The 144,179-nt window shown below is 44.0% G+C and overlaps 1 protein-coding gene across 4 annotated transcripts in view; it reads left to right on the top strand.

Moving 5' to 3' along the window:
• The first annotated feature begins 138,763 nt into the window (after positions 1 to 138,763).
• Positions 138,764 to 144,179, top strand: part of LOC123127510 (transcription termination factor MTEF1, chloroplastic) — a 12,170-nt gene continuing 6,754 nt past the window's right edge. For 2 of the 4 annotated variants that reach the window (XR_006462559.1, XR_006462558.1), the window contains exons 1-2: positions 138,764 to 139,676; positions 140,696 to 140,739. Coding sequence is in view for 1 of the 4 variants with exons in the window: in XM_044547239.1 (XP_044403174.1) it covers positions 138,815 to 139,657 (843 nt within the window). In the remaining 3 variants the exon portion in view is untranslated. Of the gene's footprint in view, positions 139,677 to 139,779; positions 140,169 to 140,695; positions 140,740 to 141,912; positions 142,447 to 144,179 lie in introns of those variants that run through there. The other 2 variants (XR_006462560.1, XM_044547239.1) reach the window with 2 other exon arrangements.

Genomic DNA, 144,179 nt, shown 5'->3' with positions numbered 1-144,179 from the left:
AAATGAGTGAATCTACACTCTAAAATGTATATGGATACATCTGTATGTGATCCATAGTGGAAATCTCTACCGAGACTTATATTTTGGAACGGAGGGAGTATGATAGTAGTACAGTATGTTCCTTGTAGTAAAGATGAGCAGGGACATTTGCAGTGTAGAGGTCTATACGGTCGGTTGGTATGGACACTTTGAACTCTTCGGGCCTCTTTGATTCGTAGGATTTTGTAAACATGGGAATAGGATTTGTAGTGGCCTGCCCACTTGAATCCTATAAGAATAGCAAGGAAATGCGGGGAGCTGTGTCGCCTTTGAGAGTTACACTGATATTAATAGTACCGCACCTTTAGTTGAAGAGAACTAGTATCCGAAGCCTTTCTAGCAGTACCGGCAATACTAGCACATATATTCCAGCAAGTTCCACTTTGATGATTTTCCTCTGATGCTTACGGTTTTCCCGTTATATCTACACTATGATCTATGTAGCTACTTTGTGTTGCACTAGCAGCAGTCCACTCTTGAAGCTAAACACTGCAATGACTTACAAAATTGGCACCAAGGCATTGAGTGCCATTCTGGATGCCATGAAACTCATATGCTCCCCACCTGTTGATTCTTGTTCACAATATGATCCTAGTGACTATTCTAACCTCGAGGAGTCAAAGGCAGATGGCCTATCCTGTTCACCCATCAAGGTGCCTGTTCTAATTTGGCAAGGTTTTATTGATTTCGCGTATCTTGCATATGTTGTCTTGGATTTCTTCTACTTTGTTGCACCGCCATCTGCTTAGTTTACTCATCATATATGTCGAGATGCCATGCCCATCCATTATCAATACATTTTCCATCTGTCATCATACCATGTTTTTTCACTCAAATGTTGTTCTTGTGCATCAGACATCAAAAAGAAAGAGGGTGATTGCCGAACCTGAAGGAGCACCAGCAAAGTCCTTGAAAAACGTGGTTGTGCCAGAGAAATCAGACAAGATGTAGGACCGACTCCAACAGACTGTACCCATACTTCACTGGCCACACCACTAGCCGCACCACACAGGACCTGCACTCCAGCAAAAGGTATGCCGATTTCAGTTGCCATAGCACCAGCCGTACCATAGAAAAATCCCACTCCAGCAAAAAGTATAGCAAGTCCACCGGCCGAAGACCTATCCCAACTGCAGAGATGCCAATTCCTGCAGATTGGAACCCCATTCCAGTTATTCCCTGTTTAAAAGACAATGCTTTCAATGTTGTTAGGGACTACGTGCATATATTACCATCATGGGAAGATTATAGTGAAGACAAACACCATTTTCACATCTTCCTATCCCACTTACGTGTAACTGCTATTATTCATGGTGATTATTTTCCAGTTTTCTCCTGATTGAACACATCAATGATTTACATTACATTGTTGTAAGTAGGCGAGGGTCAATCTGGATAGTCATGACGAGCAAAGCTTGCTTGCGCTATTCAAGGAAGCATTGCAGCAGTATTGGTGTTACATCAGGAAATCACACTTTGATGGCAAGTCTATAAATGAATTTCTGGTGAAGTCTCATGTGCTAAATTTAGAAGACATTGAAAGGAAAAACCTTGTTATGCATTGGTCTCGTTCCGAGGATGAGGTATTGTCTATGATATTGCATGATAATTTGAAATTCTACTTTTCCGCATGTGCCTTACGGATCTTTTTTTGCAGGAAATCTGCTCGAAAAAGAATTCCAGTTTGAAAAGAATGACAGGATATCACAAATATGTTGCCTGCTGCTTTGCTCTTGTTAGTACATGTTGTCCTATATCACTATACTTGCATACACACCTGGTTTATTATGTGATAGCAGTATGCATGATAGCTTGCTTATCAATTGTTCACTCCTAATTATTTGATCTGTATGAATGGTTACATTAGTGTAGAATATATCCAATGCCAAGAAAAATTTTAGCTCTGCATTGTTCTTGTAAGTACCTGATGTCCTTTATTAGTGTACTTATATTGACACGTAGTTGTTCATGTACCATCACTCTGCAGCTTATTTTCCTTTGCCCTCCATTTTCTACACATAAGATCTATATTTACTCTTACCATAAGGTTGGATAACACCGATGGTACTGAAGAAGTTTAGCTCTGCATTTGCTCTTGGTTGTACCTTTTGCCTGTATCGATGTACTTACATTTATATTTACTTGGTTATGTAGCATCACTCTTCATCTTATCTTAAATATTCCCCATTTTTTCTTATATTGTCACATCTATATTTACTCTTAACAAAATGTAGAATAAAGGCAATGCTTATGAAGAAGATTCTGTGTTAAACTTCTTGAATTCCCCCCCCCCCCTCTAGCAGCATGGACAAGGGCTTTATAGAGGCTGCCTTCACCAATAATGTAAGTTTGTCCATCTCAAGCCTTCAAACTTTGTTGTGTATATTTGGTTAGGCATGACTGCAACAGTTGTTTATCTTTGGTGTTTGCATCAAATTGCATGTTTAAAGTTTATTATGTACTCCAGTTCATAAACAAAACTTTGTCCTTCTCAATTTAAGTTTTCAGTTGTACAACCAAGTTCCTTCTTCATACCATGTAAATTAAACTATACAGAGCAAGTGATCTTATTTTGCCAATCTGAAATGGGATAAATTGACAGCACACTAACCATTGATACTTATGAGTTCTTGATCTGTAATCCAGTGGTGTCGTGAAGCTACCAACTCCTTCATAATGTCACTTCCTTCCATGTCTTGACCTGAGCAATACCATATTGTGTTAATGCTATTTTAAACTGTGTCACTTTATTCGTCAGTAAGAAATGTGATGAATTGTCAGCACTGATACTTATATGTGCAAAACATGTCATCTGTCTGCTTGTTTATCTTTTAGAGTGAGGAGGATATAAGTATCAAATAAGTGCAGTCTCACTAGCTTGCTTAGCTGCTTGTGCTGCAGCTCCCGAGCAGGGCTAACCTTTCTTGAACTCTATTAAAGTGTTGTCGGTTTTGTATATTATTTTGTCAGCGTGTTTAGTTGCACTGGTGGCGATCTTTGAAGCCCCGTGTATGTAATTTGCTGTCTGCTTGTGCTTTATTATCATAGTGGCGAACTTTGATGCCCAGTGGATGTAATATGCCTTAATTTATTTATTGTATAGTCTAGGTTTTTTTCTTATTCACGATGCTGCAGTTATTTTCTTACGGTACATAATCGGGCCGTCATGCAAATCACCATGTATGATCCGCATCATGGGCCCCGTCATCTTGGTCCGTTAATAGGTCTAAATGTAAACTGGCCCACTAGTAGATTCGGGCCTTTAATAGGCCGAGTAAACCGCCGCCCTATTTTCCCAAGAAAACTCAATGGGCCTTTAGGAGGCTGAAAAGTAGGTTGGGCCTGAAACGTGTCGAACAGCTCATGGGTCAGCAGCAGGCCGAAATAGACCCCGGCCCATGAATGTGCCAATCAAATCATGGGCTTATAATAGGCCAAAATTGTCTCGGCCCTTGTTTGGCTCAATCAGATTATCGGCTGAGAGCAGGCCGGATGCAAACCGGGCCGTAGTTAGGCCCAACTATATGACGGGCTTTTAACAGGCCAAAATTAATATAGGGCCAAAATGTTAAACGGGCCCTTAACAGTCCGAAACTAATATCAGGCCGAATTACTATATTGGCCTTTAGCAAGTGGGCCCAAAAGCATAGCGTCTAGTTGACGGGCCGAATCTGATATGGGCTATAATTTAGCCCAAAGCCTCTTAAAGGGTCGGACCTGATCTGGGTCGTAATTTGGCCCAGAACGTGGTAGGCTTTTAACGGGACGTATCTCATATGGGCCATTATTAGGCCCGGAACGTGGCATGCCATTAATGGACCGGATCAAATATGGGCCGGCATTTGGCCCAAAACATGGCAGCCAGTTAATGGGCTGGCCTACTAGGGTCCTCAAAATCTTGTGGGCCTATAGCTGGGCCGGCCCATTAATGTCGGAGAAATCTCGTGGGCCTTTAGCTGGGCGGGCCCATTATGGTCCGCAAAAATCTTGTGGGACTTCACCTGGGCCGGCCCATTATGGCCCGCAAAAATCTTGTGGGCCTTTAGCTGGGCCAGCCCATTATGGTCCGCAAAATCTTGTAGGCCTTTTGTTGGGCTGGCCCATTTAAACTTTATGGGTAACTTTTGGGCCGGTCCACGTGTTAACATATCATAGGCGCATCTCGCCCATTGGATGAGTGACACCTATGCCAACACGGAGCTGACATGTGTTTCCTACAACCAATGATGATTTTACACGTGGAAAATCCCCATTGGTCCAGGCTGTTAACGGGTTATCGGATCCAACACTAGACCCGATAGCTTAACGGTGTTCCATTACGGTGGATGCCATGTGTCGGTCACCCTTGACGAAAGCACTTCTGTGACGCGTGATTTATCGTCATGGAAGTGGACACTTCCGTGATGATAATTTTGGTAATGTGATGGAACACTTCTACGACAGCACAGGTATGACTATCTTGATTCTGTCATCAATTTGTCATGGATGTACATGTATGACAGAAAACGTGACCTACTGTGACAAACACGTATCATCACATAAGTGTATTTTTTGTAGTGAAGCGATGTTAAATTATGCACTGACGTACCCGAGGAAATTACCACCAAAATTTGCATTATCAAACTCATCCCATGCGCGTAAAGCAGAAGAACCGTTTGCGATGCACACAATCGTTCAAATTGAATGGTCCGGCGGCACCGGGCGCAAAGTTTCCCTCCACATTTCCAAAATTTTGGCCTACCCCCCTTCCCCACCCCCTTTTCTCCCTGACCACAAGTCACATTTCCCCTGTTTCCTCCTTCCTTCCTTCCTTCCTAAGCTATAGCCGCTTCCTCACTCTCGCCGTCTCGCATCCTACTGCCGGGGTCGCCATGGTCTTCTTCAAAGACCTCCCCAGCGGTTCCTCCTCCGGCGAAGATTCCTTCACCACCAGGGTATGCCTCTCTTCTCTCTCTTGGGCTATGACTTGGAATGAAGTATTTTTACCCGGCGGTCGATTTGAGTCATGTCTTCCTCTTTTAGCTCCCTAGGACCATCAGTGACAACGAATGGAGCGGGGTGGCTGAAGATCTATTTGCTCATTGTCACCATCAATCTCCATGCATGAAGCTAGTTGCGTTTGAATCTATGGACGTGGGAGGATGTTTTTGGCATATGCAGAGAAGGTTAGACCCTCTTTCGTTGTTACAAATCATTTGTTAGATGTGATTCAGACACTTCACGGTCCCAACCCATTCATACCACATCTTCAACCAAACGCATTCTAAGACAGTGTCACAGTTTGTACCTAGTATCTAAAATTGTTGCCATCTCATCAGCGGTGCCATTAGAAAATTATTTGGCACCGCTTCAGCAGTTTATGCAGCCAACTTTGGTCCACACATCCGAGCAGCCAAGCAGTAAAATACTAAATCTTTATGGCACGAAGGAATTGGGCATCAGAGCAACTACATGCTCCGGAGTCCGGGTCCCTGATTTTTTTCTGCTGCATCGGCTCGCCAGTGCAGGGCACCGGTGTGAGATGTAGCAATAGTTGTCTTTCCCGAGTTTTCGCATACATAGTGGACGACCTTAGTGCTATTAGTTCTATGTTACTAAATTGGTGCATGTACACACCTGTTAGTATCAATTTGCTACCATCCAGACACTGTCGCTACGCTGTTGCAGTTATATTTACCTTCCTCATAAAATGTTCCAGAATTTATTTATTGTACATGAGTAAGAACTTGTAGCTATTGTAGTTAATTATAGCTTCTGATGTTCCAGAATTTGGTTGTTGTCTCAGTAGTAATTAATTCATTTTCACATTGATATTTTTGAGAAGATGTTTCTTCAGTTTTTCAAAATAAGCATTGGTGATTTTCTATGTTGCTATAAACCCATCTCCCCTACAATTGTTACTGATCTAGTTTTAAATATTATAGGATGAACAGAAGTGTTCTTACTTGGAGTGGGTTGATCAAGAGTGGCCACAGTCTTTCAAGATGTGCCTAGTGAAGCTCTGAGCATGTATGAGGAAGAGAATAGACGTAGGCTTAGAGAAACTATTGTCAACGCTGAAGAATATTTGAAGATGCGGGATAAAAAGTGGAAGGTGGAGAATGAGCTCACATTTTTTAAATCAGACTTTGCTAAGATGGTGTTGGCGAAGGAGGAGGCACTTTCCCAGTTGGCCCGTGCAAAACAGGTTCTTACTGAACTAAAAGCAGAGGTGGATAAGACGAACCTGGATGATCTCGATTAGGGAAATGAATATATTGTTCTAAAGAAGTTGAACTAGCTATATGTTGTACTGTGATGTTTTCATGTAGCTATCGTGCTATGATGTTATAATATATTTATGTGCATGATATGAAATTGGCAAGCAGCTGTACGATATGAAATGTGAATTTGCGTAATACTGGAATTATTAATTGTAAACTAATAAACCTGCTAAATGTGTCATGGAACTTTGCAAATAGTTCTAGCAGTAAAAGTGCTTGTGATGGATAGCCCAATGCCACACAGTTTTCTTCATCAAATCGTGTGTGATGTAGTTGATAAAAGCAAACAGTTAACCAAGGCAGAGCGTGTGTGATAGTTACACCTTTCACACACGATCCTAGACATAAAACTGTGTGGGGTGTACATACGAACGGAAACGTTTTCCCTGGATTGACTATGTGGGATGTACATAAGAACGGAAACGTATTCCTTGTATTGAGTGTGTGTGATATACATACGAACGGAAACGTTTTACCTGGATTGACTGTGCGGGATGTACATAAGAACGGAAACATATTCCTTCGATTTACTGTGTGTGATATACATACCTATGGAAATGTTTTTTTGGGATTCACCGTGTGGGATGTACATACCTACAGAAATGTTTTTCTAGGATTCACCATGTGGGATGTACAAACCTACGGAAATGTTTTTCTGGGATTCACCATGTGGGATGTACATACCTACGGAAAAGTTTTTCTGGGATTCACAGTGCGGGATGTACATACCTACGAAAATGATTGGGTTTCTATGCCTCGCCCGATCGCACACAAACTTATTTGGTGTCCCAGGAGGACCTATTCCCGACGATTTCTGGGTCGTGTGGGAAGGACCCCCCCCCCTATCGCCCACACTCACTTGGCGACGGTTCCAAATGCTGTCACGGAAAGGGGTTATAAACCATTTATATAGCACCGACATGTACTAGTGTCTAGTCCAGAAAAAATCTCCAAAAAGTTTCACTGTGTTTGGACTTTGTTTGGTATTGATTTTCTGTGAAGTAAAAAACAAGAAAACAATAGCAATTGGCACTGGGGACTATGTCAATAGGTTAGTCCCAAAAATGATATAAAGTTGCTATAAAATGATTGTAGAACATCCAAGAGTGATAATATAATAGCATGGAACAATAAAAATTATAGATACATTGGAGATGTATGATAGATCTATTTGGTGCTAATGATGTTGTGCTTGCATGGATTAGGACGTTTGACTAGCTCCCACACATTATTGAGCTCAAACTGTTCACGCTCTTCTTGCATAGCTTGAATCCATCCAGGTTCCATGAAAGCTTCATCAAATTTTGTGGGTTCAGATATGGAGACGAATGCAAAGTGCCCATAAAAGTTTGCTAGACGCGTGGTGAGAGGGCCTGGTGCATTGATGTTGTCAAGAATCTTCTCAATTTTAACTTCATTGTCCACACGAGGGTGAATAGGGCAAAGACATTGTTGTGGCTGAGCATTGTCTTCATTGCTAGCAGCATTTTCTTCAGTTTTAGCATTATCTTCAGGCTGAGCATTGTCTTCACGCTGGACAAGATTAGGTATCATCACCTTCTTCCTCGGTGGGTATGATTTCGGTAGTACCCATCAGCTTTGATGGGTGCTCTCTTTGCGAGTCTTTAGTATCATCATACCACACATCTTTAGTTTCAACCACTTTATACTGAAAGAGGTTGAAGACTCTGTAGGTGTGCGAATCCTTTCCATAGCCAAGCATAAAACCCCCATGTGCTTTCGGTGCAAATTTGAAAGTGTGATGTATATCTCTTATACAACACCTAGCACCAAATACATTGAAATAACTTACGTTTGGCTTCTTACCATTGATTAGCTCATATTATGTCTCTTCAAGAACTTGTGAAGATATACTCTGTTGATGATGTGGCATGCAGTATCAATGGTTGCAGGCCTCTTGTATTCGTCAAGCATAGTACATCCCATCTCAATGAGAGTTCTGTTCTTACACTCCACGATGCCATTCTGCTGAGGAGTGTATGGAGCATATAGCTCATGGGTGATGCCAAGTACATCAAGGTAGGTGTCGAGCCCAATGTTCTTGAACTCAGTGCCATTGTCACTCCTAATGTGCATGATCTTGATGCCATAGTTGGTCATGGCACGGTTGGCGAACCATCTGAAGACATCATGCACTTCAGTCTTATACAAGATTATGTGCACCCAAGTGTATCAAGAATAATCATCAACAATTAAGAAGCCATAGAGATGTGCAATAGTAGTAAGGGTAGAGTAGTGAGTAGGGCCAAATAACTCCATGTGCAACAGCTCGAAGGGACGTGTAGTCGTCATGATTGTCTTTGAGGGATGCTTGGCCCTAGTCATCTTCCCGACTTCACAATCTCCACACTGATGATCCTTCTTGAACTTTAAGCCCTCGATCCCAATGATGTGCTTCTTCTTCACAAGGGTGTGCAAGTTCCTCATGCTAGCATGCCCTAGCCTTCGATGCCAAAGCCAGCACACATAAGCTTTTGCTATAAGACATGTGGCTAGCTGTGTTCTTGTGGAGAAATCTACCATATACAAGTCACCTCTTCGATCACCTTTGAAGACTTGAGTTTTGTTGAAAGTCATAAGCACAAGGACAATCATATCAATATCACAAAGCATTAAGACTAGCGTTAGGTTGAATCCAGGGGATTCGATAAGCATCACTTTATCCATGTGTCGATCCTTTGAGATTGCAACCCTACCAAAACCCAATACCTTGCTTTTTCCAGCGTCAGCAAATGTAATATGACTTTGTGTGGAAGGACGTAAGGTTGAGTCCATCAATAAGCTTCGGTCACCTGTCATATGGTTGGTACAACCACTTTCCAGGATCCATTTAGTAGCTTTCGGGAGTGTACCCTACATTGAAGTTAGTAGGATAGGCTTCACCAAGACAATTGTGAAGTAAAAACATTTGACGACAAATGCTTTCATGAAAAGCAAGTTTCTTGGAGGATATTGAGGGAGTCCTGGACTAAAGGGTCCTCGGGCGTCCAGCCTGTTATCTTGGGCCGGACTGATGGGCTGTGAAGACATGAAGGCCGAAGACCGTACCTGTGTCCGGATTGGACACTTCTTGGCGTGGAAGGCAAGCTTGGCGACCGACTATGAAGATTCCTTCTTATGTAACCGACTCTATGTAACCCTAGATTCCCCCCCCCCTGGTGTCTATATAAACCGGAGGGGTTAGTCCGGAAAGGATATATTCATTACCATAGTAATATAGGCTAGGCCTCTAGGGTTTAGCCATTACAATCTCGTGGTAGATCACCTCTTGTAACACTCATATTCATCAAGATCAATCAAGCAGGACGTAGGGTTTTACATCCATAGAGAGGGCCCAAACCTGGGTAAACATCATGTCCCCCATCTCCTGTTACCATCGGTCCTAGACGCACAGTTCGGGAGCCCCTACCCGAGATCTGTCGGTTTTGACACCGACATTGGTGCTTTCATCGAGAGTTCCACTGTGCCGTCAAGGAAAGGCTTGATGGCTCGCCTTGTCCTTAAAGACAACATCACGTCCGGGGGAGCTCTGGCCCCAGGCCAAACCCTCCGGCTGGGCGGCTTCACTATGATCGCCCGTTCGGCCGTTGAGCCGATGATGACCTCTCGGGCCATCAAAAAACCCCTTCGCATTAACTCCGAGCACTCCAAGCATATGGATTCGGCAGAATTTTCATCTTTGAAAGAACTCCTAGATCGCATTGCCGCTTTGGGAATCGCCACAGACTACGATCGGATCGGGCCTAAAACCGATCAAGGTGAAATCAAGGCCCCACCGGTCACCCACTAGATTGCGGTGGTCGTGGAGCAGGATAGCAAGTCTTCTTCTATATCAAAGACGGAATATGTTTGAATCGCCGTTTAGGAAGAGCCGAATACTCACCCGCGAAAGGATGCGACCAGCCCTCCGAACATAGCATCGGACGGCGGTCCTAAACAATCAAAAGATATTCTGGAACCCGGACTGTTAAGCCTAGAAGGTCGTCAGACTCCGGATAATCAATCAGGTCGGGGTTCGGATTTAATTCCACCCACCCACCCGGACATAGACGCTCTCATAAGCATAAAACAGCAGTCTCGGGAAATGGTCCACCACTTCTGTGCCAGATTCCTCCTTGTCAAGGACAAGGTAAAAGATTGTCATGACAAGGATGCAATATCAGCGTTCTGCAACAATTGCGCAGACGAAGGAATCCTCAATGCCATCAATCGTCGCCGCATACTGAAATTGACTGACTTAGCAACCATCATACAAAAGTATACCGCGATGGAGAGCGCCTGGAAAACTCGGGCAGCTCACTGGGAACCGTCGGTCCCAACTCCACTCCCCCTACAGGCGAAAAGGGTGCACCATTGTGGCACACCCAGTCCAACAGTCAAGAAACACAAAACCGCTATGCGGCATGGCACCGTTCTGGAGGGGTGGCTCGATGGCCCATGCAAAATACATACAACACCAGATACCGTGGCAACCCACAGCCTTAGAGCATGTTGGATACTACGACAGGTAGCCAAGAGCGGCGAGGACATCCTTATCAAGGACGACCTAGAACAGCATCCCCCGGAAGACGATAACTCAAGAGTATTGATGGTCTTTGAGACATTCGCTTCAACCAACAAGCGCAAAAGGTCCCTTCACGAGCTCGCCAAAGTTTGCCAACTTGCTACAATAAACCCTCGAACAACAGGGCTATAACATTCAACACCGGTGATGAACCAAAGTACAAAACAGTACGAGCGCCAGCCGCGTTAGTCCTCAGTCCCATCGTGGACGAGTTTCGACTTACCAAGGGCCTCATGGACGACGGCAGTGGACTAAACCTCATTTATGAGCACACACTCCATAAAATGGAAATAGACATGAGCTGCATCAAGCAAAGTAACACAACCTTTCGAGGAATTATTCCCAGTCGGGAGGCGCGGTGCGCGGGCAAAATCACACCTGATGTAGTATTCGGCACGCCGGAGAACTATCGGTCCGAAGAAGTAACTTTCCAAGTGGCCCCTTTCAGCAGCGGATATCACGCCCTTTTGGGGAGGGATGCTTTTACACGCTTCCAGGACATACCCCACTACGGGTATATGAAGCTCAAAATGCCCGGACCAAACGGTATAATCACTCTCGTCAATGATCCGGACATAGCACTCCACGCTGAAAACAAAACCGCATCCCTGGCCCTGGAGGCGCTATCTGAAGCCCTCGCGGTCCAAGAACTAACCGCACTACGCTCCATGGTGGGTCGGGACGACGTGATCCTCGACAAATGCCCTAAATCCACCTCCTTTAAACCAGCAGAAGAAATTGTCAAATTCCAGGTCCACCCAACGGACCCCAAGAAGACAGTGTCTATCGGAGCTCAACTGAACCCAACAGTTGACACCGCACTACGAGAATTCTTGCGCGAAAACTAGGACATATTCGCCTGGCACCCTTCAGATATGCCAGGGATCCCACGCGAGTTGGCCGAACATAGCCTCAATATATTAAAGGGATTTAAACATGTTAAGAAAACACTGCGGCGCTTTTCCGAACCCAGGCGATAAGCCATGGGGGAGGAGCTGGCCAAAATCATCGAGGTCGGATTCATTAGAGAAATCAAACATCCGGACTAGCTGGCAAACCTGGTGATGGTACCAAAGAAGGACAAATCCTGGCGCATGTGCATCGATTTCAAAGACCTCAACAAGGCTTGCCCCAAGGATCCCTTCCCCCTCCCCCGCATTGATCAAATCATCGATGCCACCGCACGACACGACTCACTGTGTTTCCTCGATGCATTTTCTGGATACCATCAAAACAAAATGAAGGAGTCCGATCAAGCCGGAACAGTATTTATCACCCTATATGAGCCATTCTGCTTCAACACCATGCCCTTTGGGCTCAAGAACATCGGCGCCACATACCAATGCATGATTCAAACATGCCTGTAGAAACAGATCGGCAAAATAGTAGAAGCTTACGTCGATGATGTCGTCATCAAAACTAGGCACGCCGAAACACTAATAGACGACTTACGTCTTACATTCGACAACCTCCAGGCATATGACAATAAGCTCAACCCGAAAAAGTGTGTCTTCGGCATCCCCGCTGGAAAATTGTTGGGCTTCATGATCTCCAACAGAGGAATTGAAGCAAACTCAGTTAAAATCCAAGCTCTGTCACAATTGGCTAAGCCAACAGACCTTAAACAAGTTCAAAAGCTTGCGGGTTGCGTAGCAGCTCTAAGCCGCTTTATTTCCAGATTGGGAGAAAAGGTGTAACGCCCTCGATGCGGCTATAGCTCCCACGTGTCGAGGCACGACTTAGAGACATAACCGCATTGAAAGCAATGTCGCAAGTTAGGCAATCTTCACAACATCCCATGTAACATAAATAATAAAGGGGAGAAAACATAGTTGGCTTACACTCGCCACGTCAATCAAGTACATAAAAATAGCATTACATCATTCAAACACTCATGGCCCGACTACGGTGCCAAAATAAAAGATAACCCAACAAGCGACACGGTCCCGATCACCCCCAACTGGGCACCACTACTGATAATCAGGGAAAGACATGTAGTAACATTGAGAGTCCTCGTCGAACTCCCACTTGAGCTCAAGCGCATCACCTGGAGCGGAATCATCAGGCCCTGCATCTGGTTTGGAAGTAATCTGTGAGCCACAGGGACTCAGCAATCTCGCACCCTCGCGATCAAGACTATTTAAGCTTATAGGTAAGGCAAGGAAAAATATATGTGGAGCTGCAGCAAGCGACTAGCATATATGGTGGCTATCCTGTTTGCAAAAGAGAGCAAGAAGAGGAGGCAAAGCGCGAACGAGAAACTAGAGGACAACCTGCACAAGCATTACTCCAACACCGTGTTCACTTCCGGGACTCTGCCGAGAAGAGACCATCACGGTAAGTCACACTGTTGATTCATTTTAATTAAGTTAAGGTTCAAGTTATCTACAACCGGACATTAACAAATTCCCATCTTCCCATAACCGCGGGCACGGCTTTCGAAAGTTTCAAATCCCTGCAGGGGAGTCCCAACTTAGCCCATGACAAGCTCTCACGGTCAACGAAGGAATAGACCTCCTCCCGAGACGTTCCGATCAGACTCGGTACCTCGATTCTTCAAAACACTTTGACAGGTTAAAACAAATCCAGCAACACCACCCAGATGTGCCGACAAATCCCGATAGGAGCTGCACATATCTCGTTCTCAGGGCACACCGTATGAGCAAGACGTCGGGTAGGCCAGCCCAGAGTTGCCCCTGGTAGCCCCGGACATCGCTCGGTTGGACCAACACTCAGAGGAGCACTGGCCCGGGGGGTTTAAAATAAGATGACCCTCGGGCTCCGGAAACCCAAGGGAAAAGAGGCTAGGTGGCAAATGGTAAAACCAAGGTTGGGCATTTCTGGAAAAGCTTTAATCAAGGCGAACTATCAAGGGGTTCCCATTATAACCCAACCGCGTAAGGAACGCAAAATCCGGGAACATAACACCGATATGACGGAAACTAGGGCGGCAAGAGTGGAACAAAACACTAGGCGAGAGGCCGAGCCTTCCACCCTTTACCAAGTATATAGATGCATTAAGATAATAAGGCAATATAATGATATCCCAACAAGTAAATAATGTTCCAACAAGGAACGGTCTCCAACCTTCACCTGCAACTAGCAACGCTATAAGAGGGGCTGAGCAAAGCGGTAACATAGCCAATCAACGGTTTGCTAGGACATGGTGGGTTAGAGGTTTGACATGGCAATTTGGGAGGCATGATAAGCAGTGGTAGGCATCGTAGCATAGGCATAACAAAAGAGCGAGCATCTAGCAAAGCAAAGATAGTAGTGATTTCGAGGGTATGATCATCTTGCCTGCAAAGTTGTCAGAGTTGACTGGATCCTCGAAAGCAAAATCAACGGGCTCCTCGTTAGCGAGCTCGTCTCCCGGATCTACCCAAACAAGACAAACAAGCAACAAGGACACAATCAACCACGTGCAAGCTCAAACAATAAGATGCAAAGATGGTATGCTATGCGGGATGCGATGCAGGATGCATATGCAAGATGTGATAGGGAATCAATTAACGTGACCTCAACATGGAAATCCAAGTGTGCCACTGGAAAGATGAGAAGAAATTTCTTGAAAACGATATAAAGAACGCGGGAATCGGAGTTACGGTTTGGAAATGGCAAGCGATTCAAATATGACCATGTTCTGCGATTTACAGCAAGTAGCCATCTAAATGCAACAAGATGAACATGCTACAACACCCAAACATGGCATCAAAAAACATGGCAGGGATCCATTCATGGAGTTTAACAAAAGTCTAGCACTGAGCTACGGCCAATTAATCCATTAACAGGTTCAAACAAGCATGACAAAAATGCATTTGACAAACAGATTTCAGACTTAGTGAAATTAACACTTGTCTGGAATTTCAGATCAGATAGCACTCTTTGGAGCATGAAAACAATATTCTACAGGACCTGAACATGGCAAAGTAAAACATGTCATGGAGATACTCAAAGAGCTTAACAAAAGTCCCTTATTGACCTTGAGCCAAAAGGGATCAGAAAATACAATTACAAGCATGTGAATATGGCAAAAACATAATCAGTTCTTAGACTTAGTGAAAACTGGAGCATGCTGAAAACAGATATCAAGTAGGCATGTTTACGAGCTCGATGCACTCACTATAGAGCAAGTCATGAAAATCTAAGCATACACCCATCAATAATACACAAAATTCAAGCTAGACATGGCAATAACAATACCATAGCATGCACGGATCAACTACAACATCATCGGAAAAATCGCTAACAAGTAGACAATCTGCCCAGATTCACGAAATGACAAAAGTAGAGCTCGATTGACTCAAGCTAGAGTGCTCCATAATTGCAAACAAAGACATGAATGGATAGAGCACTACAAGATCAACAAAACATCCTTACTGATCATCCTCAAAAGAGGCACAGATCACTAGGAAACAACATGAACATATGGCCAAATGAGATAAACAGTCCAAGGACTTAGTGGAAATGCTAAGTCCCCGAAATCAGCATTAACAAATGCCTCACTTTGCAAGCTTGTGCTAGTCACCACACACATCACAAAAATACATGGGTTGCACCTCTGGAAAGATGGCAAAACCCTTAACAAAACATATGTAGAGCTCATGGGCATATCATGCACACAATAATCATGGCAAAAATGACAAATAACTAATTGGAGCAGCAGATCTGACAAATATCTCAAATAGCACTCTTCTAATAGCATTTCGGGTATCAAGATGAACTCGAATGAAAATGATGAAATGAGATGAAATGATGTACTCTCTGAGGCCAACATTTTGATATGCTATATGCCCAAAACGGAGCTACGGATGCGGAGTTATAGCACGATGAACATGAGCAAATATTAGGGTTTCGGGCAAAGAAAGTCAACTGGATCCGATCCAGATCTGGATCCAGCGCGGGTGGCACTGTAGCAGGGGCGTGCGTCCCGAGGATGACCAGCCGGAGTTCGCTCGAGCCCGCCGGAGATGTCGTCGGCCGGAGCGGGGAGGTACTTGGGGCGTGGGAGGAGGAGGCCGGAGAGAGGCCGGAGCTCCTCGGGCGTGCGGCGGCGCGGGGGCGTCGGGCTCCGGCGGCCGGAGCTGCTGGGTCGGGTCGCCGGTGACCTGGCGCGGCGGCCGAAGGGCGCCGACGACGGAGAAGAAGGCGGCAGGCGAGGAGGCGCGGGCGGCGGGGAAATGGCAGCCGGTCGGCGGCTCCCTGGGCCGCGGGGGCTCGTAGCGGGCCGCACGGGCCGGCGTGGCTGCGGGTGGCGGCACGCCATGTGGCAGCCCCCGGTTTGCTGCGGGCAGCGGCGGCGAGGTGTCCGAATTAGGCGGCGGACATGTCCGTCGGCGGCGGGGCGATTTTAGGGTTTCCGGGGAGAAGGAGATCTAGATTTCGGGGGGTTCTATTTATAGGCATAGAGGGACCTAGGAGAGTCCAAATGAGGTACGGTTTTCGGCCACGCGATCGTGATCGAACGCTCTAGATGATGGAGAGGGTTTAGGTGGGTTTTGGGCCAACTTGGAGGGGTGTTGGGCTGCAACACACACGAGGCCTTTTCGGTCCCTCGGTTAACCATTGGAGCATCAAACGAAGTCCAAAATGTACGAAACTTGACAGGCGGTCTACCGGTAGTAAACCAAGGCCGCTTGGCAAGTCTCAGTCCAATCCGGAAATGTTTAATCCCCACACACGAAAGAAAGGTAGAAATGACCACCGGAGGAGAACGAAGTGCCGGAATGCAAAACGGACAACGGGGAAAATGCTCGAATGCATGAGATGAACACGTATGCAAATGCAATGCACATGATGACATGATATGAGATGCATGACAATGACAACAACACACAGAGACAAAAACCTGAACCCGAGAAAATAAAATAACTTAACGCTGGAAACGGCAAGAGTTGGAGTACATATTGGGTAAATCACATCCGGGGTGTTACAACACTCCACCACTACGAAAGATCTCGTCCCGAGATCTAGGACTGAAAGAACACCGGGTACTCAGAACGGAGGTGATCCTCGCGTTCCCAGGTAGCTTCACGGTCAGAATGGTGTGACCATTTGACTTTGAGGAATTTGATTGACTTGTTGCGAGTCTTGCGTTCAGTCTCTTCAAGAATAGCAACTGGGTGCTCACGATAAGAGAGATCTTCTTGGAGCTCAATGTCCTCGAAGTTGACGGTGCGGTCAGGAGTCTTGAAGCACTTTCGGAGCTGAGAGACATGGAACACATCATGAACATTTGCAAAGTTTGAAGGAAGCTCGAGTTGATAGGCGAGATCGCCTCTCTTGCTGACAATCTTGAAAGGTCCCACGTATCTAGGGGCAAGCTTCCCTTTGATACCGAAGCGACAAGTACCTTTCATTGGAGAGACGCGGAGGTAAACATGATCTCCGATCTCGAAAGCCAAATCACGGTGCTTACTATCATAGTAGCTCTTCTGGCGGGATTCGGCTGCTTTGAGGTTATCTCAAATGAGTTTGCACATTTCCTCTGCCTCTGTGATTAAGTCATTACCCAAAAGCTGACGTTCACCGGTTTCAGACCAGTTAAGAGGAGTACGGCACTTCCTGCCATACAGAATTTCAAATGCGGCCTTGCCCGAACTTGCTTGAAAACTGTTGTTGTAGGAGAATTCAGCATAAGGAAGACAATCCTCCCACTTCATGCCGAAGGAGATCACACAAGCCCTGAGCATATCTTCAAGAATCTGATTGACACGCTCGACTTGACCGCTAGTTTGAGGATGGAAAGCTGTGCTGAAGTGGATGTTGGTGCCCATGGCCTTCTGAGAAGAATCCCAAAACTTGGAGGTAAAGATGCTGCCATGGTCTAAAGAGATCACTTGTGGAATACCGTGCAGAGAGACAATCCGAGAGGTATAGAGTTCCGCCAATTGAGCTGCAGTGATTGACTCTTTGATAGGCAGAAAGTGAGCCACTTTGGTGAGTTTGTCGATGACAATGAATATAGCATCATTGCCACGCTTGGACTTTGGAAACCCAGTCACGAAGTCCATTTCAATGTTGTCAAACTTCCATTCTGGAATGGCAAGAGGTTGGAGGAAACCAGCTGGCCTTTGGTGTTCTGCCTTCACTCTTCTGCAGACATCACACTCATTCACGAATTGAGCAATCTCACGCTTCATTCGAGTCCACCAATAAGCCTGCTTGAGGTCTTGATACATCTTCGTGCTCCCAGGGTGGATGGAGAGGAGAGAATTGTGAGCCTCGTTCATGATCACTTTACGGAGGTCTCCTTTGGGCACAACAATACGATCCTCGAAGAAGAGAGTGTCCTTGTCATCAAGGCGGTAGCACTTGTACTTGGGTTGACTCTTGGCAATCCCAATCTTCACCTTTTTCACCATAGCATCAAGAAGCTGGGCTTGGCGAATCTATTCTTCCAAGGTAGGAGAGACTTGAAGGTTGGCGAGGAAACCTTGAGGAACAACTTGCAGGTTAAGCTTGCGGAAAGCTTCACAAAGCTCGGGTTGATACGGCTTGAGAATCAGACTGTTGTAGTAAGCCTTTCTGCTCAATGCGTCAGCAATCACATTGGCCTTGCCTGGAGTATACTCGATACTCGGATTATACTCTTGAATCATTTTGACCCATCGAGTTTGCCTGAGGTTGAGATTAGGCTGAGTGAAGATGTACTTGAGACTGTTGTGGTCGGTGAAGATGTCCACTTTTCTTCCCAATAAGAGATGTCTCCAAGTCAAAAGAGCATGCACAACTGCCGCCAACTCGAGATCATGAGTGGGGTAGTTCTTCTCATTGGGCTTCAACTGGCGAGAGGTATAAGCAACAACTTTCTTCTCTTGCATCAACACTGCGCCAAGACCTTGGAGAGAGGCATCACAAAAGACCTTGTACGGCTTGGATTCATCAGGCGGAGTCAGAACTGGAGCAGTGATCAATTTCTCTTTCAAAGTGTTGAAAGCAATGTCACACTCTGGAGACCAAACGTACTTGACGTGCTTCTGGAGAAGATTAGAGAGGGGCTTCGCGATCTTAGAAAAGTTTTCAATGAATCTTCGACAGTAGCTTGCGAGACCGAGGAAGCTACGGAGTTGCTTCACGTTCTGAGGAGGTTCCCAATTCACAATTGCAGACACCTTCTCAGGATTCACCACGATGCCCTTGGCAGAGATGATATGACCAAGATAAAGAACCTCATCGAGCCAAAATTCACACTTGGAGAACTTGGCGTAGAACTTGTGTTCCCTCAGCTTATCGAGTACCAAACGCAAGTGCTTGGCATGATCTTCCTTGTTCTTCGAGAAAACCAGAATGTCGTCGAGATAGACCAAAACAAATTCATTGGTGTAGGTGTTGAAGATGAAGTTCATCATGCGAGAGAAAGTCGAAGGAGTGTTGACGAGGCCAAAAGACATGACAATGTATTCGTATGAACCATAGCTTGTCCTGAAAGCCGTCTTGGGAATATCTTGCTCACGGATTCGAATCTGATGATAACCCATATGGAGATCAATCTTGGAGAATACTTGGGCACCTCTGAGTTGTTCAAACAGCTCATTGATGTTGGGAAGTGGGTATTTGTTCTTGATGGTCTTCTTGTTCAATGGACGGTAATCAACACAAAGCCGGTCCGTTCCATCCTTCTTCTTCACAAAAAGAACACCACAACCCCACGGAGAAGAACTAGGCCGGATGAGAGCCATTCTCTCTTGAATATCGAGTTGCTTCTTCAGCTCCTTCAACTCTTCAGGTCCGAGCTTGTAAGGATGCTTGCACACAGGTTCCTTGCCAGGCTCAAGATCAATAACGAATTCAACTGGCCGGTGCGGAGGCATTCCTGGAAGCTCTTCTGGAAAGACGTCTTGATATTCGCAAACGACTAGAATTTGCGAGATAGCATCGAGTTCACCCTTCTCATTGAGAGAAAACAGACGGATGGTATCATCACGAGCGGCAAAGACAATTACATCCTCAGACGAATGAGTCAATTGAATCTGCCTTGCAGCACAATCAAGCTGAGCCTTGTGCTTAGAAAGCCAATCCATTCCAAGAATAAGATCAATATCCGAGTCACCAAGAACCGTAGGAGAAGATAGAAACTTGTAGTCACCCAAGGTGATAGTAACATCCGGAGCAATGGAGTTAGCATGCATGCACCTACTGGGGGAGACAACTGCTAATGGACTAGGCAAAATTTGCAAAGCCAAACCATGCTTAGATGAAAACAGTCTCGAGATGAAACAATGCGATGCACCCGTGTCAAAAAGAACTTTTGCAGGAATATCGTTAACTGGAAGGTTACCCATAATCACATCTGGCGAGTCCTCTGCCTGAGCTGCGTTTAGCAAATTGACCTTGGCGTGCTTGGGGTTATGCTTGACCACAACTGTACTTGCCGATCTCACAGGAGGAGGAGGAGGAAGACGCCTCTGATTGAAGCACTTGTTGGCATAGTGACCCTTCTGTTGGCACTTGTTGCATGTGACCTCTGAAAGAGGATGGTGATACGGAGCACTCGATCTTGGAGCTTGAGACGAAGTCTTGTTCTGAAATCCAGGGTTGGGTGGGTGGGAAGATCCACTGCCACCTTTGCTCTTCTGCTAATATGGCTGACGGAACGGAGGAGGAGGAAGCCAATATTTCTGCTGCTTGGCCACTTGATTAGAGGAAGAAGGAGTAACATTTGTGACTCGCTTCTTGGAAGCATCACACCTCAGTTGAGCAGCCTCTTGCTTCAATGCCATGTTGTAGAACTCATCGTACCTCAAAGGCTCAAAAAGAACAAGAGCGAGCTGGATTTCTTCTCTGAGACCACCTCTGAACTGGTATATCATGCTCTTCTCATCAGGGACGTCCTGCTTAGCAAAGCGGACGAGCTTCTGAAACAACTTGTTGTAGTCATAGACAGACAAAGAGCCTTGCTTCAGGTTGCGGAATTCCTCATGCTTGCTTTCAACCATGCTCTGAGGGATATGGTGAGCTCTGAAATCTTGACGGAATTCATCCCAAGTGATAACACGTCCACCTCTAGAATCCTTGTACTGCTGCAACCATTCTGCAGCTTGATCTTTGAGTTGGAAGGAAGCGAACTTGACAAAGTCCTCAGGCCTGACGTTACTGCACTCGAAATGCTTGCACAGATCCACGAGCTAATCGTTAGCATCAGTTGCTTCAACACAATTGCTGAAAGTCTTTGGCCCGTTAGCAAGGAACTGGTTGAGTGTAGCAAAGTGATTCTGATTGTTGCCTTGGTTCCCTTGGTTGCCTTGATTGCGCTCTTGAAGAATTTGCATGATCAACTGTGTGTTTGCATTGGTTGCGGCCATCATAGCTTGCCATGCCTCCGGAGGAGGTGGAGGTGGTGGCGGATCAGGATTCGGAGTCGTGCGCGTTGGAGGAGCCATCCTGAAGAGGTTGACATCCATTAGCACATTGATAGACAAATATTGAAGCTAAATCCAACGGAATGAAAATTGCAACATATAGTCTTCACATCCGAACAAAATGAACGAATGCATTCCTCTTGGAATGGTCACATATCCATAAATTGAGAAGCCACGTAGAATTTAGGTAGAGAAATAAATCAACAAGGTACGGATCAATAACGAATAATCGGTAAGAAATCCCAATCTCAAACCAAATATCCGTGGAAGTAGAACTAGAGCTACAAGAATTCCCACCTATGAAACTCCTGAACCTTTCCGGTTATGCAATCAGGTGTTGGGGATACAGGGGAAGCATAATATCTCACCCAAATCTAGCAAATCCTACATCCAGCTGTATCCATCCTTCAACACATAACCGAGAAAAAACTTCGGAAACCATCTACCTCAACCTTCGAAAAGCATTCGTTATACAAGTTATGGCGATACTCCCGAACTCCCGCCCAGTATTGGGTGGCGTCGAGGTTATCTCACCAACGAACTGCATAAAAGAGATTTTCGATGTCGGCGTACTAAACTCAGGGATTCCAGAACTGCAACGATAAAATTATGACGACAACACCTCAGAGCTCAACTCCCCGGGACACTTCCACAAAACCTTTGACAGGAGGCACCAAGACAATGTTCTCGTCATAAAACCATCGGAACGATTCCAAGATACCCGCGTGATCCTAAAAAAAATTTAGTGAAATTTGAGAAGAGAAGAATCAAAACTCTACGTCAGGATGCCTTACCAGAGCGATGAGGAGACTGGGAAGTGAAAAGAATTCCTAAACTCTCTGATATATAATTCCTAAATGACTCAAAACATTTTTCTAGACACAACTCGGCTGCTAAAAACGATCAAGCACTGGGGCTCCTAAGGTCGGGGAAGGCTCTGATTACCAACTTGTAACACCCTCGATGCGACTATATCTCCCACGTGTCGAGGCACGACTTAGAGGCATAATCGCATTGAAGGCATATGTCGCAAGTTAGGCAATCTTCACAACATCCCATGTAATATAGATAATAAAAGGGGAGATAACATAGTTGGCTTACACTCGCCACGTCAATCAAGTACATAAATAACATTACATCATCCAAACACTCATGGCCCGACTACGGCGCCAAAATAGAAGATAACCCAACATGCGACACAGTCCCGACACAGGAACGAAGAAGGACACATGCCGGCCAGCCTAACTGTTCCAGAGCAGTAGCAAGCTACCATGGCTCAGTGGAAGCACTAGGAGACATTTCCTGGTAAGAGAGGCTACCAAGGATAAACAACTAGGTTGCTGGTTCCCACACATACCAAGCATTTCAAATCATAGACACAATATGCTCGATATGTGCAAATACAACATGGCATCACAACAAAATTGTACAACTCAAAGTATTTATTCATTAGGCTCCGAGGAGCCAGATATTACAAACATGGGTCTGAACACCCAGCATTCAAGTCATACAAGAAAAAGCACAAGCGGAAGCTTAACTTGTCTGAGTACAGACAAATACAAATGAAAAAGGCTGAGAAGCCTGACTATCTACATGATCCTGCCGAGGGCACAAGATCGTAGCTGAGGTAACAAGCTAAACGTCGAAGTCCACGCGGTACTACTAGTGAGACTGAAGTCTCCTTGCAAAAAAATAAATTAAGCAAACATGAGTACAAATGTACCCAACAAGACTTACATCAGAACTAGCTACATATGCATCAGTATCAACAAAGGGAGTGGTGGAGTTTAACTGTAGCAAGCCAGCTTTGACTCAGTGGCTATCCTATACTACGACTGTTGGTAACTCTTTTGAGGTGGCGCACATGAGTCCACATATTCACCATGTCAATACACCACTATGGATCCACTCCCGTCTCCCTACGAGAACGCCATCCATAGCACTCACACTTATCTTGCGCATTTTAGAGTATCCACTTTCACTTGTCTATGAACTGTACAGGCAACCCAGAAGTCCTTTTCCGCGGACACGGCTATTTGAATAGATCATTTATAACCCTGCAGGGGTGTACTCCTTCACACACGCTCTCGCCACTTACCACCATGTACATGTCGTGTATCTCGGCAACCTTCAAGTGGAAGCCTGCGAGGGAGCCGACCACAACCTGACTAACCATACAAGTCTCGAGTCCAGGTTTATCGCCTATTCGGGTTCCATCCGCAAGGAGATCCGGCCGGGGTGTCGCTCACCGCCCCAAATGATGTGTACAGGGTTCCCAAGCCCACCAAACGGGCTACGCTTGGTATACCCGGCCACGGTGCCTAGTCTGTCCCAAGCCCACCTGTACTGGGTGCCACTTGGTAGACTAATAACACTATCTACAAACACCAGAAACTAGTTGCAACTCCTAGACAGAGATCGAGTTGATTAATAAGCCGAGGGGGTCGAGTTACCGGAACCCAATGTGTGGTAGTAACTATTCATGGATCACAAACACATAACTCAGTTCCTGAGGACGGTTTCAATGAGACAACCCACCATGTACTCCTACATGGCCTGTCACCGCTACCTTTCCCAAATCGTGTTCACACACTTAGCTCTCAACAGTAGGACATGTTCACAACTTTCCAAATCATCCCCAATGAATCAGACCTAGCACAACTCTAAGCAATAGCAGGCATGACAAACAAGCATGAATGAGTAGGCACATCAAGGCTCAAACAACTCCTACTCATGCTAGTGGGCTTCATCTATTTACTGTGGCAATGACAAGTCATGCAGAGGGAAAGGGGTTCAACAACTGCAGTATGTAACAGTTGAATCGTTGTTGTCCTAATGCAGTAAAAGAGAGCAGAAGCAAGAGAGTGGGGTTGTATTGGAATGAACAAGGGGCTTCTGCTTGCCTGACACTTCTGAAGATAGTATAGCTCTTCATCGGTGTCATTGATCTCATCGTCGATACCACGTCTACTGAGGGGGAACAAAAACCAGCAACAGAGAGGAAACACAATCAATGCAATGCAACAATATGATGCATGATCATGACATGGCAATATGATGTGATTTCAGCTAATGCAACTAACAGTGATTTAAATGAAGTTGGTTTGAATACAAGATTCAAATTCAAACTCCATATGTGATTATTCAAATGCCATTTAATTGATTTGAACTAATTAGCATGCATAAGTTGCTCAAACATGCATGAAAATGGTACAGATGGATAGATTGGGTTTTTCTCATAATTTTTCATATATAAATTATTTCATTTGGAGTTACGGTTGAATTTCTAGGATTTCTAGAAGTTTAGGACATTTTTTGAAAATACATAAATCGCTTAGATTTATTTAAAATCCAGATAAGTGATTACTACATCAGCATTACGTCAGTGTGATGTCATCAAGTCAATAGGACTGCCCCTGGTCAAACCTGACAGGTGGGACCCGTAGGTCAGTGACACAGAGCTGGCTAGAGTCATAGACAAGTGGGCCCTGTCAGGGCTGACTAGGTCAAAGTCAAAGCCGACACGTGGGGCCATGGGGGTTATCACTAATCTGAACAGAAAATTAGCCTAACCTAAACAGGCACAGGGGCCCACATGTCACCGACAGAGGTGATACGTCTCCAACGTATCTATAATTTTTGATTGCTCCATGCTATATTATCTACTGTTTTGGACATTATTGGGCTTTATTATCCACTTTTATATTATTTTTGGGACTAAACTATTAACCGGAGGACCTGCCCAGAATTGCTGTTTTTTGCTTGTTTCAGGGTTTCGAAGAAAAGGAATATCAAACGGAGTCCAAACGGAATGAAACCTTCGGGAACGTGATTTTCTCAATGAACAAGACCTGGGAGACTTGGACCCTACGTCAAGGCACAAGAGAGGAGGCCACAAGGTAGGGGGCACGCCTGCCTACCCTAGGCGCGCCCTCCACCCTCGTGGGCCCCCTGTTGCTCCACCGACGTACTCCTTCCTCCTATATTTACCTACGTACCCCCAAACGATCAAATATGGAGCCAAAACCCTAATTCCACCACCGTAACTTTCTGTATCCACGAGATCCCATCTTGGGGCCTGTTCCGGAGCTCCACCAAAGGGGGCATCGATCACGGAGGGCTTCTACATCAACACCATAGCCCCTCCGATGAAGTGTGAGTAGTTTACCTCAGACCTACGGGTCCATAGTTAGTAGCTAGATGGCTTCTTCTCTCTTTTTGGATCTCAATACAATGTTCTCCCCCTCTCTTGTGGAGATCTATTCGATGTAATCTTCTTTTTGCGGTGTGTTTGTTGAGACCGATGAATTGTGGGTTTATGATCAAGTCTATCTATGAATAATATTTGAATCTTCTCTGAATTCTTTTATGTATGATTGGTTATCTTTGCAAGTCTCTTCGAATTATCAGTTTGGTTTGGCCTACTAGATTGATCCTTCTTGCAATCGGAGAAGTGCTTAGCTTTGGGTTCAATCTTGCGGTGTCCTTTCCCAGTGACAGTAGGGGCAGCAAGGCACATATTGTATTGTTGCCATCGAGGATAACAAGATGGGGTTTTCTTCATATTGCATGAGTCTATCCCTCTACATCATGTCATCTTGCTTAAGGCACTACTCTGTTTTTAACTTAATACTCTAGATGCATGTTGGATAGCGGTCGATGAGTGGAGTAATAGTAGTAGATGCAGGCAGGAGTCGGTCCACTTGTCTCGGACGTGATGCCTATATACATGATCATTCCTAGATATTCTCATAACTATGCTCAATTCTATCAATTTCTCAACAGTAATTTGTTCACCCACCGTAGAATACTTATGCTCTCGAGAGAAGCCACTAGTGAAACCTATGGCCCCCGGGTCTATCTTTATCATATTAATCTCCTACTACTTAGTTATTTCCTTTGCTATTTACTTTGCCTTTATTTATCACAAAAATACCAAAAATATTATCTTTATCATATCTATCAGATCTCACTCTCGTAAGTGGCCTTATAGGGATTGACAACCCCTATTTGCGTTGGTTGCCAGGATTTATTTGTTTTGTGCAGGTACGAGGGACTCGCGCGTAGCCTCCTACTGGATTGATACCTTGGTTCTCAAAAACTAAGGGAAATACTTACGCTACTTTGTTCCATCATCCCTTCCTCTTCGGGAAAAACCAACGTAGTGCTCAAGAGGTAGCAAGAAGGATTTCTGGCGCCGTTGCCGGGGAGGTCTTCACAAAAGTCAACATACCAAGTACCCATCACATACCCCTATCTCCCGCATTACATTATTTGCCATTTGCCTCTCGTTTTCCTCTCTCCCCAATTCACCCTTGCCATTTTATTTGCCCTCTCTCTCTATCCTCCCTCTCTTTCTCTATTTGCCTCTTTTTGCCCTCTTGCTTTTTGTTTGCTTGTGTGTTAGTTTGCTTGCTTGTCATGATGGCTCAAGATAATACTAAATTGTGTGACTACACCAATACCAACAACAATGATTTTATTAGCACTCTGATTCCTCCTCTTACCGATGCGGAATCTTGTGAAATTAATACTGCTTTGCTGAATATTGTCATGAAAGATCCGTTTTCCGGTCTTCCTAGTGAAGATGCCGCTACCCATCTAAATAGTTTCGTTGATTTGTGTGACATGCAAAAGAAGAAAGATGTGGATAATGATATAGTTAAATTGAAGCTATTTCCTTTTTTGCTTAGAGATCATGCTAAAGCTTGGTATTCGTCTTTGCCTAAAAATAGTATTGATTCATGGAATAAGTGCAAAGATGCTTTTATCTCTAAGTATTTTCCTCCCGCTAAGATCATCTCTCTTAGAAACGATATTATGAACTTTAAGCAACTTGATCATGAACATATCGCACAAGCTTGGGAGAGAATGAAATTAATGATACGTAATTTCCCTACTCATGGTTTAAATTTGTGGATGATTATACAAAAAATTTATGCCGGATTGAATTTTGCTTCTAGAAATCTTTTAGATTCGGCCGCGGGAGGCACTTTTATGGAAATCACTTTAGGAGAAGCTACTAAACTCCTAGATAATATTATGGTTAATTATTCTCAATGGCATACTGAAAGATCTACTAATAAAAAGGTGCATGTGATAGAAGAAATCAATGTTTTGAGTGGAAAGATGGATGAACTTATGAAATTATTTGCTAATAAGAGTGTTTCTTCTGATCCTAATGATATGCCTTTGTCTACTTTGATTGAGAATAATAATGAATCTATGGATGTGAATTTTGTTGGTAGGAACAATTTTGGTAACAACGCGTATAGAGGAAATTTTAATCCTAGGACTTATCCTAGTAATCCCTCTAATAATTATGGTAATTCCTACAAGAATTCTTATGGAAATTATAATAAGATGCCCTCTGATTTTGAATCTAATATTAAAGAATTTATTACTTCGCAAAAGAATTTTAATGCTATGATTGAAGAAAAATTGCTTAAGATTGATGATTTGGCTAGGAACGTTGATAGAATTGCTATTGATGTGATTCTTTGATTTGGCTAGGAATGATATCAATGAGTCTCTCAAAGCCATGAGAATTTCCATTGATGAGTGCAAAGAAAGAACCGCTAGGATGCGTGCTAAGAAAGATGCCTTTATAAGAGCGTGTTCTTCTAGTTCCTATGAAAATAAAGATGAAGATCTAAAAGTTATTAAAGTGTCCCCTATTAAATCTTTGTTTTGCAATATGAATCTTGATAATGAATATGATCCACCTTTACCTAGAAGGCGTTCCAAGAATTCGGAATTTTTTGATCTTGATGCTAAAATTGATAAAAGTGGGATTGAAGAAATTAAAACCCTAGATGTTGATAAACCCACTATTATGGATTTCAAGGAATTTAACTATGAAAATTGCTCTTTTATTGATTGTATTTCCTTGTTGTAATCCGTGCTAAATTCTCCTCACACTTATAGTCAAAATAAAGCGTTTACTAAACATATCGTTGATGCCTTGATGCAATCTTATGAAGAAAAACTTGAATTGGAAGTTTCTGTCCCTAGAAAACTTTATGATGAGTGGGAACCAACTATTAGAATTAAAATTAAAGATCATGAATGCTATGCTTTATGTGATTTGGGTGCTAGTGTTTCCACGATTCCAAAGACTTTGTGTGATTTGTTAGGTTTCCGTGATTTTGATGATTGCTCTCTAAACTTGCACCTTGCGGATTCCACTATTAAGAAACCTATGGGAAGAATTAATGATGTTATTATTGTTGCAAATAGGAATTATGTGCCCGTAGATTTTATTGTTCTTGACATAGATTGCAATCCTTCATGTCCTATTATTCTTGGTAGACCTTTCCTTAGAACGATTGGTGCAATTATTGATATAAAGGAAGGAAATATTAGATTCCAATTTCCATTAAGGAAAGACATGGAACACCTTCCTAGAAAGAAAATTAAATTACCTTATGAATCTATTATGAGAGCCACTTATGGATTGCCTACCAAAGATGGCAATACCTAGATCTATTCTTGCTTGTTATGCCTAGTTAGGGGCGTTAAACGATAGCGCTTGTTGGGAGGCAACCTACTTTTATTTTTATTCCTTGCTTTTTGCTCCTGTTTAGTAATAAATAATTTATCTATCCTATGTTTTGGTTGTATTTTTTGTGTTTAATTAGTGTTTTTGCCAAGTAGAACCGTTGGGAAGACTTGGGGAAAGTCTTGTTTAACTTGCTGTAAAAAAACAGAAACTTTAGCGCTCACGATAATTGCTGCCATTTTTATTTGAAAAGTGATATTTAGTTAATTCTTTTTGTAGATGATTAATAGATAAATTATTCACGTCCAGCAATTTATTTTAGAATTTTTGGGGTTCCAGATCTTGCGATAGATACATATTACTACAGACTGTTCTGTTTTTGACAGATTCTGTTTTTCGTGTGTTGTTTGCTTATTTTGATGAATCTATGGCTAGTAAAATAGTTTATAACCCATAGAGAAGTTGGAATACAGTAGGTATAACACTAATATAAATAAAGAATGAGTTCATTACAGTACCTTGAAGTGGTCTTTTGTTTTCTTTCGCTAACGGAGCTCAAGAGATTTTCTACTTTAAGTTTTGTGTTGTGAAGTTTTCAAGTTTTGGGTAAAGATTTGATGGATTATGGAACAAGGAGTGGCAAGAGCCTAATCTTGGGGATGCCCATGGCACCCCCAAGATAATCTAAGGACACCTAAAAGCCAAAGCTTGGGGATGCCCCGGAAGGCATCCCCTCTTTCGTCTACTTCTATCGGTAACTTTACTTGGAGCTATATTTTTATTCGCCACATGATATGTGTTTTGCTTGGAGCGTCTTGTATGATTTGAGTCTTTGATCGTTAGTTTACCACAATCATTCTTGTTGTACACACCTTTTGAGAGAGCCAACATGATTTGGAATTTGTTAGAATACTTATGTGCTTCGCTTATATCTTTTGAGTTATATAATTTTGCTCTAGTACTTCACTTATATCTTTTAGAGCACGGTGGTGGATTTGTTTTATAGAAACTATTGATCTCTCATGCTTCACTAAGATTATTTTGAGAGTATTAATAGCATGGTAATTTGCTTGAAATCCTAATATGCTAGGTATTCAAAGTTAGTAAAATTTTCTGAAGAGTGTTTTGAATACTAAGAGAAGTTTCATGCTTGATGATTGTTTTGAGATATGGAGGTAGTACTATCAAAGTCGTGCTAGTTGAGTAGTTGTGAAATTGAGAAATACTTGTGTTGAAGTTTGCAAGTCCTGTAGCATGCATGTATTGTAAACGTTATGCAACAAATTTGAAACATGAGGTGTTATTTGATTGTCTTCCTTATGAGTGGCGGTCGGGGACGAGCGATGGTCTTTTCCTACCAATCTATCCCCCTAGGAGCATGCGCGTAGTACCGAGGTTTTTGATGACTTGTAGATTTTTGCAATAAGTATGTGAGTTCTTTATGACTAATGTTGAGTCCATGGATTATACGCACTCTCACCCTTCCATCCTTGCTAGCCTCTTAGGTACCGTGCATTGCCCTTTCTCACATTGACAGTTGGAGCAAACTTCGCTGGTGCATCCAAACCCCGTGATATGATACGCTCTTTCACACATAAACCTCCTTATATCTTCCTCAAAACATCCACCATACCTACCTATTATGGCATTTCCATAGCCATTCCGAGATATATTGCCATGCAACTTTCCATCATTCCATTCATCATGACACATTCATTATTGTCATATTGCTTAGCATGATCATGTAGTTGACATAGTATTCGTGGCAAAGCCACCGTTCATAATTCTTACATACATGTCACTCTTGGTCCATTGCATATCCCGGTACACCGACGGAGGCATTCATATAGAGTCGTCTTTTGTTCTAGTGTCGAGTTGTAATCATTGAGTTGTAAATAAATAGAAGTGTGATGATCATCATTTTCTAGAGCATTGTCCCAAGTGAGGAATAAAAAAACGCGATAAAAAGAGAAGGCCCAAAAAATATAATGAGAGAAAAAGAGAGAAGGGACAATGTTACTATCCTTTGCCACACTTGTGCTTCAAAGTAGCACCTTAATCTTCATGTTAGAGAGTCTCTTGTTTTGTCACTTTCATATACTAGTGGGAATTTTTCATTATAGAACTTGGCTTGTATATTCCAATAATGGGCCTCCTCAAGTGCCCTAGGTCTTCGTGAGCAAGCAAGTTGGATGCACACCCACTAGTTTCTTTTGTTGAGCTTTCATACATTTATAGCTCTAGTGCATCTGTTGCATGGAAATCCCTACTCCTTGCATTAACATCAATCGGTGGGCATCTCCATAGCCCATTGATTAGCCTCGTTGATGTGAGACTTTCTCCTTTTTTGTCTTCTCCACATAACCCCCATCATTATATTCTATTCCACCCATAGTGCTATGTCCATGGCTCACGCCCTCCACCCTAGTGGGCCCCCTGTTGCTCCATTGACGTACTCCTTCCTCCTATATATACCTACGTACCCCCAAACGATCAGATATGGAGCCAAAACCCTAATTCCACCCACGTAACTTTCTGTATCCACGAGATCCCATCTTGGGGCCTGTTCCGAAGCTCCGCCGGAGGGGGCATCGATCACGGAGGGCTTCTACATCAACACCATAGCCCCTCCGATGAAGTGTGAGTAGTTTACCTCAGACCTACGGGTCCATAGTTAGTAGCTAGATGGCTTCTTCTCTCTTTTTGGATCTCAATACAATGTTCTCCCCCTCTCTTGTGGAGATCTATTTGATGTAATCTTCTTTTGCGGTGTGTTTGTTGAGACCGATGAATTGTGGGTTTATGATCAAGTCTATCTATGAATAATATTTGAATCTTCTCTGAATTCTTTTATGTATGAATGGTTATCTTTGCAAGTCTCTTCGAATTATCAGTTTGGTTTGGCCTACTAGATTGATCTTTCTTACAATGGGAGAAGTGCTTAGCTTTGGGTTCAATCTTGCGGTGTCCTTTCCCAGTGACAGTAGGGGCAGCAAGGCACGTATTGTATTGTTGCCATCGAGGATAACAAGATGGGGTTTTCTTCATATTGCATGAGTCTATCCCTCTAAATCATGTCATCTTGCTTAAGGCGTTACTCTGTTTTTAACTTAATACTCTAGATGCATGTTGGATATCGGTCGATGAGTGGAGTAATAGTAGTAGATGCAGGCAGGAGTCGGTCTACTTGTCTCGGACGTGATGCCTCTATACATGATCATGCCTAGATATTCACATAACTATGCTCAATTCTGTCAGTTGCTCAACAGTAATTTGTTCACCCACCGTAGAATACTTATGCTCTCGAGAGAAGCCACTAGTGAAACCTATGGCCCCCGGGTCTATCTTTATCATATTAATCTCCTACTACTTAGTTATTTCCTTTGCTATTTACTTTGCCTTTATTTTACTTTACATCTTTATCACAAAAATACCAAAAATATTATCTTTATCATATCTATCAGATCTCACTCTCGTAAGTGGCCTTATAGGGATTGACAACCCCTATTTGCGTTGGTTGTGAAGATTTATTTGTTTTGTGCACGTACGAGGGACTCGCGCGTAGCCTCCTACTGGATTGATACCTTGGTTCTCAAAAACTGAGGGAAATACTTACGCTACTTTGCTGCATCATCCCTTCCTCTTCAGGGAAAACCAACACAGTGCTCAAGAGGTAGCAAGAGGGCACTAACTAAACATGATTAGCACCTAAGCTATTGGTGCCATGTCAGCTGTCGGTGTTTAGCCGCCGGCAACCACAGACCGTGGCGGCAATGATCGGGACGGCGGCTCCGGCGACCAAAATGACGGCCGAGCCCATCTATAAGGAGCTGGGGCTCGTGCGCATCCAACTGTGGTAGGGCGAGGGCGCGAGGTGGCCGGAGTTGGGCACGACGTCGACCTCGGCGGCGGCCGGAGCTCGGGCTCGGTCAATGCGAAGCTACGGTGTACGATACAGCGAGGTGAGCAGTGCTATGGCCTCCTGGGAGCATGCTGAGCACAACTACATTCTCGGTTTGGTCATTCGAGGTTGCTAGCTGCGGCGACGGTGAACTCGCCGACAGCGAGCTCTCGAGCTCAATGGAGCCCGCGGTTAGAGGATGAAATCGGCAACGGGGATAGACGGTTTGGTGCGGAGGCTCACATCGAGTCCAACGAGCGTGAGGGCGAGGTCGGGGACGCCCGGTAGCTCCCGAATCAACAGTGAGGATCCATGATGTCCAACGATGGAAACGGTGATGCTGGCGACGTTGTGGCATGTCCGTAGTTCCATGGCTTGGTGGAGAGGATGAGGAAGACATCACGGAGCTCTTGGATAGGTCAGGGGAGCAAGGAGGTGGTTGTGGCCGCGATAGACGGCGTCGAAGCGTTCGGTCCGGGCGAGAGAGAGGGAGCAGAGGAGAGGAGGGCCACGAGGGAGAGTGAGAGGGGGTCATCCCGATCCGGACGGCAGTGGCGATGTCAGCCAGCTCGTTGCGCTGGCAAGGGAGGGCAGGTAGGCAGCTCGCGTGGCGCGTGGAGGGCGCGCGCGTCGAGCACGCACCTCTCCTACTGGCGCGCCGAGGAAGATGACTCGCAAGGTCGGGGTGGGCTGGGCCGCTAGTGGGCTGCGAGGTGAGCACTCTCTCTCTCTCTCTCTGCTTTCCTATTTTCTTCAGTTGTTCTATTTTTTTGGCTTATGTTTTGAATTTGGTTTACTAACCAAATTAGTTTTGCAGCTTATGGAAACTTTTGTGGATGCAATATGTCTTATCCCAGAGCTCCACAAAATGTTTCAGAAGTATTGGAGCAATAAAAGTATTTATAGGATTTATCTGCTCCAACCAAAAAACATTATGAGTTAATTGAAAAATCCATAAATGGCCAAGAAATATGCTCATCATTTTTGGCAAAGGTTTTCACCTTTAACATATATCATGAACATTTCCAAAGGCATTTTGGGATCATTGAAAACATTTTTAATTGAACCTAGTTGGATCCATTTGGGCTAGGGTGTGAACATCCCCAATTCAAATTCATTTGAATTTTAACATGATGCATGGATGCTTTAATGGAACTAGTTACAAGCAAATCTAGGGCTGTGACATGTGGGGCCCAAGTGTGGCTTGCCTAAGGTGTGGCTTGAACCAAACACTCACCTAAGTTGGTCAAACTTGCCTAACCTTAGTTGTGGCAATCTTTGGGTACGTTAGTCACAAACCAAACAGCCTCTAACTTTAGGTAAGGTTGGCAAAAATGTGTGGCAAAGTGTGGCAATGTTAGTCCTAGAGCCAAACAGCCCCTTTGCCTAAGCTTAGTTGTGGCAAAGTTAGTCATGAATGAAGTTCAACCATGGAGTCTTCTAGATTCTACATGTGGTAGAATCTGGTGGATTGTAGATGATATCCAATGGCCAGTAGTGCTCGGATTTTCCATCTTTGTACCGTCGGATTGGCTTCATCCAACGACCAACTTTCAAAGTTATTCACACACTATATAGGGGGTATAGATATAGATGTGTCGGCCCGTTGTAATGTATCCAAAGTATATATATTTAGTGGAGTGCACTCTAAACACATTATCTATTTATTTTTCTCAAACCTTTCGTAGCCATGCAACCAAGCCACATAAGCTTCATGGGTGCCCCCCACATCATATTATTCATACTACGTTGACTGGAAAAAAGATAAATCACCCAAAACAAGATCTTCCCATTTTTTGTTCCTACGATGCTCTGCCGTGCACGTACCTACTAGTTGTATAGTACAAACTTGGTACTAGTAGAAGTAGAGTAGTACGGAATGATCCTACTCTATCAACGAGCCCCATCTGACACAAAATTTCTTGGCTTCAATGCTACCGATAGATCTTCCCCACGTTTCTGTTTTCCAACCGGGCGGCGGGCGGGGTGCGGTTTGCCAATAGTCGGTTTGCTCAACGGCGGTCCCACATGAAAGTGAAAATGCTAGGCAACACGCCTTCCCTAAGCTATGTGTCATGCCGGATGGGCCGTGGAGTACTCCCGATTCCCGGGCATGTGTGGGGGGAGTGCGACGTGAATGCGGCAGGCCTTTTCCTTTTACTAGCAATGTGCTCGTGCGTTGCGACGGATCCAAAGTAGTAGAATTGTAGTACTTGTTCACAAACTTGAAATAAATCACTCTTGTTTTGATATACTCCTAATATATTACTCCCTCCGTTCCTAAATATTTGTCTTCTTAGAGATTTCAAATGGACTATCACATACGGATTATATAGACATATTTTGAAGTGTAGATTCACTCATTTTGCTCCGTATGTAGTCACTTATTGAAATATCTAGAAAGACAAATATTTAGGAACGGAGGGAGTACTTTTCACTCAAAATATATTTCTTAGGCTGTTTTGATGAGGTGAGGGAGGGATGTGGTTGCTTTCAAGATAATAAGGGGTTTTCTGCAAATTCGAGCAGAGTAGTGGGCTATTGTTGCAAAAATGCCACAACTTACCTCACAGCCGTTAGATGCAGATCTAATGGTCAGAAACAACAGATGGCATACACACCACCATCACCAACTGAGTCTTTTATAGGAGTAGGAGTAGTGAAATATGTATAAATTGTAACATTTTGGTTCTGCTCCTTGGCACGATCGATAGATAGAAATAACGATTGGAAACGCTAGGGCGGGGCTATTTCCGCCAGATAACAAGGGTACGTAGTAGCTAGGTTGGCGCATTGTCGGTTTGGTCACACGTGGTCCGACATGTTCTACTGTTTCTAGCAAGATGCCTGCACGTTGCACGAAGTTGATGGAAAATGTAAGCACAACTTATAAATTGATGGATGGAGTACTAGTTACAGTGATGCATATAATTAAGCAAAGGGATCGCACATGTCGGTTTTGAGTGGAATGAGAATGCAACATCACAATAAGAATTAAGGCCACGATGATGATGCGATTGCAGTGGTGGTTACAGAAGGCAAGAAGAAAGATGCATCCATCAATGTATGACCTCCTCCTCCTCAACTTAGTGTGCCGGGCCACCGACCGGCGGCTAAGGAGCGGCGGCTTTTGTGGCGAGGTCGAGGTGCTTCTCAGCAAAGGCATCCAAGGCTTCTAGCCGGTTGAGGAAGGCCAACGTCGTAGAGTCCTCACTGGCCTTGTAGATACCTATGTACACGATTTTCTCGTACACGTGGATGTGTAGGTCAACGAATTCTTGCAGGGCGAGGCGCCTCGCGGCGAGCGCGACCTCCAGGTGGACATTTTTCATGGCGTCGGCGGGCAGTCGCAGGGCCACCAGTGCTTGAAAGAGGTTCCGGCCATGGAGACCGATTAGGGTGGCAGGCAATGAGGAACCCGGGCGCGCATGCTGGAGGAGTACGTCGATGTCGTCCGCAAGCTTCTTGAGGACGGTGAACTTGTTGGTTGTGGCAACGATCATCTGGTCCAACTGAGAGTCATAGTTGGCGTCGACGGCGGCCATCCACCAGCCAGTCGCAAACACCGTCTGGAGACGATCCTCGGCGCCATGCTGTAGGCCGGCATCGTGGACCATCTGGCACAACCACTGGCTGCTCTCGCGCATCGCCGCCAAGGGTCTGGAGCGAGGACTTTTGCGAGTAGTGTAGGTGCTTAGGAAAATGCTTAGGTGCGTACGATGTGGTAGATGCATTGGAATGGAGGGGCGCCTTTATATGAGGGCAAACTGCATTGCATTCACATCGTGCAACCTCTTTTCCCGGTCCTCCTCCCATTACTTCCCTCATGCATTAATTGAAGGAGGATGCATTGGCCGTTCAACATTTCGGGAACCGCTACTCCCTCCCTTGTCTGCATTAAAGCCGTATCAGGAACTGCGCCACCCGCTGTCAAGTCGAATAGTACGGCGTCGCCCGCTGCACGCCCGGCTGAACACGCCTCCTCGCCTCCATTAAACCCACATGCAAACCGAGAAACCTACTCCGGCCACATGTCCGCTCACGAGAGGGCCGGAATTAAACGCAACACCGACCGAGCTCCTCCCGTTCGCCCTCAGTTTAAACGAGGCCAGACGTCGGCCAAGATCCACCCATCCGCCCTCTATTTACACGAGGCCAGACAGACAGTGGGCAAGAATCGCACCCCTTTGCCGCTCCCCCATCTCCTCCTTCACCATTTTCTCCACTCTTCCGATGGCTTCCGAGGAGCCGTTCTCCGGCATATTACCCGGCTGGGTGGCCCTCCGAGCCCTCCGGATACGGGCGAGGGTGCTCGATGCTTCACCAACCTCGCTTGGCCCGACGTAGCCAGTTGCCGCCCCAAGTAGGCGCATGGTTCAGCAACTCGCCGCTCCAGTTCAGCTTGGTGAGGAGTGGCGAGTTGCTCCACGCCGGCACGGCGGCGAGCACATCAGTATGGGCGTCGTCGCTGCCGTGTCATACCGCGCCACCAGTGTCTGTGGGCGCGCCTCCTGTGCCTGCGGCAGCACCATGCAGACAGAGATAGAAGCCGGGTGTGTGGAGAGCGACAAGTCGGTGGCCAGCTTCTCCGTGTCCACCGCCATCATAGAGGAGAAGTAGAACACGGGAGGCCGCCGCCACTTGGGTCCCATGAAGGCCACCGCCGAGGTGACGACTGCGCATTCAGGTGGTTTCTTTGCTGCTTCATCTCTTCCGAGGACCTTCGTCGACCCCACAAGTGTCTACTGGACATGAGGAAGATAAAGGGATCCGCGGGCGGCCATTTAGATTGTGTACTCCCTCTCCAGCTAGAGGGAAATATTTGTTCTAAGAATGGATAAATTGTATGTATCTATAACTAAAATAAGTCTAGATACATCCATTTCTAGGACAAGTATTTCCGGACGGAGGGAGTATTAATTATACCAAGAGAGCTGGATTGGCACCGCTTAGTTCATGTAAATGTAATGAAATCCATCATGTTTATATGAAGATCCGGCTTTTTTATACGAAATCCTTCATGCTTATATGAAATCAGTCCGTGTTTGCATAAATTTCATCTGGTTGGTTAGAGTTGTGAAAATGTATGCCTCTTGCATTTGATGTCGTCCTCCGCGGAAGGAAGCGGGAGGAAATTTGCCGGCTGCCATTGGAGATGCTCTTATGCTGGAAATAATAGAGTGACATCCAATCCATTTGAGTTAATTGTGTGTATGATTGTCCCTCTATAAAAAGTTAATTGCATGTACAGTGTACACGTGACTTGCAGGGTGGCTACAGCTTCGTACAGAAAGTTAAAAAGAAACAAGTCCATCTGTAATCTTGTATTCTAAGTACTATGTGGGTTCCACTGTCAGTACAGTAGCGAAAGAAGTATATACTCCCTCCGTCCCAAAATTCTATTCTTAAATTTGTCTAAATATGGATGTATCAAGTCACGTTTTAGTATTAGATACATCTGTATCTAGACTAATCTAAGACAAGAATTTTGGGACGGAGGGACGGAGGGAGTATTAAATAAGTAATATATAATATAAAAATCTAAAGTTAAAGACAGAATTCATACTCATGTCATCGCGTTGCGAGCATCCGGCGCTAACCAGTCCAGCACATTTTTGTTGTAGACCATGCTGGAGATATATCTCCATGTCTACTCTTATACTCCATCCGTTCCTAAATACTCCCTCCGTTCCCAAATATAAGACCTTTTAGGTATTCCACTATAGACTATACACGGAGCAAAATGAGTTAATCTACACTCTAAAGTATGTCTATATACATCCGTATGTAGTTTATAGTAGAATCTCTAAAAGGTCTTATATTTAGGAACGGAGGGAGTATTTGTCTTCTTCAGATTTCAAATGGACTACCACATACGGATGTGTATTTAGACATATTTTAGAGTGTAGATTCACTCATTTTGCTCCATATGTAGTCACTTGTTGAAATCTCTAAAAAGACAAATATTTAGAAACGGAGGGAGTAGAAAACAGAGTTGGTGATGATGGTGTGTGTGCCATCCTGCAATATAGGCCGTCGGATTTATATCTAACGGATAGGAAGGAAACCATGGCAATTTTGCAAAAATATACACACACCCCTCTCCACGTTCTCAAATACAGCCTTCCCTCATTCATCCTTTTCTCTCACAAGATAAATTACTCATACAAATGCATCTTGATGTTCTGTGCAACGCATGGGCATCTAGCTAGTTTCTTTTAAAATAGTTACTGCGATAATTGGGTTGAAGTGATATATTTTATGTCTACCCCGAATGATTTCAGATTCACTAGTAGTAACAAAGAAAAGGTTGCCTTGCTACTTGACAGAAAATAGGGTGAAAACTATCACATGAGGCCGGTAAAAATGAGGCACACTAGATTCAGCGTCATCGCCACTACAGCTACGCGCGCGTGAGAAGTCTACATATCGAGGGGGCTACTGAGCGAGGCATAGAGACACAATGTTCGAGAGAGAAACCAATTGACATATTACGATCAGATCGAGTTGTCACGCTTCTGCTATCATTGTTGGGGTGGAGGGAGGGGAGGGAGAGAAAGACGTATCGAGAGTGTGCGCAGTAGGCACAGAGGCACAACTAGCGAGTGTGTGCGTGTGTGTTTGAAATAGGAGTAGATAGATTACTATCAAGATCGAGGTGCCACCCTACTCCTTCGTTGTCGGGTGGTGTGTGTGCGTGTGTGTGTGTTTGAGAGAGAAGCTAGTCGATAGATTAGTATCAAGATCGAGGTGTCACCCTACTCCTTCGGTGTTGGGAAGTGTGTGTGTGTGTGTGGTTGTGTGGGTGTGGGTGTGTGTGTCGGGGGGGTGACACTTACATATCTCTACTCTTATAAAAACAAAGTTGGTGATGATGGTGTTCCTGCCATCCTGCAATATAGGCCATCTGATTTATATCCGAAGGATAGGAAGGAAACTGTGGCAATTTTGCAAAAAGATACCCACGCCCCTCTCCGCATTTGCAAATAAGGCATTCCCTCATTCATCCTTTTGTCCCACAAGATAAACTACTCATACAAATGCATCTTGATAATCCGTGCAACGCATGGGCATCTTGCTAGTAGGGAGAAGGAGTTTGTGTGACACATATCTAGCTATATTAAGGGATATGTAGATAGCATTTGTGCGAGGCATACTTAAAGCGTCACGAAGATAAACAAAACGGTGTGCATGCAAATGCAAATGTATGTGTGTGTGTGTGAGAGAGAGAGAGCGAAATCTCAAAACAAAAGGTGCTCTGCTGGAATCCCATTGTATGTATTCATATGGTTCTAAAACTCGAGTTAACCTTAGGCATATGTGTGAGAGACATTATTATACTTTGAGACATTAGTGGCAGTGGGTGGGCGGAATTAAAGGGTGGGCGTGTTCGACAGAGAGAGCATGTGTGTTTCTGTGTGAGAGACTTGTAGGACAAGGTAGAAAGACGAATTCTAACCTTGACGAAGGGAGAGAAATACACAAAGTGCGCGTGTGTGATTCTGATGCCCACAGGGAAATGAGATATGTATGCGTGTGAGAGAGATTGCACAATTCATTCACATATCACTATCTAGCAATCATGGACGTGCATCGCTTGAACATAAATCAATATCTACTTCGTATCGTGGCCAAAGGTACAATATCGATTCAATGCTATAAAGATTGGACACTCACTTATCACATTTTTTCTATTTAAATAAATCTTTTCAGTTGTGCATGCCAAAGTTACAGTGATGTTTCTTCAAACAACCAATGTAGCTATCATGTACATGCACCATTGTTACTCTTGCATTCAAAATCATTAGTCTTGGATGATTTCAGGTTCTATTATGAAGTAATATATGTAATATTCATATATGAATTCAACGGGTATGCAATTTATGAAATGGAGGCTATGTAATCATATGAGATAACACTTTTAAGTAGCGGACAACAATATCCATTTCTTTTTGTGCGCCTCTACGCTAACACATCAATGTATTATGTTTAAAGTAAATAACCAATTGGACTAAATTATCAATTTACATGAGAAATACATAGGCTAAGTGTTTGATCCCTTTTTTTGTGAACGCGCCACTACACCCGTACGATTGGTCGTGCCCGTGTGAACTTCCAAGTTATCGGCGCATCATCCCAAGTTATTGTCTTTTTTTCTGGGGTGGACTTAGTGTTTAGCTGCTGACGCGCGCCCCGTGTACATAGTCTCGCATGACCTTCCTGCTAGCAAGGTCCAAAATTAGTTGAAATTGGATACGAACGATCCCGCGGTTGGCAAAATCTCCTGCCTCCTTCTAAAATTTCCGCCACCTTAGTGTTTAGCATGCGAAATTCCCCTTTTGTCCTTGGTGCACGGAGAGCAACAGTTACAAGACTGCCCTCATCTACATAATAGGTCGGGGAAGCTTTGGTAACTTCCGGTTCCCCCCACTACACGGCACCCCCATTTCCTCTCCCCCTCCCGCAAAAACGACTAACTCCACAGCACCAGAGCATCTTGCATCACGTCGTTCGTACTTCATCGGCCTTTCTCCCCTCCCCTCTCGAAACCCTAGAATGCTCATCCACCGGCGTACTAGAGCACATTCACTGCCAGCGGTGTCCACCTTGCCGGATCTGCTTCTGCGGCCGCATCTACCCCTCCCACCTCCCGTAGAAACTAGTAGACTGCTCATCCACCACTATACCACAGCCCATTCAGTGTCGGCCTTGTCCACGGTGCCAGATCTGCTTCGCCGGTACTCTTGTCAACCGCAGCGCATCTGCAGCGGCTCATTCGTACTCCCCACTGGCGACGCTTCGTCCACACCCCCCGAAGCTGCCCCAGTGACGCCCTCGTTGATGGCCTCTGATCCTCTTCGCCGACACCTTCCTCAACCCTACCGGAGCCGCTTCGTCGACACCATCGTCAACCCCACTCGAGTAACTTCGCCTATACCATTCTCAACCCTACCGGGGCCGCTTTGCCAACTCACAAGTCCACGGCCTCAGATCCGCTTCCTCGCACCCTCATCCAACCTACCGGAGCAGCTTCTGACGCCCTGTCCACAGCCGCAGTTCCGCATCATCGACACCATCCTTAACCCAACCACCGGAGAAGCTTCACCTATGCCCTTGTCCACGGCCACAAATCTGCTTCGCCCACACCGTAGTCCACCCTATTGGAGTCACTCCACAAACACCCTACTCGATGGTTCTAGATCTCCTTACCGGACCCTGACAGCCAACGCAGCGTCCTCACCCTTGATGTTTCTAACCTGATTCCCACCATCTGGCAAGATGCCAAGCACCTGCCACGGCCTAGGTACTTGTCACCTTAAACCCATCTAGCATCACCTGCCTGATGTACTTCAAATATACTAACAGGTCGCTGTTACCTGTTAGGGAGCTGGCAAAAACTACAAGGACGATGTTTCTTCTGGATCTAATAGCTTGGCCAACCAAGATCCTGGACCAAGGCATTGCTATTATCTTGTAAGTGCATCTCTCTCTCTCTCTCTTGTATTGTTCTGTGCCTGCCAGCGTGCTTTGATAGGATTTTCGACCAGTAATCCCTTTGTGCAGACAATGATTTCTACTACTAGCTGCTAAATTAGATATGTAGATGTCATACATGATACTACCTCGTACCTCTGTTCCTAAATATAAGTCTTTCTAGAGATTCCACTATAGGCTACATACGGAGCGAAATGAGTGAATCTACACTCGAAAATGCATCTATATACATCTGTATGTGGTCCATACTGGAATCTCTACAAAGACATATATTTAGGAACAGAGGCACTACATTACACAAAATCGTAGGTGGCATGTAGGAATTCCAGTGCACGACATTAGGCTCCCTTAGAGTGCCTGCTAGTCCAGCACATAGAGTCATGGCTAGTTTATGCTACGCACACAATCATTAATTGGTGGTTTAAATATGCGCAAGGGATATGCAATGTATTATCATGTAGAGATGTCTGAAATTAGCTGTGTCAACTTGCAGATAGGGTTACACAATGAGAAAGTACAAGATGTATGTGGCAATTTCATGGAACATCGTAAAAAAAGGAGAGGCAGCAGTGAGCTTATACAGTGTGCTATGGTACGTCACTCCTCCATTGAAATCATCATGACATGTTATTTGTATGTCAGTTCTATTGGCCAAGTTTCTTAGGGACAGTTATTATGAGTTATCCTAAGAAAATAAGCACTTGTGAATATAAGCTCCATGTAATAAGCCAACCAGTTCTTTTCATTACGTTTTCAGCTTATCTTAGGTATGATCAGTGAAAAGTCTAGATTGTATTATATTTTTTTCATTTTGCTACCCATATGAAAATTAATTTGACTTGCAAACATCACAAATTGAACCCAGTGCAATAATTAATATGATAGGAAAACAGGGCATCACTATTTGCTCAAAATGCAAATACAAAGATACCATCTACTTGGCACAATCTAGTTTGGTCAATGTTTTCCATAGTGATCCCATTGCCTAATTTAAATGAAGAATGCATGACCCACATTTAAATAAAGAAAAATTATTTATTGAAATTCGATGCTCCAAGTGGATGGTTATTATCATATAGCAGCACCACCTGAAACCATCATATAGCAGCAGCAGCTCATAGCAACTCATCATACAGCAACAACAGCAGTGTGTAATTCATCATATACCAGCAGCAGCTCATAGCAATTCATCATATAGCAGTAGCAGGAGCAGCTCATAGCAATTCATCCTATAGCAGCAGCAGGAGCAGCTCATAGAAATTCATCATATAGCAGCAGCAGGAGCAGCTCATAGCAATTCATCATATGGCATCAGCAAGAGTATCTCATAGCAATTGATCATACAGTAGTAGCAGGAGCAGCTTATAGCAACTCATCATATAGCAGCAACATCTCATAGCAATTCATCATATAGTAGCAGCAGCGGCTCATAGCAATTCATCATATAGCAGCAGCCGCTCATAGCAATTCATCATATAGTAGCAGCAGGAGCAGCTCATAGCAATGCATCATATAGCAGCAGCAGAAGTAGCTCCTAGCAATTCATAGTATAGTGGATCAGAATGAAAATTTGCCAAAAAATCAGAGGAGATCCTCACCTTGTTGGATGAGATCATACTTCAACAACACCTCAAGACCACAGCCTGGGAGGTGGGGAGGGGGAATAAGGTGCCTTCTGTCGCAGTATGGCATCAGCCGTAGTTGTGGAGCGCCTGCCGGAGTAGTGCGTTGGACAAGACACAGTGGAGAAGCTGCTGGAGACCATGAGAATGAGGGGCGGTGCCAGAGGGAGGAGCAGCCAGGGAGATTTACCCCTACCCGTCGGCCATGTAACCTAGCTGGATAGAGCATCATCGAGGACCAGGCAAGATGGGACCAGTGGCGACGGCTCGCTGGAGGAACCCTAGTGCTGCAGGAAGGGGATCGAGGTAGAGGGAAAGGGGAGAGGAGATGCAAGCGGGCAGGGCAATAACGCTTTGCGTGTTTGTTTTTACTTGAGGGTGAGGTGTGACGCGGGCGTCAGCAGTTGCATTTTGAGTGTAATATAGGCAAACAACATAGTCATTTCACTATTCCCCTTCCCTTCAATTTTTAGTGAGGTTCTACCCGAAACACCCCCCTCCAAAGAGAAACTAGATAAGCCCAAACCCATCATTCAAAAATTACTTCTTTACATCTTTTATGGCTTATTTTGACAATAAGCCCTGAAAAGGCGGAATAGAACTGACCCTTAACCTGCAATTCAATTGTGCGTGCAATGATGAATCACTCCTGCCTGCTATAGTGTACATTTAGGCATCATCATACATGGCATAACCTAATACATGTGCATTCCATTGTAGAATCTGGAATATGCAATGTTTAAATGCCCCTTAAATCTGGTCAGTCCAGTGATGGTCTTTAAGCCTCCTTCTTTGCTTCTTTTCTTGAATGTAAGATTTGCTCACACATCTGTTCAATTGCTTGTTTGCATCAGCCAGCCATACTAGGACTGTTTGCTTTGATTACTTGATGTTCTTGACCTAACACTTTAACAAAGCTTGTCAACGATTTAAACACTAAGTGCTTCTATAGTGGGGCCTTTTCTAACTCATAGGTGACATAAAGGTTTGGTTGTACACTAAAGTAGGCTCTCCAAGAGTACCTGGAGATCCAGTTTGAAGGTATGCCTAGTTTTTACATAGTGCAGACATAGTAAATGTTCATTTCATTGTGTGCAAGTGCAAGAGATACGGCATGTTTCATTATGTGGTGTTGTTTTGTTACAATCTCATCCTTTTGTGTTCACAGACTGGAAAGTATGCATATTTATCTTCCAAGGAGACGAGTAACTAGTTTGTGTCACTTTGCAGAGGGGGTGCAATGAAGATAAGATTGAGGATTTCCAAGTACAAGATGTTAGGAAGGAGCCTTGCAAGAGAAGTAGGAGTTGCACTGAGCCTCTTCAACCTGTTAAGGTAAGTCACTGTATCCAACTCAATAGTTCAATTCCTTGTTTGTTTCAGGCATAGTTAATTTGCTCTTTTCAGTTACTTTATTTATCCTCAGTTGATGAGATGCCCAAAGAATGATGCCTGATGTTGGGTACTTGTATAACTATTAGTTGACATAATTAAAGGCCTTACCATTTAATTACTCTGCTGAAGTGTGCCTGAAGCTTTGAAGTCTATTAACCAACTATTATTGCATGAGGCTCACAATCTCGTTTATACTAGGCTAATGATTGCATAGTTTTGCTTGTTGTAGTATGTTTTATGAAACCCTCTTCTATTCATTATGCTCCCTAAGACTTTAATTGAGCTACAGAATGGCCAACTGCTTGCTTACTTCTACACAACGTGCTGTCTAAATTTGTAACTTGTCTGTGTTTTGGATTGGGCCCCAACATCATGCTCCTCTGGTGAGCTAAGAGAGATTTCTGTATGTAGGCTGCATAGGCTACCTTTTTTATAATTTTAAAAATATCACCTGCTTATGCTTCATGATGTGTAACATTATTGTTAGTCCTGTTTTGCCATGTATAAAATAGTTTGTCTTGCTCGCTTCACTGTTGTAGCTATATTTTTGCCCTAGTCATGTGTACTTACAGAAACATTTCAGGATGAAGTGACATCAACACAAAGATCTGCGAGCAATGCGGCATTGCCGTTACCGAACCATTATGGATTGGAATTGTAATGTGCTGATGTTCTCAAGCATCAACTAGAGGTTGCAAGACAACATGTACATGATTCTCAACGTACAATCAACAAGTTGAGACTGGACATGCAGGTATTAGATGCAGGAGTCAAAAAATGAAACAAGACACTGAGGTAACAACGAAGGAATTGGAGATTTTGCAAACTGAAATTTGTGATATCTAAATGCGACCAATCCTATTTTCTGAAGAGATTATAGTTCAAATGGTAAGTTATGTTGATGCGCATCCATGATGTAGGACTTGTATTTGCCCAGTGTATGTAATCTGCTATTTGTGTATGCTTTATTATCACTGGTGCCGAACCATAAGGCCTAGTGGGTATAATCAACTGTAATTTCTTTATTGTATAGTGGAGGATTATTCTACGTTTCTATGCCTTAGTCTCTTCATTGTATAGTGTATGTTTTTTAGAGGTGATAGTATAGAGTAGGATAATTCTTTGAATATGCTATATTGTTCAAATGGGGGCCAACTCACCCAAACATTGTAGTGACCATGGCCCTCCACAGGCCGTACGATCCATGGCCTTCTATGGCCGTCGGATCCATGGGCCTTCTATGGGCTGTCGGATCCATGGGCCTTCTATGGGTCGTCGGATCAATTGGCATTCTATGAGCCGTCGGATCAATGGGCCTTCTACGGGCCATCTCATATATGGGCCTTGTACGGGCCGTATAAGGGGTCGTAAACAGGCTAGAGTGGAAATCGTGCATTTTATGGGCTGACCATAATGGGCCGTTAATAGGTCGTATTTGATGATGCTACGAAAATGGCCCAACAGATTAACGGGCCACAAACGGGCCGACTGTATCCACGGGCTGAATTTGGCCCACAAGCAGGAAAGGCCAGTAACGGGCCGTAAGTAACCGAGTGCTGGAAATGAGCCCAAGAATAAATGGGCCCTGAAAAGGCCGAAAGGTAACACGAGCTGGAAACGACCCAATGGAATAATGGGCCGCTAATGGGTATAAAGCGATACACTGTTCATTATGGGTCGGTTTCACCACGGGCCGTTAATGGGCCAAGAGTTACAAAGGGACTCATATGGGCCGAAATACATAATGGTCCATACATGGGCCAGAAGTTACAATGGGCTGGAATCATATTGGACGGCCCAGATGACGCTACTGGGCCTAATTCCGGTAGGCCGTAACGGGCCGTGAGTTAGCCGGCTTTAATGGGCTATATGCAAACATGTCGTTAACAGGCTTTCCGTTGGCCGGCCCGCCACCTTTTGACCAAGTCAAATGGGCCGGCCTTTTCACAGGAATAGGCCTCTGTTGGGTCATGCCACGTGTCGACGTATCATAGGCGGCTTGGGTCCAATGAGTGGATGACATTTGTCCCAACGGTGAGCCGACACGTGTTTCCTCCAGCCAATGATGATTTTACACGTAGAAAATCCCCATTGGTCGGGGCAGTTAACGGGTTATCGGATCCATAACCGGACCTGATAGGTTAACGGCATTCCGTTATGGTGGATGCCACGCATCGGTCACCGTTGACGAAAGCACTTCTGTGACGCGTGATTTATCGTCATGGAAGTGGACACTTCCGTGATGATAATTTTGGTAATGTCATGGAACACTTCTACGACAGCACAGGTATGACTATCTTGATTCTGTCATAAAAGCGTCATGGATGTACATGCATGACAGAAAACGCCACCTACTGTGACAAACACGTATCATCATGGAAGTGTATTTTTTGTGGTGGTGGTGTCATGATGACATTCACGGGAAGCTTTTAAAGAAGACTTTTGGGAACCCAGATCTTCTTCATAGGAGAACCATTCCTGCAGTTAGTCCCAATGAACCTAGCAAACACTTTACCATTCTGATTTTTAAACACTTTATAGTTGGAGTCAAATGACTCATCAATGATGATAGGGTTACCACAGTTATAGCCAGATAATGTGAATGGATCCACTAGAGGTTCCTTTGCAGCAACCCAAGTTGTTAGGGGTACTGCTCAGGCTTCCAGTAAGATCCATCAACATTCATTCTCCTCTCGAAACCAACACCCTCTTTCCTAGGGTTTCGGTTCAACATCTGCTTCTTGAGGACATCATAGAGAGTTCGATCCCCTTTGAGGCTTTTGTACATGCTTGTTCCAAGCAATGTCTTCAACCTAGCATTCTCATCAACAATAGTAGTGGTTTCCTGCTACCTCTTGAGCTTGCGTTGGTTTTCCCTTGAAGAGGAAAGGGTGATGCAGCACAGTAGCGTAAGTATTTCCCTCAGTTTTTGAGAACCAAGGTATCAATCCAGTAGGAGACTACACGCAAGTCCCTCGTACCTGCACAAACAAACAAGAACCTCACAACCAACGCGATAAAGGGGTTGTCGATCCCTTCACGGTCACTTACGAAAGTGAGATCTGATAAAGATAATAAGATAAATATTTTTGGTATTTTTGTTGTATAGATTGGAAAATAAAGATTGCAAAATAAACACTGATAAAAATAGTAAATAGGTAGGAAAATAATATGATAGAAGATAGACCCAGGGGCCATAGGTTTCACTAGTGGATTCTCTCAAGATAGCAAATTCTACGGTGGGTGAACAAATTACTGTTGAGCAATTGATAGAAAAGCGCATAGTTATGAGAATATATAGGCATGATCATGTATATAGGCATCAGGTCCGTGACAAGTAGACCGAAACGATTCTGCATCTACTACTATTACTCCACACATCGATCGCTATCCAGCATGCATCTAGAGTATTAAGTTCATAAGAACAGAGTAACGCATTAGGTAAGATGACATGATGTAGAGGGATAAACTCAAGCAATACGATATAAACCCCATCTTTTTATCCTCGATGGAAACAATACAATATGTGCCTTGTCGCCCCTGCTGTCACTGGGAAAGGACAGCGCAAGATTGAACCCAAAGCTAAGCACTTCTCCCATTGCAAGAAAGATCAATCTAGTAGGCCAAACCAAACTCATAATTCGAAGAGACTTGCAAAGATATTTAAATCATGCATAAAAGATTTTGGAGAAGAATTAAATATTGTTCATATATAATCTTGATCATAAACCCACAATTCATCGGATCTCGACAAACACACCACAAAAAGAATTATGTCGAATAGATCTCTAAGATAATCGAGGAGAACTTTGTATTGAGATCCAAAGAGAGAGAATAAGCCATCTAGCTAATAACTATGGACCCAAAGGTCTGTGGTAAACTACTCACACATCATCGAAGAGGCTATGGTGTTGATGTAGAAGCCCTCCGTGATCGATTCCCCCTCTGGTAGAGCGCCGGAAAAGGCCCCAAGATGGGATCTCGCGGGTACAGAAGGTTGCGGCGGTGGAAATAGGGTTTCATGGTGCTCCTGGATGTTTTCAGGGTATATGGGTATATATAGGAGGAAGAAGTACGTCGGTGGAGCTGCGAGGGGTCCACGCGGGTGGGGGCGCGCCTACCCCCTGGGCACGCCTCCCTGCCTCGTGGCCTCCTCGCTTCTTTCTTGACATCCCCAAGCTTAATTCCTGCTCGTCCTCGAGTAGGTAAATGATAAAAATAGAATTTTCGATGTGGAATGCTACCTAGCATAATTCTCAATGTAATTTTCTTTATTGTGGCATGAATGTTCAGATCCGAAAGATTCAAGACAAAAGTTTAATATTGACATAAAAATAATAATACTTCAAGCATACTAGCAAAGCAAACGTGTCTTCTCAAAATAACATGGCCAAAGCGAGTTATCCCTACAAAATCATATAGTCTGGATATGCTCCATCTTCACCACACAAAATATTTAAATCATGCACAACCCTGATGACAAACCAAGCAATTGTTTCATACTTTTGATGTTCTCAAACTTTTTCAATCTTCACGCAATACATGAGATTGAGCCATGGACATAGCACTACAGGTGGAATAGAATGGTGGTTGTGGAGAAAACAAAAAGGAGAAGATAGTCTCACATCAACTAGGCATATCAACGGGCTATGGAGATGCCCATCAATAGATATCAATGTGAGTGAGTAGGGATTGTCATGCAACGGATGCACTAGAACTATAAGTGTATGAAAGCTCAACAAAATAACTAAGTGGGTGTGCATCCAACTTGCTTGCTCACGAAGACCTAGGGAATTTTGAGGAAGCCCATCATTGGAATATACAAGCCAAGTTCTATAATGTAAAATTCCCACTAGTATATGAAAGTGACAACATAGGAGACTCCCTATCATGAAGATCATGGTGCTACTTTGAAGCACAAGTGTGGTAAAAAATAGTAACATTGTCCCTTCTCTCTTTTTCTCTCATTTTTTTGGGCCTTCTCTTTTTTATGGCCTTTTTTACTTTTTTCTTTTTTTTCTTTCGTCCGGGGTCTCATCCTTACTTGTGGGGGAATCATAGTCTCCATCATCCTTTCCTCACATGGGACAATGCTTTAATAATGATGATCATCACACTTTTATTTACTTACTAGTCAAAAAATTACAACTTGATACTTAGAACAAAATATGACTCTATGTGAATGCCTCCGGTGGTGTACCGGGATGTGCAATGACTCATGAGTGACATGTATGAAAAATTATGAACGGTGGCTTTGCCACAAATACGATGTCAACTACATGATCATGCAAAGCAAAATTACAATGATGAAGCGTGTCATAACAAACGGAACGGTGGTAAGTTGCATGGCAATATATCTCGGAATGCCTATGGAAATGCCATAATAGGTAGGTATGGTGGCTGTTTTGAGGAAGGTATATGGTGGGTTTATGGTACCGGCGAAAGTTACGCGGTACTAGAGAGGCTAGCAATGGTGGAAGGGTGGAAGTGCGTATAATCCATGGACTCGACATTAGTCATAAAGAACTCACATACTTATTGCAAAAATCGATTAGTTATCGAAACAAAGTACTACGCGCATGCTCCTAGGGGGGTAGATTGGTAGGAAAAGACCATCGCTCATCCCCGACCGCCACTCATAAGGAAGACAATCAATAAATAAATCATGCTCCGACTTCTTCACATAAAGGTTCACTATACGTGCATGCTACGGGAATCACAAACTTTAGAACAAGTATTTCTCAAATTCACAACTATTCAACTAGCATGACTCTAATATCACCATCTTCATCTCTCAAAATAATCATCAAGTATCAAACTTCTCATAGTTTTTATTAGACCCATCCTGGATGCCTATCATATTACGACTAATTTTGTAGCCAAAGCAAATTACCATGCTGTTCTAAAGGACTCTCAAATGATATAAGTGAAGCATGTGAGATCAATAATTTCTACAAACTAAAACCACCACCGTGCTCTTGAAGATATAAGTGAAGCACTAGAGCAAAATTATCTAGCTCAAAAGATATAAGTGAAGCACATAGAGTATTCTAATAAATTCCGATTCATGTGTGTCTCTCCAAAAGGTGTGTACATCAAGGATTATTGTGGTAAACTAAAAATAAAAGACTCAAATCATACAAAACTCTCCAAGCAAAACACATATCATGTGGTGAATAAAAATATAGCCTCAAGTAAAGTTACCGATAGACGAAGACGAAAGAGGGGATGCCTTCCGGGGCATCCCCAAGCTTAGGCTTTTGGTTGTTCTTGAATTTTACCTTGGGGTGCCTTGGGAATCCCCAGGCTTAGGCTCTTGCCACTCTTTATTCCAAAATCCATCAAATCTTTACCCAAAACTTGAAAACTTCACAACACAAAGCTCAACAGAAAATCTCATGAGCTCCGTTAGTATAAGAAAACAAACCACCACTTCAATGTACTGTAATGAACTCATTCTTTATTTATATTGGTGTTAAACCTAATGTATTCCAAGTTCTCTATGGTTCATACCCCCAGATACTAGCCATAGATTCATCAAAATAAGCAAACAACACACGAAAAACAGAATCTGTCAAAAACAGAACAGTCTGTAGTAATCTGTAGGTTTTGAATAGTTCTGTAACCCAAAAAATTCTGAAATAAATTGGTGGACGTGAGGAATTTGTCTATTAATCATATTCATAAATAATCAAGCTAATCTCACTCTCCAGTAAAAAAATGGCAGCAAATCTCGTGAGTGCTAAAATTTCTGTTTTTTACAGCAAGATCACATAAACTTCCCGCCCCCAGGTCTTACCAAAGGTTCTACTTGGCACAAACACCAATTAAAAGTATAAACCACATATAAACATAAGCTAGATGAATTATTTTAAACAGAACCAAAAAGCAAGAAAAAAATAAAATTGGGTTGCCTCCCAACAAGCGCTATCGTTTAACGCCCCTAGCTAGGCATAAAAACAAGAATAGATCTAGGTATTGTCATCTTTGGTAGGCAATTATTCAATCGAACACTTATAACCCTTAGGAGTTTCCTTATTTTTATTAATGATCAAACTCCTAGGCAAGAAATCAAGAAAATCATTTGCAGCAAAAGGTTCCTTAATGATAGTGAAAAAGTTGGGATGAACACTTATTGCTTTGAGGTCCGCATTTTCCTTACTAGAAGATTCACCCTTTTCATTTTTAGGCACATACATAAACTTGGAAACTCTAGTGGTAGGAGGATTTGGAGTATTTTTCACGGAAGAAAAGGCAGACCCTAAGTTGGTAATAATATCCTCAAGTTTATCAATCCTTGTGGAATCTTGATCTATCTTTTCGTTAACTATGGGTTATTTTTCTTTAAAAAAATTCAGAGTAACTCCCACCTTAGATCCATATTGGGTAATCTGGTTGTGGATCTTTTTATCCAAATTCTCAATCAACTCTACAGTGGCAACTTTATTTTCAATAATTTCAAGCCTTTGCATCACATGTTCCAAAGTTAAAATAGTTCCATTAACCAAGAGAGGTGGTGGCCCAAACAAATCTATTATAGAATTATAAGAATCAAAAGTATGGCTACCCAAGAAACCTCTGATAATGGTATCAATAATATATCTAATCCAAGGGGTGATGCCTACATAAAAATTGCAAAGAAGAACGGAAGTGGACTGCTTCGTAGTGGATGTATTCTGAGCATTGCAAATTCTATACCAAGCATCTTTTAAATTTTCTCCCTCCCTTTGTTTAAAATTGAGAACTTCATGATCGGGAGTACCAACAATAATAGAAGGACTAGCCATGATAGCAAAAACCAACGACCTAACACACGGACACACAAGAAGCAAGCAAAAAGAGACGGGCGGAAAAGAGGCGGATGGAAAAGAAGGCGAATAAAACGGCAAGGGTGAAGTGGGGGAGAGGAAAACGAGAGGAAAATGGCAAATAATGTAATGCGAGGGATAAGAGTTTGTGATGGGTACTTGGTATGTCTTGACTTGTGCGTAGATCTCCCCGGCAAGGGCACCAGAAATGGCTAGGTGACGGGAGATTAAATCTTGACTTGACTTGGTGTAAATCTCCCCAGCAACGGTGCCAGAAATCCTTCTTGCTACCTCTTGAGCTTGCGTTGGTTTTCCTTTGAAGAGGAAAGGGTGATGCAGCACAGTAGCGTAAGTATTTCCCTCACTTTTTGATAACCAAGGTATCAATCCAGTAGGAGACTACACGCAAGTCCCTAGTACCTGCACAAACAAACAAGAACCTCGCAACCAACGCGATAAAGGGGTTGTTGATCCCTTCACGGTCACTTACGAAAGTGATATCTAATAAAGATAATAAGATAAATATTTTTGGTATTTTTGTTGTATAGATTGGAAAATAAAGATTGCAAAATATACAATGATAAAAATAGTAAATAGATAGGAAAATAATATGATAGAAGATAGACCCGGGGGGCATAGGTTTCACTAGTGGCTTCTCTCAAGATAGCAAATTCTATGGTGGGTGAACAAATTACTGTCGAGCAATTGGTAGAAAAGCGCATAGTTATGAGAATATCTAGGCATGATCATGTATATAGGCATCATGTCTGTGACAAGTAGACCGAAACGATTCTGCATCTACTACTATTACTCCACACATCGACCGTTATCCATCATGCATCTAGAGTATTAAGTTCATAAGAACAGAGTAATGCATTAGGCAAGATGACATGATGTAGAGGGGTAAACTCAAGCAATATGATATAAACCCCATCTTTTTATCCTCGATGGCAACAATACAATATGTGCCTTGCTACCCCTGCTGTCACTGGGAAAGGACACTGCAAGATTGAACCCAAAGCTAAGCACTTCTCCCATTGCAAGAAAGATCAATCTAGTAGGCCAAACCAAACTCATAATTCCAAGAGACTTGCAAAGATATTTAAATCATGCATAAAAGATTTCGGAGAAGAACCAAATATTGTTCATAGATAATCTTGATCATAAACCCACAATTCATCGGATCTCGACAAACACACCGCAAAAAGAATTACATTGAACAGATCTCCAAGAGAATCGAGGAGAACTTTGTATTGAGATCCAAAGAGAGAGAAGAAGCCATCTAGCTAATAACTATGGACCCAAAAGTCTGTGGTAAACTACTCACACATCATCGAAGAGGCTATGGTGTTGATGTAGAAGCCCTCCGTGATCGATTCCCCCTCCGGCAGAGCGCTGGAAAAGGCCTGAGGGAGTCCTGGATTAGGGGGTCTTCGGACAGCCGGACTATATCCTTTGGCCGGACTGTTGGACTATGAAGATACGAGATTGAAGACTTCGTCCTGTGTCCGGATGGGACTCTACTTGGCGTGGAAGGCAAGCTAGGAAATATGGATATGCATATCTCCTCCTTTGTAACCGACCTTGTGTAACCCTAACCTCCTCCGGTGTCTATATAAACCGGAGGGTTTTAGTCCGTAGGACAACATACAATCATACCATAGGCTAGCTTCTAGGGTTTAGCCTCTCCGATCTCATGGTAGATCAACTCTTGTACTACTCATATTATCAAGAATAATCAAGCAGGATGTAGGGTTTTACCTCCATCAAGAGGGCCCGAACCTGGGTAAAACATCGTGTCCCCTGCCTCCTGTTACCATCCGCCTTAGACGCATAGTTCAGGACCCCCTACCCGAGATCTGCCGGTTTTGACACCGACATTGGTGCTTTCATTGAGAGTTCCTCTGTGTCATCGCCGCTAGGCTTGATGGCTCCTTCGATCATCGATAGCGATGCAGTCTAGGGTAAGACTTTTCTCCCCGGACTGATCTTTGTATTCGGCGGCTTCGCACTGCGGGCCAACTCACTTGGCCATCTGGAGTAGATCGAGAGTTAGGCCCCTGGCCACCAGGTCAGGTTTGGAAGCTTAAACTACACAGCCGACATCCGCAGAGACTTGATCTTTGACGGATTCGATCCCCTGCCGAGCGCGCGGCACGGTCACGATGAGCATGATTTAGCTCTGCCATCGGACAGTGTTCAGGAGACCGCACCGGTAACTGCTCTGACCCTCAATTTGGAGCCAATTGGGCCATCCATGGATGGGTGGATAGACCCTACCACGGAGGCCATATTCTCAGAGGCAATCGAGTCGAATATTGACCTTACCCTTCACGGGAGCCATGACGCTGAACTACCGGATTCTTCCCCGGCCACAGACTCCGAACCGCCTGCGCCCTTGCCTATCAAATCCGACTGGGCGCCGATCATGGAGTTCACCTTCGCGGATATCTTTCAGCACTCGCCCTTTGGCGACATACTGAACTCATTAAGGTCTCTCTCCCTGTCAGGAGAGTCCTGGCCGAACTATGTCCGGCAGGATTGGGATGCGGATGACGAAGAAATTTGCCGCCCACCCACCACCCACTTAGTAGCCACTGTCGATGATTTGACCGACATGCTCGACTTCGACTCCGAAGACATCGACGGTATGGACGACGATGCAGGAGACGAACGGGAACCACTGCCCACGGGGCACTGGACGCCCACTTCATCATATGATGTATACATGGTGGACGCACCCAAAGAAAACAATGACGAAGAGCAGAAGGACGCGGCGAAGGATTGTTCCCTCGAGAAGCAGTCAAAGCGGCGGCGTAAGCGCCGCTCCAAATCCCGCCTCGGCAGAAGTAGCGATCATATAAATCCAGCGATAGAGCAAGGTGAGCCAGCGGACGACAAACACGGCATTGAACCATCGCCCGACCACGGCAACACGGAGAATCAAACCGAACAACCCGACTCCGTCGAGGATAATAGTCCGGATAACATCACACCGGACAGGCACCCGGAGCAACAGAATACCCATAAAATGCTTGTTGCCACTGCGAGGAGTTTGAAAAAGCAGAAGCAAAGGCTCAGGGCTGCACAAGACACACTCAAAATCAGATGGAGTGAAGTACTCAATACTGAAGCGAAGTACGGCGGTAATCGCCACACCAAGAGCTACCCGAAGCGAAAGTTGCTACCTGAATTCGATGAGGAGGCCTTAGATGCCCCGCAATCAAAAAACAAAACGGCCATCCAGTCGGATAGACGACCTCATGGCCAACATAAAGCGGCAAACGACGCCGCACATAAGCCAGTACGCGATCCACGTGAGGGCTCGCATCAAAAGTACGGCGCAACCAGATCCATCTACGGGCCACGCAAGCGCGCTCCAGCATGCAATGCAACACAACAAACATCCCAACACCACGGTACACCCAAATACAGGGGTGCCGCACACCCCCTATGTTTCACCGATGAGGTGCTGGACCATGAATTTCCAGAGGGATTCAAACCCGTAAACATAGAGGCGTACGATGGAACGACAGACCCTGGGGTCTGGATTGAGGACTACATCCTCCATATCCATATGGCTCGAGGAGACGATCTCCACGCCATCAAGTACTTACCCCTCAAGCTCAAAGGGCCAGCTCGGCACTGGCTTAAAAGCCTCCCCGAAAACTCCATTGGAAGCTGGGAAGAGCTCGAAGACGCTTTTCGGGCAAATTTTCAAGGGACCTATGTCCGACCTCCGGATGCAGACGATTTAAGTCATATAACTCAACAGCCCGGAGAGTCAGCCCGAAAGCTTTGGAACAGGTTTCTCACTAAAATGAACCAAATAGTCGACTGTCCGGACGCCGAAGCCTTAGCAGCTTTCAAGCACAGCATTCGAGATGAATGGCTTGCCAGACACCTCGGCCAAGAAAAGCCGAGAACAATGGCAGCATTAACAAGCCTCATGACCCGCTTTTGCGCGGGCGAGGATAGCTGGTTAGCCCGATGCAGCACCAGCGACCCAAGTACATCCGAAGTCAGGGACGAAAACGGGAAACTGCGGTGCAGTAAAAACAAGCGCCGGAATAAAGAAGACAGTCCGAAGAGCACGGCGGTAAACGACGGATTCAGAAGCTCTCGGCCAGATCAGCAAAAGCTGCCCTCCAAAGGCAACAGAGACGAACTGTCCAGCCTAAACAAGATTCTGGATAAAATATGTCAGATCCACAGCACCCCCGATAAACCTGCAAATCATACCCATAGAGAATGTTGGGTCTTCAAGCAGTCCGGCAAGCTCAACGCCGAACACAAGGGGCAGGATACACCAAGCGAAGACGAGGACGAGCCTCGCAAGCAAAGCACTGGGGAACAGAAGAAATTCCCACCAGAAGTCAAAACAGTAAACGTGTTACACGTGACAAAGGGGAGAAACAAAGCGGCACTCCTAGAGACACATGCCCCAGGGCCTATCACCGCCGAGTTCTGCCATGGGTCATCCCAATCGATCACCTTCGACCATCGGGATTACTCGGAAAGTATCCGGCGTGCAGGATGGGCTGCCTTGGTGTTAGACCCGATAATTGACGGATACCACTTCACACGAGTCCTGATGGATGGCGGCAGTAGTTTAAACCTGATATATCAGGACACAGTCCGCAAAATGGGGATAGACCCAATAAAAATTAGCCATAGCAATACTACCTTTAAAGGAGTAATGCCAGGCCCAGAAGCCCAATGCATGGGCTCCCTGCTACTAGAGGTTATATTCGGCTTTCCCGATAACTTACGCAGTGAAAATTTAACCTTCCACATCGCTCCGTTCCAAAGCGGCTATCAAGCACTACTCGGACGCGAAGCTTTCGCTCGCTTTAATGCAATACCGCATTACGCTTCTCTCATGCTTAAGATGCCCGATCCACGTGGCATCATTACAGTAAACAGAAATATTGAGCGCTCCTTGTGTGCGGAAGACCGTGCGGCTGCCTTGTTGGCCACACACTAAACAACCTCACCAACTAAAGCATCTGACAGGTCGTTAAGACCACAGACACGGTTGGACGAGTCCGGTGCAGCTATATGTAGTTGATACAGGTTTGATGGCTATACCCCTATTACAATACAAGGGGTTCAATGTGCGCAAAGAAGTGGCAATTAGGCTCAACTTTACTCATTTTGAACTATATATTGTTTATTTAGTATAACTTACCTTTTGCACGGCAACTTTTCAATTAAGTTCTTCTCTTTTTCAGATGACCATCATGCTACACCCGTCCAGAATACAGCACAACGGAGACACAGGCGCAGACATGCAGCAGGGACCCGTTCTAAGGATTCTTTTTAGATTAAGACCCTGCGTAAACCTTTTTTACTGTCTCTTGTTGATACACATCCCTCGGATTCTCAATACAATTGAGAAGGATGCTGACGTATTGGCATGTGGCCACGTCAGAATATTGCACGTACCTGGACACCAGGGGCTTATTATGAAGGGCATTGTTTAGGCCCGGTTTACATCATAAAGACCGAATACCTTAGGGAGTGTTCGGCGTTGCAAGTTTGGCCTTATATGCATCAGCTCCGAATCATGTCTTTGGTGAAATGTTGGGTTTGCCCGGCTCCTATGTTTTGCTGCCTTACGTTCCGCTCTATCGGCTAAGGCGGCACCAGGAGAACTACTATGATTGTGCCCTGGTTCATCCGGACGAGCACCTCAGTAGAGAAAGCCGAAAACTGACTGTCATGATATAGCGTGAGACTGGTTAACCACTCGATGACCTAGCGGAATCTTCGGGATTCCTCCGCCTTAACGAAGGGTCGTTTCCTGGCCAGGCATGTACGCGCCCTGAATCCGGATGAGCGCGGAGCCACCAGGGGCTATATAGTAGCCCCACTGTCAAACTCCTCTGGCTAAGTGAAAGTGTTAAAGCATTATAGTCCGGTTGCCTAGTTCGCTGCGCTATCACCTCCTTAATGGACCAAGACGTTGGATCAAGTGTGAACATGCGTCTTCTGTGAACACCCCCGCATTATATGCGTGGGGCTGAAGCCGATGACTGCCATCTTTCAGGTTATATACATATATACATAAACGGCCGCACAGGAGGCATCATCGTACTTTCGGGAAAAAGTATAAATACAGCCTTAATAAATTCAATAAAACATTGTTTGTACAATGGGACTACATGTCACTGAAAATAATATTCTTCGAGCACTGAGCCTCTATCGAACGAGTGCCTTCAAGGACTTCTTCAAAGTAGTGCTCGGCAGCCACTCGGCCTATGGCCGAACCCTGTGCTGCAACAGTGGTGGCCTCCATCTCCGCCCAGTATGTTTTGACACGGGCAAGGGCCATCCGCGCACCTTCTATGCATGCTGATCCTTTACAGCATCAATGCGTGGCATGGCACCAAGGAATTGTTGCACTAAGCTAAAGTAGCTATTCGGCCTTGGCCCTCCTGGCTACAAATGATCCACAACGGACCTTATGGAAAGTCCGGATAATCTATGGAGCTCGGCCCAACCGGTCAATCGCTCATTCAGCAACAGCGGACGGACTGGAGCGTGAAACTATGACCAGAACAACTTCTCCACTTCGGGACCTTTCTGACCCTTGAAGTACTCGGCCGCATCAGCAGCGCTTGCAGCCAAATCCATGTACTCGTCCGCAAAACTCCATAGCCGGTCCAGAGGAGCATACTTCGGATCTCCGAACTTAGTCCGCAACAAGAAGGGCTTCCTAGACACGATATCTGCAGCTTGATTCAGCTCCTCCTTCGTCGCTCTAATTTTGGAGTGGGCTTCCTAGGTAGCCACCCGGGCCTTCTCCAGGTCCGTCGCCTTCGCCCGGTTTTCCTCTTCAAGAATCCGGTAACGGTCAGCAACATCTTTTAACTCCACGGCCATCTTGCAATTTTTTCTTTGCTCTCGCAATGTGCAGCCTGTTCGGCCCTTAACTCTTCGGCCGCTTGCAAAGCGGCCGCATTGCTACTCCTTGCTTGCTCCTTGGCTAGGGCAAGCTTCGCCCGAAGGGTCTCTACGGTGGCCGCTCCATCTGCAGTCACAACATATTAAAGATACTGGCATCATGCTGCTCTTATTATGTGACGATCACCAGAAAGGCCACTCACCTTGTGCCTTGTCAAGCCGCTTGTTGACAAGCATGATGTCGGCATCGGCCGCATCCAGCTGCCGCTTTAGTTCGACATACCCATCAGTCCGGCTAGCCACCGGAGCTTCCACCACCTGCACATCAGGCAATCTGCTTATTACCTAGGACTATGATCCTCTGTTTGCCGCTGTTTTCGATGACAACTAGAGTCTCAGGGGCTACTATCTACACAGGGCACATCTAAAAATGTGTGGTACCGTCAAAAATGTACATCATTTCACGTACCTCAAAACCCGTCAGTAGACTCATAAAAGCTTCATGCAACCCGCTTTCGGCGGATGAAATCCTTTCAATCACCGTACCCATCAATGTGCGGTGCTCTTCTGAGATAGCCGCTTGCTCCAGCATACCCCTCAGTACGTCCGACCGCACACCAAACGGTGCCGGACTCTTTTGATGACTCTCTTCGAGAGCCGGATGTTGAGGACTTCGGGTGGCCATAAGATTACCTTCTGGCCTTGCTGGGTCCGAAGAAACCCTCCGCGACGACACCTCGGGGTCGCCCGCTTCGTGAGCCGGTGTGGCAGGGGGAGGCGTTTCGCTCTCCATCATCTCCGGAAGAAGATCCCCCGAAGACGAGCTCTGTTGAGAAGGGCTAAGATCCGAACTGCAAGATAAATGCTTCGATTATTTTCCTCAGAAGTTGAGCAAGATATTTTCGTTATTAACTACCCCTTTTACTTACAGCTCGGGGGAGGGCTGGTACCCTTGAGGGCATAGTACGGCCAGGGTATCCCCCAGGGCAGGACCCTCTGGTGGAGATTCCTTCCCTCGTTTGGAGACCATTGTCTCCGGGTCCGCAGAGGCGGTTCTCTTCCTTCCCGGGGGAGAGGGAGTTTCAGTTCCTTCTCTCTGGCTAATATCCTTCATGGAGACGCTAGCCTCGTTATTCCCCCCCCCCCTTCATCTTCCTTGTAGGGCACTAGGAAGGGTGCTGGCTCGAGCATCTTTTCCAGCACCAGATTGTCCAAGCCTTCAGGAAGGGGGGCCGAACACCGGATCATCTTCCCCTTTGTTATCCAGTCCTGGTCAAAGAGCGATTCTTCAGAATGATGTCATGATAAATAAAAGGATAGTGTGTTCGGCCATGGGATTACTTACTTGGGCAGCGGGGCGGTTGCAGCTCAGGCCCACGTCCTCAATAGTGTCCGGACACTCTATTTGGGGTCCGAAGAACGATTTGTACATCTCCTCTTGCGTCATGCCGAGGAAATTCTGAATAGTGCATGGTCCTTCCGGGTTGAATTCCCACATGCGGAGGGGCCATCGTTTGCAAGGCTGGACTCGACGAACCAGCATAACTTACATTACCATAACCAGACTGAAATCTCCCCCGAAGAGATCTTGGATACGGCTCTGCAGTATTGGCACGTCCTTGGTTGGACCCCAGCTCAGCCCCCTGCTGATCCATGACATCAGTTGCGGTGGAGGGCCCGAGCGAAAGGTGGGAGCAGCTACCCACTTGGCACTTCGAGGAGCTGTGACGTAAAACCACTCCCGCTGCCACAATCCGGACACTTCTGGAAAGGAACCCTTTGGCCATGGAGCGTCAGCAATTTTTTTGCTTATTAGAGCACCTCCGCACACTGCGTACTGCCCCTCGACCATCTTCGGCTTCACATCGAAGGTCTTGAGCCACAGGCCGAAGTGAGGGGTAATGCGGAGGAAGGCCTCACAAACGACAATAAATGACGAGATGTGAAGAAAGGAATCCGGGGCCAGATCGTGAAAATACAGCCCGTAATAGAACATAAGACCCCTAACAAAGGGATCTAGAGCGAGGCGTAGTCCTCGGAGGAAGTGGGAGACGAACACAACGCTCTCGTTGGGTTCGGGGGTAGGGACGACCTGCCCTCGGGCTGGCAGCCTATGCAAAATTTCGGCGGTCAGATATCTGGCCTCCCTCAACTTCTTGATGTCCTCCTCCGTGACGGAGGAAGGCATCCACCGGCCTTGAAGGCTGGATCCGGACATGATTGAAGGTACGAAGCACCTGACCTGGGCTTTGGGTGTTAGAACTCGAGGCGGGGGAAGGATTCGATTGAGCACGGGAGGGACAAAAGAAAAGGCCTTGTCCCTTTATAAAGGGGTTGGATATCAGGCGTCCTCCTCGTGGCCGTTCGAGACTTACCTAAAATCTAGGAGTCATACCAACAGGCACGGTTGGGTTACCCACGTTTGTATTGATGAGAATCCCATAATAAGGGGAACATGATCTCTGCTTTGACAAGACGTGTCAAGAAACCGCCTCGCGTTATGTGCGGGGCTGGTTAAAGAAAAACGGTTCAAATAATTACCGGGCCGTGGCGTGATGTCATGCTGCCAAAACGTGTCAGCAGATTAGATTTGTGGAAATATTATTCTCTCTACGGTGGTATGTGGAACTTATTTTGCAGGGTCGGACACTATCCTTGTATTCAAACTCTTTCGTGATGTATTCGGGGGAGGAACCCGCCTTGCAATGCCGAAGACAACACTGCGCACCGGACTCATCGTCATTGAAGCCTGGTCCAGGGGCTACTGAGGGAGTCCTGGATTAGGGGGTCTCCGGATAGCCGGACTATATCCTTTGGTCGGACTGTTGGACTATGAAGATACGAGATTGAAGACTTCGTCCCGTGTCCGGATGGGACTCTACTTGGCGTGGAAGGCAAGCTAGGCAATACGGATATGCATATCTTCTCCTTTGTAACCGACCTTGTGTAACCCCAACCTCCTCCGATGTCTATATAAACCAGAGGGTTTTAGTCCGTAGGACAACATACAATCATACCATAGGCTAGCTTCTAGGGTTTAGCCTGTCCGATCTCGTGGTAGATCAACTCCTGTACTACTCATATTATCAAGAATAATCAAGCAGGATGTAGGGTTTTACCTCCATCAAGAGGGCCCGAACCTGGGTAAAACATCATGTCCCTTGCCTCCTGTTACCATCCGCCTTAGACGCACAGTTCGGGACCCCCTACCCGAGATCCGCTGGTTTTGACACCGACAAGGCCCCAAGATGGGATCTCACGGGTACAGAAGGTTGCGGCAGTGGAAATAGGGTTTTGTGGTGCTCCTAGATGTTTTCGGGGTATATGGGTATATATAGCAGGAAGAAGTACGTCGGTGGAGCTGCGAGGGGCCCACGAGGGTGGGGGCGCGCCTCCCTGCCTCGTGGCCTCCTCGCTTCTTTCTTGACGTCCACTCCAAGTCTCCTAGATCATGTTTGTTCCAAAAATAACTCTCCCGAAGGTTTCATTCCATTTGGATTCCGTTTGATATTCCTTTTCTGCGAAACACTGAAATAGGAAAAAAAACAGCAATTTGTACTAGGCCTTTGGTTAGTAGGTTAGTCCCAAAAATAATATAAAAAGGTATATAAAGCCCATTAAACATCCAAAATAGATAATATAATAGCATGGAACAATAAAAAAGTATACATACGTTGGAGACATATCATTTCCTTAGAAGAGGGGTTAGTTACCACATCAATAGTTGAAGATATTGAAGTTTTAGATGCATTTGAACATTCAGCGGAAGATATAGCATTATCACACACTATTGCAGGATGCTGCTAACGCGACACTACGATCAGAGACCCTTCGGCGAAACTGTGTGCGATGCAATAATCGCAAACAGCGGTGTAAAAAACCGTCAAAAAGGCGCAAAACGTTTGCGATGACAGATGCATCAAACACGGTTCAGATTTTAGTTTCATGTGCGATTCAGGGCATATGGTTCAGTTCAATTAACCATTTTTGATGAGGAGGAACTAAATAAACGGGCAGCCAGATGAAGGTGTGTGCGATGTACAGCATACGGTTCACTCAGATGAACTGTTTGTGATTAGGCAACACAAAAGAAATGGTCAGCCACATCAAGGTGTGTGCGATGTACATCACATAGTTCACTCGGATGAACTGTTTGTGATTAGGCAACACAAAAGAAATGGTTAGCCAGATCAAGGTGTGTGCGATGTACGACATGCGTTTCACCCAAATGAACTGTTTGCGTTGAGACAAGAGAACAAAAACGGTTCAATATAACAAATACCATAAATATTGCAAGGTTCAAATTCAAATATTACAACACCCAAATTCAAACATTGCAAGTTGCGTCATTTCTGAAAAGGGATCAGCTACTGACAAGTCATCTATGGGTTTGACACAATAACTTCCAATTGCTTTGCCATATGCTCTACCAAAACGAAGTTTGGCATTTTTGGAGGCACTTGCATTCCACAGTACCGGCCGGCTCTGATAATCATACCATTTATCTTCTCTAATTAAATGTGTGTTCAACCTCAGTACCCTCAGCACCTTTGCTCTGGCAAGAAAGAACCTGGCAAGTGTAATCTCTGGTGGGGTCCCTCGGTAGGAGTTCGAAGTAATATTTGAGAGATGCAGATCCAGTCATTCGAGATTGTCGTTATAAACATCATCCACCTCCGGGCCTAATATGCACTGCAAAAGAATAGAACGTGTTAGTGCCTACATGTAGCTTTGAACACTGCTACACGCCCATTTGGTTTGCAGGATTTGTAAAATGCGCCAACGTGCTATCTTCGATCTGGCATGAATAACATGGGAATTTGATTACAATCTACTCTCTCCGTCCCATAATGTAAGACATTTTTTGACACTACACTAGTGTTAAAATATGTCTTACATTATGGGACGGAGTGAGTAGAAACATGTAGCCTTCTTCACAAGAGGTTGGATTGGATGAAAAATTCCCTAAGAAAACTAGTATAGATAAATCCAAAGGATAAATGATTATGGACAATTGTAACCACATGAATGAAGCAACCAATATGGGGTGGGGTGTATGTCCTAAAATCCTCCAAAGTTCCTTCAGAAATCGTAGTACATTGTCATTGTAAACTTGGGAAAAGGTGAAAAAAATTGAACTGGTTAACATTTAAAAGGAAAGGAACATCACCTCGATATACAGCTTCTTCAGGCACGGAAAGCATCTCAGGCAACTGACAACTTGGTCCAGGTTGGGGCCGACAGATTCTAGTGCCAAGACCTTCACTATGCCCAGAGTCTGGGTGAAGCTTCGCTGGATGACAGACGAACATACATCTTCAAAACTAGAAATAACGTTGATATCAAGAAGGAGAGGTATATAAGGCGACTGTTGTACCTGAAAGTTGAAGTATTTGACAAACGAGTAGCCCACCACTTTCAATCTCGGCGCAGAAATGTCATTGATTCTTGTTGGACCTTGTTGATCAACTAGAAGTAATCTCTCAAGTGAAGGTGTGTCCTGGATGACCATATTGTGGTCCACCTTTTGTGATCTCTCGTTGCAGCACCAGCAACACACATAAATAGTCCAGAGAGTCCTGGAGGTGATGTGCAAGCTACTCGACCAATTCATCACCCAAAGACGAAGGAACTCGAGTGCTGTACAGCCGTGGAGCAGGCGCTCCATGTCATCCTTTGGAATGCGGACGGCGACGAGCTCGAGGTGCTTCAGTCGTGGTAGAAAAAGAGCGGGCGCGTCATTAAGGGGGGATGGCAGTTCATGAACTTGGCGAGGTGCAACGTGGGCGCGAAGCGGAGCGCGGACGTTGGCAGCAAGCGCATATGCCCATCATTATAACTTAGCTTCTCGAGTTGATCTATGGCGCGGGATCGGAACCACTCGTCAAGCTTGGCTCGGTCCTTGCCATTGGAACGGAACTTGCCCGTGATAAGGCCTTTGATTGGGCCATCATGACTATCGAGGATCTGGGAGAACACATCCAAGCTCTGGCGATAGCCCTGGCAGAGCTTGTGGGCATCCAGGAGGTTGACAGGGGTGCGGAGCGATAGGGTGCACCACCGCTGGGAAAGGGCGGCTGTCCTAGCTCAATATTTGATTGGGAGGAGGGATATGATGACTATCAACGTATCGTCGGGGAGGTTGTTGATGAAGTCTAGGCCTACTGGAGTCACTTGCGGTTCTTTCTCGACCCGCCTCTGCTTGTTGGCAGCCTCGTTCTCCACCTCGTCGATGGGGACGGAAACCTCTGTCTCCATATTCACGCCGTGCTCCGATGCTTCAGCAGCCCCGGCGTCGCCACTCCCTCCCATGGGGCGCTTCGACGGCATCCTCGTACACTGACGGCTTTGAGGACTCAGAGCGGCGTCGAGGATGCGGGTGGAGAGAGAGGGATTGGGGTGTTGCGAGAATGGGGGGTGCGGCCGCTCGGCGGTGACATTAATATAGACCAGTGGGAGCGAGGCAGGCGGCGGTCCAAGGCTGTCTCGCTTCGCAGTGAGAACGAACGCTTAATCTCTAGTATGAATGAAATCTATGCTTAATTACTGAATTTTAGTTGCAAAAAATAGATAGTGCTATTGATTTTTAGCTGCATATTTTGACAAATCGTAGTGTCTCTTGGCTTAGCGCCGAAGTCTGGCTTTAATTTGCATACCGTAATCTGAACTGTTCGCGTTGAAGAGATGCACAGATCCTGCATTGAACAGCTTGTACGCTTCCCGGTGAGCCTGCGCACCGGAGTGCGCTCGCACGCCTCATGTTCAGTCAAGCAGCTGTCCACATGGCACCTCCTATAGCCATTAAAACCAAGACACGTGGTGCCACATGAATGGTTAACCGAACGCACACTGTTTGAATTATACAAACTTTGATATATTAAAGTGGCAGCTATTTTTTTCAAAATGCCTTTGTTGGCAGTCATTATTTGAGTGCGCCTTCTCTCAAAATGGACACAAAAAATACCACAGCATGTCGGGTGTCCTTCCATGATAGCATGCCAAGTCAATTACACACGAGTTTTGAATTTACTATAATTTAAAAACCAGGCATCACAATGTTTTGCCGGCAATAAACGGTGCCCTGGTGTTTAAAATTCATTCACATTTCTTGCATGGGACCTAAGCATGCACCCAAGGACACGGATTTGATTTTTCAACCAATTTATATGCACTGGAGCATGTGCATGTAGTTCAAATTTGAATTATGCGCGTAAATGCACTGAAAACTCACTTAATGCATAAACATGTCCAAACGAACCACGAAAAATCACAAAAAATAACGCAACACTCCTTTTGTTCTATGTTGACACGAGAAATTTTTTGAAAGCAATAAGAGGCAATGGATATCGTTTTGTCCCCAAAGGTGGGGCGTTCCCTACCGAAACCATCATGCTTGTTGTGAGAAGCTCTGGTTTGTGAGAAGCATATACCCAAACCTGCCCCAAATGGGACAAGAAAATTACCACGGCATGTTGATGCCATTCCATGATAGCATGCCAAGTTTCATGAAGTTCAGACGAGTTTTGGATTTACTAGAATTTAAAAACCAGGCATCTCAATGTTTTGCCGGCAATCAACGGTGCCATGGTGTTTGAAATTCATTCCCATTTCTTGCATGGGACCTAAGCATGCACCCAAAGACACATATTTGATTTTTCAACCAATTTATATGCACTGGAGCATGTGCATGTAGTTCAAATTTTAATTATGCACATAAATGCATTGAAATCTCACTTAATGCATAAAAATGTCCAAACGAACCCTGAAAATCACAAAAAATAAGACAACACTCCTGTTGTTCTATGTTGACACGAGAAAATTTTTGAAAGCAATAAGAGGCAATGGATATCGTTTCGTCCCCAAAGGTGGGGCGTTCCCTACCAAAACCATCATTCTTGTTGTGAGAAGCTCTGGTTTATGAGAAGCATATACCCAAACCTGCCCCAAATGGGAAAAAAAGTTTACCACGGAATGTTGATGCCACTCCATGATAGCATGCCAAGTTTCATGAATTTCAGACCAGTTTTGGATTTACTAGAATTTAAAAACCAGGCATCTCAATGTTTTGCCGGCAATCAACGGTGCCCTGGTGTTTGAAATTCATTCCCATTTCTTGCATGGGACCTAAGCATGCACCCAAGGACATAGGTTTGATTTTTCAACCTATTTATATGCAATGGAGCATATGCATGTAGTTCAAATTTGAATTATGCACATAAATGCATTGAAAAATCACTTAATGCATAAAAATGTCCAAACGAACCCAGAAAAATCACAAAAAATAACACAACACTCCTATTGTTCTATGTTGACATGAGAAAAATTTTGAAAGCAATAAGAGGCAATGGATATCGTTTCGTCCCCAAAGGTGGGGTGTTCCCTACCAAAACCATCATGCTTGTTGTGAGAAGCTCTGAATTTCTGAGAAGCATATACCCAAACCTGCCCCAAATGGGCAAAAAATTTACCACGGCATGTTGATGTCGTTCCATGATAGCATGCCAAGTTTCTTGAATTTCAGACGAGTTTTGGAATTACTGGAATTTAAAAACCAGACATCTCAATGTTTTGCGAGCAATCAACGGTGTCCTGGTGTTTGAAATTCATTCCCATTTCTTGCATGGGACCTAAGCATGCACCCAAGGACACAGATTTGATTTTCAACTGATTTATATGCACTAGAGCATGTGCATGTAGTTCAAATTTGAATTATGTACATAAATGCATTGAAAACTCACTTAATGCATAAAAATGTCCAAACGAACCCCGAAAAAATCACAAAAAAGAACACAACACTCCTGTTGTTCTATGTTGACACGAGAAAAAATTTGAAAGCAATGAGAGGCAATGGATATTGTTTCGTCCCCAAAGGTGGGGCGTTCCCTACCAAAACCATCATGCTTGTTGTGAGATGCTCTGGTTTGTGAGAAGCATATACCCAAACCTGCCCCAAATGGGACAAAAATTTTACTACGGCATGTTGATGTTGCTCCATGATAGCATGCCAAGTTTCATGAATTTCAGACAAGTGTTGGATTTACTAGAATTGAAAAACCAGGCATCTCAATGTTTTGCCAGCAATCAACGGTGCCCTGGTGTTTGAAATTCATTCCCATTTCTTGCATGGGACCTAAGCATGCACCCAAGGACACATATTTGATTTTTCAACCAATTTATATGCACTGGAGCATGTGCATGTAGTTAAAATTTGAATTATGCACATAAATACATTGAAAACTCACTTAACGCATAAAAATGTCCAAACGAACCCTGAATAATTCCAATTCTTTTATGATCACTATAGATAAAAGGTCTAGCAATTCAAATACCGTCCATGGCCGCTGTGACTCCATTATGTAATTCTAATCAAGACGAAAAATCAAGTAGATCCCACACAGTTTATTATAACCAACCGTGTGAGGTGCAACACAAAATATCGGACCGAGTCTGAATAAGGGACCGTGTCTGATGACACTTTGCGTACCAGTTTTTTGGCTGAAGTGATTCCAAATTTTCGGCTTCGCAGAAATATCTACCTCCCCGCCCCCTCCCCCTTACCAAAAGCCACATTTCCCCTGTTTACGCCTTCCTTTCCAAGTTAAAACCTTCACTCCTTGCTTGTAGCGCCGCCGCCTCCTCGCCGGCGACCCTCCTTCACGCTGCTCGGCCTCGCTTATCCAGGCAGGTATCCACACCCAACCCCCATCCTCCTCCTCCTTCCACATCCCACATGCCCCGACCGCCGGTGCGAGCGCGACACCTTCTGCCCAAATCATCGACCCCTCCACCAAACAAGCGTCGTCCTAAGCCATGGTGCACGCGGTATAGCCAGGACCTCAAGGAGCATTTGGCAGCGGAGAAGCAAATCATGGCCGCATGCGTGGTTGAGGTCGCGATGGCTGCCATTCGTGCCGACCCCCAAATCTTGGAGGAGCACCTCGTCGCTGAGGCCACCATTGACGCCTTGCACGCCGACGCTGCGACGCAGTTGGCTGCTTTAAACGACAGTTCGTGGCGTTTTCTCGAGGCCACCATCGGTGCCTTCGACGAAGACTATGAGGTGTTTTCTCAGCGTGCACGTTCTTACCTCATCTCGAGAGCCAAAAGGTTGGTGCCTGGAACGGCTCAGGCAACTCACCACTACAACAAGGGCACCCATGATGCGGAGGCCTCGCCCTCTTCCATGTCCAAGGAGCCAATCGTCATTGATATCTCCGACAATTAGGAGTAGCTTGTCTTATTAGCTCACTATAAGGACCCATGTTCAGTTTGCTAGCTACTGCCTTTCCTTAACAAATTCTAGTGAATTGTGCTATCTACTTTTACCATGCAATCTTCTGCTATAGTGTATATGTTCTATATGTCGTGCAATGTGGTGTTCAGTTAACTGCTTGGTTCAATTCTGCAAATGTGATGTTCAATTCTTCAGGGTGCAATATTTCCAAGTTGTTAAGCATGCTTGGTTTGGTTAGCTGTCTGATCTTCTATTAGGAGTATGTTATATTGTGCAATGTGGTGCTTAGTTAACGTTTGGTTCATTTGTTGTGGTGTTTAGTTAACTGCTTGGTTCAATTCTGTAATGCGATGTTCAATTGTTGTGGCTGCATTCTATTATTGTATACCATGTGAGGAATAAATCGAATTTGGATGTACTAAATACATGAGAAACAAATACAATTGCTATATTTCCAAGTTGTTAAGCATGCTTGGTTTGGTTAACTGTCTGGTCTTCTATTAGGAGTATGTTATATTGTGCAATGTGGTGCTCAGTTAATGTTTGGTTCATTTGTTGTGGTATTTAGTTAACTGCTTGGTTCAATTCTGGAATGCGATGTTCAATTGTTGTGGCTGCATTCTATTATTGTATACCATGTCAGGAATAAATCAAATTTGGCTGACCTTAATACCTGAGAAACATATACAAGTGCTATATTTGCTAGTTCTTAATCATGCTTGGTTTGGATAAATGGGTTTTCCATGTGGCTTGAATTAATATATGAATCTGCAATGTGCTTTTCATCAACATATTTTACTGATAGCATACGAACCCTTACTTAACCTGATGACTAACTACCTTATATGTGTTGCAGGGAAACAATGGGAAGCACTGAGGTTTACAAGATGGTACTAACTATTATACCTTGCCTTTTTATTCCTTTGTCCAGTTTCCAATATAGAGAAGATATTTATGCACATCCTTGTTTTCAGTGTTCATTGATGATTACCTCTCAAACCACCTATGTGGTCAGGAGGCGAGGATTCATACAACACCCACAGTTCAATATTGAAGTGTTCCTGAAAAGGTCGAACGATGGACGGTCAATCATCCACAGGCACTGGCCTATAGTTGCAAAGACCTTCAACATGAATGAAGGCTCAATATTCGCCTTCTGCTTCAGCAGTTTTCCAGATGAGATGCATCTCTCTATGTACCATCTATGATGCTAATTTCGAAAGTTTCTAGATGTTGCATGTGAAACTTGTTGTTGGTGTAGTTGTGTAATGGGGTAACTGACTGTTGAAGCTATATCATGTTGTACTCCGATGTATTTCAATTATGAAATCCTGCTTCCTTAATATGGAAATGGAATATATTATGTGCTTAATATGAATGTCAATTAGATTAGTAAATGGATTATTAATAATATGGCAATTAGCCCACTAATTGGCCAATTAGCTTGCCAATTCGGTTTTTCTATTGCAAACGATTAATGAGAAAACACCATGGGCGATGACCTTAGGCAACGCACACAGTTTCTAGGAATAAACCGTGTTGGATCAATGAACAATCCCACACGACATTCTCTTCAAAACTGTGTTACGCCACCTTGCGCAAATGTTTTCCTTGTAGTGACTGTGTGGGATGTATATACGAACGGAAACGTTTATTGGTGACTGACTGTGTGGGATGTACTTACGATCAGAAATGATTTCGCCTATATAATTGCAATTTTTAGCACTACTATATGTATTTCTGTATTTGAGTGCTCGCCGGTCGCACATGACCTCATTTTGCCGAGCGTGTGTGCCAGGAGGGCATATCCCCAACGGTTTCTGGGTCGTGTGGGAAGGACCCCCCTATCGCCCACACTCACTTGGCGATGGTTCCAAATGCCGTCGCGGAAAGGGGTTAAAAATTGTTTGTTTAGGACCGACGCGTACCAGTGACACTGACGACATTTTAAGCAAGGTGGCACAAACTCTTCCTGGGTGGTACTGATCTATTGAGCAAGAAGTGAATCATTTTTAGTTTGAAGATCATAATGACACGCTCTTGGCTTTTAGAGCTCTTGCTTCCTTTGAAGATAATCATGGGAAATATTCTCATGATCAGAAGAGAGGGTATCATAACGACTCTAAAGCACACTGAATGAGATTTGAAGACGTCTAATGTATTCATATTGAGTTTGACCACGATCCATTTCTTCCTTCAACATATCATTACTCTTATCTAGCAATTTTTGAAGCTTTTCTAGAGCAGATTGTTGTCTAGAGGTGATTTTAGCAAGCTTTGAGTAGCTAGGGGTCATGTTTTCATCAGATTCATCTTCATTTGAGGAAAATGAGGAATGTTTAGGTACCTTGACACCCTTGGCCATTAGGCAGAGATCGAAATAATTTGTGACAGGATCGACTTCCATGGTCTAGAGAGAGTTCTTGAAGTCCTCAAACCAGGGATCACAATGAGTGAAGGCACCCTCATAGACATCAGAGATCCTGGCCCAGATCAGTTTAGCTGAGTACATACGACATACACGAGTAAATTTATCTTTGGACACACGAGAGCATATGATGTATTTTGGGTGAGCATCGAATTGTGTGAATATGCTAATGTCCTCAACACATGACTTTTTGCAGAGATCTGTCAAGCCATGGTCAGTGACAGTCCACAAATCATAATTGGCCTCCTTGAGATGTTTGCACATCATGGTATTACAATAGGGGTAATCAATGCCATCAAAGATGGGGCAAGCAGTGAAAACCTTGATTATCCATGCAGTCGACATAGCTAAAACTCCAGGTGGTTAAACCAAATCACACAGAACAAGGGAGCGCCTCACTCTTATACCAATTGAAAGTGCTAGTTATCGACTAGAGGAGGGGTGAATAGGCAATTTTTATGAATGTCTTCAAGATAGGCAATATCTTCGAAGACGCGAAAGCGAATTAGTAACTAAATAGGGTACAATGGAAGATAAGCTACACTAGGCATGCTGAAATCACGTAAAACTATTGAAGATATATGTGAAGACAAGCAGCAACTAGGTAGAGTAGAGTAGTTTAGTAAGATAGTGTGAAAACAAAGATACAATCAGAGGGAATGTCTTCACACAATGTCTTTGAATAGAATGAGCTATCAAAGGCTTCACAAAACTAAACAGTAAGTAAAGGATTGAAGTGATAGAACCACTAGCTCGGAGAAGACAAATGATTTCTTGGACCAGTTCTAGTTGCTATCACAACTGTACATTTGGTTAGGGAGGCTGAGATTGAACTCAGAAGACCACGTCTTCACCTTATTTCCCTTGAGCTAAGACCCGCATATCTCGCCCAATAACTCAGGTAAGTCTTCAAGGTAGACTTCCAAACCTTCACAAACTTTGTTCACCGGCAATCCACAATGGCTCTTGGATGCTCAGAACACGACTCCTAACCGACTAGAAGATCACAGTCTTCAAGTGCAACAAGTCTTTAGTTCACGCAAAACAGAAAGACTTCAGTGACACTCAAAACATTTTGGGCTCCGGGTGTTTTGGGTTTGTCCTCAGAAGGATTCTCTCTCAAAGATTTCGGAGGTGGGTTGCTCTCAAATGACAAAAGCCGTGTAGAAACTCGGAGCACCCACCAATTATGGTGGACGGGGTGGTCTATTTATAGCTAGGAGGCAACCCGACATGATATGTCCAAAATGACCTTGGTTCAATGGATAGCCGACACATGTCCAACAGTTAGATTTCAAACACACACGACATCTTAACTTGGGCTCCAAGTAAAGCTATCACCAACTCTAGAAGAGATTTTATCTCATTTCCTTCACTCGAAGATATAGGATTTTAGGTTGAGCATCAAGTTAGGTTTTTGACTTTGTTTACCATGACCCCACTTAACAGTCCGGTGGTTCCTATGACTCGGGAAATAAGAAAATGAAACTACCAAAAGACTATGTCTTTGTGCTCCATTGTCTTCAACCGAATGTCTTCGGTTGTCATTGTCTTCAACACGAATGTCTTCATGAACCACCATTATCTTCAATGTCTCATACATTTTAGGGGTCATCTTTGATGGGTAAACCAAATCAACGGGGACTTCTACCTGTGAATCTCACAAACACATTAGTCCCACAACCATGTTTGTCGTCAATACTCCAAAACCAACAAGGTGCGGCACTAGATCCACTTACAATAATCTACCATAGCATTTTTATTCTATGGACCATGGCAAATTTAGTTCACACATCATGGGAAATTCAGGTCATGTGGCATGGAGAATATAGTTTTTAATGGATCATGGAAAATGTACCATATTTTGGGAAAAAGGCATTTTTTATTTTTTTGGACATGACAAATTTTTATTTGGTTCATAAACAAATTCATGTTTTTTGTCACAGGTATTTTTTTGTCGAGTGCAAAAATAACATAGCACATGCAATATATTTTGCCATACTACCATGGCAAATTTATTTTCATGAACCATGGCAATTATTACTTAAATGGGTCATGGAAAATATGTTGCATTTTTTACCATGGCATTTTTTTATTTTTTGATCATTGGTAACTTTTGTTGTTCAATTTTCATTACAAAAAACGTATGTCACTTTGGCATGTATCAATTGATATGATGGCAAAAAGTTATACAACATTTTAGTTTGCCATAGGAAAACAATTTCGGAAATTTTCCATGGCAAGCACTTTTGCCACGCCATTTTTGCCATGTCTTTTTCTGTAACATGTTTTCCTCTATTTTTCAGTAGGGAATATATGTTTTCTGTGATATGTGTTTTTCTCTAATGTGGTGGCCTTTTTTTGTTTCTTAGGCCGACTAGATTGTGCCTATTGGAGCGTTAAAATTAGATTGCAGGAAGAAACATTCCTTCTGTGCTCGCTCCCACACCAATTGAAACATTCGGTTCGATCAATCATTACACTGAACAATTCATTTGGTCCGGGAAATCCTAGATTGAACGTCGGGTATATATCGGTGTCCAATTTTTATTAAAAAATAGGAGATTAAGTACAAGAGTCTATGACTTGCTGTGAACAACAAATATAGTTGGAAGTTGGAACTCCACACAACTGCTAATCACAAGATTAGCCACTACAACTATTACGGGCGCAATACAAAGGAGCCTATCATAAACACATTGTCTAGTCGTGTCTCGATCAGCACCAACCACCACGAAGAACAACAACTACATATGAGCTTTCCTTGTCGACGCAATAACCATCTTTGATTGCCAAAGAGGAGACGTCAAATGGGTAGCGGAACTCGGTAAGACCCTAGAAAAGGTATTGTCTTGGGTACCCGGCAGCTACATACATAGCCCCCATGGGGATCAACTCAGACCAGCAGCAAGCAGCGGAGAACCACAACACAGAACATCTGAACCATGTCTCCACACACGATGCTCCCAATAGAGTAGCACCGCTATCACTGGTCCAGCAATGAAGCAAGGCTTTCACCTAGAGACAATCCAAGTTAAGGGGGACATGCCAACACACCATAGCAATGCTCCAAGGAGCGAAACAACACCCACGGGCGCTGTCGTTGCAAGCACCAGCCAAAGCTATGCAGGATTTTCATCCAAATCATTGCGCACCTCCCGCCCATCCCATCAGAATACGACTAATCAGTCCATGATGGGTAACACCGTCGCAGTCACGACACGTCATCGTCATGACCAAATACATGCAGAACACCAACATCTAACATCGAGGAATATAACCATCTTCCATCTCCAACCAAAACCGAGAAGAGCAGCTCCTACGAGCCTCTAACTCTAACGCAGTCAGGGCCACCAGCACCATGGACAACAACAATATATCATACAATGCCTATGGAAATGCCATGATAGGTAGGTATGGTGTCCGTTTTTAGGAAGGTTATAATGAGGCTTATGTGTGAAAGAGTGTGTCATTCCACAAGATTTGGATGCAACAGCTAAGTTTGCACCATGTCCCGAGGTGAGAGTGGACAATGCACAATAGCGAAGAGGCTAGCAAAATATGGATAGCTGGAAGTGCTTATAATACAAAAACTCAAATTAGTCATAAATGACTCAAATACTTATGGTGAAAGCCTATTAGCCCTTGAAACAAAGCACAACTCGCATGCCCTAGGGAAGAGGTTGGGAGGAGTTAACCATCGCGCACCTTCAAATCGAACAACAAAAGGATGTGAATCAAGGATAAGTCATGCTCCAACTTCCTCACATGCCAAAGGCTAACAGTTTCATGAATAGGGATTCACAAATGTTGCCATAATATTCCTGTTGGAAATATGACCTAGAGGAAATAATATTTGTATTATTATATTTCCATATTCATAATTATAGAGTTTATATTCTATGTTATAACTACTATGTGCTGGAATATGCGATTCAGTGGAAAACTCATATGCACGTGTGAAATGATAAACGGTAAATAAAAGGTTCCTAGTCTTGCATCTAGGACTAGCTCGAGTGTTGTTGGTGATCACATTTTCTGGATCTTAGGACATCGTCGGGTGTAACGATGATCCTAAAACAACATTTGGATTATGATGTTGGAAGAACGATCATATTGAACTGACGCAAACATTTTTGTTGTGAATTGGATAAATATCGTATGTGTTCAGTTTGTACAACAACATACGTTGTTCGACAAGTGGCATGGCCACCCACCCCCTCCCACCCCCTCCCCGGCGATCTCCACCCTCCCCCGGCAATCTCCTCCACTAGCCACCAAATTCTAGTTTCTCTCCACTAAATCTCTCCGACGTCTTGAGATCTACACGTTCATACCCGTCTCCTATGGGTTCCAATGATAGATCCACCCTTGGCTTGGACTTCTCCAAGGGTTTGGTTTTTGCAGACAAGGTTTTTCAATCTACTGGTTTTTCTGTTCACCCTCTTGAGGATTCGGAGATCTTCACCATGGTTGTCTCCTTTGTGCGTCATGTTTTTCGTCTGACTGAGGATTCTGCGGCGGCGGCACTTGAAGCAGCACTTGGAGGAACGGTTATTCATCTCATGGTTTTTTTTGTCAAGGACAAGGTATTTGGTTTTCAAGTCTCTTGCAAAGCAGTAGCCATGATTATTCTATGTCTTAGATCGTTTGCATTTGATCATTTCAAATGTTACTTTCATCTTTGGAGTAATGGTGGCCCAAATTGGGGTCGTGAGTTCAAGATCTGGAAATTGGAATGTGATGCTGAATGGGTTCTTGTCAGCCCTTCCAAAAAACGTGCTGCTTTGGGTTTGTTGGCCATGCATAAGAGGCCTTCCAAGTCATCTTTCAAATCTGATCATGCGGTCCGCAAGAAAGCTTCATTTGCAGTTTTTCAGAACTACACGGCTTGTTGTGGTTATCGTTTTCCTGCCTCTGAAAATTGCATTCAAACTATTCAAGATGCCGGTTATTCTATCCCTCCTCATGAGAGGGTAGTCATTCGTCCCACTTTGCCGGCGAATCTCCGGTGGACGTCGATGAGGCCTTCGATATCTTTTGGCACGGTGCAAGATCTACTGTCCCCGGCTGATCGGGTGTCGCCATCCTCGGGCGAGAATCATGGTCCTTTGAATGTGGATGTACATGACCATGTTGGGTCGTCTTCGGTGTGTGCCACGGGCCGGGTGGAGCATGCGTGTCTTGGCCGCTGGAGAGGGCCGAGCAGGAGCACTCTCCTGGGCCTGTTAATATCCCTTCGTCACAGCAAGCACGAGATGATTTTGATAACTTGATCTCTGGTATGGTTGAGGAAGTTCTCACGTGCCAGATTTCTTTGGAAAAGGGACATTTTTCTACTGCCTGCACGTCAAAACTCAAGTGCCTCTCTTGCAGCCATGTCGGACATGTTAAAAAGGACTGCAACAAATTCGCTCGGATCCTGGGTTGGGTTTGGCAACCAAAACCCGCTAATGTTGCATCTTCCGAGGCCCCCAGCAAGAATATCTTTCTGACGTCGCATTTACCAAACTTGGACCTCTCTTGCACTTCCACATTTACTCCCTCGTCCAGTCCCATCAGCCCTGGACCCAAGACTCCTTTGTCTCCGCCGTCGGCCACACCTCCTCCGACGATCCACTCACCGTCGGCGTCGCCGGAGCATGAGTGCCCCGCTCCCAAGGCCAACTTCCATCTGGATCCTCTGCTATACGTTCCGGCTGGCCACCACATTGTTGACGGTGGCGCGGACCAGGTGCCACGCACATTTGTGACGCCACATACCCCAATTGTGCGCCGCCATGAAGAGTTTATGCTTGCTGAGGTAATGTCGATCCCTCTGCCTGATCAGATAGGTGCTGCTAGGGAAGAAGTTGTGCAGTGGCTTCAAGCGCATGGTGTTTTAGTCAGATCGGCGCAGCCTTGGATTCATTCTGTAGGTCTTTTCGAGCTTCGTGATGCTGTCATTCGCTTCCATCTGCTCCAACTACCCCCGCAGCCGTTGGGCAATAATCATTTTGTTCGCTTCATGAAGCATGATGAGGGGGAGTCTTTCAGGGGCGCCCAAGGTTTCCGTCAGGGCCTACTCATGTTCCTGGGCATCCCTTTGGGTCTTCACAATACAGATTGCATTAGAGCTGCTGTGAACACGTTTGGCAAGTTCCATCATTGGATTAGTGATGACCCATACCTGGTGCGGTCTCTCGTGTTCGCTTCTTTTCCTGAAGATGTTCTTGTGCCCCGTGATGTTGTCTTCATGGATTATGCGGCCCGGGGTGGCGCGAGGGTTTCTTGGACGGCTCATTTATACATCTTGGGGGAGAATTTTGCTGAACAGATGCCGCCGGATGAAGATTGGATGCCCATCAATGGCAATCCACATCCGGTTCCTGGGGTTCCATTCCCGGAGATGCCAACCTTCATTCTGCCTCCGTATCCAGCCCTAGGATGGAATGATGTCCCTTCTCCTCCTCCAGAGCCTGCCGTGAATGATGTGCAAGACAACAACTGGGGCAATTGGCATGAGCCAGTGGACCAGCCTGTGCCGCAAGATCAGGAATCTATGGTGATCGATGTCTCTGCTCAGCCCAGTTCTGATGCTGTCCAACATATCCATGATGTGCCTCTTAGTTCTTCTGATGAGGAGGTACCTGAAGCGGATGATATTAATGATGTCAGAAATTGGGCTATTGTGATCTACCAGCCTCCCTTGTTTGTGCCTGAAGTAGAACTACCTGCTGCTGTTCCTTTTGAAAAAGGGCCTCCTCTGCCTCCTGAGATGTTGTGGAGAAGGTCATTTGAAAATCTGTTGCAGGCTCCTGTTGTATTCAATGTTCCTAAACCTGTGGCTATGCAGCCTTTTGAACCTATGGTTCTATCTAAGAGGAGTTGGGACTTGGCCTTTGGTAGCAGTGATTTGCCAATGCTTACCTGGAGGGAGGAGGTGCCAGTTAGGCCTGTGGCTAGGGCCTTGTTCTCTGAAGAAGTTGCTGACATTCAGCCACCACCCACTGCAGCACCCCCTAAAGCTAGGAGGACTCGCAAGGCATTGGCGCCAAATCCTATTGTTGAAACCTCTGTTCGAAGATGCACTAGAAGCTCGGCCCAACATGATGGTTTCAAGCCCACCTTCCAGGAGCTTTCTCTACAGCCCAAGAAGAGGAAGCCCAAAGCAAAGCCTTTCACTGCTGAGATGCCAGATGATCCAGCCCATGAGGAGATCCCTCCAGCTACACCTGTTGCTCGTCTGCAAGAAATTGGCAGGGAACTGGAGATTGATGCTAAACTCCTATCTGTGGATGCTCTTATGGGGAATCCACCTCAAGCTGCAGCCACTAATGCAAATGTTTAGTGTTCTCCTTCTTTACTGGGTTTGGCAAGCCCCTAAATTTGCTCTGTTGTTGTCCTTTTGTTGGTCTCTTTATTATGCAAACTTTATTGTAATGATGTTGGGTCAGACTGTTATGTGGCCTTTTGTTCATGTGGCATTAAGTGTTATATGTCTTTTGGACCTCTTCACTTTATGTTATAATGAGTAATCTCTGTAGAAACTAGAATGTTCTGTGTTGGAATGTCAAAGGTTTAAATTCAGAAGCTAGGCAGAGAGCAGTTAGGCAAAAAATTGATGAAAGTCAGTATGCTGTGGCCTATTTGCAAGAAACCAAGTGCTCATCTTTTGACTCTAGGTTAATTAAGAGTTTCTGCCCCAAGAGATTTGACAGTTTTGTTTGCTCTCCTGCAATGGGTGCCTCTGGGGGAATTATTGTGGTCTGGAACTCCTCTGTTTTTATTGGATCTTTAATCCAAATTCAGCAGTTTGTTGTAGTTGTTGAGTTTGTTTCCAGACAGAACAATGAAAAATGGACTCTAGTTGCTGTTTATGGACCTTGTCAGGGTGAAGCGAGAGATAATTTTGTATCTTGGCTCTATAATCTAAATATTCCTGTTGGTGAGAATTGGCTGCTCTTAGGAGATTTTAATTTCATTAGATCCATAGATAACAGGAATTTGCCTGGAGGGGACCTGAATGATATGTTCATCTTTAATGAGATTATTGGGCATTTGGGCCTCCTAGAGTTGCCCATCAAGGGAAGAGCTTTTACTTGGTCTAATATGCAAGATAGCCCACTTCTGGAACAATTAGACTGGTTTTTTACATCTATAGATTGGATATCTGTCTATCCTATGACAGAAGTGGCCCCCCTTGCTAGGACTGCCTCTGACCATGTTCCTTGTGTTGTCACAATCAAAACATCTATCCCTAAGTCAAATCTTTTTAGATTTGAGAACTACTGGTTGGAGTTGGAAGGATTTATGGATTGTGTTGCTAAGTCTTGGAATATCCCTTCTAGGAAGGACCACATAACTGCTAAAATTGCTGATAAATTCAAGTATCTGAGAATGTGCCTTAAAAAATGGCAAATGAATGTCTCAAAGTTGAAGCTCCTCATTGCCAAATGTAACCATGTAATTTTTCTCCTGGATGACTTGGAAGAGTGGAGGCCTCTGTTTGTCCAGGAGCTTAATTTCAGGAAGATTGTCAAAGTGCACCTGGAGAAATTGCTTCATTTGCAGTTCCTCTATTGGAAGAAAAGGTGTACTGTTAGATACATTAAGGTGGGAGGGGAAAATACAAAGTTTTTCCATGCCATGGCCACTGAAAGGCACAGGAGAAATTCTATTGCAAGCCTCAAATTGCCTGATGGCACTATTGTCAATGATCATGCTCAAATGGAAGGAATCATCTGGAATTGTTTTTAAAACAGAATGGGCACATCTAGGGGTATTGTCATGGGGTTTGACCTCTCTGCTCTCCTCACCCCTATGGCTGGCCTAGACATTCTCACCAAGCCTTTTAAAAAAGATGAAATGGACAAGGTAGTTCAGCATATGCCTGTGGATAAAGCCCTTGGCCCTGATGGTTTCAATGGCCTTTTCTTCAAAAAGTGTTGGCATCTTATTTCTAAGGACTTTATCAGTTGGCACAAGAATTCTATGAGGGTACTGCAACCCTGGATAACATTAATGATTCTTACATTACTCTTGTACCTAAAAAGCTTTCACCTGAAGAGATTGGAGATTATAGGCCTATCTCCCTAACTAGTATGGGCCTGAAATTTCTCTCTAAAATGGCAGCTAATAGGTTCCAAGAGTTGATTCTTCAGTGCATCCACAAGAACCAATATGGCTTTATTAAGAGCAGAACAATTCAAGATTGTATTGGCTGGACTTTTGAGTATTTGCATCAGTGTCATCAATCTAAAAGGCCAATTGTAATTCTTAAGTTGGACTTTGAAAAGGCTTTTGACTCTTTGGAACATGAAGCTCTTTTTCAGATCCTTAGGCACAAAGGATTTAATGAGAAATGGATTCTCTAGATGAGGCAGATGCTGTCCACCGGCACTTCTTCAGTTCTTCATAATGGAGTTCCTGGGAGAAAATTTGTTTGTAAAAAGGGAGTCAGGCAGGGTGACCCTGTTTCTCCTCTCCTTTTTGTTATTGCTGCTGACATGTTGCAATCTGTCATCAATGACATGTTTAGAAGAGGAATTCTTCATCTGCCTATCCCCTGTCATGATCTGGATTACCCAGTGATACAATATGTTGATGATACTCTAATCATTTTGCCTGCTGACAGGACTCAACTTCTGGCCTTGAAAGATATGCTCCAGGTGTTTCCTCAGTCCACTGGCCTTGATGTTAACTATCACAAATCTTTCCTCATCCCTATAAATGTTGACCCTATTGTCATGAGTGATCTTGCTGTTACTTTTGGTTGTCAGATAGGAAAGATGCCCTTCACCTATCTTGGGCTGCTAGTGGGAACCACAAGGCCCAAAATGGTGGACTTTATGCCCCTAGTAGACTGTATGGAAATAAGAATGACTGCTAGTTCTTCTTTTCTTAACCAAGGGGAGAGACTGCAATTCATGAACTCTGCTCTGTCCTCAATGCCTATCTTCTTCATGGGTAGTTTGGCTGTTCCAGCAGGCATACTCAAACAGTTAGAGAGAATTCAGAGGCAATGTTTGTGGAGGAAGAATAGAGATGAACCTGCCCCCTCCCTTGCAGCTTGGGAGCTTATTTGTAGGCCAAAAAAAGGGGTGGTCTTGGTATTCTCAATCTAGGGGTACAAAATGTTACCTTGCTTCTCAAACATGTCGATAATTTCCTCAATAAAAAGGATATTCCCTGGGTTTCTCTCATTTGGAATTCCTACTACCATCATAGGGTGCCTCAAGGAACATCTGCATGTGGCTCTTTTTGGTGGAAGGATATTTACAAGGTTATGATCAATTTTAGGGAGTGCTCATGGGTTGAGGTTAATGATGGTGACACTGCTCTGTTTTGGTCAGATAACTGGAATATTGGTGTTGAAGTCTCTCCACTGCAATCAAGGTTTCCTATGCTTTTTTCTTATGTTAAGGACCCTTGGATTACAGTTAAGGAATTCTTCAGTTCCCAGGATATTGTTCAGCATTTTCATCTCCCCCTGTCTGCTCAGGCATTTGGGGAGCTGGGCATGATTCAGTCTATGATGGGCTCTCATGGCAGAGTACCTGGCTCTAAGGATGTGTGGTTTTGGCAAAACTCATCCAAGTAGTTTAGACCCAAGATGTTTTACTCCCACATATTTCTTTCTGAAACCTTCAACCCCCTGCTTTGTTGGATATGGAAACCCGCTGGGTAAGAAGTATAGTTGAAACCTTCAAAAGTGGTGTTCACTGCATGTTGGAACATATGGATCATTCAAAATGCCAAGGTTTTCAGAAATGAGAGGGCTAGTTTTTATAAATGGTGTTCTGCTTTTAGGCATGATATCTCTCTGTTGCAATATAGGATTAAATCTGCCTTCAAGGATGACCTTCTCAAGTGGATCTCCTTCCTCCCCCCTTAATGCTTAGTGTAGTAAGGCTTCCCTGCCTCCTCCTTTTAGATTAGTTTTTCTCTGTAGATTACCCCTTGTAATCAGCTCTTGTATCCTATTTCTTTGCTTTAGTAAAGGTTTTGATTTGCTGTGGGGGTTTGCCCCACAGTTTCTAGTCAAAAAAAATAACACGGAGTGTTAACATGTGATGTTGCTTCTTAGACCATGAGTGTATGGTAGTCACTTCTTACCATATGGTGGGCTTTGTGGTTGCTCAAACGTCACCTGTAACACGGTGATTGATGACCCCCAAGTATAGGGGATCAATCGTAGTCCTTTCGATAAGTAAGAGTGTCGAACCCAACAAGGAGCAGAAGGAAAATGATAAGCGGTTTTGAGCAAGGCATTCTCTGCAAGTACTGAAAGTAGCAGTGATAGATATTTTTGTAGCAAGGTAATTCGTAGCAAGTAACAAGTGGCAATAGTAACAAAGGTGCAACAAGGTGGCCCAATCATTTTTATAACAAAGACAAGCCAGAAAGTTCTCTTGTAGTAAGCAAAGCGTTCTCGAGGACACATGGAATTGTCATCTAGTCACGTTCATCATGCTTAGTTGATTCAAGTTCGCTACTTTGATAATTTGATATGTGGGTGGACCAGTGTTAGGGTGTTGTTCTTACTTGAACAAACAACACTCTTATGATTACCCACTCTCACAAGCATGCACAACTACGAAAGAAGAATTAAGATAAATCTAACCATAGCATGAAACATATGCATCCAAATCAGCCCCTTACACAATAACACATAAACTAGGGTTTAAGCTTCTGTCACTCTCGCAACCCATCATCTACTTATTACTCCCCAATGCCTTCCCTTAGGCCCAAGTATGGTGAAGTGTCATGTAGTCGACGTTCACTTGACATCACTAAATGAAGAACAACATACACATCATCAAAATATCAAACGAGTACCAACTTCACATGATTACTTATAACAAGACTTCTCCCATGCCATCAAGAACAAAAGTTACTACTCACAAATCATATTCATGTTCAAGATCAGAGGTGTATTGAATATGCTTGAGGATCTGAACATTTAATCTTTGACCAAATATTACAACTAGCATCAACTTCAAGATGTAATCAACACTACTAGCAACCCACATGTGCAAATCTAAGGTTTTGGGACAAAGATTGAATACAAGATATGGAATAGGGTGTTGGCGAAGATGTTGATGAGGATTGGTCCTCACATGATGTGAGGATCGTTGGTCTTGTCGATGGCTTCAATTTCCCCCTCGCGGACGGAAGTTTCCCCGGCGGAATCGCTCCGCTGGAGAGCAAAAGTGCTCCTGCCAGGTTCCACCTTGACACGGTGGCGCTTCCTCCTAAAAGTCCTCTTTTATATTTTTATAGGGAAAATAGCCTCATATACCAGAAGATGAGCACCGGAGGACTTCTGGGGGCCCACGAGCTCATAGGACGCGCCCTAGGAGGGTGAGCGTGCCCCCTGAGCTCGTCGCTCTTTGGTGGCCCCCCTTTTGGTAATTCTTCTTCTAGTATTTTTTTATATATTGAAAAATAATTCTCGTAAGTATTCAGGTCATTTGGAGTTTTGGAAAATGTCTATCTTTGTTGTAGCTTTTCAGGTCCAGAATTGCATTTGTCGGCAATCTCGCTCTTCATGTGAAACTGGAAAAATAAGAGAGACAATGCATTAGAATAGCATCATAAAGTGAAATAATGACCCAAAACATTATGGATAACAGTAGGAAAACATGATGCAAAATGGACGTATCAACTCCTCGAAGCTTAGACCTCGCTTGTCCTCAAGCGAAAGCCGAACTCGATAATCATGACCACATGTTTTAGAGAGAGAGAGAGAGAGAGAGAGAGAGAGAGAGAGGTGTCGATAAAACAAAATACGGACATGAAAGCATCATGATCATTATCATAGCAGCAATATATTATCATAAAAATTCTCATGATAAAGTAATAATTCATTCACAGGCTAAAGTATGAACCATAAACTTCATTGGAAACTAACAAACTATGATCTCTATCATCAAAATAATTGCAATCTATCATATTCTCATAAAGAGTCTATGCAAGAGCTTTGTTTAGCAAGTTCACATACTCAACTACCATTTAGTCTTCTATGATGGCTGACACTCATGACACATTTGTGGAGCAAAAGCTTCAGTCAACCACATAGGAAGATGCGGGGGTTTATAATTTTCACCTCCCAACGTATTACCTCGAGGATAATGTCAACAGTAATAACTCATGATCACCTACATCCAACTGGATATATATATATATGCTTGGATCTTTCCCCACCACGTGATGCTTGCCAAGTAGAGAGTAATTAAGAATGGAATAAGGATGGACATTATTGACTCTTGCATAAAAGTAAATACAGAAAAGTAAAAGATATGCCCTTCGCAGAGTGAAGCAACATTTTTCATGTGCTTTCTATTTTTGGATGTGCAAGCTCTTAATGGAAAGGAACATCACTTTATATTGCCCCTTGTGATAGCAACCTTTTTTATGCAGTTTGTCGCTTTTATTTCTTTATCATCACAAGTTTGTATAAAGCTTATTTTCCCTTACAATAAAAGATCATACATAATTAGGAGCAATTTTTATTGCTTTATGCATCGCCGACAACTTACTTGAAGGATCTTACTCAATCCATAGGTAGATATGGTGGACTCTCATGGCAAGAAACTGGGTTTAAGGGTTTTTGGATGCACAAGTAGCATCTCTACTTAGTATGAATTTTGGCTAGCAAGAGATTATAAGCAAGCACCACATGTTAGAGGATCCATGCCAATATAACTTCTATGTGAATATAAGGAAACATAACTCATTATATTGTCTTACTTGTCCAATGTCAACTATTTGATCAAACATAAAGTATTTGATGGGGGTTCACAATCATAAAAGATGTCCAAGATAGTATATTTATATGTGAGACCTCTCTTTCTTTATTATCTTTCATGAATTGCATCAATGACCAATGCTATGCTTGTTAACTCCCGATAAATTTTATCAACTATACTTCTTTTATGTGAAGTCATTACTCCCCATGGGATTAGTGTATGACTTTTTATCCTTTTCATTGCTAAGATTAAAGGAAGTAAAAGAAACAAACTCAAACCACTATTTATTATATATATTTCATACACAATTACATAGATAGATAGATAGATAGATAGATAGATAGATAGATCACAAAAAAACACTCAAACTAAATGATACTAAAACTTTATTCTTCTATATCACGAGATAACTAAAGATCAAAACAAGATAGATAACGATGGTAAAAGTGATGATGATATGATAGTGGGGCTCCTCCCCCAAGCTTGGAACAAGCCAATTGTGGTTCCCATACCCATGTACTCAAGCGTATTTCTTCGGTGATGATGGTGATGAGGTAGTAGTCTTGTCCTCTGTCTTCCAAGGCATATGCTCCCCATCATAAAAAGATGAACTCTTCTCCAGAATCCTGAAAGTTGCAGCCAAGCTCGTGCCCTTAAATATAGACTCATACCCATAGTTTTGGTGTTGTAGATCAAAGACTTGGGCCTGAAAGTGATCAAGCCGGTCATTAAGTTTGAAGATAGCATCTCCAATTTCCTTGTTGTCCCACTTGTGATCATGAATGAACTCAATAATCATGGAGTGATTGGCACTAAGACCGCGCTCCACCATCCCTTGGCACTTGAAGATCTCATGCTCCACAACTTTGAGCCTGGCGTTCTCGCTTCCGTCCTTCTTGGGCCCTTGAACATCCCGGATGTGAAGCACTCCCTCACGCATCTCAATGTTTTGAGGGTGTTTCATCACCTCCGAAAGGTAAGGGTTGATGACCTTCTCATAGAACTTGTCCTTGGATGAACTTGGAGGCGCCATGGTGACCTAGATCTGCCAGAAAATAGCCCGAAACAAGAACAAAGGGAAAACTTGTGATGCGGTTGTCAAAACAGTGAGGAGTATATATAATGAATTTTCTTCGTGCAGGACAAGTAATCTGGAAGAAAATGGAGTCGGGAAAGTCCACGAGGGAGGCACAAGCTTACACATCGCGCCCCGTGAGCTCGTCGCTCCCTCATGCACTTTCCTGATTGTTCATTATTTTCCTAATTTTTTACATATTGGAAACGAACATAGTATTTATAGGGATTTATGGCGGTGGAATGAAGTCAATACGGCAACCGAGGGGCCCATAAGCCCAGGTGGCGCGACCACCCATGGTCGCTCCACCCGCCGTTGTGGCTAGCTTGTGGCCCTTCTCGATGTTTCCCAAAGCTTCCAGTGTTTCTTATTGCCCAAAAAAATTGTGTTAAATTACCGCGAAACCAAAAACAAGCAGAAAATAGGAACTGTCACCAAGCACTAAATTAACTAGATGAAACCCTGCGCGTTGCTGTGGGATACAAGTATGTAATATTGTAAAGATTGATGAGGTCAATTCTTAGAGGGAAGATAATGGATAAATAATGAATTTTATGTAACACAAAACACAGTTGCAAAATGTAAAAAAAATGACTATCATACTATTTTTAAAAATATTATTTTATACCTTTTCAATCCTGCAAATTAGAGGAAGCTTGTCAGACCAAGGAAACAATTGTAGTACGGCAATAATTCTACAAAGTCCCATTACAATGTTTCAACAATAAAGAAATGTCAACAGTAAGCACACTTACAACACGACTTGTGGAAACTTCTAGCTAACTTTAAAAGTACAGATATCAATGATGTAATCACTTTAAGCAAGATTGGTGTATTATGCAGACATATATGCAGAACCATAAGAAGCAAAATTACTTCTCTTGAATAGATCTGAAGTTTATTATACTACAGATTAACCAAATTTCATACATAAAAATCATTTTACTATGCAAAATTGTGGTAGAGAGACATCGCTCCAGATCTTAGAATATAATTATTTGTTTAGATGTACCACAAACGACCGGAACCGCAACAATAATTTTACTGGCCAAAAAGACCATTTGAACCTACCCAAAAAAAATCACCAACAACAACAAACAACAACAACAAAGCCTTTAGTCCCAAGCAAGTTGGGGTAGGATAGAGGTGAAACCCATAAGATCTCGCAACCAACTCATGGCTCTGGCACATGGATAGCAAGCTTCCACGCACCCCTGTCCATAGCTAGCTCTTTGTCGATATTCCAATCCTTCAGGTCTCTCTTAACGGACTCCTTCCATGTCAAAATCGGTCGACCCCGCCCTCTCTTGACATACTCCGCACGCTTTAGCCATCAGCTATGCACTGGAGCTTCTGGAGGCCTGCGCTGAATATGCCCAAACCATCTCAAACGATGTTGGACAAGCTTCTCCTCAATTGGTGCTATCCCAACTCTATCTCGTATATCATCATTCCGGACTCGATCCTTCCTCGTGTGGCCACACATCCATCTCAACATACGCATCTCCGCCACACCTAACTGTTGAACATGTCGCCTTTTAGTCGGCCAACACTCCGCGCCATACAACATTGCGGGTCGAACCGCCGTCCTGTAGAACTTGCCTTTTAGCTTTTATGGCACTCTCTTGTCACAGAGAATGCCAGAAGCTTGGCGCCACTTCATCCATCCGGCTATGATTCGATGGTTCACATCTTCATCAATACCCCCATCCTCCTGCAACATTGACCCCAAATACCGAAAGGTGTCCTTCCGAGGTACCACCTGGCCATCAAGGCTAACCTCCTCCTCCTCACAGCTAGTAGTACTGAAACCGCACATCATGTACTCGGTTTTAGTTCTACTAAGCCTAAACCCTTTCGATTCCAAGGTTTGTCTCCATAACTCTAACTTCCTATTTACCCCCGTCCGACTATCGTCAACTAGCACCACATCATCCGCAAAGAGCATACACCATGGGATATCTCCTTGTATACCCCTTGTGACCTCATCCATCACCAATGCAAAAAGATAAGGGCTCAAAGCTGACCCCTGATGCAGTCCTATCTTAATCGGGAAGTCATCGGTGTCGACATCACTTGTTCGAACACTTGTCACAACATTATTGTACATGTCCTTGATGAGGGTAATGTACTTTGCTGGGACTTTGTGTTTCTCCAAGGCCCACCACATGACATTCCGCGGTATCTTATCATAGGCCTTCTCCAAGTCAATGAACACCATATGCAAGTCCTTCTTATGCTCCCTATATCTCTCCATAAGTTGTCGTACCAAGAAAATGGCTTCCATGGTCGACCTCCCAGGCATGAAACCAAACTGATTTTTGGTCACGCTTGTCATTCTTCTTAAGCGGTGCTCAATGACTCTCTCCCATAGCTTCATTGTATGGCTCATCAGCTTAATTCCACGGTAATTAGTACAACTCTGAACATCTCCCTTGTTCTTGAAGATTGGTACTAATATACTCCGTCTCCATTCTTCTGGCATCTTGTTCGCCCGAAAAATGAGGTTGAAAAGCTTGGTTAGCCATACTATCGCTATGTCCCCGAGACCTTTCCACACCTCAATGGAGATACAATCAGGGCCCATCGCCTTGCCTCCTTTCATCCTTTTTAAAGCCTCCTTCACCTCAGACTCCTGGATGCGCCGCACAAAACGCATGCTGGTCTCATCAAAGGAGTCATTCAGTTCAATGGTAGAACTCTCATTCTCCCCATTGAACAGCTTGTCGAAGTACTCCCGCCATCTATGCTTAATCTCTTCGTCCTTCACCAAGAGTTGGCCTGCTCCGTCCTTGATGCATTTGACTTGGCCAATATCCCTCGTCTTCCTCTCTCGGATCTTAGCCATCTTATAAATGTCCCTTTCACCTTCCTTCGTGCCTAACCGTTGGTAGAGGTCCTCATATGCCCGACCCCTTGCTTCACCAACAGCTCGCTTTGCGGCCTTCTTCGCCATCTTGTACTTCTCTATGTTGTCTGCACTCCTATCCAGGTATAGGCGTCTGAAGCAATCTTTCTTCTCTTTAAGCGCCTTCTGGACATCATCATTCCACCACCAGGTATCCTTATCTTCGCTTCTCCTTCCCCTGGACACTCCAAACTCCTCCGAGGCCACCTTACGAATGCAAGTCGCCATCTTCATCCACACATTATCCGCATCCCCTCCTTCCTCCCAAGGGCCCTCCTTAAATACCCTCTCCTTGAACACCTGAGCTACCTCCCCCTTGAGCTTCCACCACTTCGTTCTAGCGACCTTGGCACGCTTATCCTGCTGGACACGAATCCGAAAGCGGAAGTCAGCAACCACCAGCTTATGCTGGGGTACAACACTCCCCCCGGGTATCACCTTACAGTCTAGGCACGCACGCCTATCTTCTCTTCTCGAGAGGATGAAATCAATTTGGCTAGAGTGTTGGCCACTACTAAAAGTCACCAGATGTGATTCTCTCTTTCTAAAGAGGGTGTTAGCTACAATCATGTTGTAGGCTAGAGCAAAGCTTAAGACATCTTCTCCTTCTTGATTCCTGATGCCATAGCCAAAGCCCCCATGCGCCCCTTCAAAACCTGTGTTAGATGTACCCACGGGGCCATTGAGGTCTCCTCCTATGAAGAGCTTCTCACCAATCGGTACACTCCTAACCATGTCTTCCAAGCCTTCCCAGAACTCCTTCTTGGTGTTCTCATTGTGGCCTACTTGCGGGGCATATGCGCTGATAACATTGAGAACCAAGTCCTCAGCTACCAGCTTGACCAGGATAATCCGGTCCCCACGTCTCCTGACGTCTACCACTCCATACTTGAGGCTCTTGTTGATCAAGATGCCTACGCCATTTCTGTATGCAGCCGTCCCCGTGTACCACAGCTTGAAGCCGGTATCCTCCACCTTCTTCGCCTTCTGTCCTCTCCATTTGGTTTCTTGGACGCAAAGGATATCAACACCTCTCCTCACTGCTGCATCAACTAGCTCCCGAAGCTTCCCTGTCAGAGACCCTACGTTCCAGCTACCTAAGCAATCCTCCTAGGCTCGGCTAGCTTCCTTACCCTTCGCACTCGTCGAGTCAAATGCGAAGACCCTTGCTTATTTTCCACTACATCCGGGCGCCGATGTAGCGCGCCACTAAGGATGCGACGACCCGATCCTCGCTCACTTGCCACCGTATCCGGATCAAGATACAGCGCGCCACTTGGGGGGTGACGGCCCGGCCCTTGCCCATTTTCCACCACACCCGGGTTCCGATGTGGCGCATCGCTGAGAGGGTTACGCCCCAACGAAAATCTTTTGGGTTTCATCTCCATAAGAGTGGCTGAGTTTTTACGTTGGCTCGCCAAGCCTATCACAACCCTCCTCCTTTACCCGGGCTTGGGACCGGCTATGTTGAGACAACATAGGCAAAGTTATCCAAAAAAAATCACCATGTTTGGAAAATCTGTATGCACCATTCAACCTTTGTTTGCAACAGTTGTGTGTCATTAGACATTCAGTACTGGGAAAAAACTATTGAAATCTGCAAAGAGGACATGTGAATCATTAATGGAGGTACATATCAAAGTTTCTCCCAATAAAATCAGTAATTGCACAGATAACGAACGGTGGCAGTGATAGTTCAATCCAAATCTCTAATGGATAGTGGTTTTTTAAGATCAAACAGAAATTCCATCAATAATCAAAATGACCATGAGTCTCAATAAGGTAAAACAATGATCAAGAATTCAAAAATATGTCATGAATTTGGGATTACATTTACCTCCCTGTGACAGGAGTGTTGAGGTAAAGGATAGAGGACTGAAGCCCGATGTTATTGGATACCAAATTTTAAGCCTTTATATTGCTAGATAAAGATCATGAAGAGAAATGAAACATCATTCTGTCAATGCTAGATATATAGCTGAAAATCCATAGGATAAAATACGGATCATTAGCTAATTTAACTCTTGTTCGAAAATTGCAAATTATGAACCGCTCCATAAATTGGTGGACTTGTTATTACTAACTACAATGAACTTTTAATAGAATGGTCAAATGGTTAGATCAATAGATATAATACTGTAGAACTGATAATTTGAGGAGACTCCATGAACCTTACTAACCTTTGTTGAGTTGCATATCCTGAGGTGGTTCTCAGCAACAGCAAAGATGGTTGGTCGAGAGATTAAAATATGTGGTGATGATCAATTTTTCTCAATCTTATAAATAGAAGGGTTCAGCAAGGTAACGTAATGATGTAACTCTGGACAAAATAAGACAAATTAAGCTAGTATATATGGTAAATTCATGGAACTTGTTCAATTGGTTCCTTGCCATTGGCCCTCTTTGTATTGTTGGCTTGCTCTTCCTTTGCCTTCCGGCAGTTGCTCGCTAGCTTTTTTGTCCATCCATGATCTCCCCAAGGATGACCCAAGAAGATCCGCTATTAAAAAAATATGTTACCTTCAATCTCCTCCCTGCTATGTGGAGAAGTAAGGCGCCCAATAGATCGGACCCGGTAGTAGTAAAAATCGGTCACCTGGAATCCTTCTGGCGTACTCCTAGTAGGCACCTTCTTGGACCGTCAAGCTGCTGAGACTAAGGCCCCGTTCGAAATTCCTCCGTGGAGCTGACTCCATGGAGTTGTAGAGCTCAATTTTAGCCACTTCTCGAAAATTAGCTAAAGACTGATCCGCTCCGGGAGCGCAGTCCACGTAGCGGAGAGGAGCCGAACGCGGCCTAAATAGGGGAGTAGCTACATCTGTTACTCCTGCAATGGCAGGTAGAGGAGTGAGATTTGGGGAGAAAGTGAAGAGGGAGAGGCCGAGAGGGGGTTCAATAGGTGGAACTGTGGAAGATTAATTGCCGCGGAGAAGATGGGGAGTTGACATGGAGAAGAGCAGCCTAATTATATGTTGTATTCTGCAGGGTAATAAGGGTGAGGTAATGATGGCGATGAATGCCTGTGCGTTTGTGACTGTGGTTCCATGCCTATGAGTGGAGAGCGTGTCAATTGTCGCCATGGCATGCGGAAGAGAGAGCAGCGGCGATGAGACTTGCACCAGGGAAGATGAACCGGCCGGCCTACTCGTTAATTAGACGGGAGACGCCAGGACCAAAATAATTGCATTAGTTGCATGGGCTAAAACGTCTCACAAAAAAAGCTACATGGGCTACAGCCAACGACCAAGCTATGAGATGTCAAAGAAAAAATACGCGACCAAGCCATGTACGTGCCATGTACGAAACTATGACCTTGTACAAACATTATTGTCGAAATCTTAGCTCTTTGGCTGTTTGTTTCAGATAGTCATTCATTGGACGGGGGCTGCTGATGTGGCACATGTAGCGAGGTGGGATGGTTGCATGTCAAAAATAATAAAATAGAAGGTGGTATGGATGGGCATGTGTGATGAGATGGATAGGTTGCATGTTAAGATAATTGAGATAGTGCGGTGAACTTCTTAAGTATAGAGGATATGTTAGTCCAGAAAAATAATATAAATTCCTATAGAAAGTATATAAAATGATAACATAATAGCATTTAACAATAAAAAATTATAGATACGTTTGAGATGTATCATCTTGGCACAATGGTAACAAGGACACATGAGTTTACCCAGGTTCGGACCCTCTCAAAGAGATAATACACTATGTCATGCTTTGGTTGTATTGATTTAGAGGGGGTACAGAGTACAGGTGATCTACCATGGGATCATGTGTGTATGAGTTGTTGTCTACGACCCTCACCCCTCGGTTTATATAGATACCAGGGGTGCCTAGGGGTTACATAGGTCGGTTGCAGCTAAGGGAATCATGCAGGAGACTACCTTCGAATATTTGGAGTACACATCAAGTCTTCAGAATCTTTCGTCTTGGCTTTCTTGGGCCCGACGAAGGATGCCCACTCGTTTATCTTCACCCGAGGGGTCTTTGACACAATCCATATATATGGATGAGAGCCGACATGGCTAGCACCCCTAGTCCAAGACACCATCAGGGAGGAGAGAGAGGGAAACATGAGTGAGGTCCATCTTGTGGGTTGCAGTGAGGAGGAGAGGGCTTGAGCCGCACGAAACATGGAAGAAGGAGATGGGGAGGTGGAAGAAAAAGAGGAAGAGATGGAGAGCATGGATAAGGAAAAAATATTATGTTCAGACGTGAGAAGAGATAAGGTACGAAATAAGGGGAAATGGGTAGAAGGTGCGTGCATCCAATGCAAACGCATGGCGTCCACCGGCGACCAGTCGAATTTCTAGCCGGTCACCGGATAGAATCACTTACATGTTTAAAACTGGGACCTACCTCAAAAATAATAGAAAGAAGGGAAACGGTTGGTTTCGACTGACCGGCCGAGTGACGTGACGGTCACATGCGGGCCACTCGATTTGCCATGATCCGTCGACTCCTATTGCCTCCTCCACTTTTTTGCTTCCTCTCATTCTCCCGTCGTCCATATACATCCTTTCCGCTATTCAACTTCGCCCCCCGCCATTCATTTCCAACTTTCTGCCATTTTTTGGTTGCAAGGCGTTGTGCTCCTACTATGGCTTTATTTTTATTTAGCCGGTTGCAGTTTTTTGATTTCTTGGTTCTAGCTTTTTTTTTGCTGGTCGCGGCAATTTCATCCACTAGCATCAACTTTTGATTCGCCTGTTTCAACATTTGTTTTCACTGGTAGTAGTTTTCATGTTGTTGGTTCCAACTTTTGATTCCGTCGGTCACAACAATCCCTTTTTTGATAGTAGCAACCTTTTTAGTCGCCGACTGTAACATTTTATTTTGTCGGTAGTAGCTTTTTGCTTGAGGAAGGGGATGGATGAAGAATTTTTTTCTACAAGCATGTACCGCAAAAGCTACAATCACGTGCGCAAGAGTTGCAAGGCATGTACACCAGAATTACAACCGGAGACACCCGCCTCTAGCGAGGCTACAAGAACGAGCTCGCGGAGTTGTAGCCGACGACGTTGTATGCTGGATCGAAGACGACGTGTGCTTCAATGACAGGAAGATAGCAACCTGTCGTGAGCGGGTTTCCTTGAGAGGGATATTTGTCTGTGCGAGCTCCGGCGAGCGGCATCAATGGAGGTGCTACATGACGTCCAGGGAGCGGCATCTACCAGTCCGACAAGAAGGGCAACCGTCCTGCGAGCGGCATCTGCTAGTCCGGCGAGGAGGCGTTGCAGGCCGTGAAGCGCGGTGGCACTGATTTTTGCGATCAAATCGTTCATGGGCTACACTAGTATGAGGAACAACCCTTGTTTTTTGCGTGAACTTTATTTCGGGAGCTCCTAACCGACGCCTTGAGCGCCGGTTTCGCGTTCTGGCGCTCGCAGCGTCGCGCTACTGGGCCGGCCCAGGTGAGCTTCGACCACGATGCGAAAAAAGTGAACATGAAGAAAAGGTGCAAAAATGGGTATCAAACTTAGGACCGCAGGTATTTTTCTCCAGTAACACAACAACCAGTGAACCAACCACGTTCTGTTGTTCTTTAATTAGGAAAATGTTCTACTTAACCATTTTTAGTGAAACATTAACGTAAATCTGAAAATTAGTTGAAAAGTTCATTGATTTGAAAAACAAGTTCATCAATTTTGAAAACTAGTTCACCATTTTTTTGAAGTTCACAAAATTTTTAAAAGTTTCATCATTTTGAAAAAAAATCATCGGATTTGAAAAAAAGTTCATCAATTTTGAAAAATTGTTCATGGAATTCAAAAAAAAGTTCATCAGATTTGAAAAAAAGTTCATCATTTTTGAAATAAGTTCATCGAATTAGAAAAAAGTTCATCAAATTCGGAAAAAGTTCATCGAAAATGAAAAAAGTTCATCGGATTTGAAAAAAGTTCATGATTTGAAAAAGTAGTTCATCGAATTTGAAAAAGGTTCATCGAAAATGAAAAAAGTTCATCGGATTTGAAAAAAGTTCATCAATTTGAAAAAAGTTCATCAAAAATGAAAAAAGTTCATCGGATTTGAAAAAAGTTCATCGAATTTGAAAAAATAGTTCATCAAATTTGAAAACAGTTCATCGATTTTGAAGTTTGTTGAATTTGAAAAAAAAGTTCACGAATTTGATACAAAGTTTGGATGTTTAAGGAAAGAAAAAAAGGAATTGAGAAAAGAAAAAGGAACGAGAAAAAAACGTCCAGAAACTGATCAGCGAACAACCTAGATAAAGAGTAAAAGAGGGTAAAGAAGTTTTATAGCACAAGCGGCGATCCTGTGTTCGATCCATGCCTCGTGCACAGTAATTTTTTGCTTCGATGATATTATTCAGAAACAGGCCGGCCCAGGGCAGCGAGGGGGTGCGACGGGGGGTGTGCGTCCGTTTGCGCCGATGCCTGTAACGGGCGCCGTTTTTGATGATATTATTCAGAAACGGGCAGGCCCAGGGCAGCGAGGGCGTGCGGCGGGGGGTGTGCGTCCGTTTGCGCCGATGCCTGTAACGGACGCCGTTTAGGAAGGCAAATCCTATATGACGCGCGTGTGTGTCCAGGACCTGCGGCTTCGCTTAAGCGACTCCCCACTTGGGCCGGCCCATGCGCGGATTCCTGTGCCTTTTTTCCTTCATTGTTTGTTTCCTTCTGTGCTTCTGCCGTTTTTTTCTTTTTTCTTCAGCAGTTTTTTTGCTCCCAGTTTTTCACTGTTTGTCCTGTTTTTTGTTGTTTTGTTCCATTTTTTTATTTTTCTGTTTTGTTTCTTTTTTACGTTATTTTTATTTTTTGTTTCTGTTTTCTTCTCTTTATTTGCATATTATATAAAAAAATTACAGGTATTACAAAAATGTTCATTATATTAAGGAAAATGTTCATTGTATATTATGAAAATTGTTCAACTTTGCATATAAAAATGTTCATCGTATATTATGAAATTGTTCAACGTTTTTTACTAAATGTTCAATGCGTATTCGACAATTGTTCAGCACATATATTTATATTTTTCAAAAATGTTCATCGTATATTAAGAAATGTTCATCATGTATTATTTAAAATGTTCAATGGATATCACAAATGTTCAGTGTATGTTTTTCTAAAAAAATTCAAAAGATTACGATACTTATTGTGTCGTGCCTGAAGTTTATCACCAGAAATTGCTAGCTTTATTTGTTAGTAGGACTCGTTCACTAGAGGTAGGTTGAGAGTTTGAATTCTCGTTGGTGCATAATTTTTTGGTTATTTTTTACTTGCCTTGAGCTTGTTTACCTCCCAATGGGAAGCCCATTTCCTCCGCCTTCAGCGAAGGCTCCGCAATTTGCCGCTGGCGGGCGGCCAACAGGAACTCCCGTTTAGGAAATGCCCTTTATTTCTACTGCGATGAATTCTGTGAGGTCTAGGGTTTGTATTAGGCCGCAGCCATGGATCGGAGCTACAAGCTTGAAGGCGAGAGGGGGAAAGGAGGAAAGCAGCTCACGCAGGAGCGCACACCACACACGCAACACCTATCCGTTTAGCCATCGCCACCTCGTTCTTATCGCTTACAGGTTTAAATACAAGCTAATGTCTCCACTCTGGCCCAGCAAGCCGAGCCGGAGGGCGAGGTTGTCTCTTGGGCCGGCCTAATGCTTGAATCCTACCTTGGCGCTCATCTTTGCTGCTGATAATCCCTCCTCCCTTGGACACGGCTTGACCCCAAGCCGGAGCTCGCGGGAACCTTTGTTGCAGTGCAACTTTGTCTTCCCAAGTGGCCAACTCAACTGCCCGCTGAACTCCATTTGATCAGGACTTGGACGACGGAATCAGAGCCACGCTGTACCACTCGTTGCTGCAAAACTTGCTCAGGTATCTGAAACTGATCATCAGGTGATGGAAGCAGTGGCAGGACTGGACAGTTTGGAGTTAGCACCTTCTTCAGTAGGGATACATGGAAAACAGGGTGGACATTGATTGTAACTAGTAAATCCAGACGATAAGCAACTTGTCCGATTCGTTCCAGAATAGCAAACGGGTCATAGAACTTAAACGCCATTTTATGATTCGCTCGAGGAGCTACTGACGATTCAAGGTATGGTTGCAGTTTCAGAAATACCTTGTCACCGACTGCAAACTCCCGATCGGAATGATGTTTGTCAGCTTGATGTTTCATTCTTTGTTGAGCTCGAAGTAAATGTTGCTTTATAGAATCTAGAACAACAGTACGATCAGACAGCCACTGTTGTAGATCACTATTCTCAATTGTATCATCAGGTGATAAGCCAAAGTGGTGAGGAACGTGCCCATAGATAACTTCAAACGGTGTTTTCCCTGTCGCAGAATGCTAGTTGGTATTATACCAATATTCACACAGAGGAATCCACTTTGCCCAATGAGTCGGGTGTCCACTGACGAAACAACGCAAGAAGCACTCTACCAGCTGATTCACTCACTCGGTTTGCCCATCAGATTGAGGATGTCGAGCGGAGCTCATTCGGAGAAGGATCCCAGACTTCTGAAAAAGCTCACTCCAGAATTTGCTTGTGAATATTCTGTCACAGTCAGATACAATGGACAGGGGCATGCCATGCAGTTTGTAGACAAAGTTCAGAAACACGTCAGCTACAATTGCTGCAGTGAATGGATGGTGCAGGGGTATAAAGTGTCCATACTTGGATAACTTGTCAATGACCACAAACAAGCAGTTGTAACGCCCTGATGTGGGCAAGCCTTCCAAAAAATCCATCGTGACCATCTCCCAAGGAAGTGAAGGAACGAGCAGAGGCTGCAAAAGACCAGGGTATGGTACTCTTTCAGGTTTAACTTGCTGACAGGTAAGGCACTGTTGCACATAATTTTTGATGAATCCCCTCATTTTCTTCCATTTGAAAAGTTGTTTGATACGCTTGTATGTCACTGGAAAACTGGAGTGACCACCCAGTGGGCTGTCATGAAGAGCAGCACAAATTTTGCTATGGAGGGAAGGATTGTTCCCCACCCAGACACTTTTCCCTTGTTTAAGTATTCCAGCTCTAAGAGAGAACTTATCATTGTAGGTTGGGGATACTGTGAGATGTTGTATCAGTTCAGTTGTAAACGGATCATTGCAATAGCTTTGTGCAATTTCTTCTAACCAAGCTAGTTGTGCAATAGATAAGTACTGCAGCTCTGGCAGAACATCAGTAGGCATAGGGGGTCTCCTTGACAGAGAATCTGCAGCACTGTTTTCCACACCCTTCTTGTATTCAATGGAGTATTGTAATCCCAACAGCTTGGTCAGGGATTTTTGCTGCCATCTGGTGTGCAACCTTTGTTCAGTTAAACAAGCCAAGCTTCTTTGATCAGTTATGATGACAAACTCAGATACTTGTAGGTATTGTCTCCAATGTTCCACTGCCAACAATATTGCTAGGTATTCCTTTTCATACACGGACATTATTTGGTTTCTAGGCCCCAATGCTTTACTGACATAAACAATAGGATGCCCTTTTGCATAAGTACAGCACCAACTCCTATATCACAGGCATCAGTTTCCACCACAAACATCCGTGAGAAATCTGGCAAGGCTAATACAGGAGCAGACATCAGAGCTTGCTTTAGTAGCAGGAAAGCTTGATTTTCATTATCTGTCCAATGGAATGGAATCCCTTTTTTCAACAGATTTGACAAGGGTTTGCTCAGTATACCATAATGTGATATAAACTTTCTGTAATATCCCGCAAGACCCAAAAATCCTCTAACTTCCTTAGCATATTGGGGCACTGGCCAGTCCCTAATGGCAGAATTTTTTGTAGGATCAGTGGCCACTCCCTTCCCACTGATAATGTGCCCAATATATGCAATCTTGGTCTAAGAAAAAGCACATTTAGACAGTTTAATCTACCAATGGTGTTGGAGTAAGAGCTTCAGTACCTCAGCCAAGTGTTGCAGGTGTAATTCATTGGAAGCACTAAACACAAGTATGTCATCAAAAAAGACCAATACAAACTACCTGATGCAGGGATCCAAGGTATCATTCATACCAAAATTGAAGGTGTTAGGTCCACTAGTAAGGCCAAATGACAACACTAAAACTTCAAAATGACCAATATGAGTTTGGAAAGCAGTTTTATGCTCTTCTCCTGGTGCCAACCTAATCTGGTGATATCCCGATCTTAGGTCTAATTTAGAGAACCAACAAGCATCTGCAAGTTCATCCAGGAGTTCATCAATGATTGGGATGGGATACTTGCCTTTAATTGTGATGGCATTTAATTTCCTATAATCAATAATTGGTCTCCATGTTTTGTCCTTTTTATGCACCATAATCATGGGGGAAGAGAAAGCACTATTGCTTGGTCTAATAATTCCAGCTGCAAGCATCTCTTTGACCTGCTTTTCCATTTCATCTTTCAGAACAGGAGGAATTCTGTAAGGTCTACTATAGACAGGTTGGGCTCTAGGGACTAGGGGAATTGTGTGATCATACTTTTTTCTAGGTGGCAATCTAGTTGGAGCTTCAAATACTGGAGCAAATTATTGCAGTAGTTGTTTAACTTCAGGAAGTATCTCAGTTTCTTCAATAGATTCAGTATTTAACATAGCTGACAGTTCAATCAATGCCATCATTTGAGGGGCAGCATCCTGGCCCAGCAGTGTGATAATGCTTCCCTTCAATTGGAATGACATCCAATGATCAGCCTAATCAATTTGCATAGGGCTGTGAGCAGCTAACCAGTCCGATCCCAAAATGCCATCATAAGTCCCCAGAGGAAATATTTTAAAGTTGCTGACAAATTCATGTCCATCACAACACCAACTGCCATTCAGTAATTATTGATTGCAAGAAACCAGATCACCATTAGCTACCTTAACCATTCTGACTGGCATCTGGGATATGCCCTGAACTGAAGATGCGACTGCACAATCCCGAAAAGTGTGAGTGCTACCAGAATCAACCAAAAACACCAGAGATTTGCCCTGTAGGTGAAATTTCAGTTTCATAGTGGTAGTTGCTGGAGCCGATAGTTCTCCCATGGCAGCAGCAGAAATACTAATGGCATTTGCTTCAGCAGTAACTGAATCTTCTAAATCACTGTGTTTAGAAGGCATACTTTGTACATAATCCAACATCTCTTGTACCACATGTAACTGCACCTACTATTTACATTTGTGTTCTTTTGCCCATCGCTCCCTACAAATGAAACATAGGCCTTTGGATTTTCTGTAAGCACGCAGAGTAGACCAACGATCTTCAGATGCAGCAGGGCACTGCAATTCTTTGGGACGTTTGTCCTCCATTGTTTTACTTGTCACTGTCCTGCTGGAGAAGGCTGAGTTGCGTTTACTTTGGACTGCAGTGACTGACCTTGCTGAATTATCTCCTAACTCTTCAGTTAACAGTGCCTGGGCAAAAGCTGAGTCCAGATCTGCAGGTTGTTGTATGCCCACCACGAGCCTGGTCGATGGTGTTAACCCCTCCATAAATCGAGTCACGTAATGCACTTGATTGGGATTAGTTTCATACGCAGTTAACTGGTCATACAATTTAGAAAATGGCTCCACATAATCTTCAACAGAACTGGTTTGACGCACATGGAACAATTGCCTCAGGATATTCTGGTGTTTGTTACATCCAAAACGAGACTGCAACATCTCACAAAATTCAACCCAAGATACATTAGGTGCCCTACGTTGTACTGATTCAAGCCAATGGGCAGCAGTTCCCTCAAAGAGTGCTGAAGCAAAAGGTATCCACTGAATCTGCAGAGTGTTCCAAAACCTGAAATAATCCTCACAGCGAGACTGCCATAACTTTCGGTTTGAACCATCGAATCGGGCAGTTCAATTCATGGACCAAAACTCACAGCATCTGCTTGATACTGTCAAAATCCTTCGCTGACAGGTACAATTTGGCAAGTTGAAGGGACTGGATCGACAACCATACCTCGGGCGGGTGGAGGTACATATCTGGGGCCTGAATTCCTCTGCTCTGCTTCAGACCGAGTACCTTCAGATCCCTGCCTCGTGGCCTCCCCGCTTCTTTCTTGACGTCCACTCCAAGTCTCCTAGATCACGTTTGTTCCAAAAATAACTCTCCCGAAGGTTTCATTCCGTTTGGATTCCGTTTGATATTCCTTTTCTGTGAAACACTGAAATAGGAAAAAACAGCAACTTGTACTGGGCCTTTGGTTAGTAGGTTAGTCCCAAAAATAATATAAAAAGGTATATAAAGCCCATTAAACATCCAAAACAGATAATATAATAGCATGGAACAATAAAATATTATAGATACGTTGGAGACGTATCATTTCCTCAGAAGAGGGGTTAGTTACCACATCAATAGTTGAAGATATTGAAGTTTTAGATGCATTTGAACATTCAGCAGAAGATATAGCATTATCACACACTATTGCAGGATGCTGCTAACGCGATACTACGATCAGAGACCCTTCGACGAAACTGTGTGCGATGCAATAATCGCAAATAGCGGTGTAAAAAACCGTCAAAAAGGCGCAAAACGTTTGCGATGACGGATGCATCAAACACGGTTCAGATTTTAGTTTCATGTGCGATTCAGGGCATATGGTTCGGTTCGATTAACCGTTTTTGATGAGGAGGAACTAAATAAACGGGCAGCCAGATGAAGGTGTGTGCGATGTACAGCATACGGTTCACTCAGATGAACTGTTTGTGATTAGGCAACACAAAAGAAATGGTCAGCCACATCAAGGTGTGTGCGATGTACAACACACAATTCACTCGGATGAACTGTTTGTGATTAGGCAACACAAAAGAAATGGTTAGCCAGATCAAGGTGTGTGCGATGTACGGCATGCGTTTCACCCGAATGAACTGTTTGCGTTGAGACAAGAGAACAAAAACGGTTCAATATAACAAATACCATAAATATTGCAAGGTTCAAATTCAAATATTACAACACCCAAATTCAAACATTGCAAGCTGCGTCATTTCTGAAAAGGGATCAGCCACTGACAAGTCATCTATGGGTTTGACACAATAACTTCCAATTGCTTTGCCATATGCTCTACCAAAACGAAGTTTGGCATTTTTGGAGGCACTTCCATTCCACAGTACCGGCCGGCTCTGATAATCATACCATTTATCTTCTCTAATTAAATGCGTGTTCAACCTCAGTACCCTCAGCACCTTTGCTCTGGCAAGAAAGAACCTGGCAAGTGTAATCTCTGGTGGGGTCCCTCGGTAGGAGTTCGAAGTAATATTTGAGAGATGTAGATCCAGTCATTCGAGATTGTCGTTATAAACATCATCCACCTCCGGGCCTAATATGCACTGCAAAAGAATAGAACGTGTTAGTGCCTACATGCAGTTTTGAACACTGCTACACGCCCATTTGGTTTGCAGGATTTGTAAAATGCGCCAACATGCTATCTTCGATCTGGCATGATTACCATGGGAATTTGATTACAATCTACTCCCTCCGTCCCATAATGTAAGACATTTTTTGACACTACACTAGTGTTAAAATATGTCTTACATTATGGGACGGAGTGAGTAGAAACATGTAGCCTTCTTCACAAGAGGTTTGATTGGATGAAAAATTCCCTAAGAAAACTAGTATAGATGAATCCAAAGGATAAATGATTATGGACAATTGTAACCACATGAATGAAGCAACCAATATGGGGTGGGGGTGTATGTCCTAAAATCCTCCAAAATTCCTTCAGAAATCGTAGTACATTGTCATTGTAAACTTGGGAAAAGGTGCAAAAAATTGAACTGGTTAACATTTAAAAGGAAAGGAACATCACCTCGATATACAGCTTCTTCAGGCACGAAAAGCATCTCAGGCAACTGACAACTTGGTCTAGGTTGGGGCCGACAGATTCTAGTGCCAAGACCTTCACTATGCCCAGAGTCTGGGTGAAGCTTCGCTGGATGACAGACGAACATACATCTTCAAAACTAGAAATAACGTTGATATCAAGAAGGAGAGGTATATAAGGCGACTGTTGTACCTGAAAGTTGAAGTATTTGACAGACGAGTAGCCCACCACTTTCAATCTCGGCGCAGAAATGACATTGATTCTTGTTGGACCTTGTTGATCAACTAGAAGTAATCTCTCAAGTGAAGGTGTGTCCTGGATGACCATATTGTGGTCCACCTTTTGTGATCTCTCATTGCAGCACCAGCAACACACATAAATAGTCCGGAGAGTCCTGGAGGTGATGTGCAAGCTACTCGACCAATTCATCACCCAAAGATGAAGGAACTCGAGTGCAGTACAGCCGTGGAGCAGGCGCTCCATGTCATCCTTTGGAATGCGGACGGCGACGAGCTCGAGGTGCTTCAGTTGTGGTAGAAAAAGAGCGGGCGCGTCATTAAGGGGGGATGGCAGTTCATGAACTTGGCGAGGTGCAACGTGGGCGTGAAGCGGAGCGCGGATGTTGGTAGCAAGCGCATATGCCCATCATTATAACTTAGCTTCTCGAGTTGATCTATGGCGCGGGATCGGAACCACTCGTCAAGCTTGGCTCGGTCCTCGCCATTGGAACGGAACTTGCCCGTGATAAGGCCTTTGATTGGGCCATCATGACTATCGAGGATCTGGGAGAACACATCCAAGCTTTGGCGATAGCCCTGGCAGAGCTTGTGGGCGTCCAGGAGGTTGACAGGGGTGCGGAGCGATAGGGTGCACCACCGCTGGGAAAGGGTGGCTGTCCTAGCTCAATATTTGATTGGGAGGAGGGATATGATGACTATCAACGTATCGTCGGGGAGGTTGTTGATGAAGTCTAGGCCTACTGGAGTCACTTGCGGTTCTTTCTCGACCCGCCTCCGCTTGTTGGCAGCCTCGTTCTCCACCTCGTCGATGGGGACGGAAACCTCTGTCTCCATATTCACGCCGTGCTCCGAGGCTTCAGCAGCCCCGGCGTCGCCACTCCCTCCCATGGGGCGCTTCGACGGCATCCTCGTACACTAACGGCTTTGAGGACTCAGAGCGGCGTCGAGGATGCGGGCGGAGAGAGAGAGGAATTGTGGTGTTGCGAGGATGGGGGTGCGGCCGCTCGGCGGTGCCATTAATATAGACTAGTGGGAGCGAGGCGGGCGGCGGTCCAAGGCTGTCTCGCTTCGCAGTGAGAACGAACGCTTAATCTCTAGTATGAATGAAATCTATGCTTAATTACTGAATTTTAGTTGCAAAAAATAGATAGTGCTATTGATTTTTAGCTGCATATTTTGACAAATCGTAGTGTCCCTTGGCTTAGCGCCGAAGTCTGGCTTTAATTTGCATACCGTAATCTGAACCGTTCGCGTTTAAGAGATGCACAGATCCTGCATTGAACAGCTTGTACGCTTCCCGGTGAGCCTGCGCACCGGACTGCGCTCGCACGCCTCATGTTCAGTCAAGCAGCTATCCACATGGCACCTCCTATAGCCATTAAAACCAAGACACGTGGTGTCACATGAATGGTTAACCGAACGCACACGGTTTGAATTATACAAACTTTGATATATTAAAGTGGCAGCTATTTTTTTCAAAATGCCTTTGTTGGCAGTCATTATTCGAGTGCGCCTTCTCTCAAAATGGACACGAAAAATACCACAGCATGTCGGGTGTCCTTCCATGATAGCATGCCAAGTTTCATGAATTACACACGAGTTTTGAATTTACTAGAATTTAAAAACTAGGCATCACAATGTTTTGCCGGCAATAAACGGTGCCCTGGTGTTTGAAATTCATTCTCATTTCTTGCATGGGACCTAAGCATGCACCCAAGGACACGGATTTGATTTTTCAACCAATTTATATGCACTGGAGCATGTGCATGTAGTTCAAATTTGAATTATGCGCGTAAATGCATTGAAAACTCACTTAATGCATAAACATGTCCAAACGAACCACGAAAAATCACAAAAAATAACGCAACACTCCTGTTGTTCTATGTTGACACGAGAAATTTTTTGAAAGCAATAAGAGGCAATGGATATCGTTTTGTCCCCAAAGGTGGGGCGTTCCCTACCGAAACCATCATGCTTGTTGCGAGAAGCTCTGGTTTGTGAGAAGCATATACCCAAACCTACCCCAAATGGGACAAGAAAATTACCACGGCATGTTGATGCCATTCCATGATAGCATGCCAAGTTTCATGAAGTTCAGACGAGTTTTGGATTTACTAGAATTTAAAAACCAGGCATCTCAATGTTTTGCCGGCAATCAACGGTGCCATGGTGTTTGAAATTCATTCCCATTTCTTGCATGGGACCTAAGCATGCACCCAAAGACACAGATTTGATTTTTCAACCAATTTATATGCACCGGAGCATGTGCATGTAGTTCAAATTTTAATTATGCACATAAATGCATTGAAATCTCACTTAATGCATAAAAATGTCCAAACGAACCCTGGAAAATCACAAAAAATAAGACAACACTCCTGTTGTTCTATGTTGACATGAGAAATTTTTTGAAAGTAATAAGAGGCAATGGATATCGTTTCGTCCCCAAAGGTGGGGCGTTCCCTACCAAAACCATCATTCTTGTTGTGAGAAGCTCTGGTTTATGAGAAGCATATACCCAAACCTGCCCCAAATGGGAAAAAAAGTTTACCACGGAATGTTGATGCCGCTCCATGATAGCATGCCAAGTTTCGTGAATTTCAGACCAGTTTTGGATTTACTAGAATTTAAAAACTAGGCATCTCAATGTTTTGCCGGCAATCAACGGTGCCCTGGTGTTTGAAATTCATTCCCATTTCTTGCATGGGACCTAAGCATGCACCCAAGGACATAGGTTTGATTTTTCAACCTATTTATATGCAATGGAGCATCTGCATGTAGTTCAAATTTGAATTATGCACATAAATGCATTGAAAAATCACTTAATGCATAAAAATGTCCAAACGAACCCCAATAAATCACAAAAAATAACACAACACTCCTGTTGTTCTATGTTGACATGAGAAAAAATTTGAAAGCAATAAGAGGCAATGGATATCGTTTCATCCCCAAAGGTGGGGTGTTCCCTACCAAAACCATCATGCTTGTTGTGGGAAGCTCTAAATTTGTGAGAAGCATATACCCAAACCTGCCCCAAATGGGACAAAAAATTTACCACAGCATGTTGATGTCGTTCCATGATAGCATGCCAAGTTTCATGAATTTCAGACGAGTTTTGGATTTACTAGAATTTAAAAACCAGACATCTCAATGTTTTGCGAGCAATCAACGGTGTCCTGGTGTTTGAAATTCATTCCCATTTCTTGCATGGGACCTAAGCATGCACCCAAGGACACAGATTTGATTTTTCAACTGATTTATATGCACTAGAGCATGTGCATGTAGTTCAAATTTGAATTATATACATAAATGCATTGAAAACTCACCTAATGCATAAAAATGTCCAAACGAACCCCGAAAAATCACAAAAAAGAACACAACACTCCTGTTGTTCTATGTTGACACGAGAAAAAATTTGAAAGCAATAAGAGGCAATGGATATTGTTTTGTCCCCAAAGGTGGGGCGTTCCCTACCAAAACCATCATGCTTGTTGTGAGATGCTCTGGTTTGTGAGAAGCATATACCCAAACCTGCCCCAAATGGGACAAAAAAATTACTACGACATGTTGATGCCGCTCCATGATAGCATGCCAAGTTTCATGAATTTCAGACAACTGTTGGATTTACTAGAATTGAAAAACCAGGCATCTCAATGTTTTGCCAGCAATCAACGGTGCCCTGGTGTTTGAAATTCATTCCCATTTCTTGCATGGGACCTAAGCATGCACCCAAGGACACATATTTGATTTTTCAACCAATTTATATGCACTGGAGCATGTGCATGTAGTTAAAATTTGAATTATGCACATAAATACATTGAAAACTCACTTAATGCATAAAATGTCCAAACAAACCCTGAATAATTCCAATTCTTTTATGATCACTGTAGATAAAAGGTCTAGCAATTCAAATACCGTCCATGGCCGTTGTGACTCCATTATGTAATTCTAATCAAGACGAAAAATCAAGTAGATCCCACACAGTTTATTATAACCAACCGTGTGAGGTGCAGCACAAAATATTGGACCGTGTCTGAATAAGGGACCGTGTCTGATGACACTTTGCGTACCAGTTTTTTGGCTGAAGCGATTCCAAATTTTCGGCTTCGCGGAAATATCTACCTCCCCGCCCCCTCCCCCTTACCAAAAGCCATATTTCCCCTGTTTCCGCCATCCTTTCCAAGTTAAAACATTCACTCCTTGCTTGTAGCGCCGCCGCCTCCTCGCCGGCGACCCTCCTTCACACTGCTCGGCCTCGCTTATCCAGGCAGGTATCCACACCCAACCCCCATCCTCCTCCTCCTTCCACATCCCACATGCCCCGACCGCCGGCGCGAGCGCGACACCTTCCGCCCAAATCATCGACCCCTCCACCAAACAAGCGTCGGCCTAAGCCATGGTACACGCGGTATAGCTAGGACCTCAAGGAGCATTTGGCAGCGGAGAAGCAAATCATGGCCGCATGTGTGGTTGAGGTCGCGATGGCTGCCATTCGTGTCGACCCCCAGATCTTGGAGGAGCACCTCGTCGCCGAGGCCACCGTTGACGCCTCGCACGCCGACGCCGCGATGCAGTTGGATGCTTTAAACGATAGTTCATGGCGTTTTCTCGAGGCCACCATCGGTGCCTTCGACGAAGACTACGAGGTGTTTTCTCAGCGTGCACGTGCTTACCTCATATCGAGATCCAAAAGGTTGGTGCCCGGAGCGGCTCAGGCAACTCACCACTACAACGAGGGCACCCACGATGCGGAGGCCTCGCCCTCTTCCATGTCCAAGGAGCCAATCGTCATTGATATCTTCGACAATTAGGAGTAGCTTGTCTTATTAGCTCACTATAAGGACCCATGTTCAGTTTGCTAGCTACTGCCTTTCCTTAACAAATTCTAGTGAATTGTGCTATCTACTTCTACCATGCAATCTTCTACTATAGTGTATATGTTCTATATGTCGTGCAATGTGGTGTTCAGTTAACTACTTGGTTCAATTCTGCAAATGTGATGTTCAATACTTCAGGGTGCAATATTTCCAAGTTGTTAAGCATGCTTGGTTTGGTTAACTGTTTGATCTTCTATTAGGAGTATGTTATATTGTGCAATATGGTGCTCAGTTAACGTTTGGTTCATTTGTTGTGGTGTTTAGTTAACTGCTTGGTTCAATTTTGTAATGCGATGTTCAATTGTTGTGGCTGCATTCTATTATTGTATACCATGTGAGGAATAAATCGAATTTGGATGTACTAAATGCATGAGAAACAAATACAATTGCTATATTTCCAAGTTGTTAAGAATGCTTGGTTTGGTTAACTATCTGGTCTTCTATTAGGAGTATGTTATATTGTGCAATGTGGTGCTCAGTTAATGTTTGGTTCATTTGTTGTGGTATTTAGTTAATTGCTTGGTTCAATTCTGCAATGCGATATTCAATTGTTGTGGCTGCATTCTGTTATTGTAGACCATGTCAGGAATAAATCAAATTTGGCTGCACTTAATACCTGAGAAACATATACAAGTGCTATATTTGCTAGTTCTTAATCATGCTTGGTTTGGATAAATGGGTTTTCCATGTGGCTTGAATTAATATATGAATCTGCAATGTGCTTTTCATCAACATATTTTACTGATAGCATGCGAACCCTTACTTAACCTGATGACTAACTACCTTATATGTGTTGCAGGGAAACAATGGGAAACACTGAGGTTTACAAGATGGTACTAACTATTATACCTTGCCTTTTTATTCCTTTGTCCAGTTTCCAATATAGAGAAGATATTTATGCACATCCTTGTTTTCAGTGTTCATTGATGATTACCTCTCAAACCACCTATGTGGTTAGGAGGCGAGGAAAGTTTTCATACAACACCCACAGTTCAATATTGAAGTGTTCCTGAAAAGGTCGAAGGATGGACGGTCAATCATCCATAGGCACTGGCCTAAAGTTGCAAAGACCTTCAACATGAATGAAGGCTCAATATTCGCCTTCTGCTTCAGCAGTTTTCCAGATGAGATGCATCTCTCTATGTACCATCTATGATGCTAATTTCGAAAGGTTCTAGATGTTGCATGTGAAACTTGTTGTTGGTGTAGTTGTGTAATGGGGTAACTGACTGTTGAAGCTATATCATGTTGTACTCCGATGTATTTCAATTATGAAATCCTGCTTCCTTAATATGGAAATGGAATATATTATGTGCTTAATATGAATGTCAATTAGATTAGTAAATGGATTATTAATAATATGGCAATTACCCCACTAATTGGCCAATTAGCTTGCCAATTGGGTTTTCCTATTGCAAACGATTAATGAGAAAACACCGTGGGCGATGACCTTAGGCAACGCACACAGTTTCTAGGAATAAACCGTGTTGGATCAATGAACAATCCCACATGACATTCTCTTCAAAACTGCGTTACGCCACCTTGCGCAAACGTTTTCCTTGTAGTGACTGTGTGGGATGTATATACGAACAGAAACGTTTATTGGTGACTGACTGTGTGGGATGTACTTACGATCAGAAATGATTTTGCCTATATAATTGCATTTTTTAGCACTACTATATGTATTTCTCTATTTGAGTGCTCGCCGGTCGCACATGACCTCATTTTGCCGAGCGTGTGTGCCAGGAGGGCATATCCCCAACAGTTTCTAGGTCGTGTGGGAAGGACCCCCCTATCGCCCACACTCACTTGGCGACGGTTCCAAATGCCATCGCGGAAAGGGGTTAAAAACCGTTTGTTTAGGACCGACGCGTACCAGTGACACTGACGACATTTTAAGCAAGGTGGCACAAACTCTTCCTGGGTGGTACTGATCTATTGAGCAAGAAGTGAATCATTTTTAGTTTGAAGATCATCATGACACGCTCTTAGCTTTTAGAGCTCTTGCTTCCTTTGAAGATAATCATGGGAAATATTCTCATGATCAGAAGAGAGGGTATCATAACGACTCTAAAGCACACTGAATGAGATTTGAAGACGTCTAATGTATTCATATTGAGTTTGACCACGATCCATTTCTTCCTTCAACATATCATTACTCTTATCTAGCAATTTTTGAAGCTTTTCTAGAGCAGATTGTTGTCTAGAGGCGATTTTAGCAAGCTTTGAGTAGCTAGGGGTCATGTTTTCATCAGATTCATCTTCATTTGAGGAAAATGAGGAATGTTTAGGTACCTTGACACCCTTGGCCATTAGGCAGAGATTGAAATAATCTGTGACAGGATCGACTTCCATGGTCTTGAGAGAGTTCTTGAAGTCCTCAAACCAGGGATCACAATGAGTGAAGGCACCCTCATAGACATCAGAGATCCTGGCCCAGATCAGTTTAGCTGAGTACATACGACATACACGAGTAAATTGATCTTTGGACAAGCGAGAGCATATGATGTATTTTGGGTGAGCATCGAATTGTGTGAATATGCTAATGTCCTCAACACATGACTTTTTGCAGAGATCTGTCAAGCCATGGTCAGTGACAGTCCACAAATCATAATTGGCCTCCTTGAGATGTTTGCACATCATGGTATTACAATAGGGGTAATCAATGCCATCAAAGACGGGGCAAGCAGCGAAAACCTTGATTATCCATGCAGTCGACATAGCTAAAACTCCAGGTGGTTAAACCAAATCACACAGAACAAGGGAGCACCTCACTCTGATACCAATTGAAAGTGCTAGTTATCGACTAGAGGAGGGGTGAATAGGCAATTTTTATGAATGTCTTCAAGATAGGCAATATCTTCGAAGACGCGAAAGCGAATTAGTAACTAAATAGGGTACAATGGAAGATAAGCTACACTAGGCATGCCGAAATCACGTAAAACTATTGAAGATATATGTGAAGACAAGCAGCAACTAGGTAGAGTAGAGTAGTTTAGTAAGATAGTGTGAAAACAAAGATACAATCAGAGGGAATGTCTTCACACAATGTCTTTGAATAGAATGAGCTGTCAAAGGCTTCACAAAACTAAACAGTAAGTAAAGGATTGAAGTGATAGAACCACTAGCTCGGAGAAGACAAATGATTTCTTGGACCAGTTCCAGTTGCTGTCACAACTGTACGTTTGGTTAGGGAGGCTGAGATTGAACTCAGAAGACCACATCTTCACCTTATTCCCCTTGAGCTAAGACCGCATATCTCGCCCAATAACTCAGGTAAGTCTTCAAGGTAGACTTCCAAACCTTCACAGACTTTGTTCACCGGCAATCCACAATGGCTCTTGGATGCTCAGAACGCGACGCCTAACTGACTAGAAGATCATAGTCTTCAAGTGCAACAAGTCTTCAGTTCACGCAAAACAGAAAGACTTCAGTGACGCTCAAAACATTTTGGGCTCCGGGTGTTTTGGGTTTGTCCTCACAAGGATTCTCTCTCAAAGGCTTCGGAGGTGGGTTGCTCTCAAATGACAAAAGCCGTGCAGAAACTCAGAGCACCCACCAATTATGGTGGAGGGGTGGTCTATTTATAGCTAGGAGGCAACCCGACATGATATGTCCAAAATGACCTTGGGTCAATGGACAACCGACACATGTCCAACAGTTAGATTTCAAACACACACGACATCTTAACTTGGGCTCCAAGTAAAGCTGTCTCAACCAACTCTAGAAGAGATTTTATCTCATTTCCTTCACTCGAAGATATAGGATTTTAGGTTGAGCATCACGTCAGGTTTTTGACTTTGTTTACCACGACCCCATTTAACAGTTTGGTGGTTCCTATGACTCGGGAAATAAGAAAATGAAACTACCAAAAGACTATGTCTTTGTGCTCCATTGTCTTCAACCGAATGTCTTTGGTTGTCATTGTCTTCAACACGAATGTCTTCATGAACCACCATTATCTTCAATGTCTCATACATTTTAGGGGTCATCTTTGATGGGTAAACCAAATCAACGGGGACTTCTACCTGTGAATCTCACAAACACATTAGTCCCACAACCATGTTTGTCGTCAATACTCCAAAACCAACAAGGTGCGGCACTAGATGCACTTACAATAATCTACCATAGCATTTTTATTCTATGGACCATGGCAAATTTAGTTCACGCATCATGGGAAATTCAGGTCATGTGGCATGGAGAATATAGTTTTTAATGGATCATGGAAAATGTACCATATTTTGGGAAAAGGCATTTTTTATTTTTTTGGACATGACAAATTTTTATTTGGTTCATAAACAAATTCATGTTTTTGTCACACGTATTTTTTTGTCGAGTGCAAAAATAACATAGCACATGCAATATATTTTGCCATACTACCATGGCAAATTTATTTTCATGAACCATGGCAATTTTTACTTAAATGGGTCATGGAAAATATGTTGCATTTTTTACCATGGCATTTTTTTATTTTTTGATCATTGGTAACTTTTGTTGTTCAATTTTCATTACAAAAAACATGTGTCACTTTGGCATGTATCAATTGATATGATGGCAAAAAGTTATGCAGCATTTTAGTTTGCCATAGGAAAACAGTTTCAGAAATTTTCCATGGCAAGCACTTTTGCCACGCCATTTTTGCCATGTCTTTTTCTGTAACATGTTTTCCTCTATTTTTCAGTAGGGAATATATGTTTTCTGTGATATGTGTTTTTATCTAATGTGGTGGCCTTTTTTCGTTTCTTAGGCCGACTAGATTGTGCCTATTGGGGCGTTAAAATTAGATTGCAGGAAGAAACATTCCTTCTGGGCTCGCTCCCACACCAATTGAAACATTCAGTTTGATCAATCGTTACACTGAACAATTCATTCGGTCTGGGAAATCCTAGATTGAATGTCGGGTATATATCGGTGTCCAATTTTTATTAAAAAATAGGAGATTAAGTACAAGAGTCTATGACTTGCTGTGAACAACAAATATAGTTGGAAGTTGGAACTCCACACAACTGCTAATCACAAGATTAGCCACTACAACTATTACGGGCGCAATACAAAGGAGCCTATCATAAACACATTGTCTAGTCGTGTCTCGATCAGCACCAACCACCACGAAGAACAACAACTACATATGAGCTTTCCTTGTCGACGCAATAACCATATTTGATTGCCAAAGAGGAGACATCAAATGAGTAACGGAACTCGGTAAGACCCTAGAAAAGGTATTGTCTTGGGTACCCGGCAGCTGCGTACATAGCCCCCATGGGGATCAACTCAGACCAGCAGCAAGCAGCGGAGAACCACAACACAGAACATCTGAACCATGTCTCCACACACGATGCTCCCAACAGAGTAGCACCGCTATCACTGGTCCAGCAATGAAGCAAGGCTTTCACCTAGAGACAATCCAAGTGAAGGGGGAGATGCCAACACACCATAGGAATGCTCCAAGGAGCGGAACGACACCCACGGGCGCCGTCGTTGCAAGCACCAGCCAAAGCTATGCAGGATTTTCATCCAAATCATTGCGCACCTCCCGCCCATCCCATCAGAATACGACTAATCAGTCCATGATGGGTAACACCGTCGCAGTCACGACACGTCATCGTCATGACCAAATACATGCATAACACCAACATCTAACACCGAGGAATATAACCATCTTACATCTCCAACCAAAACCGAGAAGAGCAGCTCCTACGAGCCTCTAACTCTAACGCGGTCAGGGCCGCCAGCACCATGGACAACAACAATATATCATACAATGCCTATGGAAATGCCATTATAGGTAGGTATGGTGTCCGTTTTTAGGAAGGTTATAATGAGGCTTATGTGTGAAAGAGTGTGTCATTCCACAAGATTTGGATGCAACAGCTAAGTTTGCACCATGTCCCGAGGTGAGAGTGGACAATGCACAATAGCGAAGAGGCTAGCAAAATATGGATAGCTGGAAGTGCTTATAATACAAAAACTCAAATTAGTCATAAATGACTCAAATACTTATGGTGAAAGCCTATTAGCCCTTGAAACAAAGCACAACTCGCATGCCCTAGGGAAGAGGTTGGGAGGAGTTAACCATCGCGCACCTTCGATTCAAACAACAGAAGGATATGAATCAAGGATAAGTCATGCTCCAACTTCCTCACATGCCAAAGGCTAACAGTTTCATGAATAGGGATTCACGAACGTTACCATAATATTCCGGTTGGAAATATGACCTAGAGGAAATAATATTTGTATTATTATATTTCCATATTCATAATTATAGACTTTATATTCTATGTTATAACTGCTATGTACTGGAATGTGCGATTCAGTGGAAAACTCATATGCACGTGTGAAATGATAAACGGTAAATAAAAGGTTCCTAGTCTTGCATCTAGGACTAGCTCAAGTGTTGTTGGTGATCACATTTTCTGGATCTTAGGACATCGTCGAGTGTAACGATGATCCTAAAACAACATTTGGATTATGATGTTGGAAGAACGATCATATTGAACTGACGCAAACATTTTTGTTGTGAATTGGATAAATACCGTATGTGTTCAGTTTGTACAACAACATACGTTGTTCCACACGTGGCATGGCCACCCACCCCCTCCCACCCCCTCCCCGGCGATCTCCTCCACTAGCCACCAAATTCTAGTTTCTCTCCACTAAATCTCTCCGGCGTCTTGAGATCTACATGTTCATACCCATCTCCTATGGGTTCCAATGATGGATCCACCCTTGGCTTGGACTTCTCCAAGGGTTTGGTTTTCGCAGACAAGGTTTTTCAATCTACTGGTTTTTCTGTTCACCCTCTTGAGGATTCGGAGATCTTCACCATGGTTGTCTCCTTTGGGCGTCATGTTTTTCGTCTGACTAAGGATTCTGTGGCGGCGGCACTTGAAGCAACACTTGGAGGATCGGCTATTCATCTCATGGTTTTTTTGTCAAGGACAAGGTATTTGGTTTTCAAGTCTCTTGCAAAGCAGTAGCCATGATTATTCTACATCTTAGATCATTTGCATGTGATCATTTCAAATGTTACTTTCATCTTTGGAGTAATGGTGGCCCAAATTGGGGTCGTGAGTTCAAGATCTGGAAATTGGAATGTGATGCTGAATGGGTTCTTGTCAGCCCTTCCAAAAAACGTGCTGCTTTGGGTTTGTTGGCCATGCATAAGAGGCCTTCCAAGTCATCTTTCAAATCTGATCATGCGGTCCGCAAGAAAGCTTCATTTGCAGTTTTTCAGAACTACACGGCTTGTCGTGGTTATCGTTTTCCTGCCTCTGAAAATTGCATTCAAACTATTCAAGATGCCGGTTATTCTATCCCTCCTCATGAGAGGGTAGTCATTCGTCCCACTTTGCCGGCGAATCTCCGGTGGACGTCGACGAGGCCTTCGATATCTTTTGGCACGGTGCAAGATCTACTATCCTCGGCTGATCGGGTGCCGCCATCCTCGGGCGGGAATCATGGTCCTTTGAATGTGGATGTACATGACCATGTTGGGTCGTCTTCAGTGTGTGCCACGGGCCGGGTGGAGCACGCGTGTCTTGGCCGCTGGAGAGGGCCGAGCAGGAGCACTCTCCTGGGCCTGTTAATATCCCTTCGTCACAGCAAGCACGAGAATTTTTGATAACTTGATCTCTGGTATGGTTGAGGAAGTTCTCACGTGCCAGATTTGTTTGGAAAAGGGACATTTTTCTACTGCTTGCACGTCAAAACTCAAGTGCCTCTCGTGCAGCCATGTCAGACATGTTAAAAAGGACTGCAACAAATTCGCTCGGATCCTGGGTTGGGTTTGGCAACCAAAACCCGCTAATGTTGCAACTTCCGAGGCCCCCAGCGAGAATATCTCTCTGACGTCGCATTTACTAAACTTGGGCCTCTCTTGCACTTCCGCATTTACTCCCTCGTCCAGTCCCATCAGCCCTGGACCCAAGACTCCTTCATCTCCGCCGTCTGCCACACCTCCTCCGTCGATCCACTCACCATCGGCGTCGCCGGAGCGTGAGTGCCCCGCTCCCATGGCCAACTTCCATCTGGATCCTCTGCTATATGTTTCGGCTGGCCACCACATTGTTGACGGTGGCGCGGACCGGGTGCCACGCACATTTGTGACGCCACATACCCCAATTGTGCGCCGCCATGAAGAGTTTATGCTTGCTGAGGTAATGTCGATCCCTCCGCCTGATCAGATAGGTGCTGCTAGGGAAGAAGTTGTGCAGTGGCTTCAAGTGCATGGTGTTTTAGTCAGATCGGCGCAGCCCTGGATTCGTTCTGTAGGTCTTTTCGAGCTTCGTGATGCTGTCGTTCGCTTCCATCTGCTCCAACTACCCCCGCAGCCGTTGGGCAATGATCGTTTTGTTTGCTTCATGAAGCATGATGAGGGGGAGTCTTTCAGGGGCGTCCAAGGTTTCCGTCAGGGCCTACTCATGTTCCTGGGCATCCCTTTGGGTATTCATAATACAGATTGCATTAGAGCTGCTGTGAACACGTTTGGCAAGTTCCATCATTGGATTAGTGATGACCCATACCTGGTGCGGTCTCTCGTGTTCGCTTCTTTTCCTGAAGATGTTCTTGTGCCCCGTGATGTTGTCTTCATGGATTATGCGGCCTGGGGTGGCGCGAGGGTTTCTTGGACAGCTCCTTTATACATCTTGGGGGCGAATTTTGCTAAACAGATGCCGCCGGATAAAGATTGGATGCCCATCAATGGCAATCCACATCCGGTTCCTGGGGTTCCATTCCCGGAGATGCCACCCTTCATTCTGCCTCCGTATCCAGCCCTGGGATGGAATGATGTCCCTTCTCCTCCTCCAGAGCCTGCCGTGAATGATGTGCAAGACGACAACTGGGGAAATTGGCATGAGCCAGTGGACCAGCCTGTGCCGCAAGATCAGGAATCTATGGTGATCGATGTCTCTGCTCAGCCCAGTTTTGATGCTGTCCAACATATCCATGATGTGCCTGTTAGTTCTTCTGATGAGGAGCTACCTGAAGCTGATGATATTAATGATGTCAGAAACTGGGCTATTGTGATCTACCAGCCTCCCTTGTTTGTGCCTGAAGTAGAACTACCTGCTGCTGTTCCTTTTGGGCATCCTCTGCCTCCTGAGATGTTGTGGAGAAGGTCATTTGAAAATCTGCTGCAGGCTCCTGTTGTATTCAATGTTCCTAAACCTGTGGCTATGCAGCCTTTTGAACCTATGGTTCTATCTAAGAGGAGTTGGGACTTGGCCTTTGGTAGCAGTGATTAGCCAATGCTTACCTGGAGGGAGGAGATGCCAGTTAGGCCTGTGGCTAGGGCCTTGTTCTCTGAAGATGTTGCTGACATTCAGCCACCACCCACTGCTGCACCCCCTAAAGCTAGGAGGACTCGCAAGGCGTTGGCGCCAAATCCTATTGTTGAAACCTCTGTTCGAAGATGCACCAGAAGCTCGGCCCAACGTGATGGTTTCAAGCCCACCTTCCAGGAGCTTTCTCTACAGCCCAAGAAGAGGAAGCCCAAAGCAAAGCCTTTCACTGCTGAGATGCCAGATGATCCAGCCCATGAGGAGATCCCTCCAGCTACACATGTTGCTCGTCTGCAAGAAATTGGCAGGGAACTGGAGATTGATGCTAAACTCCTATCTGTGGATGCTCTTATGGGGAATCCACCTCAAGCTGCAGCCACTAATGCAAATGTTTAGTGTTCTCCTTCTTTACTGGGTTTGGCAAGCCCCTAAATTTGCTCTGTTGCTGTCCTTTTGTTGGTCTCTTTATTATGCAAACTTTATTGTAATGATGCTGGGTCAGACTGTTATGTGGCCTTTTGTTCATGTGGCATTAAGTGCTATATGTCTTTTGGACCTCTTCACTTTATGTTATAATGAGTAATCTCTATAGAAACTGGAATGTTCTGTGCTGGAATGTCAAAGGTTTAAATTCAGAAGCTAGGCAGAGAGCAGTTAGGCAAAAAATTGATGAAAGTCAGTGTGCTGTGGCCTGTTTGCAAGAAACCAAGTGCTCATCTTTTGACTCTAGGTCAATTAAGAGTTTCTGCCCCAAGAGATTTGACAGTTTTGTTTGCTCTCATGCAATGGGAGCCTCTAGGGGAATTATTGTGGTCTGGAACTCCTCTGTTTTTATTGGATCTTTAATCCAAATTCAGCAGTTTGCTGTAGTTGTTGAGTTTGTTTCCAGACAGAACAATGAAAAATGGACTCTGGTTGCTGTTTATGGACCTTGTCAGGGTGAAGCCAGAGACAATTTTGTATCTTGGCTCTATAATCTAAATATTCCTGTTGGTGAGAATTGGCTGCTCTTAGGAGATTTTAATTTCATTATATCCATAGATAACAGGAATTTGCCTGGAGGGGACCTGAATGATATGTTCATCTTTAATGAGATTATTGGGCATTTGGTCCTCCTGGAGTTGCCCATCAGGGGAAGAGCTTTTACTTGGTCTAATATGCAAGATAGCCCACTTCTGGAGCAATTAGACTGGTTTTTTACATCTGTAGATTGGATATCTGTCTATCCTATGACAGAAGTGCTCCCCCTTGCTAGGACTGCCTCTGACCATGTTCCCTGTGTTGTCACAATCAAAACATCTATCCCTAAGTCAAATCTTTTTAGGTTTGAGAACTACTGGTTGGAGTTGGAAGGATTTATGGATTGTGTTGCTAAGTCTTGGAATATCCCTTCTAGGAAGGACCACATAACTGCTAAAATTGCTGATAGATTCAAGTATCTAAGAATGTGCCTTAAAAATGGCAAATGAATGTCTCAAAGTTGAAGCTCCTCATTGCCAAATGTAACCATGTTATTTTGCTCCTGGATGACTTGGAAGAGTGGAGGCCTCTGTTTGTTCAGGAGCTTAATTTCAGGAAGATTGTCAAAGTGCACCTAGAGAAATTGCTTCATTTGCAGTTCCTCTATTGGAAGAAAAGGTGTACTGTTAGATACATTAAGGTGGGAGGGGAAAATACAAAGTTTTTCCATGCCATGGCCACTAAAAGGCACAGGAGAAATTCTATTGCAAGCCTCAAATTACCTGATGGCACTATTGTCAATGATCATGCTCAAATGGAAGGAATCATCTGGAATTGTTTTAAAAACAGAATGGGCACATCTAGGGGTATTGTCATGGGGTTTGACCTCTCTGCTCTCCTCACCCCTGTGGCTGGCCTAGACATTCTCACCAAGCCTTTTGAAAAAGATGAAATGGACAAGGTAGTTCAGCATATGCTTGTGGATAAAGCCCTTGGCCCTGATGGTTTCAATGGCCTTTTCTTCAAAAAGTGTTGGCATCTTATTTCTAAGGACTTTATCAGTTGGCACAGGAATTCTATGAGGGTACTGCAACCCTGGATAATATTAATGATTCTTACATTACTCTTGTACCTAAAAAGCTTTCACCTGAAGAGATTGGAGATTATAGGCCTATCTCCCTAACTAGTATGGGCCTGAAATTTCTCTCTAAAATGAAAGCTAATAGGCTCCAAGAGTTGATTCTTCAGTGCATCCACAAGAACCAATATGGCTTTATTAAGAGCAGAACAATTCAAGATTGTATTGGCTGGACTTTTGAGTATTTGCATCAGTGTCATCAATCTAAAAGGCCAATTGTAATTTTTAAGTTGGACTTTGAAAAGGCTTTTGACTCTTTGGAACATGAAGCTCTTTTTCAGATCCTTAGGCACAAAGGATTTAATGAGAAATGGATTCTCTGGATGAGGCAGCTGCTATCCACCGGCACTTCTTCAGTTCTTCTTAATGGAGTTCCTGGGAGAAAATTTGTTTGTAAAAAGGGAGTCAGGCAGGGTGACCCTGTTTCTCCTCTCCTTTTTGTTATTGTTGCTGACCTGTTGCAATCTGTCATCAATGACATGTTTAGAAGAGGAATTCTTCATCTGCCTATCCCCTGTCATGATCTGGATTACCGAGTGATACAATATGTTGATGATACTCTAATCATTTTGCCTACTGACATGACTCAACTTCTGGCCTTGAAAGATATGCTCCAAGTGTTTGCTCAGTCCACTGGCCTTGATGTTAACTATCACAAATCTTTCCTCATCCCTATAAATGTTGACCCTATTGTCATGAGTGATCTTGCTGTTGCTTTTGGTTGTCAGATAGGAAAGATGCCCTTCACCTATCTTGGGCTGCAAGTGGGAACCACAAGGCCCAAAATGGTGGACTTTATGCCCCTAGTAGACTGTATGGAAATAAGAATGACTGCTAGTTCTTGTTTTCTTAACCAAGGGGAGAGACTGCAATTCCTGAACTCTGCTCTGTCCTCAATGCCTATCTTCTTCATGGGTAGTTTGGCTGTTCCAGCAGGCATACTCAAACAGTTAGAGAGAATTCAGAGGCAATGTTTGTGGAGGAAGAATAGAGATGAACCTGCCCCCTCCCTTGCAGCTTGGGAGCTTATTTGTAGGCCAAAAAAGGGGTGGTCTTGGTATTCTCAATCTAGGGGTACAAAATGTTGCCTTGCTTCTCAAACATGTCAGTAATTTCCTCAATAAAAAGGATATTCCCTGGGTTTCTCTCATTTGGAATTCCTACTACCATCATAGGGTGCCTCATGGAACATCTGCATGTGGCTCTTTTTGGTGGAAGGATATTTACAAGGTTATGATCAATTTTAGGGAGTGCTCATGGGTTGAGGTTAATGATGGTGACACTGCTCTGTTTTGGTCAGATAACTGGAATATTGGTGTTGAGGTCTCTCCACTGCAATCAAGGTTTCCTAGGATTTTTTCTTATGTTAAGGACCCTTGGATTACAGTTAAGGAATTCTTTAGTTCCCAGGATATTGTTCAGCATTTTCATCTCCCCTGTCTGCTCAGGCATTTGGGGAGCTGGGCATGATTCAGTCTATGATGGGCTCTCATGGCAGAGTACCTGACTCTAAGGATGCGTGGTTTTGGCAAAACTCATCCAAGTAGTTTAGACCCAAGATGTTTTACTCCCACACATTTCTTTCTGAAACCTTCAACCCCCTGCTTTGTTGGATATGGAAATCTTCTTGTACTCTCAAGATTATAGTTTTTGCTTGGATGTTAATCATGGACAGGCTGAATACTAAAGATATGGTTGAACGAAGGCATTGGCACATGGAGGATGGAGTGCATTGCAGGCTCTGCCCCCTGTAGGTTTGAGAAACCAGGGATCATCTCTTCTTCAACTGCAATTTCAGTGTTCGTGTCTGGAATTACCTTCAGATTGAATGGCCTGCAGGACACTCTATGTCTGATGTGGTTATTCATGCTAGAAATGATTTTGACAAGCCATTTTTTTCAAAAGTGGTGTTCACTGCATGTTGGAACATATGGATCATTCGAAATGCCAAGGTTTTCAGAAATGAGAGGGCTAGTTTTTATAAATGGCGTTCTGCTTTTAGGCATGATATCTCTCTGTTGCAATATAGGATTAAATCTGCCTTCAAGGATGACCTTCTCAAGTGGATCTCCTTCCTCCCCCCTTAATGCTTAGTGTAGTAAGGCTTCCCTGCCTCCTCCTTTTAGATTAGTTTCTCTCTGTAGATTACCCCTTGTAATCAGCTCTTGTATCCTATTTCTTTGCTTTAGTAAAGGTTTTGATTTGCTTTGGGGGTTTGCCCCACAGTTTCCAGTCAAAAAAAATAACACGGAGTGTTAACATGTGATGTTGCTTCTTAGACCATGAGTGTATGGTAGTCACTTCTTACCATATGGTGGGCTTTGTGGTTGCTCAAACGTCACCTGTAACACGGTGATTGATGACCCCCAAGTATAGGGGATCAATCGTAGTCCTTTCGATAAGTAAGAGTGTCGAACCCAACAAGGAGCAGAAGGAAAATGATAAGCGGTTTTGAGCAAGGCATTCTCTGCAAGTACTGAAAGTACCAGTGATAGATATTTTTGTAGCAAGGTAATTCGTAGCAAGTAACAAGTGGCAATAGTAACAAAGGTGCAGCAAGGTGGCCCAATCATTTTTATAACAAAGACAAGCCAGAAAGTTCTCTTGTAGTAAGCAAAGCGTTCTCGAGGACACATGGAATTGTCATCTAGTCACGTTCATCATGTTTAGTTGATTCAAGTTCATTACTTTGATAATTTGATATGTGGGTGGACCAGTGTTAGGGTGTTGTTCTTACTTGAACAAACAACACTCTTATGATTACCCACTCTCACAAGCATCCACAACTACGAAAGAAGAATTAAGATAAATCTAACCATAGCATGAAACATATGCATCCAAATCAGCCCCTTACACAATAACACATAAACTAGGGTTTAAGCTTCTGTCACTCTCGCAACCCATCATCTACTTATTACTCCCCAATGCCTTCCCTTAGGCCCAAGTATGGTGAAGTGTCATGTAGTCGATGTTCACTTGACATCACTAAATGAAGAACAACATACACATCATCAAAATATCAAACGAGTACCAACTTCACATGATTACTTATAACAAGACTTCTCCCATGCCATCAAGAACAAAAGTTACTACTCACAAATCATATTCATGTTCAAGATCATAGGTGTATTGAATATGCTTGAGGATCTGAACATTTAATATTTGACCAAATATTCCAACTAGCATCAACTTCAAGATGTAATCAACACTACTAGCAACCCACATGTGCAAATCTAAGGTTTTGGGACAAAGATTGAATACAAGATATGGAATAGGGTGTTGGCGAAGATGTTGATGAGGATTGGTCCTCACATGATGTGAGGATCGTTGGTGTTGTCGATGGCTTCAATTTCCCCCTCGTGGACGGAAGTTTCCCCGGCGGAATCGCTCCGCTGGAGAGCAAAAGTGCTCCTGCCCAGGTTCCACCTCGATACGGTGGCGCTTCCTCCTGAAAGTCCTCTTTTATATTTTTCTAGGGAAAATAGCCTCATATAGTAGAAGATGAGCACCGGAGGACTGCTGGGGGCCCACGAGCTCATAGGACTGCTGGCAATCTCGCTCTTCATGTGAAACTGGAAAAATAAGAGAGACAATGCATTAGAATAGCATCATAAAGTGAAATAATGACCCAAAACATTATGGATAACAGTAGGAAAACATGATGCAAAATGGACGTATCAACTCCTCGAAGCTTAGACCTCGCTTGTCCTCAAGCGAAAGCCGAACTCGATAATCATGACCACATGTTTTAGAGAGAGAGAGAGAGAGAGAGAGAGAGAGGTGTCGATAAAACAAAATACGGACATGAAAGCATCATGATCATTATCATAGCAGCAATATATTATCATAAAAATTCTCATGATAAAGTAATAATTCATTCACAGGCTAAAGTATGAAGCATAAACTTCATTGGAAACTAACAAACTATGATCTCTATCATCAAAATAATTGCAATCTATCATATTCTCATAAAGAGTCTATGCAAGAGCTTTGTTTAGCAAGTTCACATACTCAACTACCATTTAGTCTTCTACGATGGCTGACACTCACGACACATTTGTGGAGCAAAAGCTTCAGTCAACCACATAGGAAGATGCGGGGGTTTATAATTTTCACCTCCCAACGTATTACCTCGAGGATAATGTCAACAGTAATAACTCATGATCACCTACATCCAACTGGATATATATATATATATATATATATATATATATATATATATATATATGCTTGGATCTTTCCCAACCACGTGATGCTTGCCAAGTAGAGAATAATTAAGAATGGAATAAGGATGGACATTATTGACTCTTGCATAAAAGTAAATACAGAAAAGTAAAAGATAGGCCCTTCGCAGAGTGAAGCAACATTTTTCATGTGCTTTCTGTTTTTGGATGTGCAAGCTCTTAATGGAAAGGAATATCACTTTATATTGCCCCTTGTGATAGCAACCTTTTTTATGCAGTTTGTCGCTTTTATTTCTTTATCATCACAAGTTTGTATAAAGCTTATTTTCCCTTACAATAAAAGATCATACATATTTAGGAGCAATTTTTATTGCTTTATGCATCGCTGACAACTTACTTGAAGCATCTTACTCAATCCATAGGTAGATATGGTGGACTCTCATGGCAAGAAACTAGGTTTAAGGGTTTTTGGATGCACAAGTAGTATCTCTACTTAGTATGAATTTTGGCTAGCAAGAGATTATAAGCAAGCACCACATGTTAGAGGATCCATGGCAATATAACTTCTATGTGAATATAAGGAAACATAACTCATTATATTGTCTTACTTGTCCAATGTCAACTATTTGATCAAACATAAAGTATTTGATGGGGGTTCACAATCATAAAAGATGTCCAAGATAGTATATTTATATGTGATACCTCTCTTTCTTTATTATCTTTCATGAATTGCATCAATGACCAATGCTATGCTTGTTAACTCCCGACAAATTTTATCAACTATACTTCTTTTATGTGAAGTCATTACTCCCCATGGGATTAGTGTATGACTTTTTATCCTTTTCATTGCTAAGATTAAAGTAAGTAAAAGCAACAAACTCAAATCACTATTTATTATATATATTTCATACGCAATTACATAGATAGATAGATAGATCGATAGATCACAAAAAACACTCAAACTAAATGATACTAAAACTTTATTCTTCTATATCATGAGATAACTAAAGATCAAAAAAAGATAGATAACGATGGTAAAAGTGATGATGATATGATAGTGGGGCTCCTCCCCCAAGCTTGGAACAAGCCAAGTGTGGTTCTCATACCCATGTACTCAAGCGTATTTCTTCGGTGATGATGGTGATGAGGTAGTAGTCTTGTCCTCTGTCTTCCAAGGCATATGCTCCCCCATCATAAAAAGATGAACTCTTCTCCAGAATCCTGAAAGTTGAAGCCAAGCTCGTGCCCTTAAATATAGACTCATACCCATAGTTTTGGTGTTGTAGATCAAAGACTTGGGCCTGAAAGTGATCAATCCGGTCATTAAGTTTGAAGATAGCATCTCCAATTTCCTTGTTGTCCCACTTGTGATCATGAATGAACTCAACAATCATGGAGTGATTGGCACTAAGACCGCGCTCCACCATCCCTTGGCACTTGAAGATCCCATGCTCCACAACTTTGAGCCTGGCGTTCTCGCTTCCGTCCTTCTTGGGCCCTTGAACGTCCCGGATGTGAAGCAACCCCTCACGCATCTCAATGTTTTGAGGGTGTTTCATCACCTCCGAAAGGTAAGGGTTGATGACCTTCTCATAGAACTTGTCCTTGGATGAACTTGGAGGCGCCATGGTGACCTAGATCTGCCAGAAAATAGCCCGAAACAAGAACAAAGGGAAAACTTGTGATGTGGTGGTCAAAACGGTGAGGAGTATATATAATGAATTTTTTTCGTGCAGGACAAGTAATCTGGAAGAAAACGGAGTCGGGAAAGTCCACGGGGGAGGCACAAGCTCACACATCGCGCCCCGTGAGCTCGTCGCTCCCTCATGCACTTTCCTGATTGTTCATTATTTTCCTAATTTTTTACATATTCGAAACAAACATAGTATTTATAGGGATTTATGGCGGTGGAATGAGGTCAATACGGCAACCGAGGGCCCCATAAGCCCAGGTGGCGCGACCATCCATGGTTGCTCCACCTGCCGTTGTGGCTAGCTTGTGGCCCTTCTCGATGTTTCCCAAAGCTTCCAGTGTTTCTTATTGCCCAAAAAAATTGTGTTAAATTACCGCGAAACAAAAAACAAGCAGAAAATAGGAATTGTCACCAAGCACTAAATTAACTAGATGAAACCCTCCGCGTTGCTGTGGGATACAAGTATGTAATATTGTAAAGATTGATGAGGTCAATTCTTAGAGGGAAGATAATGGATAAATAATGAATTTTATGTAACACAAAACACAGTTGCAAAATGTAAAAAAAAATGACTATCATACTATTTTAAAAAAAATATTTTATACCTTTTCAATCCTGCAAATTAGAGGAAGCTTGTCAGACCAAGGAAACAATTGTAGTACGGCAATAATTCTGCAAAGTCCCATTACAATGCTTCAACAATAAAGAAATGTCAACAGTAAGCACACTTACAACACGACTTGTGGAAAATTCTGGCTAACTTTAAAAGTACAGATATCAATGATGTAATCACTTTAAGCAAGATTGGTGTATTATGCAGACATATATGCAGAACCATAAGAAGAAAAATTACTTCTCTTGAATAGATCTGAAGTTTATTATACTACAAGATTAACCAAATTTCATACATAAAAATCATTTTGCTATGCAAAATTGTGGCAGAGAGACATCGCTCCAGATCTTGGAATATAATTATTTGTTTAGATGTACCACAAACGACCGGAACCGCAACAATAATTTTACTGGCCAAAAAGACCATTTGAACCTACCCAAAAAAATCACCATGTTTGGAAAATCTGTATGCACCATTCAACCTTTGTTTGCAATAGTTGTGTGTCATTAGACATTCAGTACTGGGAAAAAACTATTGAAATCTGCAAAGAGGACATGTGAATCATTAATGGAAGTACATATCAAAGTTTCTCCCAATAAAATCAGTAATTGCACAGATAACGAACGGTGGCAGTGATGGTTCAATCCAAATCTCTAATGGATAGTGGTTTTTTAAGATCAAACAGAAATTCCATCAATAATCAAAATGACCATGAGTCTCAATAAGGTAAAACAATGATCAAGAATTCAAAAATATGTCATGAATTTGGGATTACATTTACCTCCCTGTGACAGGAGTGTTGAGGTAAAGGATAGAGGACTGAAGCCCGATGTTATTGGATACCAAATTTTAAGCCTTTACATTGCTAGATAAAGATCATGAAGAGAAACGAAACATCATTCTGTCAATGCTAGATATATAGCTGAAAATCCATAGGATAAAATACGGATCATTAGCTAATTTAACTCTTGTTCGAAAATTGCAAATTATGAACCGCTCCATAAATTGGTGGACTTGTTATTACTAACTACAATGAACTTTTAATAGAATGGTCAAATGGTTAGATCAATAGATATAATACTGTAGAACTGATAATTTGAGGAGACTCCATGAACCTTACTAACCTTTGTTGAGTTGCATATCCTGAGGTGGTTCTCAGCAACAGCAAAGATGGTTGGTCGAGAGATTAAAATATGTGGTGATGATCAATTTTTCTCAATCTTATAAATAGAAGGGTTCAGCAAGGTAACCTAATGATGTAACTCTGGACAAAATAAGACAAATTAAGCTAGTATATATGGTAAATTCATGGAACTTGTTCAATTGGTTCCTTGCCATTGGCCCTCTTTGTATTGTTGGCTTGCTCTTCCTTTGCCTTCCGGCAGTTGCTCGCTAGCATTTTTGTCCATCCATGATCTCCCCAAGGATGACCCAAGAAGATCCGCTATTAAAAAAATATGTTACCTTCAATCTCCTCCCTGCTATGTGGAGAAGTAAGGCGCCCAATAGATCGGACCCGGTAGTAGTAAAAATCGGTCACCTGGAATCCTTCTGGCGTACTCCTGGTAGGCACCTTCTTGGACCGTCAAGCTGCTGAGACTAAGGCCCCGTTCGGAATTCCTCCGTGGAGCTGACTCCATGGAGTTGTAGAGCTCAATTTTAGCCACTTCTTGAAAATTAGCTAAAGACTGATCCGCTCCGGGAGCGCAGTCCACGAAGCGGAGAGGAGCCGAACGCGGCCTAAATAGGGGAGTAGCTACATCTGTTACTCCTGCAATGGTAGGTAGAGGAGTGAGATTTGGGGAGAAAGTGAAGAGGGAGAGGCCGAGAGGGGGTTCAATAGGTGGAACTGTGGAAGATTAATTGCCACGAAGAAGATGGGGAGTTGACATGGAGAAGAGCGGCCTAATTATATGTTGTATTCTGCAGGGTAATAAAGGTGAGGTAATGATAGCGATGAATGCCTGTGCGTTTGTGACTGTGGTTCCATGCCCATGAGTGGAGAGCGTGTCAATTGTCGCCATGGCATGCGGAAGAGAGAGCAGCGGCGATGAGACTTGCACCAGGGAAGATGAACCGGCCGGCCTACTCGTTAATTAGACGGGAGACGCCAGGACCAAAATAATTGCATTAGCTGCATGGGCTACAACGTCTCACAAAAAAAGCAACATGAGCTACAGCCAACGACCAAGCTATGAGATGTCAAAGAAAAAATACGCGACCAAGCCATGTACGTGCCATGTACGAAACTACGACCTTGTACAAACATTATTGTCGAAAGCTTAGCTCTTCGGCTGTTTGTTTCAGATAGTCATTCATTGGACGGGGTTGCTGATGTGGCACATGTAGCGAGGTGGGATGGTTGCATGTCAAAAATAATAAAATAGAAGGTGGCATGGATGGGCATGTGTGATGAGATGGATAGGTTGCATGTTAAGATAACTGAGATAGTGCGGGTGAACTTCTTAAGTATATAAGATATGTTAGTCCAGAAAAATAATATAAATTCCTATAAAAAGTATATAAAATGATAACATAATAGCATTTAACAATAAAAAATTATAGATACGTTTGAGATGTATCATCTTGGCACAATGGTAACAAAGACACATGAGTTTACCCAGGTTCGGACCCTCTCAAAGAGGTAATACACTATGTCATGCTTTGGTTGTATTGATTTAGAGGGGGTACAGAGTACAGGTGATCTACCATGGGATCATGTGTGTATGAGTTGTTGTCTACGACCCTCACCCCTCGATTTATATAGATACCAGGGGTGCCTAGGGGTTACATAGGTCGGTTGCAGCTAAGGAAATCATGCAGGAGACTACCTCCGAATATTTGGAGTACACATCAAGTCTTCAGAATCTTTCGTCTTGGCTTTCTTGGGCCCGAGGAAGGATGCCCACTCGTTTATCTTCACCCGGGGGGTCTTTGACCCAATCCATATATATGGATGAGAGCCGACATGGCTAGCACCCCTAGTCCAAGACACCATCAGGGAGGAGAGAGAGGGCAACATGAGTGAGGTCCATCTTGTGGGTTGCAGAGAGGAGGAGAGGGCTTGAGCCACACGAAAGATGGAAGAAGGAGATGGGGAGGTGGAAGAAAAAGAGGAAGAGATGTAGAGCATGGATAAGGAAAAAATATTATGGTCAGACGTGAGAAGAGATAAGGTATGAAATAAGGGGAAATGGGTAGTAGGTGCGTGCATCCAATGCAAACGCATGGCATCCACCGGCGACCAGTCGAATTTCTAGCCGGTCACCAGATAGAATCATTTACATTTTAAAACTGGGACCTACCTCAAAAATAATAGAAAGAAGGGAAACGGTTGGTTTCGACTAACCGGCCGAGTGACGTGACGGTCACACACGGGCCACTCGATTTGGCATGATCCGTCGACTCCTATTGCCTTCTCCACTTTTTTGCTTCCTCTCATTCTCCCGTCGTCCATATACATCCTTTCCGCTATTCAACTTCGCCCCCCGCCATTCATTTCCAACTTTCTGCCATTTTTTGGTTGCAAGGCGTTGTGCTCCTACTATGGCTTTATTTTTATTTAGCCGGTTGTAGTTTTTTGATTTCTTGGTTCTAGCTTTTTTTTGCCGGTCGCGGCAATTTCATCCACTAGCATCAACTTTTGATTCGCCTGTTTCAACATTTGTTTTCGCTGGTAGTAGTTTTCATGTTGTTGGTTCCAACTTTTGATTCCGTCGGTCACAACAATCCCTTTTTGATAGTAGCAACCTTTTTAGTCGCCGACTGTAACATTTTATTTTGTCGGTAGTAGCTTTTTGCCTGAGGAAGGGGATGGATGAAGAATTTTTTGCTACAAGCATGTACTGCAAAAGCTACAATCACGTGCGCAAGAGTTGCAAGGCATGTACACCACAATTACAACCGGAGACACCCGCCGCTAGCGAGGCTGCAAGCACGAGCTCGCGGAGTTGTAGCCGACGACGTTGTATGCTGGATCGAAGACGACGTGTGCTTCAATGACGGGAAGATAGCAACCTGTCGTGAGCGGGTTTCCTTGAGAGGGAAATTTGTCTGCGCGAGCTCCGGCGAGCGGCATCAATGGAGGTGCTACATGACGTCCAGGGAGCGGCATCTACCAGTCCGACAAGGAGGGCAACCGTCCTGCCAGCGGCATCTGCTAGTCCGGCGAGGAGGCGTTGCAGACCGTGAAGCGCGGTGGCACTGATTTTTGCCAGCAAATCGGTCATGGGCTACACTACTATGAGGAACAACCCTTGTTTTTTGCGAAACTTTATTTCGGGAGCTCCTAACCGACGCCTTGAGCGCCGGTTTCGCGTTCTGGCGCTCGCAGCGTCGCGCTACTGGGCCGGCCCAGGTGAGCTTCGACCACGATGCGAAAAAAGTGAACATGAAGAAAAGGTGCAAAAATGGGTATCAAACTCAGGACCGCAGGTATTTTTCTCCAGTAACACAACAACCAGTGAACCAACCACGTTCTGTTGTTCTTTAATTAGAAAAATGTTCTACTTAACCACTTTTAGTGAAACATTAACGTAAATCTGAAAATTAGTTGAAAAGTTCATTGATTTGAAAAACAAGTTCATCGATTTTGAAAACTAGTTCACCATTTTTTTAAAGTTCACAAATTTTTTAAAAGTTTCATCATTTTGAAAAAAATCATCGGATTTGAAAAAAAGTTCATCAATTTTGAAAAATTGTTCATGGAATTCAAAAAAAAAGTTCATCAGATTTGAAAAAAAGTTCATCATTTTTGAAATAAGTTCATCGAATTAGAAAAAAATTCATCAAATTCGGAAAAAGTTCATCGAAAATGAAAAAGGTTCATCGGATTTGAAAAAAGTTCATGATTTGAAAAAATAGTTCATCGAATTTGAAAAAGGTTCATCGAAAATGAAAAAAGTTCATCGGATTTGAAAAAAGTTCATCAATTTGAAAAAATAGTTTATCGAATTTGAAAAAAGTTCATCAAAAATGAAAAAAGTTCATGGATTTGAAAAAAGTTCATCGAATTTGAAAAAATAGTTCATCAAATTTGAAAACAGTTCATCGATTTTGAAGTTTGTTGAATTTGAAAAAAAAGTTCACGAATTTGATACAAAGTTTGCATGTTTAAGGAAAGAAAAAAAGGAATTGAGAAAAGAAAAAGGAATGAGAAAAAAACGTCCAGAAACTGATCATCGAACAACCTAGATAAAGAGTAAAAGAGGGTAAAGAAGTTTTATAGCACAACCTTGTCGTTATCTCAATCCGGCGATCCTGTGTTCGATCCCTGCCTCGTGCACAGTAATTTTTTGCTTCGATGATATTATTCAGAAACGGGCCGGCCCAGGGCAGCGAGGGGGTGCGGCGGGGGGTGTGCGTCCGTTTGCGCCGATGCCTGTAACGGGCGCCATTTTTGATGATATTATTGAGAAACGGGCAGGCCCAGGGCGGCGAGGGCGTGCGGCGAGGGGTGTGCGTCCGTTTGCGTCAATGCCTGTAACGGACACCGTTTACGAAGGCAAATCCTATATGACGCGCGTGTGCGTCCAGGAGCTGCGGCTTCGCTTAAGCAACTCCCCACTTGGGCCGGCCCATGCACGGATTCCTGTGCCTTTTTCCTTCATTGTTTGTTTCCTTCTATGCTTCTGCCGTTTTTTTCTTTTTTCTTCAGCAGTTTTTTTGCTTCCAGTTTTTCACTGTTTGTCCGGTTTTCTGTTGTTTTGTTCCATTTTTTTATTTTTCTGTTTTGGTTCTTTTTTTACGTTATTTTTATTTTTTGTTTCTGTTTTCTTCTCTTTATTTGCATATTATATAAAAAAATTACAGGTATTACAAAAATGTTCATTATATTAAGGAAAATGTTCATTGTATATTATGAAAATTGTTCAACTTTGCATATAAAAATGTTCATCGTATATTATGAAATTGTTCAACGTTTTTTACTAAATGTTCAATGCGTATTCGACAATTGTTCAGCACATATATTTATATTTTTCAAAAATGTTCATCGTATATTAAGAAATGTTCATCATGTATTATTTAAAATGTTCAATGGATATCACAAATGTTCAGTGTATGTTTTTCTAAAAAAAATCAAAAGATTACGATACTTATTGTGTCGTGCCTGAAGTTTATCACCAGAAATTGCTATCTTTATTTTTTTAGTAGGACTCGTTCACTAGAGGTAGGTTGAGAGTTTGAATTCTCGTTGGTGCATAATTTTTTGGTTATTTTTTACTTGCCTGGAGCTTGTTTACCTCCTAATGGGCAGCCCATTTGCTCTGCCTTCAGCGAAGGCTCCGCAATTTGCCGCTGGCGGGCGGCCAACAGGAACTCCCGTTTAGGAAATGCCCTTTATTTCTACTGCGATGAATTCTGTGAGGTCTAGGGTTTGTATTAGGCTGCAGCCATGGATCGGAGCTACAAGCTTGAAGGCGAGAGGGGGAAAGGAGGAAAGCAGCTCACGCAGGAGCGCACACCACACATGCAACACCTATCCGTTTAGCCATCGCCACCTCGTTCTTATCACTTATAGGTTTAAATACAAGCTAATGGATCCACTCTGGCCCAGCAAGCCGAGCCAGAGGGCGAGGTTGTCTCTTGGGCCGGCCTAATGCTTGAATCCCATCTTGGCGCTCATCTTTGCTGCTGATAATCCCTCCTCCCTTGGACACGGCTTGACCCCAAGCCGGAGCTCGCGCGAACCTTTGTTGCAGTGCAACTTTGTCTTCCCAAGTGGCCAACTCAACTGCCCGCTGAACTCCATTTGATCAGGACTTGGACGACGGAATCAGAGCCACGCCGTACCACTCGTTGCTGCAAAACTTGCTCAGGTATCTGAAACTGATCATCAGGTGATGGAAGCAGAGGCAGGACTGGACAGTTTAGAGTTAGCACCTTCTTCAGTAGGGATACATGGAAAACAGGGTGGACCTTGATTGTAACTAGTAAATCCAGATGATAAGCAACTTGTCCGATTCATTCCAGAACAGCAAACGGGTCGTAGAACTTAAATGCCATTTTATGATTCGCTCGAGGAGCTACTGACGATTCAAGGTATGGTTGCAGTTTCAGAAATACCTTGTCACCGACTGCAAACTCCCGATCGGAACGATGTTTGTCAGCTTGATGTTTCATTCTTTGTTGAGCTCGAAGTAAATGTTGCTTTATAGAATCTAGAACAACAGTACGATCAGACAGCCACTGTTGTAGATCACTATTCTCAATTGTATCATCAGGTGATAAGCCAAAGTGGCGAGGAACGTGCCCATAGATAACTTCAAACGGTGTTTTCCCTGTCGCAGAATGCCAGTTGGTATTATACCAATATTCACACAGAGGAATCCACTTTGCCCAATGAGTCGGGTGTCCACTGACGAAACAACGCAAGAAGCACTCTACCTGCTGATTCACTCGCTCGGTTTGCCCATCAGATTGAGGATGTCGAGCGGAGCTCATTCGAAGAAGGATCCCAGACTTCTGAAAAAGCTCACTCCAGAATTTGCTTGTGAATATTCTGTCACAGTCAGATACAATGGACAGGGGCATGCCATGCAGTTTGTAGACAAAGTTCAGAAACGCGTCAGCTACAATTGCTGCAGTGAATGGATGGTGTAGGGGAATAAAGTGTCCATACTTGGATAACTTGTCAATGACCACAAACAAGCAGTTGTAACGCCCTGATGTGGGCAAGCCTTCCACAAAATCCATCGTGACCATCTCCCAAGGAAGTGAAGGAACGAGCAGAGGCTGCAGAAGACCAGGGTATGGTACTCTTTTAGGTTTAACTTGCTGACAGGTAAGGCACTGTTGCACATAATTTTTGATGAATCCCCTCATTTTTCTTCCATTTGAAAAGTTGTTTGATACGCTTGTATGTCACTGGAAAACTGGAGTGACCACCCAGTGGGCTGTCATGAAGAGCAGCACAAATTTTGCTATGGAGGGAAGGATTGTTCCCCACCCAGACACTTTTCCCTTGTTTAAGTATTCCAGCTCTAAGAGAGAACTTATCATTGCAGGTTGGGGATACTGTGAGCTACTGTATCAGTTCAGTTGTGAACGGATCATTGCAATAGCTTTGTGCAATTTCTTCTAACCAAGCTGGTTGTGCAACAGATAAGTACTGCAGCTCTGGCAGAACATCAGTAGGCATAGGGGGTCTCCTTGACAGAGAATCTGCAGCACTGTTTTCCACACCCTTCTTGTATTCAATGGAGTATTGTAATCCCAACAACTTGGTCAGGGCTTTTTGCTGCCATCTGGTGTGCAACCTTTGTTCAGTTAAACAAGCCAAGCTTCTTTGATCAATTATGATGACAAACTCAGATACCTGTAGGTATTGTCTCCAATGTTCCACTGCCAACAATATTGCCAGGTATTCCTTTTCATACACAGACAGTATTTGGTTTCTAGGCCCCAATGCTTTACTGACATAAGCAATAGGATGCCCTTTTGCATAAGTACAACACCAACTCCAATATCACAGGCATCAGTTTCCACCACAAACTTCCATGAGAAATCTGGCAAGGCTAATACAGGAGCAGACATCAGAGCTTGCTTTAGTAGCAGGAAAGCTTGATTTTCATTATCTGTCCAATGGAATGGAACCCCTTTTTTCAACAGATTTGACAAGGGTTTGCTCAGTATACCATAATGTGATATAAACTTTCTGTAATATCCCGCAAGACCCAAAAATCCTCTAACTTCCTTAGCAGATTGGGGCACTGGCCAGTCCCTAATGGCAGATTTTTTTGTAGGATCAGTGGCCACTCCCTTCCCACTGATAATGTGCCCAAGATATGCAATCTTGGTCTGAGCAAAAGCACATTTAGACAGTTTAACCTACCAATGGTGTTGGAGTAAGAGCTTCAGTACCTCAGCCAAGTGCTGCAGGTGTAATTCATAGGAAGCACTAAACACAAGTATGTCATCAAAAAAGACCAATACAAACTTCCTGATGCAGGGAGCCAAGGTATCATTCATACCAAAATTGAAGGTGTTAGGTCCACTAGTAAGGCCAAATGACAGCACTAAAAATTCAAAATGACCAATATGAGTTTGGAAAGCAGTTTTATGCTCTTCTCCTGGTGCCAACCTGATCTGGTGATATCCCGATCTTAGGTCTAATTTAGAGAACCAACAAGCATCTGCAAGTTCATCCAGGAGTTCATCAATGATTGGGATGGGATACTTGCCTTTAATTGTGATGGCATTTAATTTCCTATAATCAATAACTGGTCTCCATGTTTTGTCCTTTTTCTGCACCACAATCATGGGGGAAGAGAAAACACTATTGCTTGGTCTAATAATTCCAGCTGCAAGCATCTCTTTGACCTGCTTTTCCATTTCATCTTTCAGAACAGGAGGAATTCTGTAAGGTCTACTATAGACAGGTTGGGCTCTAGGGACTAGGGGAATTGTGTGATCATACTTTCTTCTAGGTGGCAATCTAGTTGGAGCTTCAAATACTGGAGCAAATTATTGCAGTAGTTGTTTAACTTCAGGAAGTATCTCAGTTTCTTCAGTAGATTCAATATTTAACATAGCTGACAGTTCAATCAATGCCATCATTTGAGGGGCAACATCCTGGCCCAGCAGTGTGATAATGCTTCCCTTCAATTGGAATGACATCCAATGATCAGCCTAATCAATTTGCATAGGGATGTGAGCAGCTAACCAGTCCAATCCCAAAATGCCATCATAAGTCCCCAGAGGAAATATTTTAAAGTTGCTAACAAATTCATGTCCATCACAACACCAACTGCCATTCAATAATTGTTGATTGCAAGAAACCAGATCACCATTAGCTACCTTAACCATTCTGACTGGCATCTGGGATATGCCCTGAACTGAAGATGTGACTGCACAATCCAGAAAAGTGTGAGTGCTACCAGAATCAACCAAAAACACCAAAGATTTGCCCTGTAGGTGAACTTTCAGTTTCATAGTGGTAGTTGCTGGAGCTAATAGTTCTCCCATGGCAGCAACAGAAATACTAATGGCATTTGCTTCAGCAGTAACTGAATCTTCTGAATCACTGTGTTCAGAAGGCATACTTTGTACATAATCCAACATCTCTTGTACCACATGTAACTGCACCTCCTATTTACATTTGTGTTCTTTTGCCCATCGCTCCCTACAAATGAAACATAGGCCTTTGGATTTTCTGTAAGCACGCAGAGCAGACCAACGATCTTTAGATGCAGCAGGGCGCTGCAATTCTTTGGGACGTTTGTCCTCCATTGTTTTACTTGTCACTGTCCTGCTGGAGAAGGCTGAGTTGCGTTTACTTTGGACTGCAGTGACTGACCTTGCTGAATTATCTCCTAACTCTTCAGTTAACAGTGCCAGGGCAAAAGCTGAGTCCAGATCTGTAGGTTGTTGTATGCCCACCACGAGCCTGGTCGATGGCGTTAACCCCTCCATAAATCGAGTCACGTAATGCACTTGATTGGGATTAGTTTCATACGCAGTTAACTGGTCATACAATTCAGAAAATGGCTCCACATAACTGGTTTGACGCACATGGAACAATTGCCTCAGGATATTCTGGTGTTTGTTACGTCCAAAATGAGACTGCAACATCTCACAAAATTCAACCCAAGATACATTAGGCGCCCTACGCTGTACTGATTCAAGCCAATGGGCAGCAGTTCCCTCAAAGAGTGCTGAAGCAAAAGGTATCCACTGAATCTGCAGAGTGTTCCAAAACCTAAAATAATCCTCATAGCGAGACTGCCATAACTTTGGGTTTGAACCATCGAATCGGGGCAGTTCAATTCGTGGACCAAAACTCACAACATCTGCTTGATACTGTCGAAATCCTTCGCTGACAGGTACAATTTGGCGAGTTGAAGGGACTGGATCGACGACCATACCTCGGGCGGGTGGAGGTACATATCTGGGGCCTGAATTCCTCTGCTCTGCTTCAGACCGAGTACCTTCAGATCCACTCGATCCTGAGCGCGCGGCGGTCGCCCGAGGGGGCGGTGGTGCGGTAGGAGACGAAGCTGCCCCTCTATCAGCGCCGATCTCGCCTCGCAGTTCGTCCAGGTCGACCCCTATGGACAGCTTGACGTCGTCGATGCGGCCAGAGAGCAGGTCCAACTTGGAGTCGAGCTTGGCGAAGACCGTCGACAGCTCCTCGCTGCGCTTCGCCGTGGTCCTGGACAGGGCGGCGTCGAAATCGGCCCGGAGGAGATCGTAAATCGCCTTCGTCTCGGGAGAAATTTTCTCCATGGCTTCGGCTCGCCGTCGGTCAGCGAGTCAGGTGTGGTGGCGATGACCAGGGAGATCTAGAGCGAAAGGTGGCTAAGGGAAGGACGGCTCTGATACCAGATTGTGAGGTCTAGGGTTTGTATTAGGCCGCAGCCATGGATCAGAGCTACAAGCTTGAAGGCGAGAGGGGAAAAGGAGGAAAGCAGCTCACGCAGGAGCACACACCACACACGCAACACCTATCTGTTTAGCCGTCGCCACCTCGTTCTTATCGCTTACAGGTTTAAATACAAGCTAATGGATCCATTCTGGCCCAGTAAGCCAAGCCGGGGGCGAGGTTGTGTCTTGGGCCGGTCCAATGCTTGAATCCCATCTTAGCGCTCATCTTTGCTGCTGACAAGTTCTAATCTGACGGCTATTACAAGGTGAATCGGAGGGCTACGGGCCGGCCAGCCGATATTTGGGCCGGCCGACCAGCGCCCAGCAAACACAGCAGCCCCTCAAAACACACACACACACTGGGGAGTGGGGACCTACCTCAAAAGTAATATAGAAAGAAACGCACCAGCTCAGTGGATAACTCGCCTCCCAGAAACCCAAACTCTGGCCCCGTGATGCTCGCCCACACGCGCCTCCCGCCTCCGCCTCCGCATCCCGCCCAAATCCTGCCCGCCCGCCTCGCCGGAGGCGGCGGTATGGAGTTCCGCCGCAAGCTCCACTTCCTCTCGGCCGAGCTCCATCTCGACCCGTTCCCGCTCCTCGCCCTTCATCCTGAGCTCCGCTCCGCGCCGCTCGCGCTTCTCCATGCCTCCCTCCGCCTCCTCCTCTCACACGGACTCTCCGCCGGCGACGCCTCCCGCGTCTTCTCGGCATTCCCGTCGCTCCTCACCTCTCCTCCTGAGGAGTCCCTCCGCTTCCTCTCCGCCGCCGCGCCGCTACCCCCTCCTCTCCTCCGCGCCGCGGTGGTCCGTTCCCCTCGCCTCCTCGCCGCGTCCATCCCGGACACCCTCCGCCCCGCGCTTTACTTCCTTCGCCACCGCGTTTCCCTGCGACGGAGACCCCTTCCGCTCGCTGCTGCCCTGCTCCTCGCTTTCTCCGTCGACCGCACACTCCTCCCCAAGCTCCTCTTCCTTGGCAAAGCCACGGGGCTCCCAGACCGCGCCATCTGCACCATTATTCGCCGCGCCCCCGCCATTCTCTCCTATGGTATCGAGACCAACCTCACGCCCAAGCTCAAGTTCCTCGCCGACGGCATGAGCATGGACCCAGCCGCGGAGCTCACCGAGTTCCCACACTACTTCGCGTTCAGCTTGGAGGGGAGGATCATGCCGAGGCACGAAGCATTGAGGCTGAGGGGCGTTGATATGTCACTAAAGGAAATGCTCAAGAGCAGCGATGATGAGTTCAAGGAGCGGATCTTAGATGCAACGCTGTCGGGCAATATGCAGAGGATGTGAACCTGCACTCAGAAGGAGGGTATGTGTGGTTGCTGCACTGCATCTGGTTTCGATAATTGTGGTGCATTGAGTTTGAATCCAATTAAGAATTTTAGCCTCTAATGTGCCAAATGCCTTCAAAGGTAGCTCAACATAAATTGAGCTGGTGTGTTACTTTGGAGGATAGCTCGCAATGGATTTGGTAATCTTTGGAGGAAGGATGGGTCCGAGGCATGAGCTGTTTGAGAGGTGGGCAGTTTTGGTTCTATGGTGGAGGTGTGGAACCTATGTTTAGGTTAGTGGTGATCAACCCGAAGAGTTTAGTGATAGCTGTCTGTCTTTATGTACTACTACTAATCTAAAATGTAAGTCTTCTATTCCCTCCGTCCCGATGTTTAGTGTCAAAAAACATCTTACATTATGGGACAGAGGGAGTAGAATTTTACTAGTCAAACATTTCTAAGTCTGACCATCTATAAAGGTAGAACTACCAGCATCTGTAACATCAGCTGATATTTCTAGATTTGTCTGACATGTACTCCTTCCGTTCGGAATTACTTGTCGCAGAAATGGATGTATCTAGACATATTTTAGTTCTAGATACATCCATTTCCAAGACAAGTAATTCCGAACGGAGGGAGTAGTTTATAATGTAATTTTTTTGTACGTGACATAAACACTTTTTGCAAAAATTATTGGTCCAATCACCATATTGAAGACCCTGTCCTCTCCTAAAAGAGCTAGGTTTTGGATCGAAGGAAGTAGGTGTTTTCATGGGATGATGTAAACTGAACTGTTGTTTGGTTCACTTTTGGCATTGCATAATTGGAAAACCTAAATGTGGAATGCTAGATTATGTTTGTTAGTTAACCTACTCTTTTATGGCCCATCCATGTTTGTTGTTAGAAATAATAATCCATGCTTAGTTTGTTGTTAAAAATAATAATCCATGCTTGGTTTGTTGTTAGAACAAATCATCCATGCTTAGTTGTGACTAAGGTTATTTGTTGTTAGGCTTAATGTCTCTTATGCTTATATATCTGACTTCGCTTTGCATAGGAGATGGGACTACTCTTTTGAAAATTCCTGGGAGGCGAGACAAGGTAACGCATTAACACACATAAATCAATATTTAGCATACATGTCAGTAATGCGGATAAAGCAACATTTTGCACTTGGGGAGACAAATTTTGGCATGCAAGAATCTCAATCACTATTAACTTCTATGCCTCTAGACAATTCTATCCGAAAATATTATCGAGTCAATCGAAATAAGCTGTTCTTGAGTTGAGTGCTTCACATGCTAGTTCTCTTCAGAAGTTTTTACACCCAAGTTTTCTTTCAAAACATTGCTTTCTCTCCCTTCTTTTTCTTAAAAAAAAATAAAATCAATGTGAAGCTATGCATCAAAGTTACACTAACCAGACTTGCAACGTAAAATAGAACTATATGTTATTCTACTAGCATAAGGAGCGGACTTAGGTGCAACAATCCAAATAAAAATATTATGTTATTTATATTTGTGAGAAAAGTGAAAATGGATATGTTATACTACTTACGCTGATTCTGCTCTTTCTCTCAAGTCACGCTTCCATCCGTTCTTCCCATTTTCAATCACTAGCCACAACCAATACTGAAAACTTACAAAAGCAAACTAAAAGTCTACTTTCACTTTTATTATGCGAACTGAAAATAAACATGCAAACGAAAAGAAAATGAATCAAAAGAAGAAAAACAAAATATGAATGCAAGGATAATTGAGACTACTCACAGTGGGGAGTAACATAGAGTAGTAACTTGCCGATATTACTAGTTTATGTTACTACCTCCATAGTGGGTAGTAACATATGCAGTGGCGGAGCCAGGATTTTTTACATGGGTATGCGAAGCTATATTTTTTTTGTATCATATAATAATATGGCATGAAAGTTCACGATGTCCATGATGAACTATAAATTGTCTTTCCAGAAACAATCTCGAACAGTCTAGTGGCATTTTGAAAATAATGAGAAAAATATAGTTTAACACTATAGTCTACAATTCCAATATCACTGCCAACTGCCAAGTCAATTTAGCTCCTCTCTCAAGTGTTAACTGAACAAATGCAAATTGGTGCTTAAATCCGATTGAATGCAACAGACTACAATGAATTAGCTAATAAAATTATTCTGAAAGAAAATCAATCAATATATTAAAGATCATTCTATGTTCTCAAAAATAAGAAATCCAGATGAAAAGCTCACATAATTACGGTATGTTGCGTTGTTGATGTGGAGTGTGCTGCATGCGCCATGCTTGTTGAGGACAAGGCGAGATATTGGGATATAGCAGGAGTTCAAGAGGCAGGGCTGGTATATTGATCCGATAGCAGCCCAAGCTAATACTTAGGCCCAGACGGGTAAGAATGAAGCGGGAGGGTACGGGATGGCTATGCATTTCGTTTTTTCCTGAGTTCTACACGTGAAAAGACTGCTATCATGCATATATATGTATGTATGGACATATATACTGATTCCCTTTTGCCAAAATTGTTGGGTATGCATTGCATACCCTTGAATAAGTCTAGCTCCGCCTTTGAACATATGAGTGGTATCATAAAAGAATTTATTTATTAGACTATAGACTCATTATGTTTTCAAATGTGTGATGTTACAATAACTAGCTAAGTTACCACAAACCTCTTTTTCTTTATTAATTAGTTGCCACATAAGCATTTTTGTATTGAAATGTGTGATGTTACTAGTTAAGTTACTGCCATTGTGACTAGTCTGAGGGAAATGAATCTCTCCAAGCTTAGGCTTTCGCCTAGCTGAGCCTACTCCTCGTCGTTGCCATCGTCGTATGGTTGTGGGCCATGGGGCCGTTGGTACACGTGTGGTGGACAGTCTGTAGGGGATGCCCGTTCATTGGCTGGTAGAACCGTAGAAGGGTGTTTTCACAACCTGAGGTCTTATTGTTTTCTATTATTTTTTATTGGGGTACGGGCAGACCAGAAGTTATTCCGCCTCCGGCTTTTCATTTGGTTACTCCCCCTGGAGGGACCATTGGTATGTGTTCTTAGAGCCGCGTTCCCAACAGGCCCTTCTTAGGTATTTTTTCGGTGCCGGCGGGCGAAAATCAGACCAGTCGTGTCCCTAGGAGCTTGTTTTTCGTCAATTTGGGCCGAAACTGGCGCCGGCGGACCCAGGCCGAACCCGGCGCACTGGGGGACGCCTCGGGACGCCGAGGAACGCGTTTTTGGCGTGAATGGTGATGGGCCCGCTGCGTCAGCGAGACGCCGCTTCGTCCTCATCGCCTCGGTTCCTGCGAGAATGAATGCCAAGGCTGTCGCGCTGTCGCGTCGGTCAGCCTTCATTGATGCCTCACGGGCGGTGTAGTGAAGGTGGCACCGACGCGCGTCCCGCCAGCTGCTGCCACGCGTCGCTCGGCATGCAGGCTCTCGCCGCCCGGCTGTGGCTATAAAAGCCGATCCCCGCCGGTGAACGCCACAGCTGCACACTTCGCCTCACATCGCTACGCAAAGCCGACCCCCCTATCCCGTCGAAGAGCAAATGGCTGAGAGGTTCTCAGGCAACGGCGCGGCGGCGAACGGCTTCGGCCGCCGCCATCTCCAAGAGCCGAAGGTGCGCCTCCTCTACGAGGCCGAGTATCCGGCGCCCCCGGACATGTGTGTGCCGGGGTCGTGGAAGCTGAGCGCCGCCGACGTCCCGGTGCCGCCGGTGCCCGAAGGGGCGGCACGACGAGCTGAGATCACCCGCATCCGCTCGTCGCTGATGGAGGAGCAGCGGAACGAGCCGAGGTACGCCGACGACAGCCACACGCTGTGGACGATGTACTTTGAACGCCGGCGTGAAGATCAGATCGCCTCCACCAACGACATCATCCCCCGCGGACACCTCAACGCCGACGGGCGGCGCGAATGGTGGGGCGTGCACGGCCGCACCCTCGAGGCCGTCCTCGACCACATCGAGACCGGCAACACGCCGCGCCTCGAGTACCCGCCGCGGCCATCCTTCTCTCGCCGTCGTGGCAGCTCCTGGACGCCGCGGCGCATGGAGCCGGGGACGTCCTCGTCGTCGGGCTCCGGCTCGCTCTCCTCCGGCTCGTCGGCGCTCCGGCCCGTCAACCCAGAGCCGGAGGAGACGCCGCTCCGGCGCCGCACCCGTAGCGGCGCGCTCGTCATCAACGAGGGTGCCCGCCCCTTCCCGCGCTCCCTTCGCCTGGTCCGGCCGAAGCCCCAGCCGGGGCTGCTCCCCGTGAATCCGGAGCACGCGGACATGGCCGCCTTCGACGACGCGGCCGTCGTCAAGTGGGCAAGGGAGGACTACGTCCGCGATCAGGTGCTCCGCCAGCGCCGGGAATACGTGGAGCTCTAGGCCCGTCGCCGCGGACGCGAGGAGGGTGGCGCCATCGTCCTCGACAGCGACGAGGAGGACGAGGCCGGGCCGTCCAACCCCCCACCGCGCGACGACGACGACTACACCCGTTTCTACAGGCTTCTTGGCATGTAGATGGCGGCGGTGGCCGCGGCGAGTAGGGCTAG

This window comes from Triticum aestivum, chromosome 6A, assembly GCF_018294505.1.
Source record: "Triticum aestivum cultivar Chinese Spring chromosome 6A, IWGSC CS RefSeq v2.1, whole genome shotgun sequence".
Classification (NCBI taxonomy): Eukaryota; Viridiplantae; Streptophyta; class Magnoliopsida; order Poales; family Poaceae; genus Triticum; species Triticum aestivum.
Note: the sequence above shows the minus strand (reverse complement) of the source record. Positions and strands in the feature narration are given on the sequence as shown.